General features: G+C 44.0%; 2 protein-coding genes across 3 annotated transcripts; one reads left to right on the top strand and one right to left on the bottom strand.

Moving 5' to 3' along the window:
* Positions 1-45,530: 45,530 nt before the first annotated feature.
* On the bottom strand, positions 45,531-89,786 carry EDARADD (EDAR associated via death domain). Of its 2 annotated transcripts, none has more exons than XM_083174642.1 (6): positions 89,651-89,786; positions 68,052-68,113; positions 67,367-67,406; positions 53,046-53,134; positions 51,923-51,968; positions 45,531-47,358 (listed from the first exon to the last, which is right to left on the bottom strand). In XM_083174642.1, the coding sequence occupies exons 1-6, from the start codon at positions 89,676-89,678 to the stop codon at positions 46,991-46,993; spliced, it is 633 nt and encodes a 210-aa protein (XP_083030768.1). In that variant the 5' UTR covers positions 89,679-89,786; the 3' UTR covers positions 45,531-46,990. The 2 variants fall into 2 exon arrangements, with proteins under 2 accessions (XP_083030768.1, XP_083030769.1); XM_083174643.1 differs by having other exon boundaries at positions 68,052-68,110; positions 89,651-89,766.
* Positions 89,787-96,242: 6,456 nt separating this feature from the next.
* On the top strand, positions 96,243-126,025 carry RIOX1 (ribosomal oxygenase 1). Its single transcript, XM_083176051.1, has 15 exons — positions 96,243-96,372; positions 100,500-100,751; positions 101,874-102,019; positions 103,585-103,684; positions 105,071-105,184; positions 106,164-106,270; positions 106,821-106,928; positions 107,816-107,850; positions 109,645-109,823; positions 110,176-110,280; positions 114,164-114,305; positions 120,432-120,552; positions 122,897-122,996; positions 123,286-123,372; positions 125,500-126,025. The coding sequence occupies exons 1-15, from the start codon at positions 96,307-96,309 to the stop codon at positions 125,587-125,589; spliced, it is 1,752 nt and encodes a 583-aa protein (XP_083032177.1). The 5' UTR covers positions 96,243-96,306; the 3' UTR covers positions 125,590-126,025.
* The last annotated feature ends 18,154 nt before the right edge of the window (positions 126,026-144,179 follow it).

The following is a 144,179-nucleotide window of genomic DNA, read 5'->3' as shown; positions in this document are numbered from 1 at the left end:
AGCTGATGGCCTACATTTAATACCATAGGGCAGGGGTTCCCAAACTGTGCGCCGTGGCTCCCTGGGGTGCCTCGGGACACGTGCAGGGGTGCCCTGGGTTGGTCGTCCAGGACCAACTCAAATTATTAATGGTTAATTATTTATAAGCAAAACCAGTGCTGGTGGCTGCCAATCATAAAATGTGGACAAACAGAAGCAAATCCTGACCTTTTCCCTATAACTGACCCTAAGAATTGCATGTAAATCCAATCTAATTAAAATAATTTTGGCCTTGGGGTGCCGCAAAAATAAAAAATCTTATACTCTAGGGTGCCGTGATTAAAAAAAGATTGGGAACCCCTGCCATAGGGCCTTATTCTGCTTCACTCTCCTTCTCAAATGGACAAAATCATGTGCACTGCAGGTGGGGCAGATATGCAGAGAGAATTAGATTTAGGTGACTTTTTTGTTTCTGTGCAGGGAAAATACTGACTGCTTTATTTTTACACTGCAATATACAGTAGATCTCACTTTGAAGTAAAACCCCACCCAAATCTAAATCTATCTGCACATGTTGGGGGAAATTTAGTAAAGGAAATTTGTAAAAAAATAGGTGTAAAAATAGGTGTATTTGTATCCAGAAATACACTTATTTTTGACAGTTACTATCCGAAAAATACGGCAATTCATAGTCGTATTGATGTGCTATCAATACGACTACGAATTGCCGTATTTTCGGGATAGTAAATGTCAAAAATAAGTGTATTTCTGGATGCAAATACACCTATTTTTACACCTATTTTTTTACAAATTTCCTTTAGTAAATTTCCCCCGTTATATCTGCCCCACCTGCAGTGCACATGGTTTTGTACATTTGAGAAGGAATTTGCCTCTGAGTGAACCAGAATAAGGCCCATAATGCAGCATTCTTTATAAAATATGTTTGCAGCAGTGACCTAGAAAATGACATGGTGCTAGCAGCATTACATCATGCTGGTATTTAGAAATCAAATGTTTATTTAATGAGACAGGGCGTTTTATGCATATTTAGAACAAAAGTATCACCTGTGATAAATTGATCACTGGAATTTATTACCCTGTAATGAAAAAAATGTAATAAATGCTAATAGTAAATACCTAATATAAAGTACATATTGTAAAGTAATATAATAAATTACCAGTAGTAATGGGCAGTAATACAGCATGCAAGTATTAAGATCATTATCCATCAAGAACTTCAGAAGCGATCAGCAGTAGTGATACCCAATAACATTAAGAGACCTGTAGTTGAAGTAGTGCCCATCAACAAACCAGGCAGTGCTAGCCAGTAATATTCCAACTAATGTCCAATGAAATACCAGTAGTAGTATTGGCCAATAATATGACCGTTGTAATGGCTACTGATCTTAAAATAGTGATTTTGAATAGAATGCCAAAGATGTACAGTAATATGTAAGGTTTAGTAAGACAAGAAAGGCCTGTCTGGGGCCCTCTTGTCTGGCAGCGGTGTAGCCTCTGGCTTTGTGTCAAAATTGTGTACACCTGCGCATGCAAAAACCTACGGGAAAATGGGCACTGCATCATATTTGCTGTGAATTCTGTCTGCAGCGCTGGCCATTGCTTGCCATTTATATGGGTGCAGTGTAAGCCCCCTAGACCAAGGAGACTTTGTGCACTGCCTGTAGATACGCCTGTAGATACGCCAATGTGTCCATCCTAGTCAGATGATTCATAGTCAGATTTGTCTTTCCATGAAATATGGAGTTGTGTAGCTGTGTACTGGGAGGTGACAATGCATTGTGGGAGTGTCATCATAGGCGTTCGCACATTGAGTGTTAAGGGTGCACCGGCACCCCCTAATGCTGTGCCCCCACCCCCACACTTATTGCTGGTAGTAATACCAGCAATATCTTTTACCAAAGACTTTTGCTTTTTAGACCTGTATTCTATTAAAATAAGCGCCCATCAATCAATTATGTGTGTTTTGCATTATTAATTGTATTGCACCATTGTCATATCACTACATACCTGTGTCATCCAGATATGATTTTGACTTTATTTGCATGTACTGTTACACAGAGTAATTAGAAGATTAAAACTGAAATAGGCCGGATATAATGGTGTGGCTGAGAGACGTTTTATATTGTAGTGAGTGCACGCCTGATTGGCGATGTTAGACAGACCCAATGGCGGTGTTAGACATGCCCAATAGATGGTGCTAGGCACACCGCTTTGACAGTGCACCCCCTAATATAATGTGTTGCGCATGCCTATGAGTGTCATACAGGGAAGGGAATCTTGTTTCGAACATATCTCTTGCACCTAGCATTGTGCAAGTGCAAACGGTAATAAAGACGCTTGTTTTGGCTGGCATAAAATGAATGGATGGCCCTGATTTCCACAAACCTCCACATTGGTTGAATGGGTTCTTAGATTAGCATAAGCTAGTATATCTGGCTTCCGCAGCTGTCCATCACTTTCCATGCGAATCAGATTCAGCCACATAACACTTTGTCTTGTCTTTATGGACTGCTGGAGAAAACATAGTGCTGTGCAGAAATAATGTTACAGTTTGCCACCATTCCACCAGGGGCATAACTCCCAGAGACAATGGAGGCTCCAGCCGCTGGGCTCCAAGCACTGGAGGGGAATCTGCATGTAAAGCAGCACCTGTGTGGTTCACAGTAGGATCCAAATGTGACCACTGATTTTGCAATGGAGCACTTCGGGCACCTGTAGTTAATGGCCCTGCTAGCATCTGCAATAGGGGACAGGATGGCTCCTGCTTGGTACCATTCAGCTTGTGCTGCAGCAAGCAATGCTGGACACCAAGATGATACACACAGGTGAATGTTGTCAAACCCCATATTTGGGATGGGGGGGGGGGCACCAGACACCAACTTGCCTCTGGACAACTGAGATGAACTTATGCCCCTGCATTCCACCCTATAATTTTGGTGGTTGGATCTGTCAGCATTGCCCAAGATGGCCTATATGCACTGGATTGCATCATTGTAGCCCCTCCCTCAGCCAGAAAGTGGCTATGACAGTTATTATACCCTCTGAGTTACAAGGCCTTGGTGTCATGGAAGCACATATTAAATGCTGTATTGCAGTCCATAGCTTTGTGCAGAATGGAATCGTTCCTAACAATGGGCCTTATTCAGTTGGATACAGATGTAATTACAAAATGCATCTGAAATAAGTCATATATTTGTAGCCTATTCTCAGTTGGGATAACATTAGTAAACCAGTGCAGCTCCATCCCCTTGTACATACTGTAATGAGATGGGCCTGAAATATGATAGGAGGTATGGCTTGACTGTTAACAAAACTGATAAAAAAAATTGCAGTTTGCAATATTTCCCCTCCTGTGCAGAGGGGTGCATGGATGACATCATGATGTCAGCTGCGCACCTGCGCACTGCATCACTAGGACACACTACAACTAGAGGAATTGGTCACGATCTACTGGTGATCTACTAGCTCCACAAGCTACTGGTAGATCATGATCAACGTTTTGGCCACTCCTGTCCTAGAGAGTCACAAGCCCACATTGCGGCTCTTATGTAATAAAGAATCACAAGCTTGCTTTCCATCTCCTTTATCAAAGAGAGTCGCAAACCCACTTCCCAGCTTCCTTTTCATAGAGAGATGTAAACCCACTTCGTAGTTCCATTGCTATAAAGAGTTGCAAGCCCACTTCCTGGTTTCCTTGTTATAAAGAGTATACCTCCCAACTGTCCCGCTTTTCGCAGGACCATCCAATGTCCCATGGTGGTGGGGCAGTTGGGAATCCCCCCTTGACTGCCGCTGCTCTGGGCAGAGCAGCGGGGAATAGATGCAGCATCTTTTCAGAGAGGCAGAGGGGCTTGGGGCATGGCCAGTAGCATACACAGCTCTGGCCTTGCCCTCATAATGATGGAAAATGGGGTGTGGCTTCTGGCCATGGCACCCCTGCAAGGCCATGCCCCATTTGACATAGGCTACTCCCCTTTTTGGCCACACGCACAAGCGTCCCAATCCTCCTGTTCTAAATGTTGGGAGGTATGAACGAGTTTCAAGCTCACTTCCCGTTTCTTTTCATAGGCATTCCCAAACCAAGCCCACTTCTAGGATCTCTTGTCATAGGGGTAAATTTGCTAAGAAGGGAGCTTAATTGAAGATAAGATGCTGTCCATAAGCTGGGGAAAGGTTCCCCACAAGCACACAGGCCAGGTCAACATTATTAAACAGTTACTAAAGCCAAGTCAATCATAAATACTATAACCCCCTCTCTGCATATACCTGTCTGAGAACTGTGTCTGTTGTTTTATGTAGGTGATTAATGGTAATTAAGTTTTAATATTATTGATGAATGATTCCACACACCCATATTCAGTGGCCGCCTGAATGATCCACCTATTGTATCAAATATAAATATATAATGAGCAATTTCATGAGACATGCCAGATGGAAGCATTCCAAAAAAGGAATGCATTAAAATTCATCATGGATTGATAATCATATCATTCACAAATTGAGCTATTATCGAGCGACTGCAAATTTGCAGCGTTCACATTGCTCCTGCTCGGGAGCAAACTGCGAAAAAAATATGGGGGTGGCAACCAATCATTGGCGATTCAGACAATGCAGGTGTGTCTGGACTGCTCGGGGGAGTGCCACGGTGGCAGTGATGTCAAACGCAGCCGCTGCGATTGATAAACATGGCCGGCAAGTGCTTGGCTTTGCAGCTAGATTCTGCAGCAAGGGAGCAGCTGGTAATGTATGAGCCCTTCGCTGTGCAGGGAAGAGTTCACACTTTAGCGATGTGCCCGCAAAATCTTGCACGCACCTCATGGAGAGGGACCCAACAACGGGGGGGGGGGGGTGTCCTTGCCCTATGCTGGACAGCCCACTGCAGCCTAGCAACTGACAATCTAGCAAATTGCAACTGACTGAATCAGGCCGGCCCATAAGCCCAAGGTCTGTATGAGGGAGTACTTCCCTTGGAAAAACAAACCCAGTTTGCTGCGTAGATTATTTGAGAGAAGAATATAGGGAGTTATAGTAATCTGAAGCTGAACGGAGAGGCTAGATCTTTGAGTTTGTTCTCATTCCGGTCCCTGTTGTGGTCCCTCCTGCATCATTGCCGGCCGCATCCCCCCCATAGGTTTCTATGTGCCTGATGTAGGGTAGCAGTGATTTGCATCCCTAGTGTACCATCACTCTGAGATGGCGGTAACCCATTGTAGCTTATGGGCTACGGACCGCACTGCCACCCTTTCGAAGCCCTGTCCCTGCGCGTGGGGGATGATACATCCTGCCAATAGGTGGTAATATTCCGCCCATATCATTGATAAATGGTCCCCTAAAGCAGATATCAGTCTATTACAAAGAATACAGATGTTTTAACCTTGCAATCTGTAATTTTATCTTTGGTTTGTCTTTCTGAAGTCCCTGCGGGAAGCTGGCTTTAAGACTAGAGCATTATTATTCCCATGAGTTACAAGTACTCGGTGCAAATTCAGGTTGTTATTCTGACAGTATGATAGCAGCTGGTACAGGCGTAATAGACTTGCAGACATAGAAAAGACCCAATCAAGCTCATTGAAAAAAAACTTCTGAAACTCTGCACTGGAATCAGAAGAATCGGGCAGAATCGGAACATCACTTTACAAAGGGAGAGGGTCAGACTATAGAGTTTCTTTGAAATTACATAGACCACTTTGGTTTGTTCGGAAACAAAGGTCCCAGGCTGCAGCTTAAATTGAATCACCCACCGGGTAAGGAAAGCCCTGCAGTCTTGAGGATAATTATTGTAATATGACAGTGAGGGAATGTCGAAGTAGTGACTAGTTGCACTGACGCAGGCGTGGCAGGTGTACAATCAGAAGTAGCACTGGGTATTGTACTGCTACAGGGCCACTAAACCTACAATTTGCTTTATGCAAAAGACCTGACTGCGGATTCCAATGCTAGTTCCACAGGTGGTATGTCTAAGGGGCTCATGATTTATTATTCCATAATTCAGTTTATATAAATTGTCTTGGATGTTTTTCAACTCACATTGGACCTGATTCGGAGTTGTACACAACTTGGTTTGGGGCCGCATCTCACAGAATTCAGCATGCTACGCAGAATCAGGCATATGCACCAGGTTCATATGTACATCCCAGTCACACAGAGAAAAGTTGTTGTTTGGTGTGTGCCCCCTGCCCCCACCAGCGTCAGACTCACAAGAAACAGTCCTCAGCGTTCACTGTTGGGTCACATTTTACTGTCCATCAGCAGCTGCTGCAGTGCAGGCTAAGTGGTACCAGGTGCTGCTGTGCTCCTTCAGGGTTGAGCCTGGAGGCAGGTGTCTCCATTGCCTCTGGGATGCCCCTGATATGCACACAGTTATACATAGCAGCAGGGCCGGACTGGCCATCTGGCACTTTTGGCAAATGCCAGAAGGGCCGATGGCCTTGTGGTCTGATTTTGTGCCAGTTCAGCCAGGGTAGCAGCGGCTGCTCCAGGCCGCGGTCTTTTGCTGCCCTGTGTGCGCTGTGGCGACCTGCCCCCTTCCCCTCGAGGCGGAAGCTGCCTCTCCTCACCTTCTGGAGACCAGGCACAGTGACCTTTGATGTCCCGGCTGTGTACCCCTGGAGACCTGGCCCAGATACCACTGATAACCGGCACTGTATTGCAGAAGACCCATCTGAGTGCGTGGTAGTGCACCTGAGGAGACACTGTGTGCGTCAAAGACCCGGCGCAGTGTGCAGGAGATGTGCAACTACTCATGTTAGTTGTGCTGAATGGGAATCTGGGAGGTAGCAGCAAGGTTATTCAGTGTTATCTCTACTGGGACAAGGGGTATGGGATTATGAAGTATAAAGCGATACCTGTCAGGCTGTCAAAGCCCTTTCAAATCCCTTGATCACTTCCTTCACCCTCTTTCACTCCCTACCTCCTCTCTCTCATTCCCTCTATATTTCCACTTCCCTACTGTCAGTTATGCCTGTCATGCTGTCACATCCCTTTCAAACCCTTTCCCCCCTCCCTCCCTCTTTCTTTCTCTCCTCCTTTCTCTCTCTGACACAGGGGAATAGGGGACAGGGCTGACACAGGGGGAGGGGGACATGGCTCTCACAGGGCGAAGGAATGGCATAATGTGTAACAGTCATTACAGTGTGTGGCACAATGTGTAATGGGTATCACGTGTGTCAAATAATGTGTAATGTGCATCATGGTGTGTCAAATAATGTGTAATGGGCATCACTGTGTGTGGCATAATGTGTAATGGGCATCACGGTATTCAGCATTTTGTGTAATGGGCATCACGGTATTCAGCATTTTGTGTAATGGGCATCACAGTGTTCAGCATTTTGTGTAATGGGCATTATGGTGTGCAGCATTTTGTGTAATGCACATTACAGTGTTCAGTATTTTGTGTAATGGGCATTATGGTGTGCAGCATTTTGTGTAATGGGCATCACAGTATTCAGCATTTTGTGTAATGGGCATTATGGTGTGCAGCATTTTGTGTAATGCGCATCACAGTGTTCAGCATTTTGTGTAATGGGCATTATAGTGTGCAGCATTTTGTGTAATGGGCATTATACTGTGCAGCATTTTGTGTAATGGGCATTACGGTGTGCAGCATTTTGTGTAATGGGCATTACGGTGTTCAGCATTTTGTGTAATGGGCATTATGGTGTGCAGCATTTTGTGTACTGGGCATTATGGTGTGCAGCATTTTGTGTAATGCGCATCACAGTGTGCAGCATTTTGTGTAATGGGCATTATGGTGTGCAGCATTTTATGTAATGGGCATCACGGTGTGCAGCATTTTGTGTAATGGGCATTACGGTGTGCTCCGTAATGTGTAATGGGCAGTGTGATACCACGCCTCTTTTCCATGAAGCCACGCCCCTTTTCGCCACGTGACTTTCCCGTGCAAGGGTTCCGCCCACCACGGGTGGACCTGTTTGCTCAAAATGCCAGGGCCGATTTCTGCAGGATCGGACGGTTTATTTGGATCACTCTTTCTGTGACATGAGCATTTCGTGGCAGTAACTGGGTGGTGACCTTGTGGAATTGAACTTCAATACTAGATAGGTGGAGATGGGACTCCTGTTTCAGACAGATCCATTGTACCCAGGGCATGTCTAGATACTGATGATGCTGGTAGTGGCTACAGACAGAAAACAGTGGTGGTGGTGGTGGTGGTGGTAGTTAGGATTCCACATGCAGACGTGTCGATGTTCTGCAAACACAGAAGGGCATCAGCATAATCTAGTTAGTAGGCTGATGCGGCCGTATGAAGTAGTCGCCACAGATGCACCTCAGAACCTGCCGCTTCCCTGCTTTACCATCATTTTTGGAGCCTCATGCATTTATGTTCACACTATCCTCCAGATGGTTAAATCAAATGACTGAGGTACTAATTAAGTCTCCTGTGATCTAGCATGGATATCTTTAAACCATGGATATTAACAGCGGAGTTTATTATATTCTTAGATAAGTTATTTTGCACTTTTGGACATTACTGGTACATATAATATTGTATAATGACGATGACTTTATGTTTGTGATCACTCTGATAGGCTCTCTGTGAAGCACATAGGAATATGCTGTACAAGGATTATTCCTGTAGCATTTGCTGTACGTTTGCAAGAATAATTAAATCTGCTGTTAATCACATTGGTATTATCACAGTGCTCAGGGGCAGTGGTATAACTACCATAGTTGCAGGAGATGCAGTGGGACCCAGGCTGCCCTAGGGCTTAGAGATGGTCAACTCGGCTCTTTTCCGTGAGCGGCTCTGACCGGTTCAGCTCACGGAAAAGGAACGGCTCTTCGAACCGGCTCAATTGTGAGCTACCCACAATTGAGCCTGTTTGAAGAGCCATGAGTCAGGCTGATCACCCAGTTCATGCATATACAATTAGAGACAGCAGACTCTCCCTATTTTGGGATCAGATCTGGCCCTTGATCCTTGTGCTGGTTTTAGAAATCCTGGGGACCCCCTATGTTTTTTTGTCCCCTGAATTTCTAAAACCAGGACTGATTGAATGAGCCCAGGGGCTGGTTATGCTCGGGGGTGGGCCCTACGCCGGTTTTCTTTTAACCACAAATCGCACATGTGCATTAATTCGCAAATTTTCATGACTAAAAGTCGCACTTTTTCATGACCAAAACTCGCACAAAATCGCACGTCATCACTTTTTTCACACTGCAATTCGCATTCCATTCCATTTCTTTGTTTGTTTTTTTCAAAAAATTATTGATTTGAAAACATGCGATTTTGTGCGATTTCAGAACCTTATTAAAATCTCATCCTATTAAGTCACCCTGTATTTCAATTTATTTAATATATATATGTGTTTATGTATGTATGTATGTATGTATGTATGTATGTATGTATTCTCAGGGGACAGTATGATATTATACATTTTTAGCCTAAAGTCATACTTATTTATTATTAACATATTTGAAATCCGTTTTCTCTAACTAAGGAGTTGTCTTTTTTAAATCATATCTAGTGCTATTGAGGATGAATTTGTTAATTTAGAGAAGATGCTAGAACCCCAGTCAGCCCCAGTCTGTGTGGGAAAGTAGCCTGTTGCTTTATCTAGACGAACAAGTGTTAAAGTTATCGATTTATAATCCCACACACCCATCATCACAGGAATTACCGTGACAGTCTGAAAGATCCACCCAGTGCATTAAATATTTATACTAATGGAGTAATAGCATGAGCCATGTCAGGTGGAATTACACCAAGCAATTATAATCTGCATACATTATAATGTGTTGTTTCACTGACTGCTGCTTGTGACTGAGGGAACACTGGGATCCCCCAAGATGGTAATGACCCCTATACACTATGCGGTTTGTGCCCGATTTTACCCAATTCTGGCGGATCGGGATGAGAAATCGTGTGAAATGATCCTAAATGGCATGTGTTTTATGTCCGATCTGATCAGATGCATGCTCACGTGTGCATCGGATCCGACACCTGGTGATCATATGTAATGCACAAATGAGCTCTGTGCTTTGCATGCAAGTGCACCATTCCTCATGGTGTGACCAGCAGCACGATGGGCTGTGTGCTCTGGGGACAGAGCAGAAGAAGCCACCAGCACATGACCATAACAAATACAGGGGCAGATGTATTAAGCTTTAACAAGAGATAAATGCAAGGGTGATAAGGAGAGATAAACGTCCAGCCAATCACCTGCTAACTGCCATGTTACAGCCTGTGTTTGCCATAGGTGGCATTGTATGTTCACTTTAAGGTCACAATAATAAGTGTTGTTTTAACAATCCCCATAAAATGCTTTTTTAGAGTAGGCAAGTATGAATATAACAGAGTTCCTATGCCCTCCTTGCAACCATCTTGTGAGAGGCTCCAGATAAGGCAAGACATTGGAGCGAGGACCAGAATAAGCTGGGAGACCCACACAGCTGTTGCCATAAGGTGGCCACCTGCACACAGATGTATTAAGCCTTAACAAGAGATAAATCCAAGGGTGATAAGGAGAGATAAACGTCCAGCCAATCACCTGCTAACTGCCATGTTACAGCCTGTGTTTGAAAAAAGTCAGTAAGGAGCTGATTGGCTGGACGTTTATCTCTCCTTATCACCCTTGGATTTATCTCTTGTTAAGGCTTAATACATCTGTGTGCAGGTGGCCACCTTATGGCAACAGCTGTGTGGGTCTCCCAGCTTATTCTGGTCCTCGCTCCAATGTCTTGCCTTATCTGGAGCCTCTCACAAGATGGTTGCAAGGAGGGCATAGGAACTCTGTTATATTCATACTTGCCTACTCTAAAAAAGCATTTTATGGGGATTGTTAAAACAACACTTATTATTGTGACCTTAAAGTGAACATACAATGCCACCTATGGCCGGGAGGGTCCCAAAAATTGTATCCACCCCCCGTGCCTCCGAAAGGGTGAGCAAGCCTCCGCATTTAGCGGTGCCCCTGAATCAGCCCCCACACCCCCTCCCTCTGCATGTCCAATACCGGCATTCATGGGGCTAAAATTATGCAAGTCGCTTCATTTAGACTAGAGCCACCACCACCCTGAAGAGCTGTGAATCATGGCATTTACCGGAATGGGGCAGGGCTTATTGAAGCCCGGAGGCTTCTCCCAGATAGGAGACACTTAAGGTAGGCAAGTATACCACAGATGCATAAAACTGACTCTCCGGATGTAAATGAGTCACTAAGCATGCGGATATACAGTATATTTTCAAGCGGTCATGAGAAACCTTTTTCAAAAATGTATTTAGCCATAGTTATCACTTTGCCTTATGGCCAATACAGGGAAATGATCCAATTTAAATGTTTGCATCTCTGATTTATTTCCAAGTATATCATTGTTGCATAATGGGGGTAATGTGCACAATCAGAGCGATTGCTACAAACTTCAGGGAGGTGCGGCAGGTCCCGAATTGCTGTAGACTTGCTAAAAGTTGAGAGGTATTTGTTGGCATGTATGGCTATATATTGGATTTGGGAAACAATTCACAATATTTATTCCTAAACGATGCTTGAAACAACTCTCAGCTTGATGAGTTCACCGTCTTAGAGCACAATATAAGAGAGTTACATTTCATCTTTCATTGTAATTTACAGTGATTCATAACACCCTCGTACACTAAGATTAAAAGAAGCCTCTTTTCCAAACTATTACATTTGTTATGGGGCTATTATACTGTATGATGCTATTTCTAAAGATCTCAAATATACTCTGTATTCACCTGAGAATGCTGCTTTCAAGTTATCACTAGGGAAGCCAATCCTGGGGCATTTTTTCAATACCGGTAATGCGATCTTGTGATTGGCTTCCCTAATAGAAAAAAACACATCCCGACCGCCTTGCATATTTACTTACATGGGCAGGTGCGACCGGAAGTTGGGCAGTGCGGCTTGGACATACCTCCCAAATGTCCTGAATACTGCGGGAATGTCCCAGTTTTTCGGGGATGTTCCTGCGTCCCTCCCGCGGCCGGCAGTGTTCCGTGGCTGGGGGGGGGGAGGCAGTTGGGAGTCCCTCCTGTCAGATGCTGACCAGCGCTAAATAGACGCTGTGCGCATGTGCACAGCGTCTATTCCCGCAGCCAGAGGGGCTGGGGGGCATGGCTAGAGGCTCACAGAGCAAAACGGGGCGTAGCATTGTGCGACAATGTGATTATAGGCCACTCCCCCTTTGCTGCAAGCCACACCCCCTAATTTTGTCCCTCCTTGCAGGACCTAAAAGTTGGTAGGTATGTTTGGAGCCAGGTGGCGCGGAAGAGAGTGAGGCGGGCAGGCAGTCCGGCCTGCACAGTGTGACCTCTGACCACGTCATGTTGCGCAGAGCCGCACAGCCAGGGATGGTATTGGCCTCACCTCCTCCACTTCTCATAACGGGCCCTTGAACATTTTCAGCCCCAACGCCCATGAGGCCTTTATTGTGGTTGACTCGTAAGGCAGCGAATCCGCAGCCTTGTGAGTCCCACCAACACTGCTCGCTGGTACGCCCCCCCCCCCACACACACACGGCGGGTTTGCCCGCACAGCTGTGAATGGATGTTTAACATAAACATCCATCCGCAGCCTATTGAGGAACACCCACATCATTCAATGGTTGCCAACCATTGAATGATGTGGAGGGAGCAGACATACAGATGGAGCAGCTGTCAGCCAGCCTACCCCATCGCCAGATCTCCTGTGCTGGCGCAGGCTGGTGGACAGCAGCTCCATCTGACAGGGACACGCAAGCATCTCACTTGCTCGCACGTCCCTGTCAGCAAGGCGGTGGGGAGCGGCTTCGCTGCCCGTCTCCATTTTAGGGACACGGGCAGAGAATCGGGGGGAGCTGGGGGCAGAGTGGGCAGAGGGGCAGAACGGGTTTCAGGGCTGCTACAGCCTCAGACAGAATGGGGCACGTGAGCGTCTCGTGCATGCGCTCCACCTACCGGCTGGCAGCGGGTGGTGAATGGCGATAAAATCCCCAGGAGCAGCTCAAATGTATCTAAGCGACTCTCAGGTCACTTCGATTTGCGTCCACACTCGACAGGAAATGGGCGGGCAGCTGCCTCCCCCACGTCACCGGGTGATTTTATGGGTACCGACGCCCAACGTTTTCATGGGAACGCCCATGAAACGCTGGGCTCCCATGGGCGAACCCCCGGCCCTCCGCCCCCAGCCCGCAATCTTGGGTGCTTGCGCCCGGCGAACACTCTGTTTGCCATGGCCGCATGCACCCTGCTTCTGCTGATGCAAAACATCAGTCCCCCGTGCGAACACACGGACGAACTAACAAATTACAATGGCCCCCTTAATCCGGCTCTGTGTAAACCTAGGTTATATAATGTTACTGCATGCTGTGTGTAGGCCAGCCTTCCGATTGCTTCTATCATGCTGATAAATTAGTTAACTAAATGATGCTTCCTTCCTCTGACAGATATGTGAGAAGAATCCAGCAGAGCATGAAATTGTGACTTTACAGACAAAATGGTGAGTAAATAATTATCGCCTGCATAACACACGTTACTATGTGAATATTGTTTTGACACATTTTGCACATATCTGTCTCATACCTGAAGATATGTTGAAGGCTGACAGCTTGATAACTAACAACCGTGTAAAACCTGAATGACAGGTCCCAGTATAAAAGGGCAACTGTAAAATATTGTATTGTTTATTTCTTCTTTTCAGCTCTCCAAAGTATACATTATGTTATGTGATAGTTATTAATCTGACATTTGGTCCTTTCTTCACTATAACAACCCAGATCAAGACCCCTGTTCATAAATACTATATTGTAGTTTCCACAGCTTGTCAGTCCCCTTGCAGCCCATGTCCCACCCTGCACTGCTGATATTTATCTGCAATCCAGAACATGAACTGCCTCACCCATAAATTTAGGTGCTGGGCAGCCAATAGAATCATTCGGAGGAGAGGCGCGGAAGATGAAACATCTCTGCGCCTCTCCTCAGTCCGTGTCAGGTACCGCCGGAATCGCCGGCATTTGGCAGAAGACCTGGACTATTTCGGAACGAAAAGGACAAATCTTCGCCTGAGGACCTTGGTAAGTTGGATTTCCCAACATGGATTTCCCCCATGGATTTCTTCGGATCCAGGACCGCGGACTCTTCAGCCCTGGAGCCCCGGACCCCCGGACCAGCCCCGGAACCAAGGCCCCGGACCCCCGGACCTGGACCATGGAGGCCCAGACCCAAGAGCACAGGACCCCGGACCCAGGGACCTACCTACGGGCTCAAGATAGGTAAGTATCAGTATGTGTGGGCTTTGGATTACTGTGGAATTACAAGTGCCAGCGGACCCTTTAATGCCCCACATGCTGGGACTTGTGGTTCTCCAAGTCCCTGCATGTGGTGCAGGCTTGCTGGGACTCATAGTTTCACAGCAGCGGCGTAGCTAGAATTTATGCGCCCCCCCCCGCCGATATCGGCAGCGCCGCCCCCCTACCCCTCCCACCCAGCTTCCCAAGTTAAGTTAAAACCCCCCTTACCCCTCCGCGTGCCGCCGCATTCAGGGTCCCGCAGCCGGCTCCGTCTCCGTCTTCTCCTGCAGTTCTATAATGACCATCAGAAAATGGCTGCCCCCTAACAGCAGACAGTTTTTAAGGATGCTAGAGGAGGCCCGCGCCTCCTCTAGCATCCCAAAAAACTGTCTGCTGTTAGGGGGCAGCCATTTTCTGATAGTTATTTTTCATTAGAAGTACTGCAGCAAGATCTGCGCTGCGGCCGGGACTGGAGTCGGGACCCTGAATGCAACGGAGCTGGCGGCGGCTTGCTGAGAGGTAAGGGGGGGGGGGGGGGGCGGGGGTTGTTAAACATAGTTGTAACTATAGCCCCACAGATCGGCGCCCACAGCCCCTCAGCGCCTCCCCGCCACCGCGGGGGCTGCGGGGCTATAGTTACGCCACTGTTTCACAGCAATACACAATAGTTTTTCTATTTTTTACACAAGTATCAGCTCGATGCCCACCGCCCAGGGGCATCGAGGACAGCCCCGGGCATGGGCAGGTAAGTTCTGGAGGGGGGGGACCCCTTCTTTGGGGGGGTCCCCACTCCCCCAGGACCCCTGCCCATGCTGACCGGTCAGAGGATGAATGCTTTGGCCGGGGGGACTTTTTACCATTTACCAAAAATCGCACCCTATTACATGTGCGTGTTCGATGCTTTCCAATAGGAAAACATCTGGATGCGAATTGAAGTGTGACTAAAAATCGCCACTTCAAAATGTGCGATTTTGCGGCTAAAAGTGCCGCGAATCGCACCCTATAAAATATGCGATTTTCGGAAAATGACCGAAAACGGCCGATTTTGCGAAAATCTAAAAAAAAAAACATAATAATAATAAAAAAAAACGCAACCCATTACATTTCACCCAGTATTTTAATTTTTTTTAGAAACTGTTTATGTCTTTTAAGGTCTGTAGTTACCAAAATCTGTAAGGGCCAGATGTATCAAGCTTCACAAATTGATAAAATGGAGAGTGATAAACAACCAGCCAATCAGCTCCTACCTGATATTTTTCAAACCCAGCCTGTAATATGACAGGTAGCAGCTGATTGGCTGGCTGTTTATCACTCTCCATTTTATCCCTTTGTGAAGCTTGATACATCTGGCCCTAATTGTCCTGATTTTGTTTAATTACAACTAAATGTTTTGTATTTTAAGCTAGATGTCTCTACTTCTCTTTTAGAGTTACTTGATGGAAAATAATAAGGTGGTCCTCTCTGGCCGCCCTGGAAGTATTTCTGATTCGTTTACATTGGATGATGACAAAAATGGCAGTGTTGTTGTTTCTGGGGTCAAGCAAGGTGACCCTGTGGCCAGCGGGCTAGGAGTGAAGAAAGGTACGTTGAAGTTTGCTGCTTGTTTTTCAAGGCAGTAGAGAGCTTGGTTGGGCCCAGGTAATTTTCAGGGCCTGTGGCCTAATTTCAGGAGGTGTGGCCATGCACCCTTAGAATAAAATACAGAAAACGGTTGCTGTGTTTTCACATGCAATCTCATGGGATACTGCTAACAGTGTGAAAGCAGTCCTCGTGTCTTTTCCGGCAGTTGTGTCTGCGACTTTATGCTAATTCCACTACAATGTCCTTCCATGGAAAAATTGGGAATTTAAAGTGGACCTTTAAACATTTCCAAAATATTACATACCCACACCAGCATGCCACCCTCTACCCCCTTAGCACACCTTCACTACCAGTATGTCACCCTTTCACAGGCATCCCCATTGGGGGGCTTCCCTACAACTTCTACTGTCAGTCCCTACAACAGGGCTGGGCAACACCGCCCTCCAGATGTTGATGAACTACACATGTGTATTTTAATTACAATGGTGTCTAGTGGAGAGTGCCTACAGTAGGAGAACTTCTTCCTTTTTTGGCGCACCATAGATGTGTCTCATTGTGACCCAGATGTACTAAGCTTGAAAAGTGATAAAATGGAGATTTATAAACCACCAGCCAATCAGCTCTTAACTGCCATGTCACAGGCTGTGTTTGAAAAAATACATACAAGAGGTGAATGCAAACAGGCAGCGCACAGTGTGTAACCATATATATATAATAAATTGTATCACCATTTAGTTTTCAATAATAGCAGAATTCAGCAATCAAGTAGACTTGAGACCACCTGAATGATATACTCCTGTCCTCACAATGATTGTGATGTAGGGAGATGTAAAAGAAAAAGCATATAGTGCAAGATTATCTTTGATTAAAAAGCAGATTTAATAATAGTCCACACTTACAATGAGTAGACTTTTAAAACAGCATTTAAACAGATCCAACAGTGGCAAAGCAGCAAGGTCAGATGAAATTTTGCAGTCAGGTCGCAGGTCCAAAAGCCCAGTCCGGAACAAGGTACAGGATCAGCACCAGACTGCCGCAGTCGACCACCAAGGGAGCCTTCCTCCGGGATCCGTCCAAATGGATCCTGAGGAAGGAATAACTGAAACGCGTTGAGTCCTGAGGAAGGAATAACTGAAACGCGTTGAGTGTTTCATTTGGACGGACCCCGGAGGAAGGCTCCCTTGGTGGTCGACTGCAGTATTCTGATGCTGATCCTGTACCTTGTTCCGGACGTGGCTTTTGGACCTGCGACCTGACTGCAAAATTTAATCTGACCTTGCTGCTTTGCCACTGTTGGATCTGTTTCAAATGGTACTCATTGTAAGTGTGGACTAGTATTAAATCTGCTTTTTAATCAAAGATAATCTTGCACTATATGCATTTTCTTTTACATCTCCCTACATCACAATCATTGTGAGGACGGGAGTATATCATTTCAGGAGGTCTCAAGCCTACTTGATTGCTGAAATCTGCCATTATTGAAAACTAAATGGTGATACAATTTATTATATATGTGGTTACACACTGTGCGCTGCCTGTTTGCATTCACCTCTTGTATGTATTGTTCTAGCTTTTTAGGGAATTTCACTGGATGTTTGCCCTTGGTGATTGTAACAATAGCTGCACTCTGTGTTTAATTGCGCACATCTGTTGGGAACTCCATCTTCTCTTTTACCATTGTGTTTGAAAAAAGACAGTAGGAGCTGATTGGTTGGTGGTGGTTTATCACTGTCCATTTTATCACTTTTCAAGGCTTAATACATCTCGCCCTAATTAAGCTGTCAGTAATAAATATGTGTATTTTTTTTTTCCAGGAGATGAGCTTCTTGGGGCCACTATCTTTTTTGATAAGCTACACAAAGCAGAGGTGCTGGATATATTGAAAGCTGCAGAGCCATACAAAGCCGGTCTACAGCTGCATACTAAACATGAACCAGTGCTGCAATATAACAGCCCTTACACATTAAAATCAGATAATCTGGTAAGTTTGCAAAAAATATTTATATATATAATCTTCCCGTTTCAACATAAACAGACAGCAGAAGTACATTACAAAGAATGAAGCAATCAACAAAGGACGCTTCCCACCAGCAAAATAATACATTTGTAAATTAGGAAACTCATTTTATTAACGAGGGAGGAGAGGAGATGGGTTGTAAGGGTCAAACACAGGATTTCTAGAGGGAGCTTTCCAAATGCAGTCCACAATCTCCCACTCTGCGGAACATTGGAGCAAGGGGCCGATTCAGCCCCAACCCCGATGGTCGGGGTTTGCTGCTGGGAGGGAGAGTTGGGAGCAGATGGGGGCGGACACAGTTCCGGATCAGGGGAACGCCCAGCGTCCTATGGGCATCCACATAAAAATGCTGGGCGATCCCCTGGGTATGCAGGCGTGCCGATGCCTGTTGGGGGACATCAGTCACCCGCCCCGGCTTCCTCCTAGCGCTCGGAATACTTATTAAAAAAATTCAGCAATAAAAGCTCAGAATCTAATTATGGCATTTACAAAACAACAACTGCATCTGGAATACGCAATCATTAGTGTTATTGAATTATTAATAGTGTTAATGTCAACTCATTAGGCGTAATGTCCCTTTTCACCCGGAGGATCTGTGTTGCCATATATTCATACTAAATTTGGATACAAAGTTCCATTTAAAAAATAGTGGCTCATGGACTATCCAAGTGACCGTCTTTGGCATTCAACGACCTTTTGGAGGAAAGCACAACTCCTTAATTCTGCCACTTTGGGATCACCACATAAAATTCTGCTTCAAATATTCCAACATGTGGAGGAACGCCACCCCCAATTACGCCATTGGAGGAAGCATCAAATAAAGGGACATCATACATTACCCGGACCAACTCTTTTGGGCCCAAAGAGAGGGACATTGGGCCTTATTCTAGTTCACTCTTTCTGACAAAATCCTTCTTAGATGGACAAAACCATGGCCCTTATTCTGATCGGTGCGGATATATCCGCGTGCGTTCGGGCCGCCGATGTTTTGTGTCTGCGCATGTGCAGAGGCGTCTCTGCGCATGTGCGAGCGGGGCGTACGGCCAAATCCCGCATGATATGTGAACACTCCGAACAGGGGGTGGAGAGGGGCGTGAAGGGCTATTTGGGCTCATTACCATATGCATACGCCCCGCGTTTCATGGGCGTTCCCATGCAAACGCTGGGCGTACGTATGGTAATGGGGCCGTGAAGCACGTGTAGGGGGCGGACATATGACATCGCCGGATGTCAGCTGCCCGCCCAGACCCCTGCTTTTGCACGGAAAAATGTCCGTGTGGTCTGAGGTTGCGGGTGCTGGTGGAGCACACGGTCCTGCATTCGATGGTCTGCGACCATCGAATGATGGGGGAGGTTCCCTTAGATGGAGGAGGCGTATTCCGTGAAAAATACACGTGCGGTCCGTTCGGACAGCTTCTTACCGCATACGGACGGAGTTGGCGATCCGTATGGAAGGCGGGGTTTCGCACGCACGGTCCTGGCCGCATAATCGGCTCCGGCCGCACCGATCAGAATAAGGGCCCATGTGCACTGCAGGGGGGGAGATGTAAAATGTGCAGAGAGAATTAGATTTGGGTGGGTTATATTGTTTCTGTGCAGGGTAAATACTGGCTGCTTTATTTTTACACTGCAATATAGATTTCACTTTGAAGTAAAACCCCACCCATATCTAATCCTCTCTGCACAAGTAACATCTGCCCCCCTGCAGTGCACATGGTTTTGTCCATCTAAGAAGTATTTTGTCAGAAAGAGTGAACTAGAATAAGGCCCATTACGCCTAATGAGGTGACATTAACACTATTAATAATTCAATAACACTAATGATTGCATATTCCAGATGCAGTTGTTGTTTCATAAATGCCATAACTAGATTCTGAGCTTTTATTGCTGATTTTTTTAATAAGTGTTAATACATGTCTTTTTATTTTCAAAATTAATGGTACTTGTGTATTATCATGGCGCCCCCGATATTAATCAATGTTTTTATCGCATCGCATGCCATACACCCGATGCACTGCGATGCGATTTTAGCCCCCTATTCGATTAAATATTGTATAAGCCCCCTAATGGGTGCTTTTAAGCACCGTAATGGGTGCATACAATGTTAAATGCACCCCCACGCCACCCCCCACTATAAACGTGAACCCGAAGCGTGGTGAGCGCAGCGAGCCCGCGAGGGGCGGCGGTACACATCCTACGACCTTTACATACCCCCACTATCCACGTCGATTTTATAAAGTGTGGCGAGCGCAGCGAGCCCCGCGAGGGGACGCGTATACCTGTCAAGTTATGCGCGTCCACTCGCGGGGCTCGCTGCGCTCACCACGCTTCGGGCTCGGTGGCTTGCTGCGCTCGCCACACTTTATAAAATCAACTCCACGCCGACGTGGATAGTGGGGGTATGAAAAGGTCGTAGGACGCGTACCGCCGCCCCTCGCGGGCTCGCTGCGCTCGCCACGCTTCGGGTTCACGTTTATAGTGAGGGGTGGCGTGGGGGTGCATTTAACATTGTAAGCATAAAATTGTATGACATTGTACATCGATGGTATACGATGCGATGGGCGCTGTGATAATACACAAGTACCAAATTAATTTTGTTGTATTATATTTAATCTATGCTGCCACAGATCCAGCTCAACCAACATCTCCTTTTTAATTGTTTGACACCCCTTTTATTTGGTTGCAGCTTGACAAAACCACTCATCCATAGGCGCCCCTACAAATACGAAAGTATCCTACCAGTTGCATTGTAAATGCTTGTCAGCATAGGATAGTTGGAGACAAATACTCTGGTTCTTCTTAATCAAAGCTTGGAAATGCCAGCCCACAGTTCCTTAGATGGCAAGGTGTCAGGAACTGACTCGTTTCCCCGCTTACTTATGTCAGCGGTTCTTCAAAGAGATTAAGGCCCTTATTCTGATCGATGCGGATATTCCCGCTTGCGTACGGGCCGCCGATGTTTATCCTCTGCGCATGTGCAGGCGATTTCGCCGCAAGGATTCTCTATACGCCGCACAGGGGGCGTAGAGGGGCGTGAGGGGCTACTTATCCTCATTACCCTATGCATACGCCCCGCGTTTCATGGGCGTTCCCATGCAAACGCGGGGCGTATGCATGGTAATGAGGCCGTGACGCGTGGGTACGGGGCGGGCATCTGACATTCGCCGGATGTCAGCTGCCCGCCCCCATACAAGATTTCACACGGACAAGTGTCCGTGTGGTCTTGTGTTGCGGGACCTGGTGGAGCGTGCGGCCCTGCATTCGATGTTCGGCGACCATCGAATGCAGGGGCTGCTCCCACCATGGAGGAGGCGTATCCCCGTCCAATTTCATGCGGATCGCCACATATCCGCGTACGGACGGCAGGTGGCGATCCGTATGGAAGGCGGGGATTCGCCTGCACGGTCGCGGCCGCATATTCTGATCGGGCCGCACCGATCAGAATAAGGGCCTAAGTGTTGATCTACAACAAAAATACAACATCTGTATACATAAAACACAGTATTTACATCTGCTACCTATCCAGAAAAAGAAGAGAAAGAGAGAGTATCACTAAAGCATAATACATATAGTAAACAGATATGAGAATTTGGGAAGGGAAGAGGGGATACGGTCATTTGGTCTACAGCATGATGGTCAACAAGCATTGGGTCAACACCATTAGGTCGACATGGAGATAGGTCGACATGGTTCTAGGTCGACATGGTTCTAGGTTGACAGGTCATTAGGTCGACACAAGCATTAGGTCTAGATGGTCTAGGTCGACAGTCAAAAGGTCGACATGGGGTTTTTCACTGTTTTTGAGCCAACATGAGCCAAAAGGCGGTATTTCATGCCCTACCATCAACTAGGGCGTGGTGGGAGAATAAAATAGTGTGCCAAGCGAAGCGAGGGATGCGGTGGACTTGAAACTGTGTCCATGTCGACGGTGTCGACATTTGGGTAAAAAACAGCGAAAAACCATATGTCAACCTTTTGACTGTCGACCTAGACCATGTCGACCTAATGCTTGTGTTGATTGACCTAATGACCTGTCGACCTAAAACCATGACGAACTTTTCTCCATGTCGACCTAATGGTGTTGACCTAATACTTGTTGACCAACATGCTGTAGACCCAATGATCCCAACCCGGGGAGAGGGAGGGGAGGAAGAGACACCAGACAATAAAACCCCCAAAACAGGACTATCAAGAGCAGAACATATCACATAACGTGCCTCATTACTTGGGAGGGCAATTTCAGTATTGAGACATCAGTTAATCCATCACACAGAAAGAGTACATAGTGTATTATCTAGTTGTCTGTACAAAAACCATTCAGTAGTCTCCAAAAGTTTAAATATATGTGTCTGTACATCAGGGGCCAAGCTATCAATAAAGGATTCCCATTTTTTCATAAACTTTTTAACACCATTTTCTACAGTATGTCTGGAAGGGAAGCACGACGTTGACAATATAATACCCTAATGAGAACATTCTCTACCGCCACCAAGGAGGGGGTAGAACATTTTATCCAATTAATTAATATCTGCTTTTTGGCAATGGTCAATATGACTGATACGACCGGTATAATTTCAGACATGTTTGTAATAGAAGGCCAGTTAGAAAATTCCAAAGATAAACAGGTCATATAATTTTTCGTAACCCTGGTATCAAAAGTTTTATTTATGAACGCCACTACTTTGTGCCAAAATCTGGAAACTTTTCCACATGTCCACATAAAGGGCCTTATTTTGATTGACTCGCAAGGCTGCGAAATTCGCAGCCATGCAAGTCCATCAGACACCGCCGTCTGCCCGCAGTACCGGCCGCCCCCCTCGCACGCAGTACCCCTCCCCGCATGGCTGCGAATGGATGATTTACATAATCATCCATTCACAGGCGGGGAAGTCATTCGATGGTCACCAACCATCGAAGGATTTCTCCCGTGCACGCAGTTCAGAGTGACCTATATAGTCACTCTAAACTGCGGGCGCCCTGTGCAAGGACAGGGCAGGCAGCTGACATCCGGTGAGGTCAGCTGCCCGCCCCCTGCATGTCCGTCACTTCCTCATTAGCCTGGGAGTGCCCAGCATTCTCATGGGAATGCTCATGGGAACGCCCATGGAACGCTGGGCGTTCCTATATGCTAATGGGGCTGGCCGCTGCCCCCGCCCTCCTCCACCCCCTCTCGGCGTGAAGTATGCGTGCAACTGAAAGTTCGCCGTGGGTGCACGCACCCTGTGTCTGCACATGCGCAGAAACGCGCAAGACACAAAACACAAATCAGAATAAGGTCCATTGTGGAAGAAGGTAGCCGACCCCATATTATGTTTTGGACAGCACCCCGACTCCCCCTGTATCATATGGGCTCTCTGGTTGGGGGCAATACTGTATAAGCCCTCTGAAGAGTTTTAAAATGCACTTGCTGAAGGGAAGCAGAGTGTAAATATCTGAAAGAGGTCAACAAATTGTCTAGGATAAATTCAGTTTCTTCTATATTGGGGATGTCATGTTTCCATCTTTCTAATGTTGTACACCTTAATTTGTCTCTCAAAGACACTCGCAGAGTCATGCGAAAATATTCAATTCTATTGGGACAATCCTTTGTCAGGACAAGTAAAGTGTGGAGGGGTATGCCTGGACATTAATGTAAACATTCGTCTTCTTATACTCTAGATACTGTATGAAATACAGTATTAATATTTAACACTGTAAATGGCCTATAGTATAGGTTGTATCAAACATTTTAATAATATAAGTCAGGAAAAGGTTAAACAAACCATAATAAATAAATACACAAAGATACTAGAACCAGTACTGCACTTTCTAAGCTTACATTCTCCTTCCCCTTCTTCCTGGTAACTAATCTCTGGATTAGTGCACTGACTGAGGACTTACTGTAGATATAATCATACAGGCAAATTTTGCAAATTTGGGCACGTGCAGCAGCTCTGCTCAGTCCTTTAAACTGCATGATGTGGCAGCAACTCTAGTAATCATATTATATAGCCTTGCTATAGTTGTCATAATTTGAGGTACTTGCCAAGAGGAGGGGGGTTTCCGGGCAACAGTAAAAACCCCGGCGTTTGCCTATGGTGCTGAGTGGCTTGATGGGGACATGGACAAAAAATAGGAGAATGTAGAGGTAAGGAGAGGATTTTACCAAAGGAGACAGATGACGTAGTTGGGAAAACTTCAGGTCAGGAATGTTTTTGAGGAGAGAGCCTGTGTGCATTCTCTCTCCGAGCCTACACCTTTCTAGCTGGGAAAAGAGTTTGCAGTGGTGCCATTGCCGACTCTGAAAATGTAAGTACGGTACTCTTTACCTAGAACGGCGCCCGCGATTTCAATCGGGGGTAAAAATCGCGGTGATCGCGGTCATCGCGGGCATCGCGGGTAAATCGGGATGGCCGCGATGCCCGCGATGACCGCGATCACCGCGATTTTCCCATAGGGAACAATGTTAAAACGGCAGATTGACCGCGATTTTACTATTAAATGCCTCAATGGACCCGATTTGGGGCCAAATAGGCCAAATTAACCCTTAAATGGCCCCCCAAATTTTGAACGCCACCCCACGATCCACGCCAACCCGAAGCGTGGCGAGCGCAGCGAGCCCGCGAGGGGGGGCGGTACGCGTCCTCCGACCTTTTCATGCCCTACTATCCACTAGGGCGTGGTGTGAGAATATAATAGTGTGGCGAGCACAGCGAGCCACCGAGCCCGAAGCGTGGCGAGCCCCGCGAGGGGACGCGGATACCTTCACAGGTAGACGCGTCCCCTCGCGGGCTTCACAGGTGTCCGCGTCGCCACGGACACCTGTGAAGCCCGCGAGGGGACGCGCATAACTGTGAAGGTATCCGCGTCCCCTCGCGGGGCTCGCTGCGCTCGCCACGCTTCGGGCTCGGTGGCTCGCTGCGCTCGCCACACTATTATATTCTCACACCACGCCCTAGTGGATAGTAGGGCATGAAAAGGTCGGAGGACGCGTACCGCCGCCCCTCGCGGGCTCGCTGCGCTCGCCACGCTTCGGGTTGGCGTGGATCGTGGGGTGGCGTTCAAAATTTGGGGGGGCATTTAAGGGTTAATGGGCTCTGTGGCCCATTTAACATTGATTCCTATGGCCAAATCGGGTGGATTGAGCCATTTAACAGTAAAATCGGGTCCATCGCACCTTTTAACATTGATTCCTATGGGAAATCGGGAGCATCGCGTCGCGGGCATCGCGGGTACATTTATGTGCGGCCGCGACGCGACCGACACGATTTCCATGTTTAACATGGGTTTCAATGGGAAATCGCGGGCATCGCGTCGGTCGCGTCGCGGCCGCACATAAATGTACCCGCGATGCCCGCGACGGGCGCCGTTCTAGGTAAAGAGTACCGAAAATTATTAAATGAGTTCTATGGTTCTCAAACCTTCAATTCTATTATTATTTTATTTTTTACAGGGTATGAAAACTTCCGCTTATGATGACATTTTCAACAGCAAGATTCGGCGATACCTTAAAGGTTCAGTCTTGTTGCAAGATGGGTCCATGCCACACACAAGTGAAGGACAGTTTAAATCAGCAGTGTCTGTCCCCAAAATTGATGCATATGATTCATCATTTCAATCATATGATATTCCATCTTCTGAATTTTCTATTCCCAAAATACATGGAGATATCAATGATGTACAAATCAATGCACCATCAGTCAACATGAAAGGTCCACAGATTAAAGGGAGTGGATCACAGTTTCAGATGCCATCTTATAACATCTCAGGGCCAAAATTGAATAATTCCTCCAATTTAAATGTAGAGATGAATGCTCCAAATGTACAGGTAGATGGTAAAATGAAGGTTCCAGGTGTGGAACTCCCAACACCAACTTTATCTGGAAACATAAAAAGGCCTGAAATAAACATAGCTGCACCCAATATAAAAGGGGCAAACATTGACGTGCCCTCACTAAACCTTTCCCATTCTGAAATTTCAGTCCCAAACCTAAGAGGATCTGTTAATGTTCCTGAACTTACATCTGATCTGCCAAGCTTCCAAGGCCATGACTTGAATGTTAGTTTCCCTAAAGCAGAAGTACAAGGTCCACAGTTCAAAGGCCCACAAATAAATGTAGACGATCTGAAAGGAGACATAAAAGTCCCCAGACTAAAAGCTCCTGGACTGAATGTAGACCTTCCAACAATTGGCACAGACAATTCTAAAATCAAGGGACCAGAACTCCATATGGATCTTCCTAAGTTAGGGGTGAAAGGTGGAAAATTTCCTGATGTAGATGTTGATGTCCCTAAAGCAGATCTAAATATACAAAAATTGAAAGGTCCAGAAGTAAATGTTGATCTTCCTAAAGCTGATTTGCGAATGCCAAAACTAAATGTCCCAGATGTTAATATTGACATTCCGAAAGCTGACATTAAAGCCCCAAAACTTAAAGGTCCATATATGAATACTGATCTTCCTAAGGCTAATTTACAAATGCCAACATTGCAGGGTCCAGAGGTCAATATTGACCTTCCTAAGGCTGATCTCCAAATGCCAAAACTAAAGGGTCTAGATATGAATGTAGACCTTCCTAAAGCCGACATCAAACTTCCAAAAGTTAAAGGGACAGACATGAATTTTGACCTTCCTAGGGCTGATATCAACATGCCAAAACTGAAAGTTCCGGATGTAAATATGGACCTTCCAAATGCTGACATCAAAGGTCCAAAATTTACCAGTCCAGATGTTAATATTGATCTTCCCAATGCTAATCTCCACATGCCAAAACTCAAGGGTCCTGATGTGAATGTTGACCTTCCCAAGGCGGATGTCAAAATTCCAAAATTGAAAGGGCCAGATGTAAATGTTGATCTTCCTAAGGCTGGTTTTCAAATGCCAAAATTCAAGAGTCCAGAATTCAATATTGACCTACCCAAGGCTGATATGAAAGTTCCAAAATTTAAAATTCCAGGATTAAATATAGACTCTCCCAAAACAGATTTAAGTATTCCAAACCTTCATGGCCCAGATGTCAATGTTGACCTACCTACAACTGAAATAAAACCCCCGAAAATGAAAATTCCAGATGTAAATCTTGATCTACCCAAATTAGATCTAAAATCTCCTAAACTTAAGTCTCCTGGAGTTAATGTAGATCTACCAAATGCAGATTTAAACATTCCCAAACTGAAAACTCCTGATGTTAATCTCGATCTTCCTAACTTTAATTTAAAGTCTCCCAAGCTCAAGGGCCCAGAAATAAATGTTGATCTTCCAAAGGCAAACTTAAATATTCCGAAACTGAAAGATCCAGAAGTCAATGTTGATCTTCCTAAAGGAGCAATAAAAATGCCAGGCATTCAAGGTCCAGATGTAAACCTTGAGGTTCCAAAGCCTGAAACAAAAACAAAATTTAAAATGCCTTCATTTAACTTTTTTGGTAGCAAAAAGGAAATTCCTGATGCTGAACTGAGTTTGAAACCTCCACATATGAAGTCTGGAACAATAAATGCAGATGTAAAGGGACCTAACTTTGATGTTAATGCTCCTAATCTAAATGTATCAGTTCCAAAAATAAAAGGTGATGTGTCAGGTCCAGATGTCAACATTGACCTTCCAAAAGCAGATATAAAGGGATCCAAATTTAAAATGCCTACATTCAACATTAAGGGATCTGAACCAAAAATGAAGGCACCAAAAGTTAAAACTCCCTCTTATCAAATGTCAGGGCCAAATATTCAATCTCCTGATGTGGACTTTGATGCATCATTATCTATTCCAAATGCAGATATAAGTGCACCTAACTTAAACATAAAAGCTCCTAAAACAGACCTAAGTGATTCGAGGTTTAAAATGCCCACAATGAATTTGCCTACATTTCAAATGAAGAGTCCAAACATAAAAGCACCTGATATAGATATTGATGGATCTGCTAAGGGTCCACAAATTGATATACATGCACCTCAGATTGATGTTAGAGGCCCAGACACACATATAAATGCCCCCAAATTGAAATTGCCTTCAGTACAAAGTTCTGGTACCAAGGTAGATACCCCAAATTTAGAAGTTGAGGGATCGCTAAAATCTCCACAAGTGGACCTAAATGTACCAAATATCCATATTAAAAGTCCAGACATAAAGCTTAAAGACTCAGCCTTTAAAATGCCTTCTTTTCAAATGTCAGCCCCAAAAGTTCAAGCCCCTAATATTGATGCATCTTTAGACACTCCAAAAGTAGATATTAATACACCTCAAATTAATGTTAAAGGACCAAATGCAGATGTAAATGCATCTAAATTTAAACTACCTTCATTGCAAATCTCTAGTCCTAAGGTGGAAACCCCCAGTTTAGAAGTTGATGGGTCATTAAAACATCCACAGATGAATATAAAAGCACCCAACATTGACGCAGAAGGACCAAATTTACAATTAAAAACACCACAAGTCAAAATGCCTTCCTTCCAAATGACAAGTCCAAAAGTCAAAACACCTGACTTTGGAGTTGATGGGTCTTTAAGTGCACCCAAAATTGATATAAATGCTCCAAAAATTGATTTAAAAGGACCAGACACACAGGTTAAAGGCCCCAAATTCAAATTGCCTGGATTCCAAATGACAAGTCCAGACATTAAAGCCCCTGATTTATCAGGAGAGGGATCTTTGCAGGCTCCACAAGTGGATATAAATGCTCCACAAATAAATCTGAAAGGTAAAGAGCAAAAAATGAATTCACCCAAATTTAAATTACCATCATTTAACCTGTCAGGTTCCAATGTTGCAGAGGTACCACGAATTGAAAAAGAGTCCAAATTTAAATTTCCATCTTTGCGTATATTTCACCCTAAAGCTAGTTTACCAGATGTTGATTTAGGCCTAGAGTCTCCTACACAAGAGACTCCTCACCCTTTTAATGTACAAGGAAGTGCCACATTGCCTAATATGAATCTCAATGTTCCAAATGTTAGTCTTAAAGGATCTGATAAGAAAATGACCATGCCAAAGTTTAAGATGCCAACCTTTGGAAAATCTAAATCAGAAGACTTTAATTTTAAAGTTAAAACCCCTGATGCTTCCTTGCCAAAAGCTAATCTTGAACTGAAAAGTCCAGAGTTAAAAGCAAGTTTACCCAGCACTAATATAAAGCCTCCAAAATTCAAAACACCTGATGCTAATTTGAAAGTTAGAGTTCCAGAACTGGAAAGTCAAATGAAGGTCCCAGGTGTTCAAGTAAAAGCACCAAAATTAACTTTTGAAAGTCCAGAAGGAAATGTTGCATTACCTTCTGCTAAAGTATCTGGTCCTGAAGCTCACATACCTGATAGTCAAGTAAAAGTTCCAGGTGTAGAGGTATCCCTACCGGAAATAAGTGGGCCTAAGTTCAGCAAAGGTTTGCCATCTGCCAACATTAAAACATCTAATCCAAAATCTCCAGTGATACCAGATGTGAATATTTCCTCTCCAAAGCTGGAAAATGATGGACTAGATGATCTGGGTATAGATGTTGACATGCCATCTACATTTGTGAATGACCCAAAGTGGAAGAAGCCCTTCCCAGGTCAAACTGAGGTGCCTTCTCTTGATATTGACATTCCACAGGCGAAAGGAAACATTAATTTCTCACCTCCAGATTTGCAAACATATCAAAATGATGACCATTCGTTTAAGTGGAAGAAGCCCTTCCGAGGTCAAACTGAGGTGCCTTCTCTTGATATTGACATTCCACAGGCGAAAAGAGACATTCATTTCTCACCTCCACAGTTGCAAACATATCAAAATGATGACCATTCGTTTAATGTGAATCTGCCCTCTGCACAAATGAATGCTCCAAAGTGGAAAAAGCCTTTTCCTGGAAAAACAGAAGAACAAGGTGATGACATAAATGTAAGAGCGCCTCCTGTTGACATTGCCATAGATCTTAATTCACCAAAGAAAAAGGACACTTTTCAGTTCTCATCTATGTTCTCTGGAAACACCTTCGCCATACCGGATGTTGACTTTGACTTATCAACCCCGCGTATAAGTACATCATAATATGTCTTGGGGATTTACATTGATTGTAACAGGTTGAAATGGGGTACTTATATGTTAGTTGGGTGCCCACTATAGTTACTACGCTTATACCCTCACTATCCATGTCAGCATGGAGTTGATATTATATAGTGTGGCGAGCGCAGTGAGCCACCGAGCCTGAAGCACGGCGAGCGCAGCGAGCCCCGCGAGGGGACGCAGAAAACTAAGCAAATAGTTTAGTGGGCGCCCAACTAACATATAAGCACCTGAAATGGAGATATGTGTACATAGAAGAAAGTACAAAGGACAAAATTATCTATGTGCCCTCTTGACAAATAAATTAACAAACTTTTTGAATGAACCAGTTTATTGCAGCTAAGTTAGACTAATGTAAACTCACATTTTTATTTCACAACTAAATATGGCCCATAATAGTAATTTATGTCACATACCTAATTTACCTAAATTACAAAGGCATTGTAATTTTATAATTTCTTACAATTGTAAAAAGTATATGTTGGGACAGATGGGAAATTGTACTTAAAATATAGTGGGGGTGAGATGTAATAGGGAGTGAGAATCAGAAAGACAAACATTTTTTGAGAGTTATCCATTTTTTGTAAAATGGTAATCATTTACACTCCAAAGCCAAGTGGATTTTGCTGTGTAAAAAGATTGCCTTTAAGAAAAAAAAAGGAAGAATTCTTACTTAGGGGGGTATTCAATGCTCCACCGCTATTCCCGAGGAGGGAAATAGCTGCGGGTCCCTATTCAATGCTGTCTTAACCGACAGCATTGACGAGGGATCACAGTAGACCAAGCCTGACTTTAGAAGCTGTTGGACCCGTTCTGCTGATAACGACCGTGGATTGTCGTGATCCCGGCCGCAGATTGACAATCCACGGCCGTTTACGTGGACACACGCACTTTTTGCCAATCAGCAGGCGGGACATTGAATTCCACCTGCCGATTTGCTGTCTGGCAAAACGTAAACAGGCCTGGATCATGGCTGTCGGGAAGGAATGACAGCCATGATCCAGGATTGAATACCCCCCAAAATCTCTCACAACTGGATCCCTAGTAAAAAGAAATGACATAAACCCACATGCTCCTATAGGGTATGCTGTGAGGAATCTGTATTGGATCCCACTCAGGAAGATGTGAAAATAACCTATAGGTTTCTATAGGTTAATGCCATAAAAAGTACCAAAGCCCTCGCATCCATAGCTTAGTACAAAAGGAAAATGCGGCCAAAGTCTGAAAAACGGGGTATTGGCCAAATTCCGCCTTTAGTTCATCCCACCCTTAGACTATCAATCAAAACCTCAGAATAGATTGGTGCAGCTCATAGTATTTTTTAGTGCTTACTTTTAAGCAGCTGTTTCCATATATTCCATAGCTAGAGACACAGAAGTTAGACTATAATAAAAATGAATTAGGAGATAATTAAAGTCTTACTATAGTTTCTCTCTCTAGCTATATATATATATATATATATATATATATATATATATATGTATATATATGTTATCATTATTAAGGATACGTGATTTATGTACAATACTGTATATGATCACACTTTAATGTAAAATCCTGTGTACTCAATTTTGTAATATTGTAAAACAGTATGCCACATAGATTAAAAAAAATTCTGTTTCCTTTCTCTAAGATTAGATTTATGTATGTAATCAACTTTTATGTTCAAACATATTAAAATGGTATGTTTAATAAATATATTCTTTACCCTGTGCATCATAATTACACTTTGACATGTAATGTGGTTAAATAAAATAAAAAGACAATCTGTAAAATAAAGAGGCCTATTTTATTTTTTTTGTCTGCATGCAAGTTTTAATAAGACCACAATCCATAAACAGGAGGTATCATGATATAATAAAGGCAAGAGATAGGTAATTATTACAGATAGGTGTCTAACTTACAATGGGCCTAATTCAGTGGGTATCACTAATTATAGAATATGCAATATAAGATTATAAAACTACTGTGCAGCATTTGCATAGCACATGTACATAAGCATATTGCCAATGAATATCATTACCCATACATGTCAAAGTTTGATTGAGAGGAAGTCAGCATTTATGGCAGGACATTTATGCCCACAATGAATTTGCTTACATTTCAAATGAAGAGTCCAAACATAAAAGCACCTGATATAGATATTGATTGATCTGCTAAGGGTCCACAAATTGATGTAAATGCACCTTGATTGATGTTAGAGGCCCAGACACAAATATAAATGCCCCCAAATTGAAATTACCTTCAGTACAAAGTTCTGTTACCAAGGTAGATACCTCAAATTTAGAAGTTGAGGGATCGACTAAAATCTCCACAAGTGGACCTAAATGGACCAAATATCCATATTAAAAGTCCAGACACAAAGCTTAAAGACTCAGCCTTTAAAATGGCTTATTTTCAAATGTCAGCCCCAAAAGTTCAAGCCCCTAATATTGATGCATCTTTAAACATTCCAAAAGTAGATATTAATACACCTCAAATTAATGTTAAAGGACCAAATGCAGATGTAAATGCATCTAAATTTAAACTACCTTCATTGCAAATCTCTAGTCCTAAGGTGGAAACCCCCAGTTTAGAAGTTGATGGGTCATTAAAACATCCACAGGTGGATATAAAAGCACCCAACATTGACGCAGAAGGACTAAATATACAATTAAAAACACCACAAGTCAAAATGCCTTCCTTCCAAATGACAAGTCCAAAAGTCAAAACACCTGACTTTGGAGTTGATGGGTCTTTAAGTGCACCCAAAATTGATATAAATGTTCCAAAAATTGATTTAAAAAGACCAGACACATAGGTTAAAGGCCCTAAATTCAAATTGCCTGGATTCCAAATGACAAGTCCAGACATTAAAACCCCTGATTTATCAGGAGAGGGATCTTTGCAGGCTTCACAAGTGGATATAAATGCTCCACAAATAAATCTGAAAGGTAAAGAGCAAAAAATAAATTCACCCAAATTTAAATCATTTAACCCATCAGGTGCCAATGTCGCAGAGGCACCACGAATTGAAAAAGAGTCCAAATTTAAATTTCCATCTTTGCGTATATTTCACCCTAAAGCTAGTTTACCAGATGTTGATTTAGGCCTAGAGTCTCCTACACAAGAGACTCCTCCCCCTTTTAATTTACAAGGAAGTGCCACATTGCCTAAAATGAATCTCAATGTTCCATATGTTAGTCTTAAAGGATCTGATAAGAAAATGACCATGCCAAAGTGTAAGATGCCAATCTTTGGAAAATCTAAATCAGAAGACTTTAATTTTAAAGTTAAAACCCCTGATGCTTCCTTGCCAAAAGCTAATCTTGAACTGAAAAGTCCAGAGTTAAATGCAAGTTTTCCGCGCACTAATATAAAGCCTCCAAAATTCAAAACACCTGATGCTAATTTGAAAGTTCCAGAACTGGAAAGTCAAATGAAAGTCCCAGGTGTTCAAGTAAAAGCACCAAAATTAACTTTTGAAAGTCCAGAAGGAAATGTTGCATTACCTTCTGCTAAAGTATCTGGTCCTGAAGCTCACATACCTGATAGTCAAGTAGAAGTTCCAGCTGTAGAGGTATCCCTACCGGAAATAAGTGGGCCTAAGTTCAGCAAAGGTTTGCCATCTACCAACATTAAAACATCTAATCCAAGATCTCCAGTGATACCAGATGTGAATATTTCCTCTCCAAAGCTGGAAAATGATGGACTAGATGATCTGGGTATAGATGTTGACATGCCATCTACATTTGTGAATGACCCAAAGTGGAAGAAGCCCTTCCCAGGTCAAACTGAGGTGCCTTCTCTTGATATTGACATTCCACAGGCGAAAGGAAACATTAATTTCTCACCTCCTCAGTTGCAAACATATCAAAATGATGACCATTCGTTTAATGTGAATCACTAATTATAGAATATGCAATATAAGATTATAAAACTACTGTGCAGCATTTGTATAGCACATGCACAAAAGCATATTGCCAATAAATATCATTACCCATAGATGTCACTGTTTGATTGAGAGGAAGTCAGCATTTATGGCAGGAATCATGGGGTGAAATGTAATAGGGTGCTATTTTTAGATATGTGCAATTTTTTGGTCAAAACGGGCAAAATCGTACATTTAAAAAATAGTCGCACATGTAATAACATGCGAATTGTGGTAAGATCTGCACATTTTGACCTCTCTAAAAAAATCTCAATTAAATATCGCATCCAGATGTTTTCTCATAGAAAACATCAAAATCACAAATGTAATAGGGTGCAAACTTTCAATCCGCACTCTTAAAATGACCAAAAAACGCAAAACAAATAGACCAGGTTCAACCTGGTGAGTCTGACAGAACCATGCACACATCAGTGAGATCTGTGCATGGTTCTATCCAAAACATTTGTAAAAGTTAAAAGTGAAAAAACAGACATCCTTATGGATGGGGGGGGGGGGTGCCTCATGCATTTTTTATATTTAACTAAAGAATCGCACCAAATTGAATTCTGACTTTGTCTACAAAATTGCACCCTACTACATTTGTGATTTTTGGACGTAAATCACAAGTGTGAAGTGCGAAATGGTGATTTTTTTAGACGCCTTAAAAATTGCACACACCCTCTTACATTTTACCCAAGATGTTTTCTGGTGTGTTTGTATAAACGCAGGCATGCCCAGATATTTTTTGGGTGGATCAGTGATGACCACTTCCTCCCTGGTTCTTTATTTATTTCCAGTTTCTTATATAGCGCAGCAGATTCCTTTGCACTTTACAATTGTAGACATTGATAAAATAAACAGGGCAACAACAGAAGACAGACTTGGAGGTAAGAGGGCCCTGCTGCAAGCTTACAATCTATAGGGACATAGGACGGAAACACAAGGACAGGCATCAGTTATAGCATAGAAGTCCCACCAAATCCAGAAGAAAAGCTATATAATACATAAGTGAATCAGAGGGTTATGCGTGTGGTACTTAAATATTATAGGCTTGCCTGCCGAGGTGAGTTTTCAGGCAAGACTTGAAAGTTTAGAGGCTAGTGGAGAGTCTTATTGTGCGTGGAAGGGCATTCCATAGGGTGGGAGCAGCATAGGCAAACGCAGGGGGTATTTCTGGTTGCTCGGAAACCACCCCTCCTCTTGGCAACAATAGCACTGGTATATAATATAATATATATGCCACCACATTATGCAATGTAAGGGACAGAGCAGAGCTCCTGCACATGCCTTGTGTACCAGCTTATTCTACCAAATTTACTGTATGTATGTATGTATCTATCTGAGCCCTCAAACATCGCAATGGACCAGAGAGCAGCTGCCAGGAGGAAGAGACAGGAGCCTGACCATGAAGTGGGAGATTGTGAGCTTAGAAAGCGCAGCACTGGTTCTATTATGTTTGTGCATATATTTATTATATGTTTAACCTTTTCCTGACAACTTATCCTATTTAAATGTTTGAAACAGCCCATACTATAGACCAGCTGTAGTGTCACATATTAATACTGTATTCCATTAAGTATCCAGTGTATAAAAAGACCAATTTTCAGGGCTGTTAAAACTCCCCCAGACTCCCGTACTTACTCCAATGCACTGCAGAGAGAGATTTTGGATTACATTTGGAAACCCCCCTCTAAAAATCCTGCGTTTGCCACTGGGGAGCAGCCTGATTAAAGTCCTGTAATAGTGAACGGGAGGTAGTGATCCGTGCAGAAGAATGAAGCAAATCTTGCACAGAGCGGAGTGACCGAGATGGGAAATATTTTGTGATAAGTAAAGAGATATATGCTGGTGCAGTAGGATTAATATCTTTATATGCAATTAGAAGTATTTAATATTGAATACGGTAAAATAGAGGCAACCAATAGAGTGACTGGCAGAGATTAGTGAACACCTTATACTGGCTCAGATGGAAAAAATCTTGTATTTTTCTTTTTTTGCAAATGGATCTGCGTTCAGAATTTTGCAATGGGCAAATGCTGGGGATCTGGTAAATGGTCCCTTGCTTGCAGGGAGCCGATTGCATCTTGCAGCGCATGGACCGCGAAACTGTGCTGGCTACCGGGTGACTGGGTCACTCACAGGCATTGGGGATTCGAGCTGGCAACTGGGAGGCCCGGCAGGGGTCCCCAGCGGGATACTGGTGCCATGTGTGGCCATTTACTTTTTGATTATCCATCCTTATCAGACAGTCCTTTGGACCCGGCTGGATCATCTTACCAAAGTGGTCTCTCACTTTCACATCAACCAGGAGATTGTAGATCATAAGTAAGTACATGCTTGATCGGTTAGTGCTTCTTGGGCAGCCCGTGGAAGTGCCACTGCAGAACAGCTCTGCAAGGCTGCGACAGACATCTCATATTTTTGCTTTCAGGCAAAGGGTTCTTAGCACAGCTCAGGAGCATCCCTACCCTTGTGGGTATTGCTTTAGGACATCCCAGGCTCAAGCCCTGTGTCTCTTATGGAGCGAAGAATAAAATTAGATTTATGTTCTTATCTGTAAAATCCTTCTTTGAAATCTATAGGAGACACAGGGATCCCACCCTGATTCACCTGTTTTTGGGATTAGTCCTTTGTCTTTTTGGTTTTGCTATCCTCTATACCAGTAATTTTCAACATTTTCCAACTCGCGGCACACCATTGAGACTTTTAAATTGCCAAGGCACACCATCAGGACCCCACAGTGAAAATATATACACACAGTGGCCCCACAGTAAGTATACAAACACAGTGGCCCCCACAGTAGTACAAATACAGTATTGATGTCACATACCCAGCAGAAAGAGAAGAGATAAGAAAGTAAGGATACAGATATACACACATTGCACATTTGTTCATTAATTCTAATATTGCAGGAAGTTGGCCCTCCATAAAAATTAATTAAGAAAATGTTTTTTACAAACAGGGCCGCTTATCCCGCATATTCCTCCTGCCACACATACCTGGTGCACACAGTGGGGACAAGGAGCAGTGGTGGGTGGAGGAGAGGAGGTGGACCCGGAGGAGCAGCGGTGGTGCAGGGGCGGGCTGGCAGGCACTCCAAGCGGAAAGGCGAGGTGGCGTGTATGACCTTTGAGTAATCACAGGTCACACGCCGTCCTATGGAAGCAACCAGGGGCTGCGCAGTGGCTGAAACTAGCAGCAAGAGCACACGGAAGCAGCCAGCTACATTAAAACAGCCACGGCACACCTGGTAAGCGGCTGCGGCACACCGGTTGAAAATCGCTGCTCTATACGTATGTTTGGACCTGTGTGTTTCCTGATCTTTCTTCCTCTTCTCACTCCTGCCTTGGGCTTTCTAACTTAACTGGCTACCTGGGCTGGGGGAGGGGGGTATAGGTGAGGAGGAGCCTGGGCTGCCGAGAGGCAAACATTTGAACTGTTTGGTGCCCAGTCCTAAATCCAACCTATACCAAGCATCAAGCCCTGTGTCTCTTATGGATCTTTATTAGGAGGGAAAGGACAGGGAGGATATAGGTCTGCACACTCTAAATGTGGTCTCTTATGGTTTGGACCTATATTTCCCGCTGTGTTATTATATTTGCGGGCGTGCTATTCAGGGCAACTGTAATCATACACAAGAAAGAAGAAGCACAAAGAATTGCACAAAAAGTAGTTGCAGTAGATGAATGCACACATAAATATTTGTATTGAAGCTTTTTAATTTTTAATGATGGAGTCAATAAAATTTACCTTTTAGTAAGTGTATTTATTAAAAATATCCCTTTGTTGTGTTTTCTTTATTTATATGTAGACAAAGAGGGATAATTGATACTAGGTGAAATAAGGGGTTAAAATCACATATTACATTCTTTAGACATGGTGCTCATATAAAGAATGAGAAAGAGTGTGAATAGTAGTTTACAATGTCAGAGCTCATCTCTTGCTGCACTGCTATTTGATTATATGTTTTCTAAAGAGATTTGCTGGGTCTGTTTGTTTATATTGCTGCCATTAAATTGGCTTTCAACCCAGTCTTATCTCCTTTGATTTATTTCAGAGAGATTTATGTGACAGTGCCCCTGTATCGGTGTGGTGTAAGACGGTACCTGAATCTGGAGCTGATTACGGCGGCAGCTTCTGGATTCCTCACGGCTTCTTCCGGAGAACCTGTGGCAGGGAACGGCACAACCCAAGGAGAACCCACAAAAGACAAGGCTACTACGGCTAGCAGCAACAAATATTTATTTAAAGGAGATATGTAAATGGGTTGCTGCAATACACTCACGTACTTATGCAAAACAGTCACTTTATATCATTCAGTAATTAAAGCTATAACTAATCAATGACCAGATTAACGAGAGAACGATTACGCAATAAATTACATCACAACAATAACAATATGACAGAATAATATTACGTCACAACATGTCCGCCAGGTGGCGCTATGCACCCTATATACACTGCGCGGTAGTCCCTGGTGCAAAACAACACAGTTCCTGAATTTGAATAACGGTCCCGCGAAGGAAATCCTCACAAGGTGATTAGGCCATAACTTAGTGTGCACACTACTTTTATGTATATCAAAAGTGATCAACAATCCTCTCTAAGAGGGGCAGGCAGATTCCCATCCCTTAGGGAAATCTCCTGTATCAGAGGCAAACAGGCAGTCCTGTTAGTGGGGGTATCCAACACCCCAGTACCTGAACAATCAACTGCAGTTGCCAGCTCCTGCTGGTCACGACTCCTGGCTGGCCACTGCCTGTCTTGGGTGCTGTGTGGTCCTCTGGGTGACTCCCAGATGGGCTGCAATGTCCCTCTCTGCCTAGTTCCGTGCTGTAGGTCTCTGCAGTCACTCCTACAGGGCTCTATCTCCCTTCACATGCTGCTCACCCCTTCTTCTGGTCAGCAGTGCTGGCTGTCATTCACTGCTGGGTCCTTGCTCCCAGTGCCTGGTCTCAGATGTGTGCTTCTCTCTTCTTCTCTGTCTGCATGCTTCCTGGCTCAGGATACAAGCTCTTCTCCCCTCTGCACACTTTCTCTCTCTCACACACACTGCTGCTGGGATCACCTCTGACCTCCCAGCTTCCTGTCTCATGTGCAGGGGAGCTGGGACACTAGGACACTAGCTGAGTCTGTTAACCCCTCACAGACCTGCAGCTTCCACAAGCAAAGTAGGTTTTCCTCTGAGCAGCATTGGCTGCAATTAAAATCTCTTTGGGGGCACAAGAGTACACCAGGGGTGGACTGCCACATTTATACTAGTTATTCTTTTGTTACTAATTTGTTTCCATTTATTGGCACATAATCCAGTATATTGTCTCTAATGGTGTGTACACACGGTAGGATATGCCGTGCTATGCGAGTCCGTACTCGCATTGCACTGCATGTATGTAATGGCACAATTTTGACTATATAGTGCAGATCTGCACTATATATTCAAGGCAGCCAAGACTATCTGCCTTGCGTTACGTGAACGCGCATCAGGATCGCAAGGGTTAAAACCCTTGCGAATCTGCATGCGATGCCGACAAGATGTTGACTATATCGTCAACATCGGGAGGCATATTGTACCATGTGCACACACTATAAGGGAGTGTGTGTGTATTGGTTGTTCTTATGTTGATTTATCTCAGGCTCTCTTAGAGCTTAGAGTTATGTTAATTTTTCAGGGGCGAATTTGCATGTATGCGTGGTGTTGTACAAACTGCAATTTTGTTTGGTATTTATTGATTTTTCATTTGCACCGTATCCTCTGTTATCATGCACAGTGATTAGTTTATAGTCTCATCTGTAGTAATTTTTATTTATACAGGAGATCCTCTGCCTGGACCCGCTGTTGGAGTCCTGTATCTTTATGGAATCTTGGTTGTAATATACCGCACTTCTACGCTATGTCTCGGTATTTGCTCACATATATCAGGCTTTTTATTTGATATTGTTGTCACTCTGCGCTGGAATGGTCAGTTTTTTAATATATACAAGTGCAGAGATCCACTGCCTGGACCGGCAGTCAGAGCTATGCTATAATTTCCTGGTTAAGGACCTGCAGTAATGGCTATTCCTATATGTGCCTGTATTTTACCGGCTGTAATATGTACAGTATAACTCGAGATATGTTGCTGAGTTAATGAGCTATGAATAGCTTCCCCCTATTTGGCAGGCAGTTATGCTAGTCCCCTCCTATACACACATATTTCCTATGTCATATAATATACATTTTATATCATAACATGCAGCTTGAGGGCGGTCTCTGAGATCTCGACACGTGTTTCACCTGATTAAGGCTTTTTCAATACCCCAATTCACACTCTTTCTCATTATTTATATGAGCACCATGATTAAAAAATGTTATATGTGATTTGAACCCCTTATTTCACCTAGTATCAATTATCCCCTTAGTCTACATATAAATAAAGAAAACACAACAAAGGGGTATTTTTAATAAATACACTTATTAAAAGGTTAATTTTATTGACTCCATCATTAAAAATTAAAAAGCTTCAATACAAATACTTACTGTATTCATCTAGTGCAACTACTTTTTGCGCAATTCTTTGTGCTTCTTCTTTCTCTTATGGATCTTGAAGAAAGAGATTTAACAGGTAAGTGTAAGCTTGCGAGCAGGGCCCACCTACGTTTTGACTGTCTGTAAATACCCTGTTTTGTTGTATCACTGTCCCCTTTGTAAAGCGCAACAGAATATGCTGCGCTATATAAGAAACTGTTAATAAATAAATAAGAGCATAAATTTCCTTTTATGGGCGGTGACTTGTTGATCGCAGGCCATCCATGCTGAAATAGGCCCAATGTAATAATTCCAACAGTATTGAAGTCAGGGCCTGATTAACAAATAGGCTCATTAGGCTGCAGCCTGGAGCGTTGAGTCCTGGGAGAGTGCAGCACTGGCACAATAGATTGCTCTGGAGTGGGATTGCTTCCTGGTGCCACTGGAGTTGGAGCAGAGCAAGGTCTCCTGAGATCTCTTAAGGGAACTATGGAAGCAGCGGTGCATGCGGGGATTTCTGCTGTCACCAAGGCAATATGAATGGAGCCAAGGCCAGAGCTTTTTAGCTGAATATGAGTGAAAAAAAAATGGTGATGGGGAGAGGAATTGGGGCGGCCACTTCTGTATGAGCCTAGGGCTGCTGGAACCCTTATAAAAAGTCAATCTTAATACTGTCAGAACAATTGACTTATTATCATCACGCATGTAGCCCCAAAACAATTGTTATGCCCTGTAAAGATTCTATTGTAATTGATAGAGGCAGTAAAGATCATCAATTAGTAAAGTAAACATGCACGCATCAGAGGTAAACAGTTTACAAACATCATCCATTCGTCCACCTATCACATTAATAGCTGCACGGCCATATGGCGGGTTTGCCAAATGTTTGGACGGTCAACCTTTAACCCTTTTTGGGAATGTGGGTTTGACTTGAAATGCACAATGACTTGAAAGAGTGAGAACTCGAATACAGTAGTTACACATTTTTAGGATCACCCTTTTTATTAATTTAAACATAGATATTCTCTTAAAAACAACCTAATCTAGCCTTATTTATTAAGCTATTTATATAGCGTACACATATTACTTCATGCTTAATATTTTATCATATGCCAATTAACTTACCAGATTGTTTTTAGAGTGCAGGGAGACTGGCAAACAAGGGGATCATTCAATTCTCCATACAGTCCCTTGGCCAGGAACCGAACTCATGATCTTTGTGAGACTAAAGTGCTAAATATTACACAAACCAAGCTGCACATGCTTATTTTAATCTCAAATTATCATAAACATGTGACATCAAAATTAACTTTCTACAGGTGTCCCTTTTATGAAGGCTTACCTTTTTATTACACTGATCCAAATTTGATGAGCAACATATTTTTCCATATACATATTTTTTATACTTGCCTACTCTCCCCGACAGTGGCGGATTCAGGGGGGGGGGCACTCGGGCACGTGCCCCCCCTGTCATTTATTTTGTAGCTAAGGACCAGGGCTTTCCAACGAGCCCAGCCCCGTGTCTCTAGCCCCTCGGGAACCGGAGATATCACCTGGCAAACCTGTAACGTTTTTTCCCCATAGGATAATATGGGACCTGTCAATTCCGACGGCTGCTAGTTACCACCCTGGCATCAGAGAAGCTTGTGATTGATTTCATTCAATTCCAAATCGCTGGGCCTTCAATATGATATCAGGCTGGTCCAAATTGGTCAATCAGTTCCAGAGATATTGTGTATAAACTGATTTTTTTTTTTTTTAAATGGAATTTCATGGCTGTTCATGTTCTTTTACGGGCAGATTACTCTGGAACCAAACATTCCAGTTTCACTGAACCAAAATCATTCAAAGCCCACTCAAAAGTTCTTCAATATAATACTTGTCTCATGTAAATGGGTCAGTTGGTTCCGAAGATATAGCCGGTTAAATGAGATAACTGGTTAAAGGGGGGAGGGGTGGTTTTCTCTCCCCCTCACACCAGAAAATGCAGGGACTAGGCTGGTGTAAAAGGGGCCAACCTGGGAATGCATTTTCTGGTGTGAAAGGGGTATTATTTCATATAGCCGGGACCTGCAGTGCTCTGAATACAGCCAGGCTCTGCCACTGTCAGTGGCTATCACTTCTGCCTGGCGGCGGCTGTCCCCCATTTACCACGAGCATGTATTCCCCCTTGGCAATGAGCATGTAATCCCACATGGCAACGAGCATGGAACCTCTGGCAATGAGCATGGAACCCTTGGCAATGAACATGTAGAGAAGCAGCACTTATGTAGCATAATTTTTAATAGGCATTATGGTGTTTGGCATAACACATAATGGACATAATGGCGTGTAACTTAACGTGTAATGGACATTATGGTGTAAATGTTTAATGCGAGCCTTTGGTGGACAATGTCCCTGTTTATGAAGTGTATTGTGAATTTTGGCTTAATCTGTGTGGCATTATGTGAATTGTGGCTCAATCCATGTGGCATTATGTGAATTTTGTCTCAATCCATGTGGCATTATGGGAATTTTGGCTCAATCCGTGTGGCATTATGTGAATTTTTTCCCAATCCGTGTGGCATTATGTGAATTTTGGCTCAATCCGTGTGGCATTATGTGAATTTTGGCTCAATCCATGTGGCATTATGTGAATTTTGGCTCAATCCGTGTGGCATTATGTGAATTTTGGCATAATCCATGTGGCATTATGTGAATTTTGGCTCAATCCGTATGGCATTTTATGCATTTGGCTCAATCCGTGTGGCATTATGTGAATTTTGACACAATCCATTTGGAATTATGTGAAATTTGTCTCAATCCGTGTGTGTTATTATGTAAATTTTGGCTCAATCCATGTGGCTTTATGTGAATTTTGACACAATCCATGTGGCATTATGTGAATTTTGGCTCAATCCGTGTGTGTTATTATTTAAATTTTGACTCAATCCATGTGACATAATTTGAATTTTGGCTCAATCCGTGTGTGTTATTATGTAAATTTTGACTCAATCCATGTGGCATTATGTGAAATTTGGCTCAATCCGTGTGTGTTACTATGTAAATTTTGACTCAATCCATGTGGCATTATTTGAATTTTGGCTCAATCCATGTGGCATTATGTGAATTTTGGCTCAATCCATGTGGCATTATGTCAATTTTGGCTCATTCCATTTGGCATCATGTGTAAGGGGCAAGTATAATGGGGTCTAGTATTTTGTTGCATAATGTGTAGAAGTTGTATATGGTGTTGACACGCCCCCTGTTGAGTGGCCACACACCCTTTTCCGGAGCGCGCCTTTGGCGCGCTCACAACTACATCCTTCACTTGTCGCCATGGTGGGCCTGCGTACTTTAAATGCCAGGGCCTATTTTTAATTCCATTCCCACCCTCTCCTGCCGCTCTCTTAGCATGTACACTGGCACCACTAACACCGCCCCTCCCCCGCCCAAACCCTTTTTTATCATGGTGCCCCCCTGTCATTTTATCCTGGATCCGCCCCTGCTCCCCGATCATCCAGGAGGACCCCAAAAAACCGTGTAGCACTCCTGCACCCCCCCCTCCAGAAAGTTGATAAGAATTACATTTTGTGCTCCCATATTGCAAAAACACATCAAACTGAATCTCAATTACTAGCACCTACAAACCTTACCCTTACCCTTAAAGCATAGTGTGTGACAGTGCCAACTAAACATTTTGGTGCGGGCCAGAAAGGTAATTGGTTCATGTGCTGGCTTAGGGATGTCAATACTGGGTCATTTTTTCATATTCCAGGAATCGGGATTGAAAAATGCTCAATCCTGGGGGTTGTGCTGTGTCTACGTTTATCTGTTACACTATACACATTTTACCTACATTCCAGAACTTCAAAATGGAGAAATTTTAAGCCTTGCCCCTCTTCTGCTTAGTACCAAATGCATGCCTTCCAACTGTCCTGATTTCAGCAGGACAGTCCTGCTAATTGGAGACCGTCCCACTGTCCCTCCTACAGGTCATAATGTCCCGGGGCGGGGACGGGCAATTGGGTGGAGCCAGAGATCACTGAAGAGGTGCACATCTTTACAGTGCTAGGGTAGTGCTGGGTATGCCCCCGAAAATTCCGAAAACGGGGGTTGCTGTGCTAGGCCACACCCCTCTACCTGAGGTCGCACCCACCTGACATACAGCTCCACCCCCTTCTCGGGCTTGCCGTGCCTTCTGTGCGGTAGGTCTCGATTTTAAAGCTACAATAGTTATGGTCTGCAAATGCCAGAGTAATGCACCCAAACTTACAGGCTCATTGCCTGCTGGCACATGGTGCTTTCTGTATTGCTCAGGCATAGCTTATACTTTTCATACATTTCCTGACTAATGAATAGAAAAATTCATACATAATACTGTTTCTGCTACAATAGGGAGGTTTAAGCATTTGTTGAACACTAACAAGAATTCCATACCCCACTGTGGGGGTATGGCTAGTGGCTCTCTGAGCTGCTGGCTATGTCCCCAGCCCTGCATAGCATCTATCCTGCAGCCTCAGGGGCTGGAGAGATAGTGACAGAGGGGTGACAGGGGGGACTTTCAACTGCCCCCTCATGCCGTGTGACACTGCTGGCCCCGGGTGGGATGCAAGAACGTCCCAAAAAACCAGGACGTTCATGCAAAAAGCGGGTAAGTTGTGAAGTATGAAAATGAGGCAAAACGTCATCCTCCTACTGTTGGATCCCACGTGTTTTAGATTAGATATAAGTCCCTCTAGTGGTGATTCAGGGCCATTTCACACCAGATAGCTGTGTGCTGACTGCTGAGCTAATCTATTGTTGCTTTCTCATCGTAAAGCTAGTTGGGCCCGGGATTTCGATTCTGGGTCCAACCCGTCTCTAACCCCATTCACATTAAACCCTGGTAGCCCATTATGCAGAGGGTAATCTGGTTTAACGCTTTTTTTATAACCCAGTCGAATTGCCGGGTTGCTAGACCAAGGTTAAAAGGTTTGGTGCTTTCACACCGCATCTTGACCCGGTTCGCTACGTCAGCAAGATCCCCGGTCTTCGGTGGGGTGTGAAAGGGGCCTTTTTAACTTTCCTCGGGCTCTTAGTGGTAATATTGGCTGGACTAGACAATTGATAAGCACCAATAGAATATTGTATCACTACTAAAATTACCACCACTAGGAATTGGCTGACACCTGAATGGCACCAGAACATGAAAAAGAACTTCACAAAAATGAACCCAAAAGTACAAAGTAACTATATTTTATTATTTCTTATAAAGGAATGCATACCAAATAATGGGTACAGAAGAGTTTTATCAGGAAAAAAAATAACTATTCAAACCTAAATTCAGACATACATTACAATTTTACTTGGTAAACTACTTATTTTTTTAACATATGTTGTGTTTTATATTAAATATTTTTGGCATAACAGCTTTTACTTGTACATTTTTTATATTTATACATCATGTGTGACTTTCTCGATCTAACATTGAGGTGATTTATTATACCATCCATCTTTCCTACACCATGTACTGTGGGGCGATTCAGACCTGATAGCAAAGGAAGAAAGTTGCATTACTCATGTGCATCAATAATCGGCCACCATGCGAAGTCGCAGCCGTGCGATCTGGTCTGAATCGGTCCCAGTATCTCAAGCTTAAACATATTATCTAGCAGTGTATTGCTCAAACACTGACACACAGTGGCTGCTTGCGGAATTGTTCATTCATGTTCTCTGTGGCAATTGTTAACTAATTTACTTGGATGGATAGACTAATTACATTAATTAAAGAATACATATGATACAATTAATTTATACATTTCTTGGGGGGTATTTTTCTTTATATTTTCTATCTACGGTAAGTTTTAACAATAGCAATATGTGTGTCCCATGTTTTCCTTTAATATAGGAGCCTTCAACCCACCTTATGGGAGACTATTGCATATATTTATCCCCTTAAGGTGTGTACACACAGATAGATTTGTCCAAAGATCTGTTCGTTCCCGACCAATTGAAATGACCAATCGCTCAAATCATTCCGTGTGTATGAGCGATATAGATGATGATGCACGTACCCGCTGGTCGTTGGTAGAAGTCGATGATCTTTCCTGCATGCAGAGAGATCATAGACCAATTGTTAGCGATGTGTACCAATCGTTTGTATATCATTTTCATAGGGAATGATTTGGATTTGCTGACAATTGGCTAACCACTCCCCTTACTGTAAAAAGTCCCCCCCCCCCAAAAAAAATGACTCCTTATGTTACCAATTACTACTAAGTAGTTAGCAAGAAAACAAGTAACTTTATTGATGACAATGTAGCAAAACAAAAAATATTTGTTTTTACTGACCTTTATTTGCTTTCTAAATGTAACAATTATTTATGATTGTACCCTGTTTACAATATATTATAGAGGCTTATTTTAAGACTATAGCTAGGACTTATCATTGAAAAATACACACTACACCAGCCCATAAAAAAAGAATTTGTACAACATTATAACATTATAATCAGATTTAAGTGCTCTTCAAAATTGCCTGTTTGTTCTTGGCCAAGGGCTGAGATTGTAGTTTAGCGGGATGGCCAGTCTTGTTCTCCAGATACCTGTTTATAAATCCTACCTTGAAATGTGAGGAATACTCTGCACAGGCAAAAGCAATGTAAAGTAAATTGTTTAGACATATTCTGCAATACTAAAAAAAATGAAAATAAAAAAATATATATTTATAAAACAATCAAAGTCCATGCATATTCCAAGTCACACACTGGTCCGGTACATTTTATGTACTCTCATTGGCCAATCTACATTGAGCCATTTCAGCAAAACTTTCTGGACATCGACCCTCTTATAGAGCTTGCACAGGTCAATCAGCTGCTCAACAGTCCTCTCACTGTTCCGTAGCAAGAACCCAATGGTGGGACTTTGTTGCTTCTGCTCCAAGAAACACAATTCATCATAACTCATCCCCCATTTGCTGGCAAAGTTTCTCCAGTTTTTCACAGTAGGGTGGCAGGGGTCTAATTTAATCTTCAGGGTATACAGCAGATCCTCATCATCCAGCAAATCGCCAATCGTTGGGGGAGAGTTGCACGTCTCACTGCTTTCTTTATAAGAATTAGTTAAATCTGTGAACAATATAATGTAAGAACTGGATACAATATATCTGAATACTAGTGATTAAATGCAGACATATAACAATGACAATTTAAAAAGTAATGCTAATGAAAACAGATTATATCCATATGAAAGGTTCCACTTAGGTAGCGATCCCTTCCCTGTCCGGAGGTGTTGAACATTTTGACTACATGATGGGTACCCAACGTGACACCTCCAGAGATGAGACTAGGTGGGGGAGTCAGCATTAGCTAGTGCGTACCGATGACAGCAGTGGCGGAATGTGGCCCTCGCTTGCGTTGTCCTCTGCCATCTTGCATGTACAGACAGCAGAGGATGTCATTGATGACACACAGGAGAGATTTATAGGGGGATATCCAATCTTCCACAGCCATCCCCCAATGGGAGAGATGGCTGTGGGGCCCTATTCAATGCTGTCTTTCCCGACAGCATTGAACAGGGGATCTCAGCAGAATGCGCCCGACTTCACAAGCAGTCGGGCTCATTTTGCAGAGAACGACCGGGAAGTGACAAGCTCCCGGCTACAGCTCGCCGATTCCTGGCCACGCCCCCTTCTCGTCCCGTTGCAGGTGGGACATTCAATCCTGCCTGCACATTCTCGGTCGAGCAGACCAAGAATGGGACAGGGTCACGGCTGTCGGGCCAGCTCGACGGCCGTGACCCAACATACCCACAGTATGTACACACTACACTATATGAAACATTTGTTGTTTCGGCCCGTCGGAGTCAGAAGTTATTCACTTTATCGTTGCTGTGAGAGATGTGCAAAATATGTCAAAGTTGGGGAATATGAATCACTTTAGTTATTGTTGGCAAATGATCTGAAGTCAAATAAACAAAGTTTTGTTAATCATCGCTGTGAGCGACACTGGCATTTTTTTGCGGATATTTTGCACATCTCTCACAGCAATGTTGGAGCTCAAAGGGTTAAGGCTCAAACAGGTATGGCTCAACTCACACACAAGGTCGAAATGTGCCAAAAGCATAAGTTCAACATGAAGAAGGTTGTCCCATGAAGAATTTGAGATAATTTTTTCATGGATTTTGGTTCATCCAAATAATGTACCGCTACCGCTTCACTCGACACATTTTACCATTCCCAATCGGAGTGCATGTGGATGGTAAAGTAAAGTCCAACAAAATGGGGGGGGGGGAATCATGAAAAACTCATGTTGAACTTTTGCCAATGTCAACTTTTTTTTTTCAATGCCCACCTTGCGCGTGTCAACCTTTTGTTGTCGACATTTTGACCTAGCCATTGTTTGTCAGCCATCTGGATACCGACTCAAACAGTTTGGCACTGAATGCAGCACTTGATTTTCTATTATAAAATGTTTTATTCTGTGCAGTGGTTTAATACTAACACCATTTGAATTTGAATTATGAAAACATCATTTACAATGGTCACTGCTCTGCTAATTTGTAGATCCCTGCAGTCTGGTATATGCAGCCCAGTAGCAGGGCTGGTAACAGAAATCTTGGGGCCCCATAAATTGATATTTCTGGGGGCCCCCCACCCCCTGCAGTCAGCCACCCGGCACTCGATTTCTGTGGGCGGCTGACACATAACACCCCCCCCAACAAGAATATTTGCGCTGCAGACTCGGGAGGGGAAGCTTCCTGGGGATGCCTGTTTAAACACGCAGCTCCCGTACACCACGCGCTTACACACAATGACATGAGCCCGTGCTGCTGCGGCGCTCATGTTAGTTTGTGTAAGCGGCTGGCCGGAAGCTGCGTGTTCTGACAGGCATCCCCAGGAAGCTTCCCCTCCCGAGTTTGTAATGCCGCGGCCGCAAATATTCTTGTTAGGGGGGTGTTATGTGTCAGCGCCCACAGCAATCGAGTACCGGGCGGCTGACTGCAGGGATGAGTGGCTGATTCTGTCTTCAGCTGTCCCCTTTGACTTCTCCTGTCGCCGGGCCTGCCAGTCAGAGTAAAATACCGCCCTGTGCCTACCTGCGATCAGCCTGTGAAAATATCACAGGCCTGCGATTAGCTGCAAACCATTAGCATGCCGCTCACCGTCTAATGATTTTTCCACTGTGTGTAGTCTGTGAGTAACCCAGGACTTAAGGCCCCCATACACTATGCGATTTGGGCCCGATTTCAACCGATTCGGATGGATCGGGCAGTGAAATCGGGCCAAATTACATGTCTAGACACCCCATCCGACTCAAAGCGTGGTCCCCTGCGCACCGGATCAGAGTTGGGAGGTCGGACTGGCTGCAATTTTGCAGATTTGCTAAATGTTATGTGAGGCCGGGCAGGGGACTCTGCGAGGTGGCTGGCAGGGGACGCTGCGAGGAGGGCAGAGGCAGTGGGTAGGGGATGCCGCGAGGTGGGCAGGGGACACAGAGGCGGCGGACGTCGAGGGTAATGGAGGAGGGGCAAGAAAAAATACCCAATACAAATTAATGGGCATGCAGTGATTGGCTGAACGCTCTCTTAACCAGTTGCTGATTTGCTGACAGAGCGCTCAGCCAGTCACTGATGTGTTTGACATCCCCACCGACCCGATGCGTGGTCCCATGAATTTGAAAACACTGTCCAGGCGCTGATTGGCTGAATTTCAGCCAATCAGCGTCCGGCCAGTGATTTCAAATTCAGCAGTGCTACCCGCACTATTCACTGGGTGGCAGCGCGGGAAATGCTGCTGAATTTGAAAACACTGGCCAGACGCTGATTGGTGGAGATTCAGCCAATGCAGGTACCTGTGGAAGCTAATTATACTTAACAAGGCCTCCAGCGAAGATCACATCCTCTCTGTTGTAGGCATTCCGGGACTTAAAATAAGAAAGCGACACACGTGTACCCTCGAACCGAACAAGCCGAGAATGTTTATTTACATTCTAGGCTTCTCCCCCAAATTGGAGGATTGGCCCACCACAGCCAATCAGGAGTGGAGTTTTCACGCTAGTCACTATCAATACCCTCCATTGTCTGTACATGTAGCTCAATCGGAGGCTTCTCTAGCGATGCCATGCTGCGGTGATACTACAGGGTACCAACTCCTAAGGGTGTGAAAAGTATTAAAATAATACCTTTGCCTAGATGAAGCCAGGCGCATTAGCTAGTATAGATTATGTTTCTTTAGATCTACGCGTTAAATGCCTAAAATCACAACAATTCCTGCCACACGGAGGCTAAGACACTTGGGTCACCAACTCTTAAGGTGCGTATACACTATGCAATATTTGGTACTTGTTTCCTAGCACGGCCACATATCTTATGGATCGTGTACCTTTAGTTAAGGTACACGATCCATACGATGGACCCGATTTCCTTTGAAATCAGGTCCATTTGGCCGGCTAGGACAAAATATCGGGGGCATCGCGTCGGTCGGGACCGTTAACAATGGTCCCGACGCGACCGACGCGATGCCCGCGATTTCCCCATAGGGTTCAATGTTAAAAAATATTTTAACATTGAAATCGTGTCGGGAAAGGTAAAATATCGGGGGCATCGCGTCGGTCGGGACCATTAACATAGGTCCCGACGCGATGCCCCCGATTTTTACATAGGCTTCAATGTTAAAAGATTTTTTAACATTGAAATCCTGAAAAAATGTGAAAAATGTGAAATGGGCCAATATGACCCATTTCACATTTTAGATGTCCCTGTCGTCACCCCATGATAGACGCCAACCCGAAGCGTTGCGAGCGCAGCGAGCCCGCGAGGGGCGGCGGTGCGCGTCCTCCGACCTTTTCATTCCCCTACTATCCACGTCGGCGTGGAGTTGAGAATAGAATAGTGTGGCAAGCGCAGCGAGCCACCGAGCCCGAAGCGTGGCGAGCGCAGCGAGCCCCACGAGGGGACGCGGATACCTTCACAGTTATACGCGTCCCCTCGCGGGCTTCACAGGTGTCCGTGGCGACGCGGACACCTGTGAAGTCCGCGACGGGACGCGTTTACCTGTGAAGGTATCCGCGTCCCCTCGCGGGGCTCGCTGCGCTCGCCACGCTTCGGGCTCGGTGGCTCGCTGCGCTCGCCACACTATTCTATTCTCAACTCCACGCCGACGTGGATAGTAGGGGAATGAAAAGGTCGGAGGACGCGCACCGCCGCCCCTCGCGGGCTCGCTGCGCTCGCCACGCTTCGGGTTGGCGTCTATCGTGGGGTGGGGTGTACGCCGTGACATTTGGGGGGGTTGGGAATATTTTACATTGAATCCAATGTAAAATCGGGTCCCAGGGACCCGATTTACATTTAATTAAAAAAAAAAAATCGGGTCCAAAATCGGTCGGTCGCGACGATCGCATCGCATGCGACCAAATCGCATGCGATGCGATCGACCCGATTTTTCCGACACGACCACCCCGATGTAAATCGGTGTGGCCGTGCTAGGAAACAAGTACCCAATATTTTATATGATATCGCTACTTTTAGGCCTTCTGAGCAATATTGTTTAAAATATCATCAAGTGTGTGTACGCTATGATCGATGAGTGCTCCCGCAGGTGGTTGGATGACGTCACTGAATGGAGAGAATCGTCTAATGTGTTTGCACCTTTAGTTTTCACTCTCTATATGTTTGTGGAGAAACTTCACTTACCTGATAGAGCGTTTATAGTAGACACAGGACAGTCATTTTCTTCTGGCTGGAAAATGTAATGGTGACAGAAAGCAAAATTACTTGAGTTGGATTGATTCTGGATTTATTTTTGTTACACAGCACTATTCAATATTTTGAATAGAAAATATCTACTGTACTTTAGGTTAAACTGGGCACAACATGGCCTAGGAAATGAAGTTTAGCAGCTTAGTTACTATGGATGCTAATGATTGGCCAGGCATGTAGTGCAAACACATGATCACATTACAAAGATGAATGGAATACAGATTCTCAGTTTCTAGGGAGTGTTGATTGGCTGATAAACTCTTATAGTGCAGGCCAGGGCCATAGGGGTTATTCTGATTCATTCGGAAAGGCACAATCACTCTCTAATGGACAAAACCATATGCACTGCAGGTGGGGCTGATGTAACATAAGCAGAGAAAGTTAGATTTGGGTGGGGGGGGGGGGTGACGACTTCAAACTGATATCTATATTGCATTGTAAAAAATAAAGCAGTCAGTATTTACCCTGTACAGAAACAATAAAACACCCAAATCTAACTCTCTCTGCACATGTTACATCAGCCCTACCTGCAGTGCATTGTCCATTAGAGAGTTATTATGCCTTTCAGAGTGAATCAGAATAACCCCCATAGCTAGCTGTGTGCAAGTAGCATGTACAGTAACAAGGATTCTGTCTGGCTTAATGGATGCTTGAACGTGTAAGGTGTAACAGAGGCTACACCTGGTGTAGCGTGTAAAAGGGGATCTGCCTGGCAAAATGGAGGCTATTGTTGGCGTTGAATGTAACAGGGGCTCTGCCTGGTGTAATGGAGGCTACAGGAGGGGGGGGGGGGGGGTTGATGACAGACACCAATACTATTTCTAGCACAGGGCATCAAAAGGTCTAGTTACAGCACTGGTGAAGACATCTGTACTCCTCCTCTTTTGGATTGCTGTCTATTGTGACCCTGACCATTGTTAGTTTGCCGCTTGCCCTGTCCTCAACCTGGACATTGATGACTCTGGGCCTTCACTTGATGGTATTGATATTATTGGGATTCATGCTGAAAATCATGACTTGTGCAGATATTACAAGAAGAAAGTGATAGATATCTTACCTGCTTTATTCTATCAGAGTCTGGTGTGGGGACTGCCACAGGATCAGTTGGACTTTCCACTGGTACATGATCTGTCAAGCATTTGTCCTCTATAGAGAAATTGGTTAATACAGTCACTGTAGTATATTATTAAACATATGACAATATGGTAATTACCTCTGCAATATTTCACAGGGGTTTATTTACTAAAATGGGAGTTCTATTGAAGATGGGATGTTGTTATGGGCAACCAATCAGATTCTATCTATTATCTTCTTGAAGGAGTTGAATAAGAAGTTGATTTGGATTGGTTGCCCATAGGAACATCCCATTTTCAACAGAACTCTCATCTTAGTGAATAAACCCCTTAAAGAGAAAAAAATGAGAAGTTGCCCATAGCAAGCAATAAGCTTATGTCTATAGTTTACCTAACACTGTTGCCCATAGAAACCAATCAGAATGTAGCTATAATATCTCTATAGCATTCTAGAAAATGGTAGACATAATCTAATTGGTTGCAGGGCACCAACCCCACTGCTCAGTTTTAGAAGCTTTAGTAAATCTACTCCTTAGAAGGATAACAGTCTAAGGATGTGGCCTCAGTGACCTCAGTGTATGATTTAACATTTTTGGATAGAAGAAGCTACAAGGGTAGAGGGAGGTCAGGATGCCGGCATTCAATATACCAACGCCAGCATCCCGACTGCCGTCACAGCACCGGCACCAGAAGGTTAAAAGAGATCAGGATGCCAGAATACCAACAACCCGCATGCTGCGGTCAGGCTTGGGAAGGAGGGGGCGGGTAGGATTAGACACTGGGGATGACAATTTAAGGTTAGGCTGGTGGGGGGTGGGGCACTAATGGACGACTTAGCATTAGACTGTGGGGGAGGGTGGTTAGGGTTAAGCACCAAGAAAGGGGGGGGGGTTAAGGCTGTGGGGTCAGGGGTTAGGTTTAGGCAGTGGGGTACAGGGTTAGGCACTACCGGGGAGGGTTAGGGTCAGGCTACAGGGGGTGTTATGCTGCTACAAATGAGTGTTCACGTTAGATGGGTAGGGGGAGAGGGTTAGGCAACTTACGGAGCCCCTGTCAGGATTCTCCATACCAGGACTGTCCTTTTGACAGCCGCCATCCCCACTGCCGGGATTTCGTATGTATCCCTTTAAGACATGCTGTTTTCATATACATTTGGCTAGTCAGTGCATACGTTTCTGAGATTAGTATGACCAATATTATTGGATAATTATGGAAATAAAGGGTGGGTCTGCAGCTGAATTATAATGGACATTATTTTCTGAAATCAGATGGCTGTCCTGTGGGCAGGTCCTACACATCAGTGGGTTTAGGGTGCAGGCTTTCTAGTATGGGGTAAGGGCATAGATTTGGTAGGACATTGTTGGGATGCTGGAGGGCTGCTGGACATTTCAGGAGACCAGGCATGTGTACATATACTGTAAGCTCTGTCTTCTCCACTGTCTAGCACTGCAGAACCTTGGGAACCGGAGATATCTGACTTCAAAGCAGTGGTCCCCATCCAAGCCTGTTATTTGCTCTTCCCAGTCAGATATTTCAGGTTCTGTCTGACTTAGAATTTTTCTGAAGGTATATTCCAAAAGCTGAGACTCTCTTCCTTTGATGGACACTAGTAGCTTGTCTCTACTGTTCCCAAAATCAGAGATATCAGCCTTCCAGCAGCTGGTTACTGCTCCAGCTCCACACACCTGGTATGTAGTTTTACATACTCGTTGGCAGATTGCTCTGCCTCCTGAATTCTGATCCCCTAGTCCCCAATACCATTTGGTAGGTGGGATTCTCTAGTTTTTAATTCCATTAAAATCTAAGAAATCTATTTCTGGGAACTAGAGATATCTGCAGTCAAGCAAGCTGTCCTCCCACCAGAAAATTATGAATAATAAGACCACTCCACTATACACCCCATCTCTGCATATTAAACATCCTCTACCACCCTGGAAGTTATGTATCAGGGCCCCTTCATTCAGCCCAATGCCCCCTTATCCCACCTCATCTCCCACCATCTGTCCAGTAAAGGGGTAATTAGTGGAAATGACTGATCCAGGCCCTACATGCTGAGCAGTTGATATAATACCCCCTACCACCCGGGGCAAAGCTTCCCCCACCCCTACCGCTGGAGGATCGGTAAGTGCCCCAATACATTGCTATGCCCAGGGGTCTACACTGCTGTTGATGCCCCTGTATGTATATATATATATATGTATGTGTATATTTATATATATACCTTTTTTTATTATTATTATTATTATTATTATTATTATTATTATTATTATTATTATTTATATACATTTGGTCTATCTATAATACTTTAACTGACCCGGCATATACTGGGTCACCTAAGTGTCCATCTCCGTGCTTTGCTCCGCCCCTCTGGAAACCCCCTTCTGAAAATCCTGCTTTTGCCACTGGAAACCCCTGGTGGGCCTCACTGACCTGGCCCCCACCTCCAATTATAGGGATCAGGTTCCAAACTATGCACGTGAATTCTACATAATACATATATTACATTATACCACACAGGACTATGGTGTATTCTCTACAGCAGGAGTGGGGAACCTCAGGCCCGGGGGCCACATACGGTCTGAGTGGCCCGCCCACTTGCTCAGCGGCTTTGCCGGGAGTCAAGTACAGGGGAATTCTCGTGAGATTCCTCTTAATCAACAGCAGCCGGAGACTGTCAGTCCTATTCAGCGGCAGACGCTGGAGTGTGGGACGGCTGCAGCAGAACAATTTGTAAGAGAAATTTTTACATATGGCCTCCAAAGGATTTTTTCGCCATACAAACAGCCCTTGGCACAAAAAAGGTTCCCCACCCCTGCTCTACAGTGTCATTAATCTGGCACATTTACATGTGCACTAGTAGTATTAGCCATACTTGCCTACCCTGCTGGAATGGCCGGGAGGCTCCCACCTCCCGGCCCACCGAAAAGGTGGGCAAGCCCCCAGCATCTACCTACCCCTTGCTGGTAAAATCCCACGATTCGTGAGTGCACGTGGAGGCAGAGGGGCTAAAATTACACAAATTGCAGCGCTCCCTCCACATACATCAACAAATCTTGCAATGTTCCGGGGCTTGATGATGTAGGGATCTGTCCCCGTCCCCCTGATGGCAGCTGAAAGTCTCCTCTCCGGGATTCTCCCAGAGAGGAGATATTAAATGACGGCAAGAATAGTATTAACTATACTGTATGATACTATTTACTCGCTAATGGTTATCCAAACTTCTGTGGCAGCTGACCACACCCCCTCTGGAGACTGGCCACACCCCTAAATTGGGCCCCTATAAAGTAATTCCCCAGTGGGCCCTTAATACCCCAGTCCGACACTGTCTGTACACATTAAAGGCCTAGGAAGACCATACTTTGTGTGCCATGAAAAATAAGACCAGCATCACAGATGCTATGTCTGAAGACGACGCAGCGTCAGATCGCCATTGCGACTAGACTACCGGTCATGATGCTTTCAGTCACCTCCTATGTGAGTAAGTCTAAGCTCTCGGTTGGGAAATTGCGTCCCTGCCCCCAAACAGTAACAGTATGCCAATCATGCAGTGGGACACCGCGAGTGAGATATATAAACACACAGTCGACTTCTTTTTTTCGTGATTAAGAACTGCCATTTACTTGAGTTCAAATAAGTCTAAATAACAGATGAAAAAGCCTGGATGTGTTAGCACATGTCCCTAGCAACCCCTCCCCTACATCCCTCTAGGTATACAGCACAATACCATGGCCGTATTCCAAATAGAAGAATGGCTGACTAGTGATTATCAAGAACTGCTACTTATTTTATTCAATTCAGAAAATGTCTCATTACAATATGCGTGAAAGTAGAAATCTTTTTAATCTTTTGTGATATTAAACTAATTGCATAAAACTTTTGAAGTCAATGTATACATTTTAAGCAGGTTTGACAGTTTAATATAAGATGTAATGGCAGGAATGATTTCTAACCACTGCATTAATTATACAATTGGTACGGGTAATGTGCATGGTAAAAGCATGTGATTGGACTCATTAGCATTATTACTGCAGATATACGGATATCTCTGAGGACCTGATATTACTAAGGCATATGCACTCTGGCTCCATCTTTAGGGTCTTCTTTTAGAGCACAAATTAATTGGGGTCCTGCATACTCTTCTGCCATCCTAGTGATCTATAATTCTATGAATTTTTTCAGTCATTAACTGTGTAGAACCATAGAAATAGGGGTAGAACCATAGAAACATGGGTAGAACCATAGTTGCCTGCATCTGAAGTCTCCTGTCTGCTTACCATTAGCAGCATCTCACTAACACCAACCTATTCCTTGGTAGGCTACACTGTGTATCTCCGGTTTCCATTAGAGGCACACCGATGAGAACCTCTTAGAGAAACTCAGGGACATCATCGCGCAATTGCTTACCCTGCTTAGACTCTCCTGGGGAATTGTGATATCTGACAACTCCACCAATATTGTGAGAGCATCACATCTGGGCAAATTCCAGCATGGCCCATGTTTTGCTCACACAATTAATTTGGTGGTGTAGAATTTTTTAAATAATGATAGGGGCGTGCAGGATATGCCGTCATTGTCTTGAAAAATTTCAGCCACTTTTGACATTCATCGATTGCTAGTCGTAAACTGGAGCGAACCTGCCCTGCCATCACCTGAAGCAAGAGGTAGTAATGTGATGGAATTCTATTCTCTATATCAGGGGTCCTCAAACTATTTTGCTCTGGGTCCCCATCAAACAGTAAAAATAATTACGGGACCCAGCAAGTTACTGCAGAAGGTCATCACATCACATGTGTAGGCAGCAGACAGCACATACATGGCCGCATTGTGGAGGCACAACATGTTGGGAGGAGTCTAAAATAACAGACAACTCAACAGATCTTTCAGACTCCTTGAATCACTGACTGAGATTAGAGAAGTCTTCAGCCTGATGGTCAGCAACATAGAGTCGTGACCCCATGCTGAGAAGGTCGGGACCCACTTTGGGGTCAGGACCCACAGTTTGAGAACCGCTGATCTATATGCTTCATGATGGAGAAGCAGCAATAGGCCATTCAAGCCTATAAATCCACCTATGACATCGGCAAAAGAGGAGGACTGGACCTGATTCAAGCGAAGTGGAGAGTGATTTCTGTGTTGTGCAAGGTTCTCCAACCATTCGAACATGCCACGCGTTAAGTCAGTTCATACACTGCCAGCTTGAGTCAGGTCATTTCACTTATCAGACTTTTGCAGAAGCAGCTGGAGAAAGTGAAGGAGGAGAGAGCGTTTCTGCTAAGTATGAGAGACTTGTGGATGAAGCCCTTCATTCTCTTTGCCAGGATTCAAGGATGGTCAATCTGTTGAATTCCGGTGGACACAAGACCTGCTGGTGAGAAAATTGTCAGCTCAACGTGACACGACAACAGCGCCTCCTTCATTTTCTCCCTCAACTGGGGCTGTGAGGAAAAAAATGCAATTTCACAGCAGAACCATTGGCGGTGATGCATGGCAGTCAGGAGCCGCAGCATGATTATTATGCTACCGCTTGGTGGAGTGAAAAGAATCCCATCAACCGGCATTACAGAAAATATGGACAGGCCAACATGTACTTGGACGCAGAGTCCCACAAGTGTAAATTACACAGCCGCCAGCAGCAGCTGCATTTCTGGCCATGAAGTGGAGAGGAATCACTAAGCATATATAAAATACATGTTATCCAGTATGTAATATATATGCTGGACCGATCCCCTAGGGGGTAATCAGCATAAGCCATCACACACTATTCAGCTCACCCATGGACTCCTATTAGCTAGTTTAAAGGAGTCCGGGGGTGGCCACCCTGAGTCACCTACCTAAATATACCTTCCTGCAGGTGTGCAAGCAAATATCTTATCTGCCAGGGTCTCAATGAGGTGTGTAATGAAACAACCTCTGGATGCTGTCCTGGCCCTGAGGAAGCTTTAACTGCGAAGCGCGTGCCGGCTAGCGGTGCGCAGGCAGTTCTTTTGCTGCTTTGTTATTTTCTTTACACTGCATTTTGATTGTATGTACCCTTAGTGTGATGTCCTAGAAGCCCTTATAAGGGCTCGAACTCACACGTGTGTCTCAGTGAGAATCCCTATACTGGGGTTTCTTACTTTCCCTGACACTCCATACTTGGGAGTGATCTCTGGTGGTTGAAGTCCCCCTGGTCCATTGACAGGGACACACCCTACCCCAGCGATTTTACCAATAGCTGTATTTATTAGGTACTTGTCTATCGGTCTCTCGGGGTTGAGGTCTCTCTGGCATCCTACAGAGAAGACACCCCTCAATAGTTAGACCAGATACAGCTAATTGGTGACTGTGATTCACAACGCACAGCGCCCCACCTTTAAGTGTCAGTGCAAGCACCCATTATTGTGAGTTCTGTGACATTTTGAGTTACTAGAGGTCTGATGACCCAGTTCCTCATGGCACCCAGTATGAAGTCTTGTTAGCAGGTAGAGATTGGATCACAGATAGATCACGATCCACCGCACAGACTTGGGTAGCCACACACTGTACAATCACTACACGGCTTAATAAAAATTATTGTTCAGCAACATCTGCCTGCCACCTTAGTTTTAATGTGTGTAACCCCACCCTTGTATGTTGCATGTTTTTAATATTTTCGCAGCCTTTTACAATGTACTAAATAAAGATTATATTTTATTATATCTTTTGTGGTGCACCCACAATAGGACACTCCTTTTCTCTCTTTTTCTTCAGTTTCCTGTAAAAACTACTACGTGGACTGCACATGCCTTTGTTTTGTGATGTCTGAAGTACTGAAAGGGTTAAATTATGTCCAGCCTGCTACACAAAATAAAACAACACAGAGTCACAGTTATGACACTGCAGTGTTATGTAATACAGAGATAAACTGACAGAGAATGGGACTTTCCCTGCACCCCTGGGCTATCCACAGGACAGTGACACCAGCCCTGGCAATGTGAAATGTCAGCCATATCGAGCAACTACTACTGTACATTAGAATGCTTGAATGGATTTGAGAAGCAGTACATTTTACATATGAATTAAAGATTTATAGTGAAAGTTTGCAAAAATGACATTTTGTGGCAAAGTAGAACGTTTTACAATCTTTCAGTGATACAATGTTTGGGCTCAGCTATTGCTTTGTTGGAAATTACATTTTGCATTGTACAGTATTTACAAAAAGTATTGTCCATTTATAGAACTGGGGGGGGGGAGGAGGTCAAAGGTTCCTGCTGTGTTGTGTAGTCGGGGTAGGGTTGGGGCCACTTAACGCCGATTGTTTTGAATTTCCTTCATTTTATTTTATTTTTGTTTAGAGAAAACTTGTAGAAATTGCTTTTTTTATTAGAAAATAAAACATTCTATATTATTTAAGGTACTTAGATTATAGTTTTATTTAAAAATGTATGTTTTGTAATATCGAAAAAAAGTCATTAAGTGGAAAATAATTATAACATTTGTTAAATTAAATAAGGTACTTGTGTATTATCACGGCGCCCATCGCATTGCATACCATAAGGCTTAATATGGTATGCAATGAGATGAGATGCGATGGGACCCGATCTTATACAATTTAAAATTGTATACCATTGTATATGGCATACAATGGCATACAATGAGATGATATGAGATTTTAAATTGTATAAGCACACTAATGGGTGCTTAAAATGTTAAATGCACCCCCACGCCACTCCCATGCCACCCCCACTATCAACGCCAACCCGAAGCATGGCGAGCGCAGCGAGCCCGTGAGGGGCGGAGGTACGCGTCCTCTGACCTTTTCATACCCCCACTATCCATGTCGGCGTGGAGTCGATTCTGTATAGTGTGGCGAGCGCAGCGAGCCACCGAGCCCGAAGCGTGGCGAGCGCAGCGAGCCCCGTGAGGGGACGCTTAATTCATTTAAAGTAAAACGCAGCCCCTCGCGGGGCTCGCTGCACTCGCCACGCTTCGGGCTCGGTGGCTCGCTGTGCTCGCCACACTATATATACTCAACTCCACGCCGACATGGATAGTGGGGGTATGAAAAGGTCGGAGGACGCGTACCGCCAACCCTCGCGGGCTCGCTGCGCTCGCCACGCTTCGGGTTGGCGTTCATAGTGGGGGTGGCGTGGGGGTGCATTTAACATTCTAAGCACCCATTAGTGTGCTTATACAATTTAAAATCTCATCTCATCTCATTGTATGCCTTTGTATGCCATATACAATGGTATACAATTTTAAATTGTATAAGATGCCATAAGATGGAAATCGTGGGCGCCGTGATAATACACAAGTACCTTATTTAATTTAACAAATGTTATAATTATTTTCCACTTAATGACTTTTTTTTAAATAAAACTATAATCTATCCATTAACTTCAGGTACGTAAATAATCATAGCTAATTTCATGGAATTTTACATTCATGAAAGAGATTTTATCTTAGATTTAGCAGACGGATAATGGTACAATGATGATGTCAACACACATTAGTCCCATCAGTCCACCTCTGGCAATGTATAATGTTTCAGGGAAAATCCTTCTATTTCCACAATGCACAGTTATAGCATCATGAATGGAATGTGACCTTGGGGTTAGACAGTTCTAGCAATCACATGGCTTACAATTTCTCTATATAGATTTTAAAGTATCTTGACCTAAGATTAGTAAGTATCACCCTATGCTCCATAGGGCATGTGGGGGTATACCTACCTTCCAGAGTCCAAATCCTAATATCTTTCATTCCTAATCATGATATGGAGCCGCTGGCTTCCAAATAATTCCAACTGTCCTATTCACTGTCATTATATACAGTACAACCTGTATAGCAGCAGTTTTAGTGAATTGTCATATCTTTACTAATTCATATTTGTATGCAAACATGATGGTTTTTGTACAAACGCAACGTTTAAGGGTCTGTGCAGATGCAAGACCAGTTCTGCGCATGTGCCGAGCGGGTCTTGCAATGCCGCTCACAATGCCCTGGCAGCCGCAGCATGGTTGACATGCTTCAGTGTTTAGGTGACATCACCCAGAACTATTCTTCAATATGCGGGCATGAAAATAATACCCCTTTCACATCACAACTAATTACCGGGTACAAGCCGTTTTGACCTGGTAATTAGTGCGATGTGAAAGGGGTTACCGTCAATGTTCCCTCTAATTTTACGAAGGCTGTGTGCGGCTAAAGATTTTGGCTGTGCAACTTTGGAATGAAATTAAAATTTTTGTGCGTCACTTATATATAACTGGAAAATGACATTCAGCATTTGTGTTAACTTTACTTCAAAATGATATTAAACATTTAAACATTCAAAATACAGTACACAATGTAGTTAATGGGTGAAACACACATTAATTGAGTACACAACTGCAAAAAGGGACCACTTCTGCTTTGTGCGCTCAGTTGTAATGTCTGTGCGCATGCTCCTCAAGGTGTGTGCGCGCGCACGTGCGCACAGCTTAGAGGGAACACTGGTTACCGTATCCCTTAAACGGGTAGCAACACGGCAAAACAAACCGGTAAAAGGAGGCAGCGCTTGGAGCTAAGCGATGCCTCCTCCCCCCCCCCCGATGATGCGTCGACTCCCCACCGTGCCAGCAAACCGACATTATTAATCCCAAAATGAAGGTTCTGTTAGATTGTAGCGCTCAGCGTCTGTCTCCATACACCGTCTAGTGTGCAGTTAACAGACTGCTTTGTCCCCTTGCAGCACTGTAGTTAGACGTCACCCTGAGTGACAGCTCGCTTAAGCGTATAGCAGGGCAGAGACCCCTGACCCTGCTGGCAGCGTTTCCCTTTCCTGCGAGGAAGTCCCCGCGTAGTGTGTGCCTCAGAACGTGTGTGACTCCATCCATGCTGTTTGTAGCTCCACGTGCACTGGAGCGCGTAAGAGCAAGCCCCGCTGTAATCCCGTTACAAGCGTGACCTTTGCACAGGGAGATCCATCATCATTGGCAGCAGCGACGACTGGGAGAGATACCGCCAGCGTAAACCAGTTGATAGCCATTAACCCTGCACAAGCCAAACGCTACAGCTAAGTAACAATCAGACACTGTGATTCCCAATGTACCAGTTGTATTACTGCCTGAAGTTAACTGCAAAAGTACTGTTGTATCCTACAAGCCTGCCACTTGAATAAATCCTTCAGTTGGTTATATCTTCTAAGTGTGTCGTCTAACAACCACACTGCACGTACTTATAGACACTCTGCCAATAGGTTATGGGCCCAGCACGTCACGTGCGCGAAGATTAACCCCCTAAAGACAAAGTGCTAGCGCAGTACATAAAAGAACACAAAGGAATTATTTCTGAATTGCCATTTGTGGAAGAGTTAACGAGAATGCACAGTACAGGGCATAGCATGAACTTTCCAAAGCTCAAAGGCTCAGAGAATTATACTACATGGAAGTTCGCTATGGAAATGCAGCTTAAGAGGGAGAAGCTATGGAAAGTCACAATAGCCCCAGGAGATAGTCCAAACCCAGAAGAGGTAGACAAGGCCATTGGCACAATAGGCCTGGCTGTGGAGCAGCATGTTTATTCTACTATCTGTGGGAAGGAGTCCGCTAAGGACATGTGGACAACTCTACAAGGTGCTTATGAGAATAAAGGCTTAATGAGAAGGATAAGTCTGAGACGCACACTGTATGGAACAAAACTGAATGCATGCAAGGACATGAACGATTATATTGATAAGATACTATCGATAGCTCAGCAATTGGCATGTGTAGGAGCAAAAGTGGATGAGGAAGAAGTGGCGATGGTAATGCTGCAGAACTTGACAGAAGAATTTGACTTTCTGGTTGTCGCACTGGAGTCAAATGAAACCAAGCTTACAACTGAAGTTGTGAGAGCCAAGCTACTACAGTTCCAAGAGAGAATCCACAAGGATGCAATGGCTGAGGGTTCTGCCTTAGTAGCAAAGGGTGCGAAACCCAAGAAATGCACGTTCAAATGCTATGTGTGCCACAAAGTAGGGCACAAGGCTTCAGAATGCAGGATGAAGAACACTAGTGGCATGCACAAGCGGCATGACAAGAAGAACGAGTCAGCACTGAATGTAACAGACAAGCCAAGGAGGGATCTCTGGTACATGGACTCGGGAGCCTCTAGACACTTCAGCTGCAACAAGGAGTGGTTCAATTCTTTAACACAGTGTACACCCACAACAGTTACCGGGATTGGTGAAAAGGTCCTTACTGCGTCAAATGTTGGGACAATCACAGTGAGACTAAGAATTGAGGGACAGACAGTAGTCACAGATATTCAAGACGTCCTGTATGTACCAGAATTGGGAAGTAACCTCATCGCTATCAGCGTACTCGAGGCAAAAGGCTACAGAGTCCAGTTTGCAAAGGGCAGGTGTATGGTGCATAATGAAAGAGGGACTGTAATTGCTTCAGCAACCCGATGCAACCAACTATATGTCCTAGATACAGATGAATGTGTAGCTTTGGCAGCCTCTGCTGAAAATGAGTCGATGGAACTCTGGCACAGACGTTTGGGACACTTAGGATATGATAATGTCCAGAAACTAGCTGATGGGATGGCAACAGGAATCACAGTGAAAGACACCGGAAGACCTGTGTGCGAGAGTTGCATAAAAGGCAAGCAGACCCGCAACCCATTTCCCAAGTCAGCAGGCAGAGCGGAATCACAATTAGCTCTGGTGCACACAGATGTGTGCGGACCAATGGAAGAGGAATCAACCAGTGGTTATAAGTACTTCATGACTCTCATCGATGACGCCACAAGAATGACACACGTATACTTCATAAGGAAGAAAAGTGAGGTGGTCAAGAAAATTGTGGAGTACAAGAACCTAGTGGAGACTCAGACGGGCCTAAAGCTAAAGGTCCTGAGATCCGACAATGGGGGAGAGTACGAAAATGAAGAACTAACCGACTTTCTCAGAAAACATGGCATAAAGCATCAGCTGACGATGGCCTACACGCCTGAACAGAATGGCGTAAGTGAAAGGGCCAATCGAACAATCGTTGAAAGAGCACGAGCGATGGTGAACGATGCTGGCCTGGAGAAGAGTTTTTGGGCAGAAGCTGTATCTACTGCAGTATACCTGAAAAACAGAACACCTACAGTGGCCGTGAAGGGAAAAACCCCCTTAGAGGCCTGGTCTGGGAAGAAACCAGACATCAGCCATCTCCGTGTCTTTGGGAGCAGAGCTTATGCGCATATACCAAAGGAGAAAAGGAAGAAACTTGACCCAAAATCAAGACAGTGCATATTGCTAGGCTATTGTGAGGAGAGCAAAGGGTACAGGCTCTGGGATGCAGAGAACAGACGTCTTCTGAAATCAAGAGATGTGATATTTCAAGAAACAGCATCACCCACAAAAGCAAAAGAGCAAGAAAAGCAAGCACTAGTAGAGGTGTGTGAAATAGAAAGCATACCTGAAACAGAAAATACTGAAGAGGGAAGCGAACCAACAAACAGAGCTTCCGTAAGAAGAAACAAGGGCATACCAGCCAGAAGATATGAGGAAGAATATGCGAATATTGTTTTCAGTGAACCTCAGAGTATTCAAGAAGCGAAAGCGTGCAGTGATTGGGCGAAATGGAAATCTGCAATAGACACAGAGCTATCAGCACTGAGAGAGAACGATACTTGGACCATAGTAGATAGGCCAAGCAATCGCAAGACAGTCAAGAACAAGTGGGTCTTCTGCAAGAAGTTAAATTCAGACGGAGAAGTTGCCCGTTACAAAGCCCGTCTTGTTGCAAAGGGATACACACAGAGATCCGGGATTGACTATGGAGAGATATACTCACCTGTTGCGAGGTATAACACTCTCAGGTTAGTAATTGCAGTCGCCACCTTACAAGACTTACTGCTATACCAACTAGACTTCGACTCAGCGTTCCTAAATGGAGAACTACTTGAAGAGATCTATATGGAATCGCCAGATCATTATAATGAGGATGAACTTCAGACAGAAAAGGTGTGTCTTCTGAAGAAATCCATATATGGCCTAAAGCAGAGTGGTCGTTGCTGGTACATAAAATTGGACACAGTACTACTTGAAATGAATTTTATTAGATCAGAGACTGACCACTGCCTTTATCACAAAACTCTGGGAGAAAAGTTGTTCATCATAGCAGTCTATGTGGATGATATACTTATAGCAGGTCACGAAGATCACATTACAAGTGTGAGAGATCAACTAAAACAGAGATTCAAGTTGAAAGACTTAGGTCCAGCCAATCATCTGTTGGGCATGAGAATTGTTCAAAACTTGCAAAAGGGAACAGTCACAGTCGACCAACAAATGTACATCGAGGCAACAATCTTGAAGTATGGAATGGCAGACTCCAAGTCAGTAAATACACCAATTGACAAAAGCATCAAGATTACAAAAGGTATGTCACCAACCACACAAGAAGAAGCAGAGGAAATGCAAGATGTTCCTTACAAGAACGTGGTTGGAAGTCTTATGTATGCAAGTATTGGAACCCGTCCAGACATCACTCATGCAGTCAGTCGGGTGAGCCAATTTGCAATAAATCCTGGAAGGTCGAAACACATCGCGATAAGACACCACTTCATCAGAGAACTAGTGGAGAACAAGTCCATCGATGTTGAATACATTGCAAGTGAACAAACCAGTTGATAGCCATTAACCCTGCACAAGCCAAACGCTACAGCTAAGTAACAATCAGACACTGTGATTCCCAATGTACCAGTTGTATTACTGCCTGAAGTTAACTGCAAAAGTACTGTTGTATCCTACAAGCCTGCCACTTGAATAAATCCTTCAGTTGGTTATATCTTCTAAGTGTGTCGTCTAACAACCACACTGCACGTACTTATAGACACTCTGCCAATAGGTTCGCACCGGGACTGACCCGTTTCAAAGTCTCGGTGCGAATCTTCATTTTGCGATGTGAAAGCAGCATCAGAGACGTCTATCTGCTACATTTGCATTTTAATGACACGGCATTGCACAGGTTTTATCTGCGGCTGTGCATTTCCTTGCAATCATGAATCAGGCCACATGTGCTGCATATTATACCAATTATGAGTTGTCATGTCCATGGGAATATATGAAACTTTCAGGGGAACTGGGGGCCACAAAGGGATTTTGGTCAATTGGTGAAATTGAACTCAGAAAATTCACACATTACGCATTGCACAAAAGTTAGAACTTTATACATATTATAATGAAAGCATTTTGTGATTGGTTTTGGCTTTAGAAATGTTGATAAGAATGTGCAATTTAGTTAACCTACATATAATGTAAAAACTATGTATAAATTAAACAGATTTACAAGAGCATGAATAAGTAGTGGTAGACAAATACCCTTACCTTCAGGAAGTGCTGTGTCCTGCACAGGATACTTGTCAGTCTGTTAATAAGCCGAAATGTGTATTATAACATTATTGCCTTTCAAATATTGCATAAAAAGCTGGACTGAATAAAATGCTGCAGACATAATTATGTAATTAGTTGGATATAAGCTGTGTACACACTATCAGATAGTATGAACCAATCCAATAAACACTCTGACTTGACTGAGCAATTTCTACCTTAGCGTAGTGTGTACTACTTTAACTTTAGATTAACTTAATAGGATCGGGAGGTCGGGAACGATATAGTGTGCGCAGTACATCAAACCTCAACCTCTTGATCCTAAGATTTCCATAGAAATCAGATGGAGAGGACCAATTCAGTAGGTATTTTACTATTTTCATTAAAAAAAATTGCTCTAAAACTTGTGCCATTGAAGCCTCTGACTAATTGTGTATTGGATGTGCTGCATACTAATTGTGTATTGGATGTGCTGCATACTAATTGTGTATTGGATGTGCTGCATACTAATTGTGTATTGGATGTGCTGCATACTAATTGTGTATTGATGCGCTGCATTGCCAGCTTACAAAATGGCTGCTTCATTGAATATAATCAACCACTGTGCTTTAAGAACGTAAAGGAAAATTAATCTATCCATAGACCATAAGGGGAGAGATACATTCATGGTCTACTTAGTTACCGTTTCAAACAGCAATGTGCTGGGCTCAGTATCCTCCACTGGTTCTTTGGCCTCATGATCTGCTGAGAGAACAAGAAGTTACAGTGTTTAATGTAGAAAGGAAACAGATTTTTGTTATGCTTTGTGCATACTTGCTTACTTTTAAAAACTAGTTTCAGGGAGATTATACTTGGTAATAGAATTTTGCAAGGTGCCTCATTGAGGGGGCGTGTCATGCTCCATCCAAAGGGCGTGTCTAGTTCCATATATGGAGAGATTGTGAAAATAGATTGTGAACGTGGCACCTAGAAGCGTGGGTGTGCACTGCTACATTTGAGAGGAAGCTTTTAAAGTGACTTATATCCAATGTAGATGAGCCCCAAAGCAGTTAGTAAGAGCTACTATACTTGCTAAAGTGCTGGGAAATTGTACTGATGATTCAATGTGATTATATCTATCCCTCATTCCTTTTTTCCCCAAAAATGTAACCGTGTAATGAGGGCTAGGTGAAATGAGGGAGATTGGTAGACTAATGAGGGAGAGAGGGAGATTGCTGTTATTTCAGGGAGTCTCCTGCAGAATGCAGGAGGGTAGGCAGCTATGGCTTTGTGTAATCTGGAAAACAAACATGATAATAATGATAGAGGCTCATTGGGGCCTGGACCCATTTCATATCGCATCATGGTTCATACCTACTGACTTTTCTTTCCTCTCCTGTGGGAGGAGGAGCCTGGTTGGTGTATAGGGTGCATGGTCAGCAGGAATGTGTGCTGATTGGGAGGCATGGCTGCATGATCGCTGCACTGTGGCTCTGTCCCTGCTATACAGTGCTGTAAAGACAGGCGTTGTGTAGAAGCCTAGCAGGGGAAGAACTACCATTATGCAATTCAGTGCAAATTGTGTCATCAGGTCTCCGTCGGACCGCCCATTTGTGTTCTGTGGGTGACTGAGGGGATTGCAGGGGGTCCACTGGGGTGTGGGAGAAATTAATATCTTTCCTGGGGACCAGGAGGTCTACAAGATTTTCAAGAACCTCCCGGCCATTCAGGGAGGGTAGGCAGGTATGGTTCTGGTTTGTTGAAACCTGAACGCACCTGAATTTTGGTGTTTTCAATCTTGGGTCGGGTCACTTTCGGGTCAGAACTCAAATCTAAAGGCCCCCAAACACTAGGGCGAAGCTGTTAGTAATCCCCCCTTGAGCCACCCGGGACCTGCCCACCAGTAGCGCACGCAGGGGGGGTTCCCGAGTACCCAGAAACCCCCCAAGGAGTCTAAGGGCCATTGTCTGAAAGCTGAGGGTCCCCTCTTTCCAAGAGTACAAGAATTTTTAAAATCGGACCTTGGGAACCGGAGATATCTGACTTCAAAGCAGTGGTCCCCATCCAAGTCTGTTAATTGATGTTCCCAGTCAGATATTTCAGGTTCTGTCTGACGTAGAGTTTTTCTGAGGGTATATTCCAAAATCTGTGACTCTCCCCCTTTGAAGGACACTAGAAGCTTGTCTCTACTGTTCCCAGAACCAGAGATATCAGCCTTCCAGCAGCTGGAAACTGCTCCAGCTCCACACACCTGGTATGTAGTTTTATATACTCCTTGGCAGATTGCTCTGCCTTCTGAACTCTGATCCCCTCGTCCCCAGTACCATTTGGTAGGTGGGATTCTCTAGTTTTTAATTCCATTAAAATCTAAGAAATCTATTTCCGGAAACTGGAGATATCTGCAGTCAAGCAAGTTGTCCTCCCACCAGAAAATTATGAATAATAAGCCCACTCCACTATACACCCCTCCTCTGCATATTAAACATCCCCTACCACCCTGGAAGTTATGTATCAGGGCCCCTTCATTCAGCCCAATGCCCCCTTCTCCCACCTCATCTCCCACCATCTGTGCAGTAAAGTGGTAATTGGTGGAAATTACTGATCCAGGCCCTACATGATGAGCGGTTGATATAATACCCCCTACCACCCGCGGGACATCAAAACATATACTGGGTCACCTAAGTGTCCATCTCCGTACTTTGCTCCGCCCCTCTGGAAACCCCCTTCTGAAAATCCTGCGTTTGCCACTGCCCACCTCTGGTGTGATCCAACAGATCTCTTCTGGAGCTAGTGCAACTCGAAGGCTCTGGTATAATGCACGGCCCCTGCTGTCAATCATATGCAATTTGGATGCTTACATGCGATTGATCACCACAATCGCATGAAGAGAGCCCAAATCACATGTGAATCTCCTAGTGTATAGGCACCTTAAAAAACACAAATCCCGATAATGGCATCCCTCTGAGATATAAGGGGCCATCGCACACTGCAAATGATTAGACATTAATGTTATTGATGTTAAGAATACAGAAGGAACAAAAACATTTCCAAATGACATGGATTTAGCTGTTTTTATCAATTTAAAAGAAAAAAAAGAAAATGATCTAAAACTGAACCCAAACACGTGAGGGTGGTTTTGCCAAACCCAAATCAAAACCAAAAAACATTTGTGTCCACACAATTCTCTAATACAAAGCTTCAGTGCCCTCATAAAAAGCTTCATACTTCTTATGAACAACACACCATAAACACTACCTCTCCCAGAGAATAACTACATCATTTTCTAAAATCTATTGAGGACATGCTAATTATAGAATGCTCATCAAACCACATTTTAATTGCAACTGATTTCTATTCAACCACGCTAAGGAGTTATTAAGTGGTATAATTTAAAATCCCCTGAGGGTAAGAGAATCATGTTTCTGTTTTCGTATTTTAATCCCTCTGGAAAAAAAGTTTTAATGTGTGAGGGAAAACAATGACTGTGTAGATTATAGTAGATCTTCTTACTGTTTGAAAGCATGCTCACCAACTTTTTAACCTGGGCACCACAGGAGATGGTTGGTGGGAGTACTGGTGCCATAACCCACATCAATTCTTTCCCAGGATGCATTTGCATGCCAGCGATTAGGATGCTGGCTATTGAAATCCTGGCACCAGAATCCGACCGCCGTCCACGTCACTGGCGCAGTAATCTCGTCACCACTGAAGATGCCAACGGCGGAATATCGAAAATATGCTTTCTGATTGTAAATATGCTGGGGTTTGTTTGCATTAGGCTGTGTATGTGTGTGTGTGGGGGGAGGGGGGGGGTTGTTTGTGTGTGTGTCTGTGTGTGGGGAGTTATGGTTAGGATGGGGGTGGTGTTATGGCTAGGACAGGGGTGGTATTCTGCTCTCCCACCAGTATATTGCAACAATCAGCAGCATTGTGCATTGGCGAGGGAATGGTTTTTTAGGGTGAAGCGATTCACTGCGATATGCGCCATCAAGCAGTCACACTTTATACTTCTCTGGGACAGAGGGTGCATCCGGGAAGCAGGTCTATTCTCTTAAACGAGTCTGGAAAGAAGACTCCCCTAAATTCAGAGCTACAACTACATATATATTACATCATATTTAAGTTCTACACGCATAGCCCTCCGAGGCACTTATGTATTATATAGCTTCTCTTCTGGACTTGTAACTTGGTGGGACTGCTGTGCTATCACTGGTGCCTGTCCTTGTGTTTCCCTCCTATGTCCCTATAGATTGTAAGCTTGCAGCAGGGCCCTCCTACCGCCAAGTCTGTCTGTTGTTACCCAGTTTGTTTTATCACTGTTTACTATTGTAAAGCGCAACAGAATCTGCTGCGCTATATAAGAAACTGTAAATAAATAATAAATATACACATAATATATACACACAGTACAACAGAAAAGGAGTGATGTGGTGCCCCACTGTGGGAATTAATGTAAATAAGGTTGATCAATTCTGCAGCAAACAATGTCAATGTATTGTACCAAATCTTGCACATACAATGATGGATGCAGATGTGGCCCTTACAATCACGAGGTGTCCTCGGTGTTGTTCTCCACCCCAGATTTTGCATATGAAAATAAGAAGGGGTACAATATGGTGAATGCCTGATGATGCTCGGACAGTCAGAATTCCGACGGTCAGTATACCACAACGGAATCCCAACTGTTAAAAGCCTGACTGCCAGCGGCTATTCTCACTCATGGGAGAATAGAACCTGTTGCGATCGCAGCAAGCCACTGATTCTGCAGCGTGGCAAGTGCAGTGATTCCACAAGGGGCTTCGCAGCGCTCGTCTCCCGGAGTACCAGTAGTCAGGATTCCGATGTTGGTCGTCGGAATCCCAACTGCCAGAGCATCATACCACGTTAACATATGGTGTAGTATGTCCAAAAAAGATCTTTGGAGTAACACAAAGCTTCTTTCTCCACAATGGTCCTTTACTTGATAAAGGGTCACCATGTGCAATGACCGTCTGTAAGTATGCTTACATATAGGCTTACATATCGTAGGAGGGTATGGATCGTTAGGTCGACCCAAGAAAGGTCGAAACTCCTTAGGGACTGAAGGTCAACAGGATCTTTAGGTCGACCGGCGGAAGGTCGACAATGCAGAAGGTCGACACATTTTTTCATTTATTTTTAGGCGTCTAGATCTAAACGTCTAGTTCTGGACACTGTCTAAGTGTACGGCAGCCGCTCGCACTGCTCGCCGCGCTTGCGATGCTTCGGGCTCTGTGCCTCACTACGCTCAGCACACTATTCTATTCTCCCTCCATGCCCTAGTGCAGTGGTTCCCAACCTGGGGTACTCTGCAGACCAGTTGGGGGTACTTGAAAATAATATTGGTAATGGCAGACGATGAAAAGGTCTTTCGATGGCTGAAGAAGACCCATTGCCATGGAGACAAACCATGTTGTGTCATATGCCTGACCAGCAATCCACTGGGAGCTTCCCACGCTGCCCTCAGACATCAGCAGTCATCTGCCCAGCACTGACAAAGGTGGAGGAAGCAGCGGCATCAATCCTACCGGTGTTAGCGGGAATCCTGGACATAATACACAACCAGTGTCTAGACACAGAAGGGCATGATTCCTTGCTGTATACTACTCCTCCGCTCCTCCTTAATATAAGGACATGCATAAGGATCCGCATACCGCTAAGTACTGTCCATATGTCAAAATGAGAGGAGGGGGTACTTATCAATGACAAGGGGTACGGGAGAGAAAAAAGGTTGGGAACCACTGCCCTAGTGGATGGTAGGGCATGAAATACCGCCTGTTCTGGAACCACAGTGGGGGAAAAAAAAAAAACCTGTGTCGACCTTCTGTATTGTCAACCTTCCGCCGGTCGACCTAAGGACCCTGTCGACATTTAGTCCCTGTCGACCTTCTGCTTGTTGACCTTCCGGTGTCGACCTAAGGAGCGTCGACCTTTCTTGGCCCAACCTAACAACTGTATCCCTAGCAGGAAACCATGCATATAAATGTGTCTTTAGAAACTTGACCCAAATCTCCTCATGTTGAGTGAGTACAGTAATACTTCGCATAACGGTATTTTTATGACGAAAACCCAACATATGAATTCCTAAAGCGTTATTGGTAAAAGCCCAAAAGATTTATTCACAAGTAGCAAACTGTCGTACAAAGAGGTAACGTCACATATAATTCATACTGTGGCCAGGTGTCAAACCATTATATCACAGCTACTGCAGGAAGATGTAAACAACAAGTACCAGGGTTAAGCTCATCAGTGGTCTGTAATGGCAAATGCTAAGGGCTTCCCTGTGTGGTAAAAAATAAAAAATAAAAATGGCACCGCAAATTGCATTGGTCTGTGCTGTTTTCTTTTCTTTTTTTTACCACACGGGGAGCCCTTATCAACACTTTTCGACTGCCAAATGGTCTTTTATGAAAGACCATTAGGTTGAAAAGCGTTGGTATGGTGCCGTCTTCTTTCTTGGGCAAGTGCTGGGGGTTTGTCCAGTACTTTAGGACAGCTGTGCATTCCCCAGTCTCTCCCAGCACAGCATGGATGATGCAGTGTTCCGCAGAGTAGAGGTAAAGGAGTGTGTCCTCTGCCCCGAAAAGCAAGTCCCACTAAAATGGTGACAGTTGGAAAGTATGTGTTAGGGTTAGACAGCATTGCTGACATTATGTCAGTGTCAGCAGTTAATGTCAACACATTAACTGTCAATGTTTAAGCCCTTTAGTTTGCATTGTTCAACATGGTGAATACTGACATTATGACGGTCAATTTCATATACCACACCCTCCCCAACAGATAAAGGGCTTAATTCAGACCCCATTGGACAAGGCCAAATTTGGCCCTATTTCCGATGGTGGGGGTCTGCACATGCGCATATGCACAGCCCCTGTCTCACACTTGCCACGGCATTCGCATGGGCAGGGGAGAGCGGGGGTGGGCAGGGCCTGACTGCAGGGGAACGTCCAGAGTTTAAAGGGTGTACCCATAAAAATGCTGGACGTTCCCCTGGGGATGCAGAGGGGTCGATGCCTGCTCGATGGGCGGCTGACGTCACATGACGTCAGTGCCCACCAGTGCCCGCCTCCTTTTCGGTGATCTCTGGCTGCAGTAAAAGTCCTGCAGTGACTTCTATTACTGAAGGGGAGAAAAATCATTCAATGGTCGGCGAACATCAAATGATTTCTCCCCCCTTCGGCCGCATGCAGGTTGAGGTATGTTCTCGTATACATCCTCTCGCATGCTAGTGAGGTTGTACGGCGGGGCGGGGACGAGTATACGCAGCCTAGCAAACAGGTCTGAATCAGGCCGAAAATACTTATCCTGGCCCTACACCGTACGCTACTACTAAGTAATATGTTGTGACACATTCCTAATGTGGAATTGTTATCCATCAGGAGCCAGTGACAGGGTTAATCCGGCCCAATAACTAATTCTTATTATATTCAGGTTTACAAACACCATCTACCAACTATATACCAATGAAAACATACAAAAAGGAGAAACCTGGAAGTGTTCTGCTGACATGAGACTTCCACATCAAATAAATATTACGTGTACAGACTTGAGGTGCATGGCAGACACGCATGTTAATCCCATATTTGTTGAAACATGAATTGAGTTATGGTTGTACTTGCTCTTAATACTTGGCAAGAAGCACAGCATGTAATGGGCCTGTGTGCTGCAAGCAGTTCGTTGGGAGTGCAAGGCATGTCTGAGTCTCCTCACTCTGGCTATCTGAGGAGGACTAATACACCAGACTGCTGATAGCACTGGGGGACAGCACTTTGGGCCAGATGCACTAAGCTTCAAAAGTGATAAACATGGAGAGTGATAAACCACCAGCCAATCAGCTGGTTTATCACTTTTGAAGCATAGTGCATCTGGCCCAAAGTGAGAGATTTAGTAAGAAATCTCCATTTTTCTTCAAATCGGCAATCGTTTACACTGCAAAATCAAACTAGTTTTGCAGTGCAAATGATTGCCGCTTTAAAAAAGCAGGAGATTTCTTATCAATTCTCTTACTTTCTGATTCTCTCACCCCAGGGCCAGTGTTATGCTGGCCATACATCAGATAGATCGATTGCCCTCATGATTGTGTCCAATTTCCCTTCAATTCCCTGGCAGTCCATCTTACAATCAATTGAGATTGTATGATTGGGTACAATATCTTTCTGATGTATGGCCACCTTAAGGCTTCTCAGCACCCTAGGCAAAACTTCAACCAACTGCCCCCTCACAGAACCCCCTTTTTGCTTATCACTTCACAGCATTCCTCCTTCCTAGGACAGGCTCTCTCAGGCGTCGCCATTACTGGGAATATCACAAAGAGAAGTTCTGTAGGTTGTTGGCAATTGTAGTTTTAAAACACAGTTTTAGTCTATTTACAGAGCGCAAATCACAGAGCTATACTACAACGCCCAGCTTCTCCCATGGTACTAAGTGACACGCATCCGAGCTGTAATAGCAGCTGGGCTACGGTTGTCATGGTATAATTGGCTACAAGATACACACCTTCCAACATTCGGGCCACTGAACTTGGCACCGAAAAAGGGGTGTGTTCTCATGAAAAGTGGTGTGGCTTTACAGGGATGACACAAATCTCACTTTCATCACTATGGGTGCATGGCCAGTGCTCTGTAAACTGCTGGCCATGCCCCATGTCCCTCTGTCTCTGTGAATAGAAGCTTTGCGCTTGGTATGTAGAGCAGCGAGTGACAGAGGGACTGCCAACTGCTCCTCACTGTGGGATACTACTGCCCATGGGTGGGACAGCAGGACAGTCACAAAAAAAGTGTCTGTCCCATAAAAATCAGGACAGTTTGGAGGTATGAAGATATGTCCATACAGTACATACAAATATGTGGTAAAAATCTGATTTTTGTTGTTAAAATGCAGAAGCGAGGCGAATGATGATTATTTCTCTAGTATAACTTTATTTTAATAGCATACACTTAAAAAACACCAACTTGAATTTTGTTGAAAAATTCACTCAGTGAAAAAAAATGACTTCAGGGACCCTCTGAGATTAGGGGCCCTGTAGCTTAAACGTCATTAGTTTTACAGTAGATCCTCCCCTGTATCCAGAGCCTGTGACAGAGTCACATGCAATTCTGTTATTCCGAGTTGCAGACAGATCCTAGAATTTTAGGCAACAGCAAGAGGACATTACTTTTGGATCCCTCTCCCAAAAATATTGTGGAAATGCAGACCATAGACTACAAAGGTTAATGCAATCTAATCATGGCAATAAGTTCTGTATGTGGGCCAGGGTTCAGTATGACTTACTGACAATTAAAATATTGACAATCGTTTGGCCGACATGGTTATACCAGCAGTGTGTACATACCAATGGTCAATATCCCGACAGGTACATAATACCGACAGTTAAAATGCTGACACACAATAAGCCAACATGATCATAATGCAGAACATGTTAAAATGCCAATACAGTTGTAAATGTCCACATGGACACCATATTAGTGTACCGCTACACTCGCCATGCTTCGGGCGCATTGCCCACTGCACTCAGCACATTATTATATTCCCCCTCTATACTCAATGTGATGGTAAATTATGATCATTTTTTTTTAGAAAAAAAATCATGAAAAACTGTATTCGGTATTATTTGTGTCAATATTTTGGCCGTCGGCATTGTGGATCGTCTGTGTTTTGTACCTATTGGTGTTTAGATTGACGGTATTTTGATGTTGTCAATATTTCGATTGTCAGGGTTCTGTACCTATCAGTGTTTTGTCCGTCGGCATTTGGTTGTCGCGATTCTGTCAATCTGTATTTTGGCTGTTTGCCAATTAACTACATACCGTGGTCCAAGCTCCTGTTTTTAGAAGGCTTTCCTGTAAAATAGTGTTTATACATATGCCTTGTTCTCTATATTTAAACATAGATTCCCCTCTGGTAAAGGTCTCAATCAGCATGTTCTCTGTCTGCTTGTTGTCTCCATATATATATATATATATATCTATATACATACCGTATAAGGTATCATTGAGAATTCTTGTTTACCACCAAACCACACTTGTTGAACACAGGCTACTATCAGTCCCTTATCTAGAATAACATACTGTACATGTTGAAGAACAAATTTTGATAAACGCATGTTAGAAACTTTCTACCTTTAACACTTTAGCTGCTTTGTACAGAATCAATCGTCAACATTGTCATTACTGCTTATTCTTGGGAAATATTTAATACCGTGTATTCAATGCATAGACTTATGAGTTATTTCAAAGTTTCTGTGACATACTCCAAGTCACTACCGTAGGGAGCGGGGGGATGGGCATAGTAGTTCAATCTAAATCAGAAAGGGATTATTTTTCATAGGATCATCAGCTTTCTTTCTCGAACAGCAGGTATGGCCCAGGAGTTCTCTGTCCAGGAATGTGCAATGCCTCTGTGTCATTGGAGACCAGGAAGGTGCAATGCCTCTGTGTCATTGGAGACCAGGAAGGTGCAATGCCTCTGTGTCATTGGAGAAAGTGAACATGCAGTGTCAGTCAGAATTTTATATCGAATTCTGAGGTCATGTGACAAACAGGACACTATAACTTGTGGGTAATTACTAGGTAATAATTACTTTTAACCAATGGGATTGGCACAGATTAACGTTGGATTTCCAATGTATTTAACATAGATTTGACCTTCTATACTGAAACCGCCACTAAACCACCAGAAAACCTCCATTAAGCACTGAACTTTGGTTTTTGAAAATAATAAAACAGAGAATATAAAAAAAAAAAATGGTTGTGTTTCTTCCTAAAAGTAAGAGCAGTACCAACATTTCAGCCTTGGCTGGTTGTGGAACAATCTGGTGGACAAAGAGCATGTAGCCCCCTGAAGTTTTCTACAATCAGTGCTATGAGTTACACATCAGGAATGGTGTCCCACCTCTATAGTACCAGTTAGCGCTAGACTGATCAACATGGGACTGTATCCCTCAGATTGGCTATTTTTTTTAGCTCAGAACAATCAGAGCACATCTGTTCATTTCAATTGGGAATAATAGGTTCTATGACTCTCGTTAGTGTAAAAGTTGTGCTGTTGTCCTCATGCTAGAGTGGCACCAGCCCTAGCTTGTAATGTCTAGTGTTGGTTCCGCTCTTATGGTGTCCTGTTGACTTAATACTTTTGCTATGGTATTTCAAAATACACTAATTAATTGGGTGGTTTACTGTTTTCATTAAAATACTTTGGATTAGCGACTTGGAGCTTAGTAAATATGCACAATGCAAAACTGCTTTGCAAGCCCGATGTTTAGTATATTTTGTCATGAACAAATGGTGTTGTATGTTGTATTCTAAACAGGGCAATTTAGGTGTAGCATTTTATTGCTGTTTTCAGGTGATCCAATTCCCTACAGTGGCAGGGACAGCATAATTCCACATGAGGGTAATGTGAAAGATCCAGTACAGTACAGTAGTAGCAGCAGCAGCAGCAGGGCTAGGAAGATCCAACCCAGATTTTCCTAGGATGTATTGTCAGGCTGATTAGCAGCACCTTGTCGCTTCCTGTCAGGGGCGGATTGGCCCCCCGGGAAACCGGGCCATTACCCGGTGGGCCGGCCCAAAACTCTTTAAAAAGGGTCCGGCCGCGCTCCCCCCTGGGCTGGCTGGGCCGCGGGCAGTGGCCGCAGCACTTTGCCCAAATCCAAAATGGCCGCGGGAGGCTGCTGCACATGCGCGCACAGCACCTCCCAGGGCCTTCAAGCTGACGCTCAGCACCGCACTGAAAGAAGCAGCAGGTGAGCCGCCCGCCGACCCCGCCTGCACGCATTACATAATGCCGCACCCCCCCGCACGCATTACATACCACCGTCACCCGCCCCCGCGCATTACATGAGGCCGCACCCCTCATCCCCCCGCTCCAGTCTCAATCCGCCCCTGCTTCCTGTTATATGTGTGTTCAAGACAGAAGGTTGGGATTTCAAATGGCAGTTAGTGCCTGGGCAATAGGCTTGTGGGGGTCCGGGGATTGCGTTAGGGATTATCTGTAAGTATCCATCTTGTGAGAACAAATATTTTAGTCATAGGTAAAACCCATGCTAGTTGCTGCCAAACATAAAACATGTGGACAATCAGAAGCACAACTTTATACCACCACATAACTGAATGCAAGGTAGGCCTCAAATTACTGAATTTAATATTTTTTTCCAAATGTGTCAATATCCAAGGGGGGCTGTAAAAAAAATGCTAATACACTGGGGAACCATGATTCAAGAAAGTTTGGGAACCTCTGGAGTAACCTAACATGCGGTAACTAATAAATAGGTGCTTAACTCATAATTCCAATAAATGAGATGCACTAAATTACAGTGTACAGCTTCTGGGATGCTATACAAGGATGTGCCTACTATACTGTGCCGGTCTGGCTGCTCACTCCCAGAGAGTTGCAGGTATAGTGCATGTTTGGCGTTTATTTGATGTCTGACTATCCAGTTTAGTGCCTCCTGTCAACCTCCTCTGCCTCCTATTTCCCTCCTTGCTCTCTGTCCTCCCTAAAGCTGGTTCTCATTTCTATCCATAGTAACACTAAACATAAAATCTAGTCTAATGAGGGCCACACATCTACGGACCCGACTTCCTGTCCTATCCATATGATCTGCCAACATTGATGATTGGCAATCCCCTGCACAATGGTCCTGACCATATTTTGGTCATGGAAATGTCCCATACCACAACCCTGGTGTCTGCAGAGTTGCCTCAATAAAGGATAGATTTACTGGTCCCACAACACTAAGCACACCGTACTCACACACAAATAAGCACATACACACCAGAAACTGAAAAAGACAACAGTATACTGCATATGATAAGACACGTTTACAAATTATACCCTATTCCCCATAGATTCACTGGGTATAATATAGCTACTACCCCTTTATACAACTAGACCCATCAATCCTGATAATTGTTCAACAGAAATTATACTAAACCAAAGAACAATTCTCTAATCCAGGGGCGGCCAAATTGGTCCTTAAGAGTTAAGGGCCCCATACATCAGCAATTAATTGTGACAATTTTCAGATATGGAGATGATTGCCACAATTAATTTTAGATGTGTGGGCTCCCCCTTTTGGCAATCCCAATCACAATCGCCAATCGATTGCTTAATCAGGTTTTTAAACATGTTTTTTTTTTTTTTTTTTTTTTTTTTATTCAGTATTTCTTTATTATACAAACATTATCATATCATACAGAACATTCAAATACCTTGATACATACCACAGGAGCAATACTGACAAGTTTTGCACAACATGAAGATAGACTTATTCCAATACTCCTGACACTCTGAAACATTCCCACCCTTTCATCCACTCTCCCCCCACCCCATCCCCCCACCCCAAATCACTGTTACCTATATCTCCCAACTCTCGGTTCTATTTACTCACTTTCTATATCATGTGTTACCTATTCCCTATTCCTATACTCTTTCTATTCGTTATAATATTTAGATTGTGTCCATTGTGACCATATACTTTCAAAATTATTTGTATTTCCTCGTCTCCTAATGTGCATATGTCTCTCGTGCTCCATCGTATCATTCACTAATTTTAGCCATTGTCTCACCTCCGGCTTTTCCTGTGCCAACCATTTCCTTGCAATTATCACCTTTGCCATTGCCAACAATTTTTCGAGCAACTGATTGTTAATGTCCCCCCTCCCCATATCACTGTTGATACCTAGTAGGCATATTTTTGCCCCATACCTCCTTACTGGCCCTCCCAGTTTATTCAGTATCTGACCTATCCGTACCCAGAAATCGTTAACTTCCTCACACTCCCAAACCAGGTGTAGGAAAGTGCCTGGATATTTTTTGCACTTAGGGCATATATCACTCCTACGAGGATCATACTTCCGCATTTTAACCGGTGTGACATATGCTCTATGCAGAATATAGAGCTGAATCTGCTGATATCTAATAGCTTCTGTTGCCCTCGTAGGAGAGGCCAATGCCCTCTTCCACTCTTGATTGTTCAAGCCCCAAAAATCCCGCTCCCAATCCTGTCTAAGCTTCTCTATTTGGGGGTTTATTAGTTCATTCACCAAAATTTTATATATTTCAGACACCTTCATTCTCTTTTCTCTATCCAACATTTTCTTAATGGGGGAATCTGCCACCATCAATCTTTCACTTCCATACCTATTATTAAGATTACTCCTTAACTGCAAGTAACGAAAAAAGAACCCTTTCGGGAGTTTATATTCTATTTCCAATTGGTTATAGCTTTTTAGCAGTCCTGCTTGGTACACCTGTCCTATATTATTTATTCCCACCTTACCCCACGGGGCCCTAATCTCTTCTTCACTGATATCATTCTTTCCCTTCTTATTTGTTCCATTATTCCCTTTAGTCCAGACTGGAGTTTCAGGGTCAATTCCCTCAAATCCCATTATCTTGTTTGCTTTATCCCATGTACTTCTTGCTTGATTTATCAATGGGTTTCTTGTTTTGTTTTGATTTCCTATTATAATTGCCTGCCTGGGTGACATATTTCCACAGTTCTGAGCTACTATTTTTTTTACCAGATTACTCTCTTTCCCGCTAATCCAATCCTGGGAATGGACCAGCTGTGCAGCTATATAATATATCTGAAAATTTGGTAGTCCCAATCCCCCCATTATTTTTGGCCTAATTAACGTATCTTTTTTTATTCTAGCCCTTTTTCCTGCCCATATTAGTGAGGAGGTGATACTATCTATTTTTCTAAAAAATTTTATTGGTATTGGGACAGGTGAATTTTGGAACACATACAAAAATTTTGGCAATATCATCATTTTTATTAGGTTGATTCTCCCAGTTACCGTTAAGGGTAACCTAATCCAGGTTTTTACCTTATCCTGATATGATTTAATTAGTGGTTCTATATTTAATTCCAGAAACTGTTCTGATTTATTAGAGATTATTATTCCCAAATATTTAGTGTCATCCACCCAGCTCAAAGCTCCTTCCCTTCTCTCCTTTGCTTGCCCAATTTGTGGAATAATATTAGACTTTCCCCAATTAATTCTCAAACCTGAGAACTTCCCAAAGGTATCCACTATTTTTAAAACTACTGGTATTTCTTTTTTATAATTGTTCAAGTAAATCAGCATATCGTCTGCGTACATTGAGATAATCTCCTTCCTGTCCTCATTCCCTTCCAGTTCCTGAGTTGTTCTCAATAGACAGGCCAAAGGTTCAATTGCCAGATTGAACAAGGCAGGGGACAGTGGGCACCCCTGCCTCGTTCCCCTGGCCAAGCCAAAGGACTCTGTCGTATACCCATTCACTTGAACTCGTGCCCTAGGTTTCCTATATAATAGTTTTATCCAACTGATGTATTTGGGGCCGAATCCATACTTCCACAGAGTGGCCCATAAGTATGGCCACTCTATGCAATCATAGGCCTTTGCGGCATCCAATAGCATAACTGCCTTTTTTTCCCCCTCCCCCTGTTTTTTTTGGGCCTGTAGGTTTGTATATAATCTCCTTATATTTTCTTTTGTGCTCATGCCCTTTCGGAACCCCGTTTGGTCCGGGTGAATGACACTATTCAGAACAGTTTCCAATCTTCGTGATAGTATTTTTGCCAAAAGTTTTGCATCTACGTTGATTAAAGAGATTGGTCTATATGCATCAGGTTTGCATGGGTCCTTACCTTCTTTTTTAATTACCACTATTGAGGCTTCATCCATTGATTCAGGCAACCTACCCTCTTTTAGGCTATTATTGAACAAAGCCGTTAATCGTGGGGCTAACTTCTCACTATATTTTTTAAAGAATTCTACTGGTATCCCATCGCATCCCGATGCTTTATTTCCTGGGAGTTTCCTAATGGCATGCATTGTCTCCTCCACCGTTATGGGCAGTTCTAATGTTGCAGACTGTTCTTTATTAATTTGCGGGGTTGGTATCCCCATTAGGAACTGTTTAATTTCTGCCTCCCCCTGTCTTAATGAGGATGAATACAGTTCTTTATAGTATTTAACAAAAACTTGTGCAATTTCTGGGGTGGATTCCACCATCACCCCTGGTTCAACCTCTAGCTTTATTATGTGGTTTTGGGGTATTGAGTTTTTAATTAATTGGGCCATATAACTCTCGGGTCGATCATCATTTATATACTTCCCATGGGCTAGGAACCTTTGCTGTCTTACTGCTTCTATTTCCAACTCTTTTTTCCATTCCCTATTTGCTGTCAGCCATTCTTCCTTGGTTTTTTCCGTTTTATCCAGACAGTACAACCTCTCTAAGGCATTATTTTTCTTCTCTAGTTCCTGTTTCTTTTCCCTAGTTACCCTTTTTATTTGTGCAATTTGTTTAATTAATGACCCTCTCATTACCGCTTTCCCTGTATCCCATACAACAGTGTCCGGAGCAGACTCAGTATTATTATAGAAGAACTCCTCCCATTCCTGTTCCAACTCTGCCCCCGTTCCCATTTGTTCTAACCAATTTGGGTGGCATTTCCACATATGCTGTCCCCTATCTATTTGTTGGCTAACCTGTACCAAAATGGGGGAATGGTCTGATATACCATGAGGGAGGTATTCTATTTTTTCTATTTTGGGGAGCATTCCGTCATTGACGAAGATCATGTCAATTCTTGACAATGCCTCTAATGAACTGGAATAACATGAAAACATCTGACTATCAGGGTGTTTTTCCCTCCAGGCATCTCTCCACCCAATGTCCATCATGAACCTATTAAACCCCTTATTCCCTGCTTTGCTTCCACCCCCACCCCGGTTCCATCGGTCCATGCCTGGGTCCATTACATTGTTAAAGTCGCCAAGACACATAATTTCCGTCCCCATTGCCTTGGCCGTAAATTCAACTGCTTTTTCTAGGACATCATATTGAAAGGGTGGAGGGACATACACAGCCAAAATACATATATCCATACTATATATCTGACATTCCAAGAAAACGTATCTACCATATTTATCTATAGCCTTTCTTTTACAATTAAAAGGCACATTTTTATGACTCAAAACTGACACCCCCCTTGATGTGTTCGTGAAACATGAATGAAATTGTGATCCTACCCACGGTGTTTTTAACACACCACCTCTATCTTCTATTAAATGTGTCTCACTCAGACATATAATTTGTGCACCGTGCTTCTTAATTTGATTCATTACTGTGGTCCGCTTTATCTTATCATTAAGGCCGCGGGTGTTCCAATATAAAAACTTCACCATTTATGTTTATGTGTACATATTCGTTGCTTCCTACTTATAACCCTAATATTTAACATAATGCTGTTCTTCTTAAATAGGCCAGTGATTCCCACCCACCTCCCCCCCCCACACCCCCACCCCCCTCCCTGTATACCTTCCCATTTAAAGGATACTTTATACCCATTCCACCCCTCTTCATACCATACTCTAACTCCCCTATCACCACCCTTACCCCACACTCACTCCCTATATCCACTAAGGATATTACCTTCTATTCGCAGGACGAAAATTGGAATCTTCTTCCTTGTGATCACCAATACAGTGAGCTCTCTGACATATCTCTTATGCGTCGTATCTACTGTGAATGCACTGCTCCCCTTTTCTTTTTTTTTTTTTTTAAGTTATATATTAAACCCCAATTTCCCACCCACTGCCCCCCCCCCCCCCCCCACCAAACATCTCCTTTAATATTCCTCCTTCCTATTGCCAAGCCTCCAGCCACCATCATTACACAAGCCAATACTGGGTCAGGCCAACATACACTTAAGGTAAAAATTTCTATATCATAGCCCTTTGATTTTGGCCCACCCATGGACCTTCTGCCAGGGCCTGGTCCCCCTCTATACCACGGGTCACCATATCAATCTAGCCCATCCATCACAAAGTCAGCCTTCTACTATTTCTTTTTAACTTTATAGTTCTCCAGCCATATAGAGGCTTCCTCTGCTGAGGAAAAGAATTTTGTCTCTTCATCAATTATGATTCTGAGCTTTGCCGGGAACATCACAGAGTACTGGATCCCTGCGTCTCGTAGCCTCTTCTTGATGTTCACATATTTCAAACGTTCCTTTTGTACCTCTCTGGAGTAGTCTGGAAAAATCATGATTTTGGCTCCATTAATTTCCAGCTGGCTTTTTGACCTAGCCTGGCGGATAATCACATCCCGGTCTCTAAAGTTCATTACTTTTGCAATCAGCATCCTTGGCGGGGCCCCCGGTGGCAGAGGTCTCCCTGGTACCCTGTGGGCTCTTTCAATGCAAAACTGTGGGGACAAAACCTCTCTCCCAAAACTTGTTGCCAGCCATTTTTCCAACCACTCTTCCGGGGCACCCCCCTCTGTTCTCTCGGGAACCCCCACCAGCCTGATATTATTCCGCCTCAACCGGCCCTCCATTTCGGAGACCTGGGACTGTATCCCTGCCATAGACCCTTTTATTTGGTTTATTTGGGTTTTTACTGAGTTTTGCGAGTCCTCTAACTGTGATATCCTTGATTCAGCCTCATCCATTCTTGCGTTTACACTTTGGACTTCTTGCCTCAATAACGCAATATCAGCCTGGGTTTTCTCTATTTTTTCCCCCAGTCTTTTCTCGCAGCCATTTATTGCTTCCAGGAGCTGCTGGAGAGAGGCCTCAGCCGGTGATTCACATATGCTAGTCCCAGATAGCTCAGTTTTACGGGGGGATACTGACTGTCGGGATTCCCCTGTAGTTAACCGTGTCTGGGGAGTACCTCTTGCAAATTTCTCAAGTTTTGCTGCTGCACTTGCCTGCCCAGTTTTCCCCATGTTTAATCACAGAGTTCAGGTAACCAGTCAACAGAAAGAAATTTTTCTTTTTTTTTTTTAAACAAGTTTTTTTTTGCACTCCGTACTCACGATACCGGCTCAGGATTCCACACTCCTGGCTTCTTAGTGCGGCTAAAGTGGGGCCATCAGTATCATACGATGTCAGCAGTTCCAGCCGATCACACACCAGCCTGTCCCTTGCCTAGGCGTTGTTTATCACAGTCCTTCTGCTGGCTATCATTCCTGCCAGACACCCACAGGCACCATGCAGCATGCGGGGTTTCAGGCAGGCTGCTCGTTATCGGGCCTGTCACATCGCCATATGACCTGCTGTCTCACCCGGTGCAGGCTGGGGCAGGTCTCCGCTGGTGCTCCCCCGGACACAAAGGTATAACCGGCACTTGTCTGGTAACTGCAGTCGGAGGCTGTCCGGTATCTGCAGCAAAGAGCTGTGTCTCGAGGTTCCGGGCCTCCACTTCACTCCCCGCCACTTCACTTTACTGGCCGTGCGGTATTTCGCTGCATCACTCGGAGAGCAGTCTCCTAACGGGGGATGCGGGGTACGCTGGGAGGGAGGTTCCGGGCCGCCACTTCACTCCCCGCCGATTCCCTTTACTGGCCGTGCGGTATTTCGCTGCATTTCTCGGAGGGCAATCTCCTAGCGGGGGATGCGGGATACGCTGGGAGGGAGCCGGGCAGGCTCAGGCTTCCTCTCTCTCAACCGCGTGCATCTCCTCGGCGTCTCCTTCCGCCCTACGTCAGAGAGCTCCGGACTTCCGTCCTACGTCTGACGCGCCGTGATCACCGCCCCTCAGGTTTTTAAACATGTTTAATAATCTGGTATTATCTGCAGATCTTTTTTAGATGTGTGGGCATTCCCAATTCGTTTTCTTCATCTATTTACATTATGAACAGCTGAAATGACAATCGATTGGAGCAATTTCCAGATATGAAGATGCAATCTTTAGATGGAAAAATCTGCCGATCACTGAAAAAAACTGTAATGTGTGGGCAAAGTCAGATAGATCTGAAAATCCATTTATCTGGCCAAAATATCCCAATATCTGAAAATCCATAAATTGTGATTGCTGATGTATGGGGCCCATTACCAACAGTTTATGTTCTCCAAGACACCTGTGGATCTGTAGAATGTGTCAGTTAGGAATGAATGCAGCACATGTTTGGAAATGTGACAGTTAATAACAACTACACCTGTGCACGAGCTAGGTGGTCTGGAAAACCTGAACTTTTGGTAGATATCGAGGACCGCTTTGGCCAGCCCTGCTCTGAAATCTCAAAAGCCTCGGAACTCAGAGTGTGTGTGTGTGTTTGTGTGTGTGTGTGTGTGTGTGTGTCAAAGACTTTAGGTTCCCAAGCTGACATTTTACCTCCTGACTGTGTACAGACAAAGATGGTTTGTGAGTGCGACATAGAACAATTGATCAAGGAAAACGATTGCATTCCTGTTCCACACATTTCTCCTCAGGTCCCAATCCACTCATCATTTCCATAATAAACAGCAAACCAAAGACAATGTGGTCACGGCTTCCAACATTCCTTCAGCAGTGTTCTCCAGCATTTGTGTATGCTTACTATAGATGGAAATTGGCAGTGACTGTGACTCCCTCCGCATACTGACTGCTTTCACTTTTGAGATCCAGGTCTATTTTTATTATAAGGTTCTTATAATAACTATTAAATGTATGGTCTTCAACATCAATTGATCTAAGCTTATACCTGTTCTTCCATACCATGCCAATATACTGTATATATACCAATATACTGTTAAAGTGCAAATATAACCAGCTGAAATGTTTGGTGGAGGGGAGGGCCGTCATTTATAGTTATGCCACGGAATGTGAGGTTCTACTTTCGATAAAACTTGTCAGTGAGGTTCTAGACAGTATAGCTCCCCCAAAGCAAAACATGCCCACCCATCACCATATAAACAGTCACAGTGCATCACTTACCCACTATGCCTAAACACTAGTAAAACACTGATTAGTGAAGCTAGTCATAATAAAGTGGTGACCTTGCCTTTATGGCTGTGGAACAATGGATCTACCAGAAATAGGTCCACCCAATAAGTTCCATATGTTGAGGGGATCAATAGGTCCACACGAAAAGAGCAGACATCACAAAAAGATTGCAAAAGGTCGATACTGTTAAAAAGTCGACATGGGAATGGTCGCAAAAAACGGTCAACACAAAAAAAGGTTGACACTTTTGTGTGTCTTTTTTTATGTTTAACCACATGTATACCTCACAACTCTGCCCCCCTGCAGTGCTCATCGTTTTGTCCATCTAAGAAGGAATTTGCCAGAAGGAGTAAACCAAAATAACCCCCTAAAGGCAGGATGTACTAAGGATAAAATGCATTAAAACCCCCGTTTTCGCCGCTCAGGGTATCGCCTCCTTTGGATGGCGATACCCTATAGAAGCCTATGGGCTTCTTATTGCCGGTTGCCACAACCCACCGCCTCTGTCGAACCCTGCCGCAGATGCCTCCCCCCCTACCCCCTGGCATACCTTCCTCCAAGAAGCCTGGACCCGGAAGGTAAACTCCTCCTCCGCCTAGCAACGCAGCCGGAGGTCCTTCGAGTGTGGGGGGAGTGAGGAGAGCCGAGGGAGGTGATGGAGACCCCCACACACCCCCTCACAGGTATCGCAGGGGCCTCCTTCACCGCATTGCGATGTTGATTGCATATGTCAGTACATATGTGATCAACATCGGTGCGAGGGGCGGCGATGTACTTTAATACATCTCGCCCTAAATTATTTTACAAATGATATAATTTAGTGGCCACATTCCAGGAGCCTGCCGTCACTGATATATAGTGAGGATTGTACTGCATGTATAGATGACAAAGGGGGTCGCTAGAGACCTGCCGGAGAAAATATGCACATAAATATCGTTAACGATAATGTTATTGTGCATATCGTTTAAAAATATCGTCTAATCAGCTTTACTCTTAAGTAAATTATTTAACTTTTTGTGGTTGATGTAGCCAATATTGCACAATGCCTCTGACATATCGGACGGATGCAAACACAACCTGTAAACTTCTAACAAGTGAAAAGCATAAGCAATACAGTAATAGTATTATCCCCCAAAGCGTCTACAAAAAGCACATTTAGTTCTTTTCCAAAGTAATACAATGACCTCTTTCTTACTCACATTTTGTTCCAAGCAGCGGACGCTGCAATAAGCGCACTGACTGATTTGTACATTAGAAAAGAAGAACCACGAAGAAACTCAATTTCCCAAGAACTGTCTTTGTATTGATGCTAGCGCTCTTCTACGCTATTCACTAAGGTTAAACCCTAACAATACAGTCCTAACCTCTGACAGATGGCGTGAGCACAAAACGCACTAAATAAACAGCACACCTTTCACCAAGGAATTCGTCTTAACTTGCTAATAAAACAAGCGCTGAAAGAGATGGACAGCACTTTATTTATTCTTGTGCAAAAATAGGAAATAAAGAAAATGACACATCATGCATTTCTATAACCTTGTGCATAAGATAAGCAGAATTGAACAAGCCTTACTGTCAGAGGTAGGCTCCTCAGAAGCCATGTGCTTGTATTGTCCCAGGATTCCTTAATGTGCGTCTATAACAGCAGGCTGGGTTATGTTCTGAACCGATCTGAAGCCTCACTTCCTGCTTGTTGTACAATAAGCATCCTTCTTAATCTTTGTGTATGAAAAAGTGACGTTTTGAAATGTCTTTTTAGAAGCATATTTACACCACCTACTGGATATGTTGATTATCTTAAAGTAACACCTAACGTCCCCCTTCACCACCTCCCCACTCTATTCATAAAGAGGCCCATTCAACCACATACCTTATTGTATAAGCAGTTTCCCCAGTGAGAATGGGAGCCTCAGGCAAATTATCCACTGTGATCTTGTCTATATTATATGCTACACTTTGCAGAATTCTTTTAACTCTTTACATGTCTGATTCTGCCAAACACCTGTGACCCCCCTCGTGTGAAGGTGCAGAGACTTGCAAAAGAAAGGCGGATTGACACCCTGTAGTTAATATAACACTTAGGGGCATGTTTATCAAGCCAAAAATCATGATCAATTTCTTTGTGATTAATGCATTCATTAAGCGTTGGGGCAATTTACTAAAGGCTGAATGTAGGATATTTCTCATGCATTCAGCTCAGTAATGCAGTATTCTGCAGTCACTGGTATGTCGGGTACAATTTGAGTGATTTTCCCGATAACGACTAATCATTAGGAGAAATTGTTCAAATCATCCTAATGTAGCCCATACACGTCTTATGCAATATTGCATACAATCATTATATTTCGGCCACATCTCAAGTCAAGTCAAGTCCCAAGCGACTCAATGAGCGGGCCCCGCGGTCGAATGTTGTGTCGATAGATAGTATGTGCTGCACATAATATCTACCGAATCGCAGGAGTGATCGCATGTGGTTCTTAACCACATGTGATCACTCAAATGCAATTGTTGGGCGGAGGGATCGCTTTCGGGAAGGCGTCAGGTTCGGGGAAAGGGGGCAAGAGGGAGTGTGCTGGCGGTGTCCGTCGGTGTAGCGTATCGATGTGAAGGAGTGCTGGCTGTGGCGGGGATTAACGGCGGCGACAGAATAAAAATAACTGTTTAAAACACTGTTCTCTCTCAGCCAATCAGAGGGCCAACCAGTGTTTTCATTTTTTTTTCAAATTCTGCTGCTGCCACTACCCCCACCGCCGCCAGCGCTCCCTGAAAGTGCTACGCTACTCCACCACCCGCCCTCTTCCAGCAACCATGTGGCATCACAGTTGGCATGCGACATCGGGTGCTGGAAGAGGGCACTTTAGGCACCATAAGATGCGATCGGATGCAATGGGACATATGGGCACCATAATGTGTACCCACTAGATCGCTAGCAATGTGCACTCCTGCGGCTAGTAGTAGTAGTAGTACGTTTATTTATAAGGCGCCGCAAAGTGTCCGCAGCGCCGTACATAGCAAATAAAAAAAAACAAATTACAAGGTAACGTACAGGGTGTGTAGAAAGATACAGTATAAATAGGGGTATAGCTGGTAGAACTAAAATCATCATCAGTTCAGAAGTAGGTGTCAAAATTGTCAAGGAGACTGAAGATGAAGTAGAGGAAGGGAAGAACAGGACAGGAGCACAGGTGAGGTAATGAGGTAGGGTGAGTACGTGAGGAAGGAGGGCCCTGCTCATAAGAGTTAACATACTAAAAATAGGTGGGTGGACGAACGAAATACAATAGGATAAGTAGGAACGGTGGGGAACAGAGGCAGGATAGGAGGATCAAAAGAGGTTAGGAGGAGGGATAGGCTAGTCGAAAAAAGTGGGTTTTGAGGGAGCGCTTGAAGGAGGTAAGGGAATCAGATAGCCTGATGGGTGGCGGGAGGTTGTTCCAGTGCAGGGGGGCAGCGCGAGAGAAATCTTGGACACGGGAGTGGGAGGAGGTGATTAGGTGAGAGGTCAGTCGGCGGTCAGCGATGGAGCGAAGAGGACGGGAGGGAGTGTGGATAGAGATCAGTGAAGAGAGGTAGGGAGCTGTGGAGGAGGAGAGAGCCTTGTAGGTGGTGGTGAGGAGTTTAAAGAGAACTCGGAAAGGAATGGGGAGCCAGTGAAGAAATAAACAGAGGGGGGAGGTGGAGGTAGAGCGGCGGGAGAGGAAGATGAGCCTAGCAGCAGCGTTGAGAATGGATTGGAGAGGTGCGAGGCGGGTGAGAGGTAGCCCAGAGAGAAGGATGTTGCAGTAGTCAAGGCGGGAGATGACAAGAGAGTGAATGAGAATTTTGGTCGCGTCAGTGGAGAGGAATGGTCTGATGCGTGAGATGTTGCGTAGGTGAAAGCGGCAAGACTGTGAGAGAGCACGAATGTGGGGGGTGAAAGAGAGGGAGGAGTCAATGATGACACCGAGGCAGCGCGTTTGGTCGGTGGACGTGATCTTGGTTTCACCAATGCTGATGGAGATAGTGGGAGAAGAGGGGATGTTCGGGGGATGGAAGATTAGAAGTTCAGTTTTAGCCATGTTTAGTTTCAGGAAGCGTTGGGTCATCCAGGCTGAGATGGCCGTGAGGCATTCGGAGACCTTGGACAGGAGTGATGGGGATAAGTCGGGGGAGGAGAGATAGATTAGGGTATCATCAGCATAAAGGTGGTAATGAAAACCATAGGAGCTGATGAGGGTGCCCAGAGAGGTGGTGTAGAGGGAGAAGAGGAGAGGGCCAAGGACTGACCCTTGGGGAACACCGACTGGCTGGGGGGTAGTAGGAGAGGAGGAGCTCGGAGTGGAGACGGAGAAGGAGCGATCGGAGAGGTATGAGGTGAACCAGGAGAAGACCGTGCCAGTGATGCCAAAGGAGCGGAGGGTGTTGAGCAGGAGAGGGTGGTCAACAGTGTCAAAGGCAGCCGACAGATCAAGCTGGATGAGGATAGAGAAGAGGCCTTTGGATTTAGCCGATAGTAGATCGTTAGTGACTTTGGTCAGGGCAGTTTCAGTGGAATGTAAAGGGCGGAACCCGGATTGGAGGGGGTCTAGAATGGAGTTAGCAGTAAGGTGGCTTAGGAGACAATTATAGGTCAGACGTTCTAGGAGTTTGGAGGCAAAAGGGAGGAGTGAGATGGGCCTGTAGTTGGATGGAGAGTTGGGGTCCAGATTTGTTTTTTTGAGAATTGGGGAGACAAGAGCGTGTTTGAAGGAGGAAGGGAAGATCCCAGAGGATAGGGAAAGATTAAAGAGGTGAGTCAGGTGAGAGCAGACTGATGGACTGAGACGACGGATAATATTGGAGGGGATAGGATCGAGCGGGCAGGTGGAGGGAGAAGCGGATTGAAGGATAGAGTGGACTTCAGCAGCAGTGGTGGGGTAAAATGAGGACAGGGGTTGGAAGGAGGGGAGTGGAGATGTAGGAGGGGAGGAGGGAGAGGGTGAGGTCATGGCAGCAGTGATGGCAGTCCTGAGAGAGGAGATTTTGGTTGAAAAGTAGGTAGCAAAATCAGCGGCTACGATGGAGGACGGAAGAGCTAGAGGAGGGGGGGAGAGCAAGGAGTTGAAGGTGGCGAAGAGCCTGCGGGGATTGGATGATTGGGAAAGGATGAGGGACTTAAAGTAGGATTCCTTGGCCAGAGCAAGGGCAGAGCTGAAGGAGGAAAGAATGAATTTGAAATGGAGATAATCCGCAAGGGAGCGTGATTTCTTCCAGAAGCGCTCAGCAGTGCGAGAGCACTTTTTAAGGAATCGGGTGATAGGTGAGTGCCACGGTTGGGGGTTGGAGCATCGAAGGGGGATAGAGGAGGGAGGGCAGGCAGAGTTGCCATGCTGTGTATGCACGTGACGGTGCCAGCTCCTCCATCAATGTCGTACTGGGAACACATCATCTAGTACGTACCCAGCATTACTCTATATAGATTCTGGATTCTGGCCACTATATCAAGGTCTGAAAAGCATTTGCCATTCTAACCATTAACAGAGATGGCTATTCTGCCCAGCAGATTCTCCCATTACTGTTCATGCACTGTTCATGTGCCATGTTAGAACATGGAAGTATTAGTTTTATACATCCTCTTTCAGTGAGCTCATTTGCTCATTCGACTTCCAATATCACCTTTATACTCAAATCTATCTCTCCTCTCTTGATCTATCTCGCTCTCTCCTCAATCGGATTTACAACTGTCTCTTCTTCTCTGTCTCATCCCTTTCTTAAATGAATAAACAAGTCTAAAGCCATATATACTGTACACAAAGGCCCCTATGAGCGATATTGTTTAAAAACTCTTCTAGTGTGTATGATCAATATCGTTAACCATCCATGCACGTAAATCCTCAGGTTACAAATACTTAGGTGAGGGGGTTGGCTCATTACAGGGTCCATTGTCCAGCAGTGAGCTGGTTAAAATACAAGGGTGGGGACATGCATCTGCAAAGGGATAATTGTCTCCCTGTCCGGTGTCTCTGTGCATTTCTTGGGATCCTTAGCTATGTGCTGGAAATGACCATAGATACCACCCATTCAGTGAAAGTCCCCCACAACAGAATTACCTAGGATCGTTTGAGTAAGTGAGTTAGGTTTTCTGTCCTTTTATTCCTTTTATTTTGTTTGAGATTGTATTAGTCTGTGTATAGTCTTCAAATATACTTAACCATCTTTTTAACCATTTTTGTAACTTAAGCTCAGACTCAACGCCTATTGGCGTACGTCTTACCTTTTTTATATATTGTATTTAGTGGTGGGCAACGATTAAAATTTTTAATCGCATGAAATTTTTGCGATTAACTGCGATTAATTGCACTGATAGGCACATAAGCGCCGCTTACCTAAAATCTTGTTGCCAGGGTTTCCCTGCTCGTTGCCAGGTGGGATTACATGCGTGTTGCCAAGGGGGATTGCATGCATGTTGCCATAGTGGGTTCCCTGCTTGTTGCCAGGGGAGGGTTACTTGCTTGTTGCCAGGGAGGTTTACTTGCTCGTTGCCAGGGGGGTTTACTTGCTCATTGCCAGGGGGGTGGGTTTTTTTTTGCTTGTTTCCAGGTGGGGGGTTTCTTGCTCGTTGCCAGGTGGGGGGTTTCTTGCTCGTTGCCAGGGTGTGTTTTCTTGCTCCATGCCAGGGGGTGTTTACTTGCTCCATGCCAGGGGGTGTTTACTTGCTTCATGCCAGGGGGTGTTTACTTGCTCCATGCCAGGGGGTGTTTTCTTGCTCCATGCCAGGGGGTGTTTTCTTGCTCCATGCCAAGGGCTGTTTTCTTGCTCTATGCCAGGGGGTGTTTTCTTGCTCCATGCCAGGGGGGTTAACTTGCTGCATGCTAGGGGGGTTAACTTGCTCCATGCCATGGGTTGCAGGTCCACAGCGCTCCCAGAATCTGCACTTCCGGGTAGCGCTGTGTGTGCACTCTAAACTTCCCTGACAGACGCTAGAGGTAAAGGAGCACCTCTAGCGTCTGTCTCCTACACAGTGGTGGCCATATTTGGAGAGGCGCTCTGCACCCGTGCGGCGCAGCCCCATCTCCCATTCTTTTCCCGTGCCTGTCAGCCCCGTTTTACTGTTCCCTGCTGCCACATCGCCCCTCCTTCGTGCACCCGTGCACCCCCCCCCCCGCGCGTTAACTGCTTTAAATATTTTAATCGCAGTTAATGTTCCAGAGCGTTAACTCAATATTAACGCGTTAACGTGCCCAGCTAAAACTGGGCTTGTGCTGGTGGCAGTGTACCTTATGTGTATGACCCCGTGTGTCTAAAGTGACCCCCAAGTCACGGGCTGTGCCAATCAGATTGATGTATTTGGAGAAGGGATCGGTAGGTCTGTGACATTGTCCAAAAGTTGGCTATATACTGCATAACAGTGTATCTGACCATTCAACATGGAAAAAGGCTCCCTGGAGTAACTGCCCAATAAATGGAGCATCTTCACAAAGAGTATGTAAGGATGCAATCTCCATTCACAGACTGAAGTTAACACACACAACCAATAATCATTCAAACTTCTTTGGTGGCTGGTTTGCACAATTATTGGCTTAAGACTTGAACTTGGCTGACTGTCACCTATCATTTTGACCATTTGATTAAAGAATATTAGTGCAATCTGATGTCGCCGCTTCTCAGTATCACCAAAGGGTTCCATTGAATCTTAACAAGGCACCAGCGCACTGTAGGCAAGAAACACAATCTTAAAATAAAATAAAAAATGTAAAAAAAAGATTAGCTGTAAATGGAGCAAAGGCCCACAAGACACATTTCTGAAGGTTCCAAGGGACAGGACGTTACAGTTGTGGCTAGGGGCGATCTCACCCCTTAAATCAGCTCCTGCCATTAGCTAGACGGGACGCTGAAGTATACAGAGAAAGTGCTGGGGTGTTTACTGTACACTGTATACCTTCAGAGTACATGGAGATTTTAAGCAACTCATTCAATTTTAGTGCACATTATCCAAAAGAATTACATCCATATAGTAAAATTAAAGGCCATTAACTGGAAACCTCTGTATGAAGCCTAGAAAATTTTAATAATGTAGAATGACTAGCCGCCTGCGATGACTCGTGCTCATCGCTAGGTGGAGCAGTTACTATTCGTTTTAGGAATCTTGTGCGTACGCTTTAAGACTTGTGGTGACGTCATAAACGTGCCTCTGGCGGCTGAAGCCATATCGTGCGTGACTTTGCCCTCACTTTTGCCCGGCGCCCGTTCTCGCTTCTGTGTGTCGTGGACATGGCTGTCCCACGTGTGTCCGCATTTGCTATTTATAAGCAGTTGCACCAAGAAACAACACCACAGGTCGGGTATGATGCACTGAATTTGGGTGAACTGTGTGGGGGACAGGGAATGGCATATGGCTTGGGCAGCCTGTGATTCTGGGTATGGGTAAAATCCGGAATCGGATAAGACACCGGAATGCCGGACTGGACATCAAACTCTGCATTCCGGAGCTTGTAGTATCCGGTCCGGGGGTGTCCTGTCCGGGGGTGCTCCATCTGATGAGGCTGCTCTCGCACCTGTCACCTGGGAGAGGAGAGGGGGGAGAATACAGCCTCACCGCATGGTCCGGGGGTGTAATAAAAACTGGAACGGTCCAGACCAGACGGGGAGGCTGTAATCTCCCCTTCCCCATGTCCCTGGTGTGAGCAATCACAGGCATCCCCCCGGACAAGTCACCCCCCGCATGGGACACCCCTCGGACCAGACACTATAAGCTCCGGAATGCAGAGTTTGATGTCTGGTCCGGCGTTCCGGTGTCTTATCCGATTCCGGTTTTTACTTAGTCCCTGTGATTCTTACTGTTGAGGAACCACAAGTGCCAGGATGTGCTATCGGGTCATGCTTGCCTACCTGATCCTCTCCATGAGGGAGAAAATGCTCTGTTCCTGGACTTCCCTGGTAATATATGATTGCCATCACCTGTGGTGAAACACCTGTCTTATCAATTACCTAGCTCACCACAGGTGATGGCAATCATACATAACCAGGAAGGAACAGAGCATTTTCTCCCTCATAGAGAGGGTCATGTAGTGCTCCAGCCATCCGTGCTACGGACATTGTCAGATTAGTTAGAGAGAGCATGTTAGCATCACATGTACGCTGCACACTGTCACAGCATTTATTAGAATTAGATCCTTTCTCCCCCTCTATGCAACTTCTGCCCCATGCACACTATAAAATCTGCAGCATGACATTGTGGGTGGTGTGAAATCCACTGATTAAACTGAACAACATTGTTCGCAATAAAGTTCAGTGATGTCACCTGGATCCCTGCCGAACAAGCAGGCATTGATGATTGGACTACATGTCTATAGACAGTAGGGGTTAATGATCTGTGGGAGCGCGCATCATTAATGATACAGCAATTACACCCTGAATGATATGCACAATGATATCGTTAATAGCATGTGTGTTCACACCTTTATGGTGTGTACACACGGGGGCCATATGCCGTGCTATGCGAGTCCCGATGCGATCAGATCGCATCGCACGGCATGCATGGAGGGGCACAATTTAGACTATATAGTGCAGATCTGCACTATATAGTCTTGCCTGCCCTCTCTATTTGGCTGCCGATTCGCGCTCACATGGGAGCGCGCATCGGGCTCGCAAGCCCTAAAAAAGCATGCGATATGGCTTCCGATGTTCACTATATCGGCAACATCGGAAGCCATATCTTACTGTGTGTACACACCATTAGACCCTCATCCACTCACTTGTCATACAGAATCTGTCCTGCATGTTGCTGCCCAGCTTCTTTTCCAAACACACTCTTAAAAGCCCTACACTGGCACTCTTTCAGAACTCAATTTAAACTTCTCACACTTCCTTCCAAAGCTCTTACTTCTTCCTTTCCTACTACACTACATAACTAACCTCGTCACCCTCCACATTTTCACTTCGATTTACCCATTACTTTCTCCCATTCCCATATCCAATGCTTTGCCTCTACTGAGCCTTACCTTAGGAACGCTCTCCCTATCAGACTCTCCAACTTTGAAGACCAGTTACTTTATAAAAGCCTTGTAGCTTTCATCCTAACTTTCCTTGCTCACTGTCTCTCCCTTCTGTATCACTCTGTCTGCCTCCCTCTCTTTAGACTGTTAGCTCTCACAAGCAGGGACCTCTTCCCCATGTGCTATTCCTTTCCTCCCCTTTACCACGTGTCCTCACTGCCTACAATAACGCCTAACCCTTGGGTTCAGCCGCTGAGTAGGGATGGGCATCGTTGCCTTTGCCATTAATGGTCATCCATTTTCTCTGATTGAGTGGCCTGTGGGCCAATAAACATGTAGAGGGCGTGGCTTCACAGGTTTTGGGGCGGAGCTATGCTCCATGTCCCCGCTCTTTAGGAAAAAAAGCAAAAACGAAACTATTTGTTTAAGCTTGACAACGATGGTGGGAAACCATCTGTTTCTCCTCCATCGATGGCAAAACTATTCAACATCGGCCATAAACCATCGATGGTTTATAATCATCGATGGCCGCCCCTACCGCTGAGGACACCCAATGTGTTTGTGAATGATGTTCACAGATACATTGTGTTGACCCTTTAGCACAGCCAATATGTAGCTACAGAAATGTTGGCACGTCTAGCTATGTGTACTGGTGGTCCGCTGACCAACCGAACACTTGATGAAGATTAAGGTCACGGTTGGGCAGGCAACTAATGCCTGCTCAGCTGTAATGTGACGACAAACGCATCGAGGAGCTTATCGTAAGATGCTTACCTGAATTTGCTGCCCTGTCAGTGCAACGGCAGGTACGCTATCAAGTCTGCATAGTGTGTACTCCGCTTAACCTTTTATGACCCCTTGTCCATTGAAGTGGCATTATTAAAAATGTATTGCGTACGCTGTATTGGATGCTATTAAAGTCACAATGTCCATTTTTAAATGTACAAAACTACTGTGAAAAGTTTCTGCCAGAATATCAAGATATCGAGTAATTCTCATCAGTCGTTCCCAATCTATATTACCTACCGCATGTACACACCAGTGTTGTTGAGGCAGTGAGTCTAACCTTTATAACCCTTGTAGTGCTTTGACACCTTTCAAATCGCAAATGCGGGGTCGCAACCCGTGTTTTGGACACGGGTCTGTCCCGGGAGCGACCTGGCATTTACGAGGTGAAGCTCCCCATAGCGATCCGGCAATAAGCTGGCGTGATTGGGAGGGGGGAGGGGGGGGGGGGCGACCTCCTCCCTATAGTGTGCACAGGACCTGGCCTGGGTAAAGCCCTTCTTTTAACCCAGGACAGATTGCCGGTTTGCTGTACCCGGGATTTTTCAAAAGGCTATTTCACATCACACAGTGACCCGGGTCGACCCGGCAACAACCCAGGTCAGACACGAGTTATTTGTGCAGTGTGAAAGGGGTATTATAGATATCTATGTTCTATTAACAATTTTACCCTACTAAAGAACATAACATATGCATCTTACCTATTCATAATGCATGATTTGTGAATTAGATTTTGTAACAAGCTGCCCATTAGAACGTATCACTTGTTACCTATAATACAAATAATCATAAGTAAATAGAACGAAGGCTAGTATCCTCTGTGTCTGTCCAGGCTCTGTATTCTTTAGATGTAAGCGGTATATCCTTTTATCCCTGAAGCCACTTTGGTGGGCAGAAATGTCATGTGATCCAGAATCAGGGATAAGTGCATCACGTGTTATCGTGGGTCCCGGCTGCTACTTATTGTGGATTATACAGGCCCGAGAAGCATAATACCTGATAACAGCAGTTATCAGGGGAAAGTAGTGATCCTTCTAGCATCCGGCCAGGGCAGGGTGCTGGGGTACGGGGACAGCATGAAAAGGGTGGTCCGGGCCCACCGACATCACCGTTTGGGGCTGGGCCACCGAGGTTACCGGTGGGGTCTGCCAACACCATGCTTGGGCGGGCCTGGCTCCGCCAAAGTTTCTATAATTCTGAACATGAGCTAAAATATTGTCCCTTAATGTACAAATTTGTAGAATATATGAGCTCAGTGTAAGGAATGCTACTAAACTTCATATGGCTCATTGGGTTGACAGTGAAAAGGTCAACATGGGTTTTTCTCTTTTTTTTTTTCCTCACTAATGTCAACATGGACACTGTATCGGTGCACCGTGTCCCCTTGCATGGCTCATTGCGCTCACCATGCTTTGGACACTGTTCTATTCTCCCTCCACGCCCTAGTGGATGGTAGGGCATGAAATACCGCCTGTCGGCACATGATGGCTCAAAAAAAAAAAGTTAAAAACCCCATGTCGACCTTTTGACTGTAGACATAATACCGGTGTCGACCTAAGCCATGTCGACCTTAAGTGGTCAACCGAATGCATATTGACCTTTGATGTGCCGACCTAACGACCGTATACCTTTTATTATAACCTCTCATTATCATAGGTGATTAAAAAAATAGTTTTTTTTCAGGTGGGTTTGAAGAAGAACAAGAACAAGACTGCCATCTCCAAGACCTCTCATAAGCTACTTAAAAAGAAACGGAAGTCATCCATGCCCATTTATGAAGGAGTCATAAGCAATTCTAAGGTGTTGCAAGAGGACAGTGGACATGTGTTACAGTCACCTATTCCCTCAAACAAGAAAACAAAAACCTCAAGCAAGAAAGAAAAAAAATTGTGCACAACTGATAATTCTGGAAAACCGCGACCTGTGGAATTGACGGTAATACATTTTTTTCTATCATCCAGTAAATAAGTATTTAAAAAAAAAACCCCAAAGAAACGCATACATTGACTAGCAGTGCCTGTTGAGTGGAGGGCTCAGGCTGACAGTGTAGTGAATGGTGAGCGTTGCATGTTCTGTCAGTGTCTGACTGGTGGGGGGATCACAGGCTGTCAGTGTCTGACAATGGAGGGGGGGATTTCACAGGGTGTCACAAGGATTGGGGGGGGGTCACAGGCTGTCACAGGGATTAGGGGGGGATCACGGGCTGTCACAGGGATTGGGGGGGTGATAACAGGCTGTCACAGGGGGGGGGGGTGATAACAGGCTGTCACAGTGATTGAGGGTGTTACAGGCTTTCACAATGACGTGTATTATGTGTGGCGGCGAGGGGGGGTTTGTACGGCGAGGCTGTCGCTGTCCAACCCCCCTCACCGTATTCAATGTTTTGCAAGAATCCTCGCCATCAGAGGATGGTGAGGACTCCCTTAAATGGTGAGCCCTGCCGTTTTAATGGGCACACTTGTCGTTTCCACCTCGCTGAAAAAAACCAGCGAGGTGGAAACGGCAAGAGAAGGGGGGGGGGGGGGGGGGCAGTTGAATACTCTGATGGCGAGCTATCGGGATTGCTAACTGTTATAGATCTCCGTCAGAACATTGAATACCTCCTAATGTCTGCTGAGTTCATTGGAAATGTTTGCTCAGTCCTGCCCTGTTTATTGTTCACTCTGGCCCCAGTGAAGAGGGAATATTTACGTTTTTAAGGAAAAAATGTTACACTTGGTGTATCACTAGTGATACATGATGCCCAACATTTTGCCAATCAAAATATGCCCCCTTCTTCCCTCACTGATTAGGTGCAGAGTGCTAGAATGAACACTTCTGTGGTTGGTACAAACTGGGCACTTTAATAGGTATAAGCAAGCCTCCTCAAACACTGGGGATGCCCTTGTTGTCCCATAGTGGGTACTCCATCTTACTGTTTTGAGTAATTGTATTGGAAGGGTGGGCATTCCCTGTGTTTACCCACTAACAGTCATATTTTATTTCTTGGGGGTAAGTAGGCACCTGCTCAAATGCTACATTATAACAGACGTGTTCTGTGGTTGTGCATTGATCTAGAGTTTGGAGAGAAACCGCAAACAACATGTGGGGCCCCCTCTGCACTCAGTGCTGCAGGCGCTGGGGAAGGTGCAGAACAGTAAGGATCGAGCTACAGCCCTGTTTGAGTGGTTCATTTCTCCTATTACATCAGCTGAATTTTTCAGGTAGGTCCCCTTTTCTGCAGTTTCCTTTGTGTACATGATGGATTTGGGGACCCCCTCCCCAATGAAGGAATGCAATTTTCGGTAGCATTTAGTGTCACAGAAAAGCAGCACTTATCAGTGAATGCTACAATTCTTTGCTTTTTATGTTTAATAAAGCTCCAAGATGTACATTATTATACATGTGGCGAGCAATGCAGTATAACACTGCTTCTTGGCTGCACTGAAACAATCAATTGTCACCTTATTGATAAGTTTTATGTATAGTCATTTATGAAGCGACCCTGTTTAGTTTCACATCTGTGATGCATTTGAGGTACGTGCCATAGAGATATGGCTCTTGTTTGGCTGCATACTCTATTGTACTTACTATCCAAATAGTTTGCTGCATACAGCCCCACCCAAACCCCTCTGGCTTCCTAAAGCATTACCCATTCACCCCTCTTAGCTTAAACTCCACCCATCCTGCAGGCTGCTCTTAGCTCCGCCCCCATCCACCTAAAGCCTTGCCCTTTAACATTGCCTGAAAGCATGCCTTCAGCTGTAAAGCAAACAGAGGAACCTAGTACAGTGGAAATGAATTGTCATGAATAAATTACTGGCAACCTCCCTGGGGTACTGCAGTTTATTTGCCCTATGAAGTTTGTTGCAGGACCCAGGATGTGAGACAGTGCGCATTGTGGTGGCCGGTGCCCTGTGAGATGGCACCATCTAGGGTCAACAGGCATGCAATACACCCATAATTGGAGCAGCAATGATATTTTATTATATAGTATCCTATATAGGAGGGTGTTCAGATGCTTGGCAGTTAAATATACGGTACTTGTTTCCTAGCACGGCGCCCAGCGCAGACCGGCATACGATCGCATTGTATGCCATATACAATGGTATACGATTTAAAATAGTATAAGCACCCTAATGGGTGTTTTCAATGTTAAATGTGCCCCCTATAAGATAATTAACCGTAATGGGTGCTTAGTATGTTAAAAGCACCCCAAACGCCACTCCCACTATCAACATCAACCCGAAGCGTGGCACGCGCAGCGATCCCGCGAGTGGTGGCGGTACGCGGCTTTGGACCTTTTAATACCCCCCCACTATCCACGTCGGTGTGGAGTTGATTTTATATAGTGTGGCGAGCGCAGCGAGGGGACGCGGAATACATGTAAAGTAATATGCGGCTGCGCTCGCCACACTATATAAAATCAACTCCACGCCGACGTGGATAGTGGGGGGGTATTAAAAGGTCGGAGGACGCATACCGCCGCCCCTCATGTGCTCGCTGCGCTCGCCACGCTTCGGGTTGGCGTTGAAAGTGGGGGTGCATTTATATAATTAAAAATCATACAGGGGCTTATACAATTTAAAATCGCATTGGGTACATGGCATGCGATGCGATTCGATGTTGTACGACTTAATATCATGGGCGCCATGCTGCCTTTTGTATTACCACATTCACCACAACACAAAGAAACCAACAGGAGGTAAGTAGTAATGAGCCAAAGAAGGGAGTAGCTGCCACATGAGGCCTCCTGTGCGATCACACTGCTTTCCCTCCTTACCTGCAGGAATATATGGGAGAGAAAGCCTGCTCTGATCAGACGGCACAACACCAAATATTATGATGGCTTCTTTTCTACTTCAGAGTTTGACCGGATTCTCAGAGACGTGAGTGGCTGGATAGATGGTAATAGGAACAGTTCTGTGTGTGTGCTGTGGAGCTTTTGTTACGTGGAAAGTAAATTCTTGATTAACCTATACAGTAGGTTCTGTATATTGGACTCTGGAATAAATCATTTAGATGGCTCAGTTAATGGGATGCTTCCGAAATCCTGATAATTACTCTCCTGACAATCAGAACACAGACAGTGGGATCCCAACGATCAGAATCCGGACAGACCGATTTTTATTGTTTTTATCCTAATCATAACCTCCTTCTACCACTGCGTCCCTCTCCTGCAGCCTGACCCTAAAGCTGGGTACAGACCAGGTACAACTGGGTGCAATCGCCAATCTTGCAGATGGCCGGGGCGATTTTACCTTCGGCCCAGACCATGCAAGAATTCCAGTGTAATGAACAATGTAAATTCCAGTGTCATGTTCTATCCTTCGATTGGACTGCTTGACGTGATACAGTCCATGCTGGCTCATCTGTAGATGCGATGAATGATACACAGGATAGTGCAATAGTATGCACACACTAGACAATGTGGACTATATGTCCTTCCAACTAAGTTCAAACGGTACTTATGTACTAACTGGGCTGCCGATTTTGAAATCGGGTCCATCGCATCGCATCCATCCATATCGCATGTGATGCGATGCGATGCGATGGACCCGATTTTTCCATAGGATTCAATGTTAAAATGGACTGAGTCCATTTTAACATGGAATTCAATGGGAAAAGGGGTCCTTTTCATACCCCTACTATCCAAGTGGGCATGGAGTTGGATATAAACCTGTGGCGAGCGTAGCGAGGCGAGCGGACACAGAATACCGTCCCCTCGCGGGGCTCGCCACGCTTCGGGCTCGGTGGCGAGCTACGCTCGCCACAGGTTTATATCCAACTCCATGCCCACTTGGATAGTAGGGGTATGAAAAGGACCCCTTTTTCCCATTGAATTCCATGTTAAAATGGACTCAGTCCATTTTAACATTGAATCCTATGGAAAAATCGGGTCATCGCAACGCATGCGATATGGTCGTATGCGATGCGATATCGCATTGCATCTGATTGTATGCCTTAAGTTAAGGCATACAATCAAAAAATCGGCAGCCCAGATAATACATAAGTACCGTTCAAACCAACAAAACTTTGAAGATATTGCCTAGTGTTTAAACTCCCCCTCCCGCAACCGATTCTTAGGCCCCCCTTCCACAGCCCTTATAGTTCCCTTCCACTAGTGCCTAACCCCAAGGTCCGTATTTACCGTTGGGATCCCTACTGCCGGGATCCTTACTGAATTCTGTTAATAGACTTAAAACTAACCGGTATGTAATTCTGACATCTGCTTAATCTGTTTTCTCATAATTATTCATCCGTTTCAAATCTAGGATAATGTACAGTTTGGCATTAACTTGGATGTCACAAGTTACACTGATGGCGTACGAGAGACCCATAACCCTCCTGGCAGAGCCCTGCCCATGGTTGTATGGGACTACTACAATGTAAGCAAGAACTGATGACTGATATGATGTATAGATACTTGCTGTTAAAGATGGCTAATCCTGTGGGAAGTGATGTGTTCTAGTGGTGACCCGCACTGTCCTTTTATCTCAGTACAACTGCTCACTGTATTCCGCTCCTACGTTCCAAGTCACTGACTGGAAAGCACTGTTTCTTTAAGCAGACTGAGGGGGGTATTCAATCTTGGGTCACAGCTGTCGAGCTGGCCCGACAGCCGTGACCCAGTCCCATTCTCGGTCTGCTTGACCAAGAATTTACAGATGGGACGAGAAGGGAGCTTGGGCACGAGTTGCGGCCAGGAAACGGCGAGCTGCAGCCGGGAGCTCGTCACTTCCTGGCCGTTCTCAGCAGAACCAGCCCGACTGCTTGTGAAGTCAGGCTCATTCTGCCGAGATCCCCTGCTCAATGCTGTCGGGGAAGACAGCATTGAATAGGGCCCCGCAGCCATCTCCCCCATCGGGAGATGGCTGCGGGAGTTTGGATACCACCCTTAGGGGGGTATTCAATCCGGGATTCCAACTGTCAGAACCCTGGCCATTTTAGGCTGATCTGACACTAACTGCACAGTTGGAATACAGGGGTAGATTTATTAAGCTCGGTGAAGTGATAAACTGTCTGGTTTTTATCATCGGCCAATCAGCTCCTACCTGTCATGTTTCAAACCAAGCCTGTAACTTCACAGGTAGGAGCTGATTGGCCGGTGATAAAAACCAGACATATTATCACTTCTCCGAGCTTAATAAATCTACCCCTCAATGTTCCAACTGTCGAGTGTTGGAAAGTCAATCAATTGTTGAAAACGACTGCAGATTGTCAGAAAACAGCCATGAATTCGACAATCTGTGGCCGTTTCTGACAAAACCGATCCGATTTTAAAAAGTCAGATCTGACGGCCTTCAATGATTTTACATTTTAAACACTACTTAAAATTGCTCAGTATTTGACTTTCTGTACCTACAGAATGGATGTTCGCTGAGGTTACTGAATCCCCAGGCCTTCTCCGTTACAGTATGGAATGTCCTATGCACTCTACAGGAGCTGTTTGGAAGCATGGTTGGGGCAAACATGTATGTATTCATTTTACTCTTGCAAAGCAAGGTACAGTAGTGTGTCCTCACTCCTATCGCTAATGGCCTGGGATGGCTCATTTTATAAAGCAGCCAATCCACTGCTACAAGACAGCCCGGTCACATTAATGAGTTACCAGCAATATTACTTTTTCTGTAGACTTACAATGTAATAAAGCTTCTCCAAACCATGTGGTCAGCATTTATTATTTCTCCATCCTCTTTGGCTACCCGAGTGGGCGCTCAAGTGAGTGCCGCTCTAGTAGACCACAGTGGGATGCTGTATTGATCACTGTGATCATCACACTGTTAGTATGCACAGGATGCAGTGTGATTAGTCACCCTTTTCTGTGTATCCCAAATGAGTGCTTTTTCTATAATGCATTATTAGTATGTAAGTGCTGTTACTTTCCAGTTGTCTACCTTTAACTCCCATGATGCAGTGGGTGAGCATAAGTGAATGATTAGGTGTCACTACCTCTAAAATGTATTTTAAAACAGATTTTAAAATATTCCTCCTAACATGTTTGCTGCCCAATTATTCCCTCAGGTACCTTACTCCTCCTGGTACCCAGGGATTTGCACCACACTATGATGATATTGAGGCCTTTGTGATTCAGCTGGAAGGCAAAAAACACTGGAGGGTCTACAATCCCAGGTTAGTGTTAACCTTAGTTTGTCTGGTCAATCGCTGACTTCTATTAGAGTACGTCATTTGAACCAAGTGAGCAGGGCTTGTTTATCAGGGTAACAATATTGAGTGCATAAAGAAGATTATTACCTGTATAAATACACATGAATTAGAAAGGACAGGTACTGTAAGCATAAGCTTCCTTTATGCAAAGGATTTAACTTTGTACTAGACTGCTGTGTGACATGCTTCATAGAAACAGAGCAACACATTAACTAACTCCTGGCTTAATGTCTTCCTGCAGTAAGTTGGTTTACACAGGGGTTCAAACACGGTCCTCAAAGCACCCTAAAACAGTACAGGGTTTAAGTATATCCAGGGCTGGGCACAGATGGTGTAAACCAGGCATGTCCAAACTATAGCCCTCCTGCTGTTGTGAAACTACAAGTCTAATCATGCCTTGCCAAAGTTTTGCTATTAGGGAATGCTAAAATTATGGCAAGGCATGCTGGGATGTGAAGTTTCACAACAGCTGGAGGGCCACAGTTTGGACATGCTTGGTTTAAACAAATAGATTGAAGTACTAAGTATTAAGTCGCCTCTGGCCAAGCTTTGCAATCCTTTAAACCTGGCTTGTTAGTGTTCCCTCGAGGAACGTATTTGTGACTGTCTGGTTTATTCTTATTATAATTATTAGCTATTACTTATATCGTGCTAGCATATTACTTTGTGATTTACAATTGAGAACAAATTATTCATAAAACAAGGCTGGGTAATGACAGAGGTATGAGGGCCCTGCTCACTTGCTTCCTCTATAGGGAAAAAACGATCAGAAGTTTGATTTTATTTTGTTAACAGGGTTTTAGATTATTATAATTATTTTATTTTTAATGCTGTTGCCTCTTTTGTTACAGGAACAAATCAGAAATTCTCCCTCAGTTGTCAAGTGGTAAGAACCGACCATTCTGTGCTTCTATGACACATAGGGATCGTTATAATACACAGTAACAGTCATTGGCGCTGATTCTGGGGCCCTCATCTCTTCATGGATGTAGACAATGAATCATCACATCTTTACATATGCCACTCGTGTTCTTATGAAGCTGGACACAAACTGGCTGGATCTGTCCCTTCGTGTAACCTTGTTTCAGGGCCAAAGCTGGGCAATGGCAAAGCTGTGGAATGGTCCACTTTGGCTGTGCCCTCTTTCCTCATAGTGTAATTGTACTTGGTATTTACATTTACTATAGATGTCTCTATCCACTGCTCTCATCATGATCTTGTGCATTTTAGGACATTGATAATGGCATGTTTTAACTAGTAATACATTTGATCACTTCATTTAATATCTTCTATTTTGCTGGTGCTCAATATGTTTTCCCATTGTTGGAAAATTAATCGATAAATAAAAACTGAATGGGCGGCACTGGTTTCTGCTTGTACACGCGTGATCCCTCCTCATTGGTTGATTTGGTAAGTCAGGCTAATACAGGTTCCTGCAGGGGATGAGGTTAGAATGCCAGTGCTCAGGATGCCGGCAGTGAAAATCCGGGTGCCCAAAAACCAGTGCCGTGATGCCCACATTGCTTTCAATGCCGACACTGGAATCCATACTGCCGGCATCCCAATTGTAATTGTCTTGTGGGTAGGGGGGAGAGGAGAGAGAGAGGGAGGGTAAGGTTTAGGCACTAGAGGTTGCGTTAAGGTTAGGCTGCGGTTAGGGGGGAGTATTAGGGTTAGGCTACAGGGGGGGGAGGTTTAGGGGTACTTTATGTTTTATCTGGGCTGCCGATTTTGTGATTGTATGCCTTACCTTAAGGCATACAATCAGATGCGATGCGATGCGATTCACGCTTCGGGCTCGGTGGCTCGCTACGCTCGCCACAGGTTTATATCCAACTCCATGCCCACTTGGATAGTGGGGAAAGGAAAAGGACCCCTTTTTCCCATTGAATTCTATGTTAAAATGGACTTAGACCATTTTAACATTGAATCCTATGGAAAAATCTTGACCATCGCATCACATACGATTTGGTCGCATGCGATGCGATCCGATTTCTAAATCGGACGCCCAGATACTACATAAGTACCGGTTTAGGCTGTGGAGAGGGAGGGTTATGTTCATATATTAAGCAAAGGGTTAGGCATCAGGGAAGGTGATGTCGGTCTCCCTGCAGGAATCTATGTATCCTGTCTGCAGCTACAGCCCCTTTGTAGGTGACTCAGAATAAGCCCCAATGTGCTTTATACTGGTCAGCAGGTAACTCTTACATAATGACCTGCATTATGGTCCTGCCACCACTAACTGGTGGGCTTATTCTTCTAAATGTCTGTTTAAAAACTTGGGCTTTTGATTGTTTTACACCATACATATTAGTATGACGTATTCTTCAACTTGTCTGTCAATGGACTGCTAACATTCTATAGTGGTGGTCTTTTTATTTCTAAGTGTATTTACGACGGGGGAAATATCGGGCGCTTATTCAATGCTGTCTTTCCTGATCGACAGAACGGCCCAAATCCTGACAATCCACCGCCGTTTATGCAGACACGCCCCCTTTTCGCCGATCGGCAGACGGGAAATCGACTCCTGTCTGGTTGTCGAGCAAAATGAAAACGGGCCAGGGTCATGGTTGTTGGGACAGATTGACAGTCGTCACTCGGGGTTGAATACCCCCCTTAATCCCCAAATGATTGATCACTATTTCAGCAGTAAACCTGATCAACTGTTTTGTTTTGACAGCAAATTTCAATGACCACAACATTGGGGAACCAATTTTGGAAACTGTGTTGGAAGCTGGAGACCTCCTGTACTTCCCCAGGGGGTTTATTCACCAGGGCGACTGTCTACCTGATGTACATTCCCTGCACGTAACCGTTTCCTCCTTTCAGCGGAATTGCTGGGCAGACCTACTGGACAAGGTGAGTAATAGCTTCTCCTGTGACTGCATTGAGATATGAGTTTTGCATGGATTTAGCACATAATTCAGGTATATACCAGGCATCCCATGGTCTGGACTCTTGATGGTTAGCATTAGTTGGTATGATAGCAGTTCAGGACGTGGTCTCCATGTTCTGATGAGCTTGCTGGTAGTCCGAATATAAGCTTTAGACTTGACATCTGTCGGGCAGTGTTATTGAGTAGATATTTATTGTCCCGTTTATAAACTACAGAGTGAGTTCTGATTATTGACTGTGGCACATACATCTGACCCACAGTCCTATTTTCTGCACATAACTTACCCATACACCTGGAATATCTTTGTGTCTCCAGCTACTCCCAGCAGCCCTGCAGATTGCAGCGGAGGAGGACGTGGAGTATCGGAAGGGGCTTCCTATGGATTACCTGGAGTATATGGGTGTACAGAATGCAGACATGGTAATTACATTGTGTGCTTTCCTTTGTGCCTGAAGACTAAAGCCACAGGTAACCAGAGCAAATAGTGATTTGTGCTGCTGGTACCATAAAGCAATTGTGCTGCTATATTTATATTTATTCCTTTTATTTTTTATATCGTTAGACTTAAACTTTACTTCTATTAAACAGGACCTGACACATATCCACTGATAGGACCAACGAATGCTACTGCTCTGTATAAATTTAAGTGAAAAGGCATACACTGAGCCGATTAGGTCTGATTCCAACAGATCGGGCCGGGAAATCAGACCAAATCGTCTGTGTGACATGCTGTCGGTCCGATGCGTGGTCCCATGTGCTTCGGTCCCGGACCCTGTGGTCGCACCGGCGGGACAGCAGATGTCTCGCAATCTGACCAAGCACTCGTGATGTCGGTCAGATTTTAAGTGTGTGCCAGTGGTGAAGCACCGCTGGCACACACCTATGTGCAACCAGCAGCGGGGTCCATGCGGCAGGCAACTCCTAGTGGCGGGGTCCGGCTAGCTGGTAGTGGTGGGCAGCTCGTAATCCTGGGCAGCGGGGTCCCTCCGAGCAGCAGCATGGGATCCGGCTTCTGAATATTTTTAAATTACTGGCCGGACGTTGATTGGCTGAGAGAATTCCTTCAGCCAATCAGTGTCCATCCAGTCATTTCAAAATGCTGCTACAAGCTGCCGCCGCTGCTCGGAGGGACCCCGCTGCCCAGCACTACAAGCTGCCCGCCACCACCAGCTGGCCGGACCCCATTTCCCACCCCCTGCCGCCACAGCAGCTCCCTGGGATTACATGCAATAAATCACATGCGGTTTATTGCATGTGAGCCTCCCAGGGAGCTCTCAAGGGCAATCTGGTCCGACTTGTCCATAGGACAAATCGGCCTAGTGTATGGGGACCTTAAGTATGGCTAATTTAAAATACTATAACTCATAATAGTGCATAAATAAGATATTTAATAAAGAATCCTAATTATTACACATAATAATGCCTGGTGGCCACCTGAAAGACATATAAAATAAATAATGCTTTAAGAACTATCCGCAACATGCAGTATGCATCTCCTACACATGTAAACAAACACGTTCATGTGTTCAGATACAAAATAATCCAATCGTTTTGTATAGAAAAAGGTCAGTGCGGGAGCGAAACGCGATAGTACACACTTGAAAAATAACAGCCTACTCTAAAGCGCATGTTAAATAAGTGGCAACTACAGCCTGCAGTGCAGCCGTCTTCCAATCACCACCTGATGGAAATTGCTGCCCAGGGACTCAGAGTACAGGCGGAGACCACAGGGCAGGTGAGAGATGCTCCCTGTCATGTCACGGGTGAGAGATGTGGCTGTGTCCTTCCAGGAAGAATCCTATAGAAGCAGAGCATGGACTCTGTGCAGAGTACAGCTGTGTACAGGTGATTTATAACACGAACTGCCCATACGTCCTGTTCCAGAACATTTAAAATTCCATTGCACTTCATTGCCGGCACATCCAGTCTGTCTTTTATTATATATATATATATATATATATATATATATATATTATTGCCTACACTATATAGTACGGACACTCTCACCTTGTTCTATACAAAACTATTGGACTATATTTTATCTGAACACATAAATGTTCAAAACACCGACAGCCAGGCTCCCGACGGGAGAATAGAATAGGTGGCTCGCATGGCGAGCACAGCGAGCCCGCAAGGCGCTTAGTTGCGCTCACCATGCTGTCTGGGTCCGGCCAGTCGGAATCCTGACGTCGGGCTAATGACTGTCGGGATCCCGACTGTCGGACCCCTGTACCACACCCCAATTCCTAACTGTTATATTTCATACACAGCTGATTGGCTGATGTGTTATATCCTTCCACTTTATATCAACTTAGCTCCAGTTTATCTCTTCGCCAGGCTTAATAAATCTGCCCCTATATTACCTACTGCTTAATATCACTTTTTTATAAATAATTAGCACCTGATTTGGGAAAATCTTTACATATCCACTTAATTTGTTTGCTTTGTGTCTTAAGCCCGATTTCACCCGATTCTGGTGGATCGGGCCGAGAAACTAGATGAAATAGCCAAATTGTGTATCGCATGACATCCGATCTGATCCTTTGCGTGGGCCCATGTGCATCAGATCAGATCCAGAAGTCGGGCGATCTGCACATAAGATGCCGTCAGTTCGGCAGGGAGCGAGGTCCGTGGAGCGGGTACCTGGTGCAGCAAGCGGGGGCTGGAGAGCAGGGGCTGGGAGAGCTCAGCCAATCAGTGGCCGTCCAGTCTTTCGAATAGGATTTTTTTCTATTCTCCCGCCTCTTGCCGCTACCCTGGACCCTGCTCTCTGGTCCTCGCTCCCCGCCTGCCACTACCACAGACCCTGCTCTGCTGCCTCTACTCCATCTGCAGCTTCCTCGGGTTACATGTGATAAATCACATCCGATTTATCACGTTAAAAAAATCAAGTGCCAAATCTTTTCAAGCTGTCCCAGGGAGCTGCAGGGGAGCACAGGGGAAGTCAGGGCCAACTTGTCCTTACAACAAGTTGGCTTAATGTATGGGGGGCCTTTAGAGCCTGGATCAAGGCTGGTGGAGCGAGTATTAAGAGCAGTACTGGTAGCTGTTATCTGCCCACCTTCCCACTCCTGGGCCCAGAAGAGGTCCACAGGCATCCACAGGTCTGCTTTGACCCTAGGGTATTAAATAAAGTCCCCTATATGAGCCATTTTCCTGGAGGCTGCAGCTGTGACCAGTGCCACAGTGTAATGTTTCCGTAATGCTGGCGACCGCAAGGCGGCTCATGTGGCAAAGAAATGGCAAGGGCAGCGGTCCGGCCACTATATGTGGAGCTCCGATTACCTCTAAGGGGGCACAGGAGGCACAATGAAGCAACTGAAAACGTTGATTACCTAGATATTGGAGCCTCCATCTGGTAATGGTGGACATCTTTTTGCCCACACTCCCAGTGACCTGTGGAATATTTATTTCGGGTCAGGGGATTCCCTGCTGGATTGGTTGACAAAGGTAAGGGGTCCATCCATCTGATCTGGAGAGTCCCCTCTGGTTTCTAGATGTGGTATTAGCACTCAGAATATATGTGGATAGGTCTGCTGCCTTGCGTAAGACAGACAGCTTCTTGGTAGTTTATGATGCCCATAAAAAAGGCTGGCCAGCACTGAAACTATTGCTCGTTGGATTACTTCCACTATCAAGCAGGCATGTATGTATGTACTGCGTAGCCTTTGGCGAGTCAGTGCCTGATCCTATTTAGGCGCATTCAACTTGGGCTTTAAGTGCTTCTTGGGCAGCTCGGCATGGTGCCTCTATTGAGTAGCTGTGCAAGGTGGCCACCTGGTCCTCCGTACATCTACCAAATCTGATCAGTTCTACATATTTGTGGCGAAAGATGTGGGTTTTGCATACAGCATATGCTATGCATAATCATCCTCCCTCTTATTGCTTGTTAGGGAAATCCCAGCGTCAGTTCACAAATGTTAAGAAGAAATAAGATTCTGGGTTACTCACCGTAGAATCCTCTGAGTCCATCTGGGAATCACTTGTTTCCCTCCCTAATGTGTATGATGAATTTGTACGACCATCTCTTATTCTTCCATTTTCTTCTTTGGCTTTGCTAGTCATATAACTGGAGAGCCACGGCAAAAGAAAAGTATGTAAGGGGGGGGGGGGGGGGGTTTCAGTCAATTAATTTAGTGCCAACTCCTTGGCCCCTCCCTCATATCCCAGTGTCAGTGATTCCCAGCTGGACGCAAAAATTATTTCTACGGTGAGTAACCCAGAATCTTCTGTGCCAGGCTTTTGTACATCGTACTTTCTTACTGACGAGTTCATGCTGCCATGTTTGCCTGCTCCCTATTAGGTGGACCCCCGTAGGGAACACTTCATAGAGAAGGTACACACGCTGGTGAGAAAGCTGACCGAGCACGCTCCGGTTGATGCAGCAGTAGACCAGAAGGCTAAAGCGTTCCTGCATGACTGTCTGCCTCCTGTACTGACACCTGGTAGGATCTAGTTCACAATCCTACAACTGTGTATTTTCTTATAACCGTGTGGTGGGATATTTCTGCTCTGTAACTGGGGCTTTGTGTAAAAGTAGAACTTCTTTTATATTCTGCAATTTAGTAATTGTTTTCTGGTAAATGGGAAACCCTAGTATAGTAGCAATTCATGTGGGGGATAAATATTGGCACCAGCCGATTATTGTAAGTAGCCTATAGACTCTGAACTTACCTCTTTTACCTATGTTATCACCCAGTCTTGTTTTATTAATAATCTTCTTTTTTCCTCTGCCTCCGCCATGGCAGCCATCAAGAATGGGTATCTCCCTGCTGGGTAGTGCTTTTGGAAAGGAAAAAAAGACCTCTGGCTCCTATAAGAAGGCTCCTCCTCCGAACACCAGTGTCTTTTTTTCCTTTCCGGGTAGTGCAGTGCTTGTGGACACCAGCTCACCTTTATGGAGACTGTCGCTCCCTGCAGCTGCTTTGGCTTCATGCAGAGGAGGAGGGAGTATAAGCTCCGCGATGCCGAATGCGGGCCCCATGGGGTAGCTATGCGGCGGCGTCCGGGGGGAAGAATACGGTGAGGCACGGTGGTTGTCGGCACACGCTTCCCCTGCCCCAGCTCTGTGCTAAGGGCGGGCGCCGAGTAGTGCGCGCGGCGTGTACACAGAGGAGGCGCGTCATTAGGGCGCGACTTCCGGTACGCGTCAGGTCTTAGAGAACAGCCGGCGTTGTGCACGCTGATCTGAGGTCTCGGCAGCAGGGTAGTAAGCGTCTAGCAGAGCGGGCGTGAAAGATTACGGCTGCAAGGAGGTGAGTTGCAGCGGGCTGGTTAGGAGCTCAACGCGGTACCTAGCTGTTGGCTGTTGTAGCAAGTATTCTATAGATCGTAACGATGTATGTTTGTTTTAAAGTGTATTGGTCCAGAAGCGCACTACTCATAATGGAGGAAGACAGACAGTCTGGTATAAAAACGGGGTGAGCAGTATGTGGTGTAGGGTGTCCACAGGGTGTGATATTGTGTAGTGGTAGTAGTGACTGGTTGATATTTTTCTTTAGGTCTGAGTCTAGTAAGGATAAAGGGAAAAGCAAGCAGAAGAAAGTGGTGCTCAGCAAATGTACAGCATGTGAGAAAACGCTGCCGGATAAGCATGTGGGGACTGTGTGTGAAGGCTGTAAAATGTCTCAGATGTTTTCCCCGGCTCAAATGTCGAGCTTAGTACAAATGCTGAAAACAGCCTTGGCTGATACATTTGCACCAAAAGAGGACGCAGGCAAGACACCTATCAAGAGGAAAAGCTTTGTCTTAAATGAGGATACTGAGGATATGCCAGGTCAGTCGGCTGGCCCTAGTATACTTGGAGGGGGCTTAGATGATGAAGAGGAGGAGGATCCAGGCCAGGATAGGTCAGAATCAGACTTTAATGCCGACATGGTCGACAACCTTTTGGTCCGGATCTATAAGGCATTAGATATTGAGGACAAGCAGGAGGATGTCAGCTTGCAGGAGATGCTTTTTAAAGACAAGAAACAGAAAACTAAAACTTTTCCCCTGTCTCAAACTCTAAAGGACATAATAACTGAGGAATGGAAGCAGCCGGATAAAAGAATGGCTATTCCGGGGAAGGTTAATAAAATGTACCCCTTTGACAAGGCACAAGTACTATCATGGGAGGAAGCGCCGAAGATAGATGCAGCAGTGGCGAGGTTGTCAAAGAAAACGACACTGCCACTAGAAGAGGCCAACGCTTTTAAAGATCCAATGGATCGTAAAATCGAGTTGGGCCTAAGAAAGCAACATCTAATTTCAGGGGCTTCTCTAAAAGCGGCGTCAGCAATGGCGGTGACTTCCAGGATAGCAAGAGGCTGGTGTCAGCAACTCGAGGGAGATGTTTTAGATGAGCTGGCAAGTTCGGAACTGTTAAAGGTTATACAGGATGTGCAGCTAGCAGTAGAATTCATCTGTGAAGCGTCTATGGACGCGGTAAGACTGTCGGCCAGAGCAGGGGCAGCGACAGCTGCAACAAGAAGGGCGCTATGGTTAAAACCATGGGCAGCGGACGTGCAGTCCAAAAATAAGCTCTTGTCCATGCCATTTCAAGGGGACTACTTGTTCGGCAAGCAATTGGACGAGCTTGTGGCTAAAATATCAGGAGGGAAGTCGGTTTGGCTCCCTCAAGATAAGGGAGGCAGACGAGTACCTCCAGCCAAGTTTGGGAGATTTCAGCCTCAAGACTACAGAGAGTCACGGGCTTATAGACCAGGAAGACCCTATAGAAGGGGATCCTGGGTTTCAAGGGGCAATTTTCGTGCCCAAAGAAATAGAGACAAATTCTCCTCCAAAAAGGAGGCACAGTGACGTCAGGTCACAAACAGTAGGGGCCAGGTTGCTGAAATTTGTAAGCGTCTGGTCCGGGACCACTGGAGACAAGTGGGTCCAAGAGATAATTTCCTCCGGTTACAAAGTGGAGTTCAACAGAGTTCCCGGAGAGTTTTTTGTTCAGTCTCCAATTCCCAAGAACAGGGAGGAGAGGAAAGCCTTATTGACAAGTTTGCAAGAGATGCTGGAACAGGAAGTAATCAGTATTGTGCCAGAAGGGCAGGAATTTCGGGGATGTTTCTCCCGTTTTTTTGTAGTAAAAAAAGCAACAGGAGGGTTTCGTACCATACTAGATCTGAGACGGCTCAATCAGTTCATAGAGGTGAAATCTTTCAAAATGGACAATATCAAGTCAGTAATTCTGGATTTAAGTCGGAAAGACTTCATGACGTCGATAGATCTCAAAGACGCCTATTTGCACGTCCCAATTTGCATAAGCCATCGAAAGTATCTGAGGTTCAGGCTGATGGGCGAGAGTTATCAGTTCAACGCCCTACCATTCGGGCTGGCAACATCCCCAAGAACATTCTCCAAGGTACTAGTTGTGTTGATAGCCGCACTAAGGCAGAGCGGGATAAGATTATTTCCTTACCTCGACGACATTCTAATAGTCGCAGATTCCGAGGAGAAAGCCCAGGAACACACAGACAGAGTGGTGCAGTGTCTGTTGGAACACGGATGGCTGGTGAATTACAAAAAGAGCCAACTGGTCCCCGCTCAAGAAAGAACATACTTGGGAGTAGTAATAAATACAAAGGAGCAGAAAATCTCCTTAACAGAGGTCAGAAGAGAAAAACTAATTCACCAAGTAAAGAACCTAAAAAGAAGACGCGTTGCATCCTCACGAGATTGCATGGAGGTGCTAGGCCTCATGGCCTCAGCAATAGAGGTTGTTCCTTGGGCAAGATTCCATACAAGAAAACTGCAGAACTGTTTTCTTCTACAGTGGAACAAAAATTCAAAAGATTTGTCCCAAAAAATAATCCTGTCGACAAGGGCCAGGCAAGACTTGGACTGGTGGGCAGTAGAAAGCAGGCTGGCAGCAGGAAGATATTTTGGCACAAGGCCACAGGTTACACTGACCACGGACGCCAGCGAAACAGGCTGGGGAGCAACCTGCAATTATCAGGTGGCCCAAGGAAAATGGCAACAAAACTGGAAAGAAGCTCACTCCAATCTGCGAGAAATGGAGGCGGTGGTCAGAGCCTGCAGGTGGTTCCAAAACCAACTACAGGGTGCAGAACTAATTGTGAGGACCGACAACCAAGCGGTAGTGGCCTATGTGAATCGGCAAGGAGGTACACGCAGCAGAGCATTGATGGAGGTGGCCACCAAACTGTTCGAGTGGGCAGAAACCTGGGTTCTGAGCATCACGGCAGTTTACCTAGCAGGGAAAGAAAACGTGGTGGCAGATCAATTAAGCAGGGTGGAGTGTCTGCCAGGAGAGTGGGGTCTCAACCAAAAGGTGTTCGAAGATCTGGTGCAAAGGTTGGGATGTCCACAGGTAGACCTTATGGCGACGGCAAGAAACAAAAAAGTACCCAGATTTTTTGCCAGGTTCTGGGAGCCGCTGGCAGAACAAGTAGACGCCCTGTCGGTGCCCTGGGACATAGAGAGGGCTTATGTTTTTCCCCCGATACCAATAATTCAGAAATTACTAGAGAAACTGCAGAGGGAAGAGATCGAGGTAATAGCGATCCTACCGTATTGGCCTCGCAGAGCGTGGTTCAATACAGTCCAGAAATTGGCAATAGACGACCCGTGGAGGTTACCCTCAACCAAGGACCTACTGGTACAAGGAGAGGTATACAAGGAGCAGCCGGAATCGTGGAAACTGACGGCTTGGCTGCTGAAATCAGGGGTCTGAAAGCGAGAGGCTTCAGTGAAGGAGTAGTGGAAACCTTGCTGAAGGCAAGAAAGCCGGTAACCATGAAGGTATACTATAGGGTTTGGAAGAAGTATGCGTGTTGGGCGAAGGAGTATAAGAAGAATCCTCGCAGTGTGGTCACCATACTTTCTTTCCTGCAAGAAGGGTTACGGATGAACCTCTCCCCAAGTACTCTGAAAGTGCAGGTTTCAGCGATGTCATGCGTATTGGATTGGGACATAGCCAAAAACAGATATGTTCAAAGATTCATGCAGGCAGTAAAGAGAATTAAACCAAAGGTGAGAAGTCCGGTACCCTCGTGGGACTTGAATCTAGTACTGGGAGTACTAACAGAATCTCCGTTTGAACCACTACAAGAAGTAGCCTTAAAGTTTCTGTCGTGGAAAGTGTTATTCCTAGTGGCCATGACCTCAGCTCGTAGAATTTCAGAACTCCAAGCATTGTGGATAAAAGAACCGTATTTCAAAATGTATGCGGATAAAGTAGTCTTAAGGACAAACCCGATGTTTGTACCAAAGGTGGCGTCGGAGTTTCATATCAATCAAGAGATTATATTGCCCACGTTCTGCGCAAATCCGGCGAATAGTAAAGAAAGCAGGTTACACTGTCTGGACCTGGTCAGAGCCCTGTCCATTTACAAGCAAAGGACGGCCGAATTCCGTAAAACTGACAATTTATTTATATTATCAGAGGGAGAAAGAAAGGGGCAAAGAGCCTCTAAACAGACTTTATCAAGGTGGATTAAAAGTTGTGTTCGACAAGCATATGTCATAAGACAACAAGAGCCACCAGAAGGTTTTAAAGCACACTCAACGCGGTCAATGGCGTCATCATGGGCAGAGAAAAGATCTGCATCACTGACAGAAATTTGCAAAGCCGCAGGGTGGTCCTCAGCGCACACGTTCACACAGCATTACAGAGTAGACGTCTGGTCTTCCGCAGATGCTAAGTTTGGGAGGAAGATCCTGAGCGCAGCAGTAGAGTGAAACATGAAGAAACATTTTTTATTGAGTTATGCATTATACGGCCAGTGGCCTGTTCCTAAGTTATACGTGAGTATGCCCTCCCTATGAAATACAGTACTGCTTGGGTATGACCCATTCTTGATGGCTGCCATGGCGGAGGCAGAGGAAATACCGGATTATTACCTGGTAATGGGTTTTCCTCTACTCCGCCATGGCAGCGGTATTTCCCTCCCTTGAGTGGAACGCTCAGGAAAGGGGGGGTGTATGTGGAATAATGATGTCCGTTTGTTTTAAAGCTGAAGAATATAAGACACTGGTGTTCGGAGGAGGAGCCTTCTTATAGGAGCCAGAGGTCTTTTTTTCCTTTCCAAAAGCACTACCCAGCAGGGAGATACCCATTCTTGATGGCTGCCATGGCGGAGTAGAGGAAAACCCATTACCAGGTAATAATCCGGTATTTCCCAATTACAAAGCGCAAGGAATATGCTGGCGCTATAGAAGTGAATGTTGATAAATAAGTAGCCCGGGATGATATGTATCTATGGACTTCAATAGAAAGGGCTCCCAAATATTAGAAGCCAGAAGAAAGTTTATGTATTTACAGTTGTTATATAGCACAGCAAATTTTGTTGCGCTTTACAATAGGAAGATCTCTTGTAGGAACTTTATAAACACTTTGATTGGTCAGTTCCTTCTTTACAAAAACTTAAGGACATCCTTTTTAATTTGGCAAGAATTAAAAAGGCAAAGCCAGCTTGGCTTTGCCATTTAAGTTGTTGCCGCTTTCAATATATGGGCTACGTCGCCGAAATTATGCCAGTGCCCGCATATTCAAGGCTATTTTATATGTGTAACAAAGTTGTTGAGTTTTTAATAGTCCCTGTTTTCTCTTCCAGCCGAGAGAGATCATAGTGTATACGGAGCTCCAGTGAGATGGGAAAATGGACATGTGAAAGATTGTGCAGTGCAACTAGAAAAAGACTCCAAGATCAGGTTTCTGAGAGGTGGGGTGGCAAGGTCAGTGTGCTTTAAGCCCATCATACACTACTGCGACGTCTCCCCTGAAGAAGTCGCAGCCAATCCCCTTTGAGCCACCCCTGAGCTTCTGGGGCGGCAGGATCGCATACGATATATCGTATGCAATCCCATTCCCCCCCTCCGGGAGGCTGTACAAGCAGGTCCAATATCTTACTCCAGTACAATATGCACAGAACTGCACATTGGATCGGATCAGACATCAAACACCTCCGATTTGGCCACTTTTTCACCCGACTGATCTGTTGGATAAGGGTGAAAAGGGGCCAAATTGGACAAGTGTTTGGCCAGCTTTACAGTTACATGTGTCATTGCGACTACTTTGTTGGAGTGTGTGTGTGTGTGTGTGTGTGTGTTTTTTTACATCTTATCTGCAAAAAATTTTTTGGTACTTATGTAATATCTGGGCTCCCGTTTTTCTTATGAGACCGCGTCCCCTCGCGGGGCTCGCCACGCTTCGGGCACGGTGGCTCGCTGCGCTCGCCACACTATATAAAATCAACTCCATGCGTAGTTGGATAGAAGGGGTATGAAAAAATGGGGTGCATTTAACATGGGAGCCCAGATAATACATAATTACCAATTTTTTTTATCCATTGCAACAATCTAACAAAATAAATAACAAAACAGGGTAGAGCTTATTTTAAGGCATCATTCGCACACTTTGTAAAGCACATTTAGAAAATAACTTTTGTAATTTATTGTTCCATGTTTCACTCAACACCTGGTGGGAAGGGAAGGGGGAGCAATCAGGGAGGAGAAAGCAGGAATATATAGATGAAATCCCTTTTTATTATTGGAACATTATTATTTTAAACATTTAAATGATTGACCCTTCACTTCACTGTAAATCAGTGGTCAGGAAACTCGGTCCTCATTACCCCACACAGTGCATGTTTTACAGGTCTCCTCACAGAATCACAAGTGAAATAATTAACTCCACCTGCGGACCTTATAAAATGTGTCTGAGTAATTAGTACACCTGTGCACCTGCTGGGTTACCAGCAAAACATGCACTGTGTGGGGTAATGAGGACCGAGTTCCCTGACCACTGTTGTAAATGAAATGGTGCATTGATTAGGAGTGTGAGAAGTGCATGCTGGTTGGATATAACAACCATATCCGTGGTATCTGCTGGAACAAATGACTGCGTTCCACTTATAATTAGACTGAGAGCATTCACGTTTCCTCTAATAACACAATGTACAAAATAATGTAGGCTGCTGGGAGTCTGTAGCAGTGTGCGTCTGCTTGGTGTGATCGATCAAGTCTCAAATGAGCCATGATGTTCTAAGGAACTGGACAGAGGAACCATCTGCCTCTAATAAAAGCATCTGTCTGTCTCCATCTTCCATAATAATTGTTACCAGTGTTCTTACTTGCATTGATTTAATCATCCTCGTTCAATCACTTACATGTGCAGCAGGAAAGGTTGCCATTAGGACATCCTTTTTATTCTGAGACTCTTCTGATTTGATTTGGGAATGTGGACACATAAATAGCCATTGAGGTGACGCGTAGAGCAAACCTCACGAAGAATGGGGGTTATTCTGGTTGATTTGCTTGGATGCGAATTTGCGTAGTTGCGAATCAACCCAAACTCTGCCTTGCGAATGGTTGGCTGCCACCACCCATTCGAGAGGGGGACTCGCACACAGGGGCTTGTGAATGGATATTACAAAGTAACATCCATTTTCAGGGCAGGGGGAACCTCCCACATCTTTTGATGGTCACTGACACAATGTCCTGTATTCCTCAGCCATCCAGAAATGGGCTGTCCTGTATTCCTCAGCCACCCAGAAATGGGCTGTCCTGTATTCCTCAGCCATCCACAAATGGGCTGCTCTGTATTCCTCAGCCATTCAGAAATGGGCTGTTCTGTATCCCTCAGCCATCCAGAAATGGGCTGTCTTGTATTCCTCAGCCATTCAGAAATGGGCTGTCCTGTATTCCTCAGCCATCCAGAAATGGGCTGCTCTGTATTCCTCAGCCATCCAGAAATGGGCTGTCCTGTATTCCTTAGCCATTGAGAAATGGGCTGTCCTGTATTCCTTAGCCATTCAGAAATGAGTGGTTAGATAGCTTGTAGTACATAAGATTTAAGAACAATACTTAGAACCTAGAGAATTATTGCCATTTACCATAACTGATGTTTTGTTATATTAGCAGATAATTTGTTTGGTGACGATTAGATTATAGGTCAGCTACTGATAAATTATGTTTACATGCATTGTATAAAATTTAGCACGAAATTCCTTTATGGCAGATATGGTTCTTTTTGATTTTCTCTTTCCTTTTTTGATAATGTGTCCTTTCATATGTGCAGGTTGTGTAGTGAAGGCGATTCCTGTGTGTTGTATTACTCAACCGATAACTCCAGAGTGTATCACAAGGAGGAACCCAAGAGCATTGATATTGATGCTGAGGTAACATTCATACTGCTTATTAAATAATGACTGGTAGCAGCCTCTACATCTTTTGCTGTCTAAACTGACCTAACATATATAGTTTCTAGCATGTTTCCACCATGACACGACTAGTTGAAGATTATGATCTTCGTGCAGCCATATCTGAGTGGCTGCGGGCCCTGATATTCTGAACATTTGTGTATTTGATAACCTGGCACAGTTAGGTCAGTGCAGCGATGCGGTACAGGCCTACGGAACAGATCTCCTCCCTGGTTAATAAAGGAATTTTGTTCTTCTTTCAATGCAGCAGGTGGATGCAGTAGAATATCTTCTGCGGTCTTACCCTACCTATGTGACCGTAGAAAACCTTCCGTGTGAAGAGCTGGATGATAAGGTAGCCATTGTTTCTTTCCCTCAAAAGTGCTGATGTTGCCCTCCTACATTAGCTCTCTCTAAGAATAAATTAATCGCTACAAGCAAAAAGTGTAGTTCCAACCTATAGTTTATCTCACTAAGAACCTGATTCAGACCGGTTTGCTACGCTGCTTATACCCACAGTCTAGCATACAGGTCAGCGCCGCCTGCCGCCACCATTCATCTGCTGGTATTACTGGCCGGGTGGACAGCTTTTCATAGCGGATACAAAAAACAGGATTCTATGTCCTTCTATGGAAAGCCATCCACCCTCCCACAAAAATCACTTGGACAGGCAAAAATCGCTCAGTGTGTATGCACCTTTAGGCCAATAGATTTACAGATTTATATTGTAATTGGCTTTATTTCAACGTTATGTGGCAAAACGTCCACCTGCCATTTACAATGTGCTCTTTGAAAATGTTGGTGAACTCTCCCAGTTTGCCTGCCATGTAGTCTGGAAACTGTGACAGTTATTTGCGGCCACCCACTAAGCATAGATTTAACTCCTAAGGATGGGGCCACACACATTCAGCTGCCCACACACAAGGGGCCGGGCCGCAGCTGCCAAGTCCTACTGCAGCATGCTGGTCTGGATGGCGGGATGACCTGATTTCAAGGAAAACACATACATTTCAATGCACCACGGCTCCTATAAAGGACAATGGGGGTTATTCTAGTCCATTCTTTCTGACAAAATCCTTCTTAGATGGACAAAACCATGTGCACTGCGGGTGGGGCAGATGTAACTTAGAGAGAGAATTAGATTTGGATGGGGTTTTTCTTCAAAGAGAGATCTATATTGAAGTGTAAAATCATGCAGTCAGTATTTTCCCTGCACAGAAACAAAATAACTCACCCAAATCTAATTCTCTCTGCACATGTTACATCTGCCCCACCTGCAGTGCACATGGTTTTGTCCATCTAAGAAGGATTTTGTCAGAAAGAATGAACTAGAATAAACCCCAATATTACTTAATGCACCAGCTCAGGGGTGTGGGGGCTAGCCCCAAACTTCAACCCAGGCCAAGGGAGACCCCTTTTATATGGGGGGGTCCCTACCTCCACAAGAACTCCAGGCCTGGGCTGACTAGATAGGGTGGGGAATGCTGTGGCCATGGGACCCCGTCAAGTGTTTCCTCTGGTTATGGCATTAAGCCCCTCGCTAGTGGAGCCTGGTGCTGGTCCCTAAAATACAGGGGACCCCAATCACTTTGTCACACGTATTTGGGAACCAGGGCTGGCTCCAAGAGCCCGCTGCTGGTTCCTAAAATAAAAGGGGGAAACCCCACCCATTTTGTCCCCTGTATTTTGGGAACCATGGCCAGCTCCAAGAGCACGGTGCGAATTCTAAATATATGGGGGAACCCCATTGATTTTTCCTGCTAAAACGCAATGTATGAACACAAGAATTTGTATTCTGCCCAAACAGTTCCTGTTTGACTGCATCCTGCTGAAACGCAATGTGTGCCCGAGCCTAAGGGGGTGAAAATGGGTAAAATGTTTCTCCCAGCAAACCTTTTGCAGGTTGAAACTAGGCACATCAGCTAGTAATTATATATTAGTGGAGTTAATTGCATGAGGATAATCATTTATTGCTAAGAAATGTTGCAATTTGAATAAAATAACTTTATTGTAGCAAACATTTTTTTTTTTTTCATTTGATCTGATACAAGTTTGAATTACCCTTTCCAGTTGCCTGATTGTGTGTGCCAAGAGGTACATGCAGCACTAGAATATCACACGGTTAACCTTCAACTTTTGAGGGGTCTCCAATAAGCCGTGATGTATTTTCTGCCAATTAAGACTTATGATGGTCATTATCACGTTATGCAATTAGAGGCTGTGTTTTACATCCACAAATGCGGGAAAACCCAACATTTCCCAATCAAATGTGTTACCATGGCTCCAATGGCAGCTTATTAGGGATTATGCTTTGTGAGTCTGAGGCATACACAGCATAACACTCGATAAGTGCCGGTATTGAGGCATAAGGACGCTGGCATCAGTATTGTATAACTGCATAAAAAAAGCATTAATAAAACATTCATTTCAAAAGTCTGTTTTGGGTAATCTCTAATTTCACATTTTGTATGTCATTGTACAGCTTGCTTTGGCCAATATGCTGTTTGAGAAAGGCCTCCTCACCACCAAAAATCCATTCTCTGCATTACAAAGATCTGGAGAACACAAGTGATTAGCAAGATTTGGGAATCCAAACATGTTTGCCCTCAGAATCTCCGAGCTGGGAAGAGGAAAGCTCCAAACTTGTGTTCCCTTCCACGGCTTTTTGTGCCTTGGGTCGCTGTAACCTCAGCAACGTTCCAGGAGGAGAATTGCTCTGTGTCATTTTCTTAAGACATTAGTTCCACATGGAGTGCTTGATGTTCAGGAGGGACATTGCCCTTGTTCTTCTGAAATCCATGTGAGACTAGTTGAGAATGTTTAAAATCTGAAAATCATTTTCTGCAGCTTTAAATCGATAGTCATGTAAATTTCTACTTCCAATCAGTATTCATTATGTCCGAATAGAGTTTTGTCGAAGGGCTAAGAAATGTGAAAGTTTAAAATCTGTTTGGGAAATGAGTTGTGCCAAAGCATTCACCAGTAAAATGTTGTGAGTTTCTCTTTTATTTGTAATGTGTTTTTTTTTTTTTATACTGTACTGCACACATATTTGTAAAACATTTCTCCTCTATGGCCTGCAGTGTGATAAATATTACTGCCATAGATCCCCTGCACACAAACTCCAAGTACCATTTCTTTTTTTATATTTCTTTATTAATGTATAAAAGTTAAAATTACATATTTCATAAACATTTGCATTTTACATATTTTGTTTTCATGCATATATATCACATTTCGTATTCCAAAATATTTGTTTACAATGTACATCATTTATAGTATTTTGTATATATTACATTAAACCCAATTTGTAATTAATGAGCATTAAGTTGTCCATATCTTTATTTATTGGTTCCTGTCCTCATCCTTCAACCAGATTGAATAAAATTTGTTTTCTCTGGGTCCGTCCCTCTTTTCTCCCTTCCCTCCCCCCTCCCCTCCCCCATTCAAATCTTTATAATATGGTGTGTATTTTTCTAAAATGGTGTAGTTCCTGTAGCTAATAGTCTTGTGTTATACCATGTTGTTTTTCCCGCTATTTTACGTATTTGATCTTTCGTTGTCATTTGTAATGTTTTTATATATAATAGCCATATAGCAAAGAATTTGTTGGATTTAATTTCCACCTCTAGAATGCACTCTGCCCAATCCATCTGATAGAGAAACTGGAGTCTAGATGTCATTAAGGCTATAGGTATTGGCTCTTTATTTATCCATTGGGATAAAATCGACTTTTTAGCCGCTGCTGCTATTCGAGCCAATAATTGTTTTGTATTTGGTGTTACATTTTTATTCTGGGGTGTATAGTGGTTCCAAAATGCCCAATGTTTTGATACGACAAATGGAATCCCTATTTCATTATTTATATACTTCTGGACTTCCCCCCAAAATATTTGTATTATCGGGCATTCCCATATGCAGTGTATAATATCTGCGTTTTCCATATTACATTTAAAACATCTTGAGTTGTCTGATGCCCCAGTTAGATATCTCAGTTTTGGTGTGTAGTATGCTCGATGGAGTATTTTGTCTTGCATCTCCGTATATGATGAGGATACTAGTTGTTTTTTTAATTTATTATTCCATTGTATGATCTTTTGTATGTTTATATTTTCAGATGAGTCTTGCCATTTGGCGAGTCCTGTCTTTATTTTTTGGAGATCTATTTCTCTCCTGGTTAGATCCTGTATTAATGATGTAGAATATCCACCATCTTGTTTAAGTCGTATCACTCTATCCAGTGGGAATGTACTATCTATTATCCTTAATTGGGGTAATATACTTTGTATATAGCTTCGTATTTGGAAATAAGCAAAATATGGGAAATCTATATCTGGGTATTTACTTTTTAGCTGTTCTATAGTCAAAATATTTAAACCATTTTTATCCATGAATTGGTATACACAACGTAAGCCTTGTCTATACCAGTTATGGACAGTGGTATTATTTTCCCCAGCCGGGAATTGTACATTATCTAGTAATGATCTGAACCCCGAGATTTGTATGGGTAATCTCTTTCGTTTTCTCAAAGTTTGCCATGCCAAGCATGTAGTATATAACAATGGGTTGTTTTTTATTTCCACATTTAGAGATTCAAGTGGGGTATGTAGAATGGCACTTAAGTCAGTTTGTGGAATCATGGATTGTTCCAGATCTAAGTTGACATAATTATTTGTGCCTCTTGCCCAATCTAGCGCATATCTGTAATTAGCTGCTATTGCATAGTCTTCTATAGGTGGCAAATTCACCCCTCCTAATGTTATTGGTTGTTGTAGTTTAAATAATGAAATTCTCGGTCGTTTGTTTGCCCATATAAATTTTGTTAATGCTTGATTTATAGTGTGTACGTCCCGTTTGGCAACCAAAAAAGGCATCATCTGTAAAATATATAAAAGGCGTGGGAATGATACCATTTTATATAAATGGCATCTTCCATAATATGAAAGAGGTAAATATTGCCATTTCGTAAAGTCTTTTAACATTTGTTTTATACCATAGATGATATTATAGCTGTACATATCTGTTATCTTTTGTGGAATGCGTAGTCCCAAGTATCGGATACTATCTTTCGCCCAAGTAAAGGGGAATCTTTGGTCTCCCTGATTTATAGTATTTGTACCTATCGCTAAGGCTTCTGACTTATGATGGTTGATTAAAAATCCCGATATCTGATGAAATATTTGAAAAATATTCATTAATCCGGACATGCAAGTTTTTGGTTCTTTAATATACAACAACAAATCATCAGCGAATGCCGATACCTTGATGTTGCATGTCCCTATCTTTATTCCTTCCCATGATGTTTCCAATTCACATGTACGTATCAATGAATCTAATGCGATATTAAAAAATAATGGTGATAGCGGGCACCCTTGTCGTGTACCTCTATACAATTGAAACCTAGGGGAATTGAGCCCATTTATTGTCAAGAATGTCATGGGTCGGTCATACAACATACGAAATATTTCTATAAATTGCGATCCAAATTTTTGTATTTGCAATGTCCGTTGGATATGGGTCCACGATACCCGATCGAATGCCTTATCGGCGTCACAACTTACTACTAATGCATTGCAAAGTTTTGTTTTCTGGGCGTAGTGGATCGCAGCCATTAACATTCGTATGTTGTGGACCGATGTTCTGCCTTTTACAAAGCCATTTTGGGCAGGGTGTAGGGTACGTTGTAATACATATTGTAAGCGATCCGCTATCAATTTTGTAAATATCTTCATATCTTGATTTAGTAACGATATTGGGCGGTATGATTGTACCAACGTAGGATCTTTATTAGGCTTAGGGAATACCACTATTCTTGCCTCATTAAATCCAAAGGGTGGCATATGGCCTGTTAATAGTGAATTAAATAACGTTGTTAAATGGGGAACTATTTGCTGGGCTAGTATCTTATAGTATTCTGCCCCCAGTCCATCAGGTCCGGGGGATTTCCCTTTTTTTAATAATTTTATTATTGAGAATATTTCTTTTTCTGTAATTGGTTCAATTAAGGATTTCCTTTCCTCTTCTGTTAAAGTGGGTAATTTAGCTTTTTTAAGAAAATCCATCCCTGTAACAGGGTCATCTATTGGTGAAGTGTATAGGGATTTGTAATATTGTACAAATGTTTCTGCAATTTGAGTGTTATCTGTTGTTTTATTATCGTCTGTTGTACCTATTTGTTTAATAAATGAAGTTGAAGAATAAGGTCTAATCAAATTGGCTAATATTTTACCCGTTTTATTGCCTCTTCTAAAAAATTTATTACGCTGGTTGTTATATGCGAATTGTGCCTTCTCCGTACAGACTATATCATATAATTGTTTAGCCTTTTTGTATTCTTCTCGATTTTCTGCTGTTTCATTTAGCAGGAGTGTATTATATGTTTCCGTTAAGTTTGCCCCTAAATCTTTTAGTTGTGAAGTTAGAAGACGACGTCTCCTTGACATATACTCCAGTATTTGCCCTCTCACTACTGGTTTTGAGGTAGCCCAAAATAAATTAATATCCTCTTTGTGTAATATGTTATCATTAGAATAATTTTGGAACGCTAAATTTAAGTGTGTGCTAAAGTCTATTGATTTTTCCATATGTGAAGGGAATCTCCAATTAAAAGATTTAATTATAGGTCGGGGTAGTGTTAGAGTAAACCAAACAGGTGCGTGGTCTGATATTATAATTGGTTCAATATGTGTCTGGACAATTTTACTTATTAGTGTTTCTGTGACAAACCAGAAATCAATCCGTGATGAAGAATTATGTGGGTGGGAAAAAAAGGTATATTCGCGATTTATCGGATAGTGAGTACGCCAGGGATCACATAAATGTAGTGCGTTGGATAGTAGTGAAAGTGTGGATGGGTTATTCTTTAAAGTGTTAGTGGAAGACGTTCTGTCTAGACCAATTGATTGGACACAATTAAAATCACCACCCAGTATGATTTCTCCTTCTGCCCAATCAATTAGTTTTGTGTATATAGTGGTGAAAAATGAAGCGTTAGGGCTATTCGGGGCATATATCGTGGCTAGTGTATATTGTACCTCCTGGATTTCTACTTTCAAGAATAGATATCGGCCCTCAGGATCACTAAGTATAGACTTAACTTGATGTTGTAATTGTTTATGAAACATAATTAATACTCCTCTGCGTTTGGAATTAAACGATGCAGTATAATAATTACCTGTCCATGAATCTCTAAGAGTGTTCTTATCTGATGATTTCCAGTGCGTTTCTTGTAAAAAAACGACATCTGGTTTCATCCGTTTAAGTGCTGTTAATATTTTCTTTTTTTTTACTGGAGTGTTAATGCCTTCTATATTCCATGTCACAAACTTGATCTCTCTTTTTTCCTGATTTGTTTTAATTTCTGGCATATTAACCCACACCTTCTCTTGGCCTCATATATTTGGTTTGTACATATATCTTGGCCCTATCCGTCCCAGCGTACGGATATTTGGGTTTTAGATATGCTTGGTTATTCCTGGTATTATCATAAACATTTCTACAGTTGAAGCTACATTTTAACATCCTTACACAATCAAGTTTTCCCCCCCTCCCACCTCCCGTCCCTCCCCTCCCTTCCTCCCCCCTCTCCCCCTCCCCCTCGAACCCAAATAATATTCTGTTTTTATGATTTTTTTGCTGCCAATGTTTTACATTCACGTCAATAACAATAAAAAAAAAAATAAAAAAAAGAAAACAAGAGAAAAAAAAAAAGGAAAAGAGAAAAAAAAAAAAATGAGAAAAGAAGAGAAAAAAGAAAAAGAAAAAAAAAAAAAAAAATAGAAAAAGCAAAAGCAAGTTTTTGTACTCAATCTGTCTCAGTCCGCTCCTTCCTTGCGGGGAGATTTTGGTGATATCAGAGCGTCCACATACTTTTTGGCGGCTAATGGAGAATCGAATATATATGCTTTCCCATCATGGTTGATTTTCAATTTAGCCGGGTACAGGAGTGCAAACTTGTATCCAGATTCAAATAGGCTTTTACATATTGGTGAAAACTCGCGGCGTTTTGTGGCCACCATATAGGAAAAGTCCTGGAATAGTAGAATCTTCTCGTCTTGGTACATTAGGTTAGAATGTTTTCGATAGGCATCCATTACTCGAGCTTTATCCGCATAATTTAATATTCGCATTATTACGGGTCTTGGTCTATCTCTTGTGGTTTGTCTGTCCGGTCCAATTCTGTGTATTCTTTCAATCTGCAAGTTATTACATGTGGTGTTTATGCCCAGTTCTTTAAGCAACCATTGGGTCGCAAATTGCATTAATTCGTATGGCTTGACGGATTCTGGTACCCCAATGATTCTCACATTATTCCTTCTGTTTCTATTTTCTAGATCTTCTAGTTTGTCTTGCATTGTTGTTAAGATTTTTGTGTTTTCTTCTAGCGTAGTACGAGTTGTAGCTAGATCATCTTCTAAATCTGAGATACGTTGTTCAGCCATAGATATGCGTTGTTCTTGTTTATTTATCTGAATAAGAGCTGCATCTAATGATTCTTTTAGTGGTGCCAGCTTTTTATCTAATAAAGATGATAATATGTTTGTAATTTCTTCCGTTGTGAATACTTGTGGTATCTCGGTAGATGATTTATTAGACCAGGATTGTTGAGAATTTGCTGGTGAGACAGGGGTCTCTAATGTTGTGTTCTCTCGTCCTCGCCCTCTGCCAGTTTTGGCCGCTTGTGAGCTTTTTGTAGCTTTTCCAACATATTTATCCATTTTGGAGAGTATGTTGAGTGCTCACTAGTCAGTACGTAAGTTTCTGTATTTTCTGTGAAGTGTAGATAGTAACTTTCCACCTCAATTTTTATTAGCAGTTCTGTGCCGTTTTCCTCAAAATTTAAAAAAGAAAAAGAGGGAAAAGGCAAAAAAAAAAAAAAAAAAAAAAAAAAAAGAGAAATGTCCGTGATGCTTAGGATGCTTACTTTAACATGTGAGTAAGGCTCTTTCGGTCCAATACAGATCTCTCTAGCTTATATAATTCTTTCTGATCTCCCACCTGGCAGATAGTGGATCTCTGCAATTGCAGTGATAATTTCCCACAATTTGTTTAGCAGACTTTTATTTCTTCTTTTCTCTTCCCTCCTCCCCTCCTTCCCTCCTTAATGCTGGATATATATCTGCAACCTGGCAGCAAGTTACTATGTTTTCTGCGTTTAAGGTTTTAGCTTTCAATCCCCAGGTTTATTGACAAGTTTGTATATTTCTCAGCAGGATTTGGCTTTATATGGATGTCTGCAGGCCGGTGATCAATCTTTTGCAGCTTTCATAGGTTGAAGTTAGGAATTTAGCTTTCTGTCCCTTATTTATTGTAAAACAATTCTGGCTGTGAGTCTCTACAATTTTTATATATTAAGGCAGGGTTTTTCCAGCAGATTGTTTTGGCAAATCTTGTAGTGTGTATCTGCCACTTAGCAGCAAATTGCTGCAATTTCTGCTGTTTAGAATATTAGCTTTCAGTCCCAAACAAATTTGTACCTTTTTCCAAAAGGATTTGATATTAAACAGTCCGATAGTGCTACTATTTCTGTGGGTCGGAGATATTAATTTCTAAAGCAGGGTTTTCCAGCGGATTGTTTTGGCCAATCTTATAGTGTGTATCTGCCACTTAGTCGCCAATTGCTGTTATTTCTGCAGTATAGTATATTGGCTTTCAGTCCCATGCAGGTTTATATACTTTCCAGCCGGGTTATCAATGTACTTTTGGCATATAGTATAGGCCCACCGGGCATCTCACCCTCCGCTGTGTATTTTCTGCTTTTATTTCTCAGCAGGATTTAGCTTTATATGGGTGTCTGCAGGCCGGTGATCAATCTTTTGCAGCTTTCATAGGTTGAAGTTAGGAATTTAACTTTCTGCCCCTTATTTATTGTAAAACAATTCTGGCTGTGAGTCTCTACAATTTTTATATATTAAGGCAGGGTTTTTCCAGCAGATTGTTTTGGCAAATCTTATAGTGTGTATCTGCCACTTAGCAGCAAATTGCTGCAATTTCTGCTGTTTAGAATATTAGCTTTCAGTCCCAAACAGATTTGTACCTTTTTCCCAAAAGGATTTGACATTAAACAGTCCGATAATACTACTATTTCTGTGGGTTGAAGATATTAATTTCTAAAGCAGGGTTTTCCAGCGGATTGTTTTGGCCAATCTTATAGTGTATATCTGCCACTTAGTAGCCAATTGCTGTTATTTCTGCAGTATAGTATATTGGCTTTCAGTCCCAAGCAGGTTTATATACTTCCCAGCAGGGTTATCAATGTACATTTGGCATATAGTATAGGCCCACCGGGCGTCTCACCCTCCGCTGTGTATTTTCTGCTTTCCAAACTCTCCTCTCCACCTGGAGTTCCAACTCTCTCTGCCTTCTACGTCTCGAGGTCCGGTGCATGTGGTGGTCGGAGGTCCGTGCGTGCCTATCCGTAGCTGCACCGCACTTCTCCCTCTCCGCTGTCTCAGAATGCCGGGACCAGGTTGGTATCAGGTAGGGCGGGCGAGCGAGCGTGAGCGCGTGTGTCCGGTATGACTACCGCGCGCTTCTCCTCCGTCTGTCTCTCCGTTCTGTAGTGTCCCGTCTCCAAACCCCAGCGTGGCTCTCTCCCTGCTCGTTCAGCTGCGGCTGCAGCCCGGCGCGTGTCTCTGCTTTCTGTGCGCCGGAAGCCGTCAGAGTTCCGGCCGGCGCCAGACGCTGTCTCTCCTGCACCGCTTGTTTCACACCGCCGTTTGTCCGCTGTCAGCCGCACGGATCTCCCTCGAGCCCCGCAGCCAGCTCGTATGTCAGGTATATCGAGATCCAGCAATATGGGCTTTTTCTGTGGGGGTAAAGGCTATATTCTACCCGTGTCTGGAGAGAGCTCTGTAGGGCACGTCTGTCTCCCTCTCTCACCAGGTCACGCCCCCCCTTTTAACAGTATTTTTACAAAACAACACACCCTCAGTATAAATAAGTGTAATATTCCAGATAAGGTTTTTTTCGGGGGCATCAGAGGAACGAGGGGCAAAATGTCTCGTACACTGAGAACGCCGCTAGTGCAGTCTTTACATGTACCCTTCCCATAGAGGTTTCAGCAATCATGGTTAAAGGATTAACACTTTGAGTGTTTAGGCCGACAACAATGGTGAGGTGTCCTCAGAGAGGCGCTGATTAAGGGGCTGAAGAGATGATCTTTGCTGGGTGTGAAAAGGTCACTTCAGCGACCAAGTACCATTTCTTAGCTGCTTGTTACCACTGGAATGTGTAGAATATTCATGTAGTTATCAAGAAAAGTAAATCCTCAACTTCCATCCTCATGAATGTAAAGTTCTCCTCCTGGCAGTAATATTATCAATTATAAATATTCATAGAAGGATGAATTCCAATGTTTGAGTGATGTACATACAGTGATAATGCTGCATTTACAGTGTACTTGCCTGATGTAGGCTAATCATTTCAGGAAGTTTGTGCAAGGTCCTAAGGCAGGCATGTCCAAACTATGGCCCTCCAGCTGTTGTGAAACTACAAGTCCCATCATGCCTTGCCACAGTTTTGCTTTTAGGGGATACTAAAACTATGGCAAGGCATGCTGGGATGTTTAGTTTTACAACAGCTGGAGGGCCACAGTTTGGACATGCCTGATTTACTCTGAGGCTGTAAATGTAGGAGGACTTACTTATATTTTACCTTAAAAGTAACTTCACTCCGGTGATAAGGTGTCACAAGTGAGCATGGGGACCCAATCCCTTGTCATAATAGGTTGAATAAGTAAAGCATAGCTGAAAATAAAGTGCTTATTATATAATTCTTTAATTATCAAAAAAAATTCTATCAAACTTAAATATTTTGGACCTTTTAGTAAATTACTAAAAACGAAATAAAATATTTAAAGAAAACCGACTCACAAGCTTCTACTGACTCATTTAAGTCATGAATCTTCTTTCAAAACAGTAACACATTGGCTAGTGAGATATGGAGATATAGGCGGCACCGTGGTAATCTAGGAGGTTAGTTGGGGTACCTTTTATGTTTCGGATATTGCAGGGGTCTAGCAGTATTCTGAAGTATAGGCTGCCATGTCTGTAATCACAAGTTATGGCATTTACTCTAATTGCATTTGTGCCAGTTGGATGAAGGTTCTTCTGTTTACAGGTTCTTTTGTTGATCTCTAATAAATAAGCCACGGCTCTCCTAAACATCAACAGGTGTTTATCAGATTATTTTTTTTTTATTCTTAATAATAAATTATTATTAAGTCTTGCAGAAGTACAAAGCACATAGGATAAACTGTATTTCAACAGAATTACAATGGTATGATACGAAGAATAATTTATCAGATTTTTTGCTTTAGTGTAGAAATATTTGACTTCTCACATTGTCCTGTTTATAGAGTACAGGATGGAAATCCTGCACTACAACAAAATGGCCACAACTCTTTAGTACATAGTATATAGTTCTTATCTTTTTTAAGTACTTGTAAGCATTTCCTCTGGTACACACACACACACACACACACACACTTTTCCTGTTTTAGAGGAACTTTTATAAAAAAAAAAAGCATTTGCCAACATATAGATATGTATTTAAATCAAACCTTTATTGGGTTAGGTCTCCTCCAATAATACAGTAAATTACCACCTGTGGTGACATTTTTTCACCCCAGGTAAGTACTGGGATTCAGAGGGAGACTCCAGACAGTAGTAGCTAGAATGATTGTTGCACCCTCTAATGCTAAATTAACTTGATGTGCCATCATGTGTAAGTAGATGCCACCGTCCAGCTTCTATGATCTGCAGTTGCATGTGAAGGCGCAGCTATTGGATCTCTTGCGTGAACTTTGGCCATCAGAATTCCATACCTTCCAACTTTAGGAGGGTGCCAAATGGGGACATGCTGCATGGGGCCAGATTCTCTAAGCTTCAAAAGTGATAAAATGGAGAGTGATAAACAGCCAGCCAATCAGCTCCTATCTGACATTTTTCAAACACAGTCTGTGACATGGCAAGTAGGAGCTGATTGGCTGGCTTTTTATCACTCTCCATTTTATCACTTTTAAATCTTAGAGAATCTGGCCCATGGTATGGTATAGAACAGTGATGGCTAACCTTGGCACTCCAGCTGTTGTTGAACTATACATCCCAGCATGCCCTGCATCAGTTTTACTATTTGGCCATGCTAAAACTGATGCAGGGCATGCTGGGATGTGTAGTTTAACAACAGCTGGAGTGTCAGGGTTAGCCATCACTGATATAGAAGGTCAACAAAGTTTTTAGGTTGACATGCATTATGGTTTTTTTTTTTTTTTTTGGGGGGGGGGGGGGGGGGGTCAAATCTTGTATGTGACCACCATCAGTAAAAAAATATATAGATATTTTCACTCACCATACATTGGGCAAGATGGCTATACAATTGTCTGTGGATAGCAAATCATGGAAATGTTGATAAAAATGTAGAAACTTTGTGCTATTGACTGTCTACTTAGACACTGTATCTTTATCATCAGGATATCAAATAAGAAGGATCAGTCCTCCCTCCCCCCTGACATCTTAACGTAGAACCTGTAAAATGAGTTGGTTCAAGTGAGGTACAAATAGAAATGTGATCAAGCCTTGGAAATACAATATACTTTTTACAGGCGCTGATTTGCCTGTAAAATGAAGATGAAAAATTTGTGTTACTCTGTAATACATGCCAAGTCGTCATTCCTGTGAATGGTGTTGTTAAATCCTAATAAATCCCAAACCAATGGATAATAAGTAAGTTTCGCAGTATACGTAAAATGTCCGTAAACTTTTACCCTTTATTCCTAAGTACGGGCAAACCAATGCGTAGCGCCACGTAGTGTACCATGTCAGCATATCTCACTCTACACCGATACCCTTATTGCAGTATTCTTACCAGTACTAAGTACTTAAACACACTCTCAATGTACCAGATATAGTTCCTGTAAACACTTCCACTTATGGCGAATAAATTACACAAGACTTGGTATAAATTCGGAGTTAGGGTACAAAGTCCGTCACCGTATGTATTAAGTCCCTAATGCAGTGGTTCCCAAACTGTGTGCCATGGCTCCCTGGGGTGCCTCGGGGCACTTGCAGGGGTGCCATGGGTTGTTGGTCCAGGGCCAGTTTAAATTATTTATGATAAATTATTTCTGGACAATACCAGTGCTGGTGGCTGCCAATCATAAAATGTGTACAAACAGAATCAAAGCATGCCCTTTACTACATACAGTAACTGAACCTAAGAAGCACATATAAACACAATCTACTTCATTTTATATTTATTTTATTTATTAACAGTTTCTTATATAGTGCAGCATATTCCGTTGCGCTTTACAAAGGCGACAGTGATACAACAAAACAGGGTATTTACAGACAGTCAAAATGTAGGAGGGCCCTGCTCGCAAGCTTACAATCTATAGGGAAATAGGCATTGATACATAAGGATAGATACTGTATTCTTTATTGCATCGATTCCACCAGAATGCAAGGTTCTATGACTGGTTCTGGAATTTGATAAGCTTGCCTGAAGAGATGAGTTTTTAGGGAACGCTTATAGGTTTGGAGACTGGAGGAGAGTCTTATTGTGCTTGGGAGGGCATTCCACAGAGTGGGTGCAGCACGTAGAAAGTCCTGCAGTCGGGAATGGGAGCGAGTAATGAGTGTGGATGAGAGACGCAGATCTTGGGAGGAGCGTAGAGGTCGTGTTGGATGATATTTTGAGATAAGAGAAGATATGTATGTTGGTGTAGTTTGGTTTATGGCTTTGTGTGTAAGTAAAAGAATTTTGTATTGAATACGGTAGAATACAGGTAACCAATGAAGTGACTGACAGAGTAGCTTTGCAGACGATGAACGTCTGGCTAGGAAGATTAGCCTTGCAGCTGCATTCATAATGGACTGTAGTGGTGAGAGTCTGTATTGGGGAAGGCCAATAAGAAGACTATTGCAGTAATCAATGCGTGAGATGATGAGAGCATGGATTAGAGTTTTTGCAGTGTCTTGTGTAAGGTAAGGGCGAATTTTAAATATGTTTTTTAGGTGCATGTGGCATGATTTTGAGACAGATTGAATGTGGGGTACAAAGGAAAGTTCTGAGTCAAGGATAACACCTAGGCAGCAAGCTTGAGAGGTAGGAGTGATTGTCATCTTCTCAACAGCGATAGAGATATCAGGTTGGTAACTACTATTTATTGGCGGAAATATAATTAATTCTGTTTTTGAGATATTAAGTTTGAGGTGGCGAGATGACATCCAGGATGAAACAGCAGAAAGGCATTCAGAGACACGGCTCAATACAGATGGGGACAGGTCCGGGGAGGATAGGTAGAGCTGAGTATCATCCGCATACAGATGATACTGAAATCCAAAGGAGCTGATTAGTTTGCCAAGAGATGAGGTATAGATTGAGAAAAGCAGGGGACCTAAAACTGAACCCTGAGGTACTCCAACTGAAAGAGGTAGCGAAGAGGAGGTAGAATCAGAGAAACGAACACTAAAGGATCGGTTAGATAGGTAGGATGAGAACCAAGAGAGGGCTGTGTCTTTAAGACCTATGGATTGTAGTGTTTGTATGAGAAGTGTGTGGTCAACAGTGTCAAAAGCAGCCGAGAGATCTAGAAGAATTAGAAGTGAGTAATGGCCTTTAGATTTAACAGTGACCAGATCATTCACAACTTTAGTCAGTGCTGTCTCTGTGGAGTGTTGGGCACGAAAGCCTGACTGATGCGGGTCCCTTAAGTTGTGCGAGTTAAGAAAGTGTGTGAGGCGAGTATAGGCAAGTCTTTCAAGTAGTTTGGAGGTGCATATTTATTTTTATCTATTAACCTATACATTGCCATAAGGGAGGGCTCACAAGGAAAATCTAGTTGAAACCAGATGCACAGCAAGAACTTTGGGGCCTAGGGGTGCCATGGAAAAATTCTGATACTCTAGGGTGCCGTGATTCAAAAAGATTGGGAACCCCTGCCCTAATGGACAAAAGGGGTAACAGTATAGCACAGTATTCAATTCTTAACAATAACTAACAAAACAGGGGAAAAACAAATGCAAGTACAACCCAGCTTAAATATAACTGTCCTGTTGGCGAAAGTGCGGTATATAAATTATACTTACTTACTATACTTACTAATAACTACAAACAATACAAAAAGTACAGTTACCGTCTCTCTCACACGCAGGCGCCCCTCCCCTCTGGACCGGGGCACTGTATTCAAAATCCTGAGCACAGTCGAATAGAATAGAATGTCCTGAGTCCATGCACAGCATTATATAGGGTCCAGACAATGGGATCCAATAAAGTTCTTCATTGGTTAAGAGGTCAGGTTTTGCTTCTCCTGATTGGTACAGTAAATATGCACAGCTGGTTCTTTGTTCAAGGCTTTGTAATAGTCTAGGCCGGGGTTCTTGCTGTGCATCTGGTTTCAACTAGATTTTCCTTGTGAGCCCTCCCTTATGGCAATGTATAGGTTAATAGATATAGGAGATTCTTTTTTGCACGATTAAAAATCCTTGGAGTGCCGCCGCCTGCCTGCTGTCTTCCTCTACTAAACCGACCCGGAGGGCACCCAGGTGCATATCCATTAGTGTTGGAGTGCCGATCCGCTTCACTTTTATATATATATATATATATATATATATATATATATATATATATATATATATATATATATATATATATATATATATATATACGTCGTTGGGCTCTGGCACTCACTAAAACAGAAATACTTGTCCCGTTGCCATCCGCGATTAGGAACCAGGCAGGTCCCATACAATGCAATGTCCGGCGGCACTCGGAATAATCTGACAAAGTAACAGCCACAGGCAATGTACTGCCAACGTTTCAATTAGATTTACTAATTTTCCTCAGGGCATACAGAATACAAAAATTACTCACCATTTATGTGTTCACCCATCACCAAGTGAGTCTGTCAGCGCCGCGCGGCAGGCACCACGCCGTCTGCACGCACGTCACGTCATGACGTCGTCACCGTGCTCCCACACCATTACAACAAACTTTATTAAAACTGTAACAAAAATGAACAGGCATTAATATACAGATACCAAAATAGCGCAACTGTCACTGTATAAAACAAACAGCATGCATAGTAAGCAATAATATTGCTATATCCAGAATGTGGATCTTATTAATGGAAATTACGATGAATATTGCACATGGGAGATAAACACTTTAAAACACAACAAGGAACACAAGCTAATGAGCACACTATAAAAAACAGTGTAACCCGAGTGATTCATTCAGACCCTGGGGACTAAGAGTGCCCAGTCTGAAGATCCACTCCGCCTCACGCTGTAAGAGAAGCTTTGATCTATTGCCCCCGCTAACAGTTGGGGGGACATGATCAATAATTTTGTGCTTAAAGGCCGTAGGTGAGTGCCCCATTGCTGCATAATGTCTAGCAACGGGTTGCTCGCTAGACCCTTTGAGTACCGCAGTGCGTATGGCCATCCTGTGCTGGGCCATGCGCACTTTAAATTGACAATCTGTCTTGCCAATATAGTACTTGCCGCAAGGGCAGACAAGTACATATACAACGTGAGTGGTGGAACAGGTGACCCTAAATTTTATAGGGAATGTGATATTCTTAGCTGGATGTTTAATGCTGTCACCTGTCCACATATAACTGCATGTGACACAACCAGTACATTTCACACAGCCCACTTTGGGAGCGCCAAGGAACGTGGTGTTGAGGGATCTTTCAAAATTAGTGATGTCACTATGTACCAAAAGGTCACGCAAATTGCTACCCCTGGAATAACTGGTAACCAATTTTTTATCTTTAAGGCTGGGCAAGTCCTTATCAGTTGTAATTATAGGCCAATAGGTTTTAACAGCTGCGCTAGCTCTAGCACTAGCTGTGTTAAACCTATTAGGCCAAAAAATCCTATTCTCAGAGGTTTTGCGTGATTTTTTCTTCAAGGCTTTTGACCTAGGGACTGCTAAGACCCTTTTCTTAGTCGACAAAAGTTGTTCATAGTCATAACCTCTCTCCAAAAACTTATGGATCATCTGATCCAATTGGACCTGCAGATCCTCCTCATTGTTGCAGATCCTGCGGACCCGCAACATCTGCGAATATGGCAGTCCCTTAGTCACTGAAGAAGGATGAAAACTGGAAGGAGACAATAACATGTTTCTGTCAGTTGATTTTACAAAGAGGGACGTATTCAAATGGCCATCAACTAAACTGATGCGCACATCCAAAAAGTCAATCTGACTGGATGAATGTGTGCAAGTCAGTTTAATCGGACTATCGCTGCTATTTTGATGATCAATGACCTCATTGAGGGCAGCTACAGAGCCTCTCCACAACAGGATCATGTCATCAATATAGCGAGCATAATAAATGACGTTTTTGGTAACTTCGGGGTTAGAAAAGAAAATATCGCGTTCCACCATCATCATGAACGCATTCGCGTACGATGGGGCCACCGAGGACCCCATCGCACAGCCGGTAAGTTGAAGAAAAAATTGGCCATTAAAATAAAAATAGTTTTTGGTGAGAACCATCTCTAGAAGATCACAGAAAAATCCCACATCAGGGCCCTGGTACTTGGGGCTAGTGGAGATCAAAAAACGAGTGGCCGCAATGCCCTGAGGGTGTGGTATGCTGGTATAGAGTGAAGACACATCTATACTGCATAACACACATCCCTCAGGCATCCGGCCCAAATTGTTTAATGCTACCAATAATGAAGTGGTGTCTTGCAGATAATATGCAGAATCTTGTATAACAGGTTGTAGGTAGATATCCAAATAGGCCGACACTGGTTGAAAAATAGATCCCCTGGCAGAGATGATAGGCCTGCCAGGGGGATTAACAAGGCTTTTATGCACTTTTGGAAGGGTGTATAACAGCGGTCTCCTGGGAAATTCACAGGAAAGAATTCTTTTAGTGTGATTTGAAATAAGCCCAGTGTCAACTGCAGAGGATAAATACCTATCCAGCTCAGATTTAAATATATTAGTAGGATCAGATTTCAACAATAAATATGTGGAGCTATCAGCTAACTGCCGCTCAATTTCTAAACGATATGCAACCACATCTTGTACAACAATAGAGCCGCCTTTGTCAGCGGCTCTAATAACAATATCACGTCGACTACTCAAAGCTCTCAATGCATCATATTCATTTTTATTGAGGTTTGAGTGACGTGCCAAGGCTGATTCCTCCAAAGGGTTAATGGAGGCTTCTACCAAACGTACAAAAGATTTTATAGAGGCATTCAGAGACTGTGGATCGTAAGTGGACTTAGGGGCTAATTTGCGTAGTTCCGATGGTAATGGATCATCAGTAGGAATATTGCTTAGAGTCCCATAATGTTCCTGCAGTTTCAATTGGCGGTGTAGTTTATAGGTCTCCACCTTCCAGGTAAACGGGTCAAAACGAGTAGTTGGCACGAAACTTAAACCTTTTTGTAAGACCGCTTCTTCATGGGTGGTGAGAGGAGTGGAGGAAAGGTTGAATATCACCTCTTGTTGCTTGGCGGAAATGCCAGGAAACGATTTATCCCTTTAGCGGTACGCACCCGTGCCCAGCGGGCCGGAGATGAGGACCCTGTCGCCGAGGAGGCCAGTGGCGGCGTATCAAGGGGACGCAAACCGCCAAGCAACAAGAGGTGATACTCAACCTTTCCTCCACTCCTCTCACCACCCATGAAGAAGCTGTCTTACAAAAAGGTTTCTCACCAAAAACTATTTTTCTTCAACTTACCGGCTGTGCGATGGGGTCCTCGGTGGCCCCATCGTACGCGAATGCGTTCATGATGATGGTGGAACGCGATATTTTCTTTTCTAACCCCGAAGTTACCAAAAACGTCATTTATTATGCTCGCTATATTGATGACATGATCCTGTTGTGGAGAGGCTCTGTAGCTGCCCTCAATGAGGTCATTGATCATCAAAATAGCAGCGATAGTCCGATTAAACTGACTTGCACACATTCATCCAGTCAGATTGACTTTTTGGATGTGCGCATCAGTTTAGTTGATGGCCATTTGAATACGTCCCTCTTTGTAAAATCAACTGACAGAAACATGTTATTGTCTCCTTCCAGTTTTCATCCTTCTTCAGTGACTAAGGGACTGCCATATTCGCAGATGTTGCGGGTCCGCAGGATCTGCAACAATGAGGAGGATCTGCAGGTCCAATTGGATCAGATGATCCATAAGTTTTTGGAGAGAGGTTATGACTATGAACAACTTTTGTCGACTAAGAAAAGGGTCTTAGCAGTCCCTAGGTCAAAAGCCTTGAAGAAAAAATCACGCAAAACCTCTGAGAATAGGATTTTTTGGCCTAATAGGTTTAACACAGCTAGTGCTAGAGCTAGCGCAGCTGTTAAAACCTATTGGCCTATAATTACAACTGATAAGGACTTGCCCAGCCTTAAAGATAAAAAATTGGTTACCAGTTATTCCAGGGGTAGCAATTTGCGTGACCTTTTGGTACATAGTGACATCACTAATTTTGAAAGATCCCTCAACACCACGTTCCTTGGCGCTCCCAAAGTGGGCTGTGTGAAATGTACTGGTTGTGTCACATGCAGTTATATGTGGACAGGTGACAGCATTAAACATCTAGCTAAGAATATCACATTCCCTATAAAATTTAGGGTCACCTGTTCCACCACTCACGTTGTATATGTACTTGTCTGCCCTTGCGGCAAGTACTATATTGGCAAGACAGATTGTCAATTTAAAGTGCGCATGGCCCAGCACAGGATGGCCATACGCACTGCGGTACTCAAAGGGTCTAGCGAGCAACCCGTTGCTAGACATTATGCAGCAATGGGGCACTCACCTACGGCCTTTAAGCACAAAATTATTGATCATGTCCCCCCAACTGTTAGGGGGGGCAATAGATCAAAGCTTCTCTTACAGCGTGAGGCGGAGTGGATCTTCAGACTGGGCACTCTTAGTCCCCAGGGTCTGAATGAATCACTCGGGTTACACTGTTTTTTATAGTGTGCTCATTAGCTTGTGTTCCTTGTTGTGTTTTAAAGTGTTTATCTCCCATGTGCAATATTCATCGTAATTTCCATTAATAAGATCCACATTCTGGATATAGCAATATTATTGCTTACTATGCATGCTGTTTGTTTTATACAGTGACAGTTGCGCTATTTTGGTATCTGTATATTAATGCCTGTTCATTTTTGTTACAGTT

The sequence above is a fragment of the Crinia signifera genome, chromosome 3, assembly GCF_055691185.1.
Source record: "Crinia signifera chromosome 3, ASM5569118v1, whole genome shotgun sequence".
In the NCBI taxonomy this organism is placed as follows: domain Eukaryota; kingdom Metazoa; phylum Chordata; class Amphibia; order Anura; family Myobatrachidae; genus Crinia; species Crinia signifera.
This window is presented reverse-complemented; position numbering and strand designations above follow the sequence as displayed.

Bases quoted from the DNA above. Each gene is read 5' to 3' on its own strand.
- EDARADD (XM_083174642.1), bottom strand. From the start codon at position 89,678: ATGGCTTCTGAGGAGCCTACCTCTGACA. The intron at 53,135-67,366 runs GTAAGGGTATTT...ATTTCTCTATAG, and splicing joins GGACACAGCACTTCCTGAAG to AGGACAAATGCTTGACAGAT. The intron at 51,969-53,045 runs GTAAGATATCTA...TACATTTTCCAG, and splicing joins ACTCTGATAGAATAAAGCAG to CCAGAAGAAAATGACTGTCC.
- RIOX1 (XM_083176051.1), top strand. From the start codon at position 96,307: ATGGCTGTCCCACGTGTGTCCGCATTTGCTATTTATAAGCAGTTGCAC. The intron at 106,271-106,820 runs GTATGTATTCAT...TTATTCCCTCAG, and splicing joins AGCATGGTTGGGGCAAACAT to GTACCTTACTCCTCCTGGTA. The intron at 114,306-120,431 runs GTAGGATCTAGT...TTTCTCTTCCAG, and splicing joins GCCTCCTGTACTGACACCTG to CCGAGAGAGATCATAGTGTA.